General features: G+C 45.1%; 25 protein-coding genes across 25 annotated transcripts; 14 read left to right on the forward strand and 11 right to left on the reverse strand.

Moving 5' to 3' along the window:
• Window positions 1-11,011: 11,011 nt before the first annotated feature.
• MYCFIDRAFT_190439 (uncharacterized protein) lies at window positions 11,012-14,189 on the reverse strand (the record flags this gene model as incomplete). Its single annotated transcript, XM_007932084.1, has 4 exons — window positions 11,012-12,845; window positions 12,963-13,499; window positions 13,746-13,965; window positions 14,030-14,189. 4 exons carry the CDS (start codon window positions 14,187-14,189, stop codon window positions 11,012-11,014), a joined length of 2,751 nt encoding a protein of 916 aa, XP_007930275.1.
• A 2,950-nt stretch (window positions 14,190-17,139) lies between these two features.
• Window positions 17,140-18,094, reverse strand: MYCFIDRAFT_81087 (uncharacterized protein; the record flags this gene model as incomplete). Its single annotated transcript, XM_007932085.1, has 3 exons — window positions 17,140-17,852; window positions 17,939-17,992; window positions 18,055-18,094. 3 exons carry the CDS (start codon window positions 18,092-18,094, stop codon window positions 17,140-17,142), a joined length of 807 nt encoding a protein of 268 aa, XP_007930276.1.
• Window positions 18,095-21,868: 3,774 nt separating this feature from the next.
• On the forward strand, window positions 21,869-24,262 carry MYCFIDRAFT_81088 (uncharacterized protein; the record flags this gene model as incomplete). Its single annotated transcript, XM_007932086.1, has 1 exon — window positions 21,869-24,262. The coding sequence occupies one exon, from the start codon at window positions 21,869-21,871 to the stop codon at window positions 24,260-24,262; it is 2,394 nt and encodes a 797-aa protein (XP_007930277.1).
• An 813-nt stretch (window positions 24,263-25,075) lies between these two features.
• MYCFIDRAFT_190441 (uncharacterized protein) lies at window positions 25,076-26,988 on the reverse strand (the record flags this gene model as incomplete). Its single annotated transcript, XM_007932087.1, has 3 exons — window positions 25,076-26,038; window positions 26,190-26,899; window positions 26,952-26,988. The coding sequence occupies 3 exons, from the start codon at window positions 26,986-26,988 to the stop codon at window positions 25,076-25,078; spliced, it is 1,710 nt and encodes a 569-aa protein (XP_007930278.1).
• Window positions 26,989-28,190: 1,202 nt separating this feature from the next.
• MYCFIDRAFT_87905 (uncharacterized protein) lies at window positions 28,191-29,542 on the forward strand. Its single transcript, XM_007932088.1, has 2 exons — window positions 28,191-29,232; window positions 29,284-29,542. Exons 1-2 carry the CDS (start codon window positions 28,206-28,208, stop codon window positions 29,355-29,357), a joined length of 1,101 nt encoding a protein of 366 aa, XP_007930279.1. The 5' UTR covers window positions 28,191-28,205; the 3' UTR covers window positions 29,358-29,542.
• Window positions 29,543-29,619: 77 nt separating this feature from the next.
• MYCFIDRAFT_64442 (uncharacterized protein) lies at window positions 29,620-30,253 on the reverse strand (the record flags this gene model as incomplete). The annotated part of the gene is made up of 3 exons (XM_007931600.1): window positions 29,620-29,647; window positions 29,706-29,971; window positions 30,092-30,253. The coding sequence occupies 3 exons, from the start codon at window positions 30,251-30,253 to the stop codon at window positions 29,620-29,622; spliced, it is 456 nt and encodes a 151-aa protein (XP_007929791.1).
• A 3,855-nt stretch (window positions 30,254-34,108) lies between these two features.
• Window positions 34,109-39,328, forward strand: MYCFIDRAFT_204881 (uncharacterized protein; the record flags this gene model as incomplete). Its single annotated transcript, XM_007932089.1, has 4 exons — window positions 34,109-34,169; window positions 34,602-35,761; window positions 35,891-38,455; window positions 38,508-39,328. The coding sequence occupies 4 exons, from the start codon at window positions 34,109-34,111 to the stop codon at window positions 39,111-39,113; spliced, it is 4,392 nt and encodes a 1,463-aa protein (XP_007930280.1). The 3' UTR covers window positions 39,114-39,328.
• A 505-nt stretch (window positions 39,329-39,833) lies between these two features.
• On the forward strand, window positions 39,834-41,416 carry MYCFIDRAFT_58683 (uncharacterized protein). The gene has a single exon (XM_007931577.1). The coding sequence runs from the start codon at window positions 39,983-39,985 to the stop codon at window positions 41,048-41,050; it is 1,068 nt and encodes a 355-aa protein (XP_007929768.1). The 5' UTR covers window positions 39,834-39,982; the 3' UTR covers window positions 41,051-41,416.
• Window positions 41,417-57,248: 15,832 nt separating this feature from the next.
• On the reverse strand, window positions 57,249-58,436 carry MYCFIDRAFT_156873 (uncharacterized protein; the record flags this gene model as incomplete). Its single annotated transcript, XM_007932090.1, has 2 exons — window positions 57,249-58,042; window positions 58,101-58,436. 2 exons carry the CDS (start codon window positions 58,434-58,436, stop codon window positions 57,848-57,850), a joined length of 531 nt encoding a protein of 176 aa, XP_007930281.1. The 3' UTR covers window positions 57,249-57,847.
• Window positions 58,437-58,634: 198 nt separating this feature from the next.
• On the reverse strand, window positions 58,635-61,179 carry MYCFIDRAFT_51855 (uncharacterized protein). Its single transcript, XM_007931540.1, has 2 exons — window positions 61,071-61,179; window positions 58,635-61,011 (listed from the first exon to the last, which is right to left on the reverse strand). The coding sequence occupies exons 1-2, from the start codon at window positions 61,128-61,130 to the stop codon at window positions 58,750-58,752; spliced, it is 2,322 nt and encodes a 773-aa protein (XP_007929731.1). The 5' UTR covers window positions 61,131-61,179; the 3' UTR covers window positions 58,635-58,749.
• Window positions 61,180-61,568: 389 nt separating this feature from the next.
• On the forward strand, window positions 61,569-63,499 carry MYCFIDRAFT_51857 (uncharacterized protein). Its single transcript, XM_007931541.1, has 3 exons — window positions 61,569-62,067; window positions 62,218-62,565; window positions 62,715-63,499. Exons 1-3 carry the CDS (start codon window positions 61,697-61,699, stop codon window positions 63,160-63,162), a joined length of 1,167 nt encoding a protein of 388 aa, XP_007929732.1. The 5' UTR covers window positions 61,569-61,696; the 3' UTR covers window positions 63,163-63,499.
• An 831-nt stretch (window positions 63,500-64,330) lies between these two features.
• MYCFIDRAFT_183765 (uncharacterized protein) lies at window positions 64,331-65,104 on the forward strand. Its single transcript, XM_007932091.1, has one exon. The coding sequence runs from the start codon at window positions 64,400-64,402 to the stop codon at window positions 64,655-64,657; it is 258 nt and encodes an 85-aa protein (XP_007930282.1). The 5' UTR covers window positions 64,331-64,399; the 3' UTR covers window positions 64,658-65,104.
• Window positions 64,552-65,845, forward strand: MYCFIDRAFT_212264 (uncharacterized protein). Its single transcript, XM_007932092.1, has 2 exons — window positions 64,552-64,653; window positions 64,706-65,845. Exon 2 carries the CDS (start codon window positions 65,007-65,009, stop codon window positions 65,421-65,423), a length of 417 nt encoding a protein of 138 aa, XP_007930283.1. The 5' UTR covers window positions 64,552-64,653; window positions 64,706-65,006; the 3' UTR covers window positions 65,424-65,845.
• An 885-nt stretch (window positions 65,846-66,730) lies between these two features.
• Window positions 66,731-68,157, forward strand: MYCFIDRAFT_142553 (uncharacterized protein; the record flags this gene model as incomplete). Its single annotated transcript, XM_007932093.1, has 3 exons — window positions 66,731-67,190; window positions 67,240-67,754; window positions 67,813-68,157. The coding sequence occupies 3 exons, from the start codon at window positions 66,731-66,733 to the stop codon at window positions 68,155-68,157; spliced, it is 1,320 nt and encodes a 439-aa protein (XP_007930284.1).
• A 526-nt stretch (window positions 68,158-68,683) lies between these two features.
• MYCFIDRAFT_142614 (uncharacterized protein) lies at window positions 68,684-69,109 on the forward strand (the record flags this gene model as incomplete). Its single annotated transcript, XM_007932094.1, has 1 exon — window positions 68,684-69,109. The coding sequence occupies one exon, from the start codon at window positions 68,684-68,686 to the stop codon at window positions 69,107-69,109; it is 426 nt and encodes a 141-aa protein (XP_007930285.1).
• Window positions 69,110-69,388: 279 nt separating this feature from the next.
• MYCFIDRAFT_178194 (uncharacterized protein) lies at window positions 69,389-70,334 on the reverse strand (the record flags this gene model as incomplete). Its single annotated transcript, XM_007932095.1, has 4 exons — window positions 69,389-69,419; window positions 69,442-69,824; window positions 69,868-70,248; window positions 70,293-70,334. 4 exons carry the CDS (start codon window positions 70,332-70,334, stop codon window positions 69,389-69,391), a joined length of 837 nt encoding a protein of 278 aa, XP_007930286.1.
• A 580-nt stretch (window positions 70,335-70,914) lies between these two features.
• MYCFIDRAFT_37593 (uncharacterized protein) lies at window positions 70,915-71,971 on the forward strand (the record flags this gene model as incomplete). The annotated part of the gene is made up of 4 exons (XM_007931493.1): window positions 70,915-71,124; window positions 71,263-71,363; window positions 71,433-71,853; window positions 71,909-71,971. The coding sequence occupies 4 exons, from the start codon at window positions 70,915-70,917 to the stop codon at window positions 71,969-71,971; spliced, it is 795 nt and encodes a 264-aa protein (XP_007929684.1).
• A 918-nt stretch (window positions 71,972-72,889) lies between these two features.
• MYCFIDRAFT_212266 (uncharacterized protein) lies at window positions 72,890-73,599 on the forward strand. Its single transcript, XM_007932096.1, has one exon. It carries the CDS (start codon window positions 72,904-72,906, stop codon window positions 73,483-73,485), a length of 582 nt encoding a protein of 193 aa, XP_007930287.1. The 5' UTR covers window positions 72,890-72,903; the 3' UTR covers window positions 73,486-73,599.
• On the reverse strand, window positions 73,564-74,942 carry MYCFIDRAFT_216506 (uncharacterized protein; the record flags this gene model as incomplete). Its single annotated transcript, XM_007932097.1, has 1 exon — window positions 73,564-74,942. The coding sequence occupies exon 1, from the start codon at window positions 74,677-74,679 to the stop codon at window positions 73,564-73,566; it is 1,116 nt and encodes a 371-aa protein (XP_007930288.1). The 5' UTR covers window positions 74,680-74,942.
• A 603-nt stretch (window positions 74,943-75,545) lies between these two features.
• On the reverse strand, window positions 75,546-84,805 carry MYCFIDRAFT_208851 (uncharacterized protein; the record flags this gene model as incomplete). The annotated part of the gene is made up of 6 exons (XM_007932098.1): window positions 75,546-77,272; window positions 77,314-77,382; window positions 77,420-77,547; window positions 77,586-77,664; window positions 77,689-77,732; window positions 84,800-84,805. 6 exons carry the CDS (start codon window positions 84,803-84,805, stop codon window positions 77,215-77,217), a joined length of 384 nt encoding a protein of 127 aa, XP_007930289.1. The 3' UTR covers window positions 75,546-77,214.
• MYCFIDRAFT_212267 (uncharacterized protein) lies at window positions 75,566-77,523 on the forward strand. The gene is made up of 2 exons (XM_007932099.1): window positions 75,566-75,669; window positions 75,790-77,523. The coding sequence occupies exon 2, from the start codon at window positions 75,912-75,914 to the stop codon at window positions 77,181-77,183; it is 1,272 nt and encodes a 423-aa protein (XP_007930290.1). The 5' UTR covers window positions 75,566-75,669; window positions 75,790-75,911; the 3' UTR covers window positions 77,184-77,523.
• Window positions 84,806-128,054: 43,249 nt separating the features above from the next.
• MYCFIDRAFT_37556 (uncharacterized protein) lies at window positions 128,055-128,930 on the forward strand (the record flags this gene model as incomplete). The annotated part of the gene is made up of 1 exon (XM_007931490.1): window positions 128,055-128,930. One exon carries the CDS (start codon window positions 128,055-128,057, stop codon window positions 128,928-128,930), a length of 876 nt encoding a protein of 291 aa, XP_007929681.1.
• A 286-nt stretch (window positions 128,931-129,216) lies between these two features.
• Window positions 129,217-131,909, reverse strand: MYCFIDRAFT_216508 (uncharacterized protein; the record flags this gene model as incomplete). Its single annotated transcript, XM_007932100.1, has 6 exons — window positions 131,159-131,909; window positions 130,909-131,094; window positions 130,776-130,807; window positions 130,098-130,541; window positions 129,659-129,853; window positions 129,217-129,576 (listed from the first exon to the last, which is right to left on the reverse strand). The coding sequence occupies exons 1-6, from the start codon at window positions 131,250-131,252 to the stop codon at window positions 129,217-129,219; spliced, it is 1,311 nt and encodes a 436-aa protein (XP_007930291.1). The 5' UTR covers window positions 131,253-131,909.
• MYCFIDRAFT_204889 (uncharacterized protein) lies at window positions 131,120-131,909 on the forward strand. Its single transcript, XM_007932101.1, has one exon. The coding sequence runs from the start codon at window positions 131,256-131,258 to the stop codon at window positions 131,529-131,531; it is 276 nt and encodes a 91-aa protein (XP_007930292.1). The 5' UTR covers window positions 131,120-131,255; the 3' UTR covers window positions 131,532-131,909.
• A 963-nt stretch (window positions 131,910-132,872) lies between these two features.
• MYCFIDRAFT_51867 (uncharacterized protein) lies at window positions 132,873-134,488 on the reverse strand. Its single transcript, XM_007931542.1, has 3 exons — window positions 134,241-134,488; window positions 133,222-134,180; window positions 132,873-133,038 (listed from the first exon to the last, which is right to left on the reverse strand). The coding sequence occupies exons 1-2, from the start codon at window positions 134,412-134,414 to the stop codon at window positions 133,407-133,409; spliced, it is 948 nt and encodes a 315-aa protein (XP_007929733.1). The 5' UTR covers window positions 134,415-134,488; the 3' UTR covers window positions 132,873-133,038; window positions 133,222-133,406.
• Between the last annotated feature and the right edge of the window lie 4,666 nt (window positions 134,489-139,154).

A 139,154-nucleotide genomic window follows, 5' to 3' on the forward strand; every position in this document is an offset into this window, starting at 1 on the left:
ACCGAGTGAATATAAGCTATAGGGTTTCCGCTCGGTACCTTAGCCTCCGAGATAGGGCAGAGTTGAATTTAGAGCGATAGCCGGCACTCGTAGCCGGCTATCGTAGCCGGCATATAGAGACGGTAGTAGGCCTTTTCCTACTAAATGACTAGCTTGTTTAGTATAGCCTACCTGATATTTCTTATATTTACTAGCAATAGGCCTAGGTTACTTATAAGATTACTATAGCTAGTAAAGGCATTACTAAAGAATATCTATACTATAGTAGGATACTATTATTACGCCGGCTATTTATTAAAAGGAGGCTTTCGCCTATTACTATACCGGCTATATATGCCGGCTATATTTCAAAGTCTGCCGTACCTGCCTTTTTTAGCCGTGCCTGCCTTTTTTAGCCGTGCCTACCTTCTTTCCTTGCTCTAACGTTACTATAATATAGGCTTACGCGAAGCTTACTCTATTGCCTAGCGATACCGCGATACTACCGCTATATTCAACCTTCGTATCGATACCTATACCTCTACGCTCTACATCTACTACCTCCGTAATACCCTCGCTCCGCGCGCGCCTTCGTATACCTTCGTAACGCACTTTTTTCCTTAATTCGACGACTTTTACAATAGCGAGTCTACTTAACTAAGTTACGACGCCTCGTAAGAAGGGACCTACTACTTCTGCGGGTCGTAACAAGATCGGAAATAGTAGAACGAGTATAGTACATTAACGTAAGATAGCTACTGCTACTACCGCTAGCTCCGGTGCTAGAAAGGGCGTCGCGAGCAAGGCTCCGCGTAAGACAACGGCGGGCAAGGCTCCGCGCAAGACAACGGCGGGCAAGGCTCTACGTAAGACGATAACTAGCGCTTCTACTACTAGTAGCAATCGTACGAAGCGTCGATAGCGCCTAGGAAGTAAGTCCTATTTATAGCCGGCAGCATAGCCGGTAGCGTAGCCGGTAGCGTAGCCGGCATTCTTACTGTCTTTTTACTAATCCTTCTTTAGCCGTAGCCCTCCGTAAGATTCGGCAGTATTAGAAGAGTTCTTAGCTTCTAATCCGCAAAACTCCTTTCTAACGACTTATTCGCGAAATTGCCTAGGATTATAGAACGGACCTTCGCTTCTAAGCCTCCGCGATAGGCGCCCTTTAAGAGGCTATAGAAGCCTACCTAGTTCGTATCTTCGAATATATGTTTCTCTTCTACCTCTTTTCGGACTATACTAATACTATTTTAGCGGTCAACCTTATAGCTATCTACGCGAAGCGTATAACGATTATAGATAAGGATTTTAAAGCACTCGATTAGATTCTAAAAGGCTAGAATGTCTATATTCGAGACGGTGCTAGGTAGGATGGATATTCTAGTAGAAAGGATGTTCGTAGTGTTATCTATAAGCTTTTCTATATACGAAATGAGCCGCTATTATACGGCGCTATATACCGCGCTCTAAATACTCTCTAAGTATATATATATAGTACAGTATACTTTATTGGCCGTACGGAATAGAAGTCTCCCAAAATCCCGTTAGTACTAAGGAGTAAAAAGGCCGGCTACGCTGCCGGCTACGCTGCCGGCTACGCTACTAGCTACGCTGCTAGGTTTTTTAAAGAACTAAAAGAAGATAGACATTCCGGTTGATTTGTATTAGTTTAGATTTTTATAAAAAGAAAACAGGGAAAAATAAGGAAGGTTGAAGAGCCTAATAGTTATAGTTATAGGCACTATCCCTGTTTTCTAGAGTATATTATATACCTGCCTTCGCAACTCTACCTAATACTCCCTCTAAATATCCTTATACTCTACCTACTGAAAATTCAACTAGGTACCTAGACCTGCAGCTGCCTCTATATCTTTTACTATCTTCTATAGGTTAAAGGCCTCTTCTATAGCAGCCTCTACCTCCTTATATAATACGAAGTTACTACCTACCCTACCCTTTATATCTCCTAAATAACTAAGAGTTCTAAGGAACGAACTAGCATTCGGCCTTAGTATAGCGAGTAACTAGTAGAACGTTCTATAGAGCTGCCTTATAGCTCTTTTATATACTGTACCGATACCGAGGGAGGAGCTATCCTAGTACTTAATGTTGTCGAATAGTTCGGTAGGAAAGTGTATAAACTTCTTAAGGAGGAGGACTTCTAGGGAAATCGATGAGTTCTACCTAGATCTAGATAAAGACATTCTACTAAGCAGTTAGGGAATTGAACCGTAAACGAAAGGATGAAATTCATACCTAAGGAGTGCAGTTTCCGAACTGAACTATAATGCCTTATATATATATGTATATACTTTTGATTAGTTAGTGCCCTTAGCTGATTGTCTATAGATTTAAGGTTATATAAGTACCTTTATATAACTACGTAGCCTAAGTAGGATTCGAAAATTCTATAAGTACTAAGGACTAAAAATGCCGGCTACGCTGCCGGCTATACTACTGAGTCTTACAAAGGGCTTGCTTGAAGCTACGTATACATTCGTATACTTCTTAAAAACCGATAAATTATATGGTTCGAACTAGCTACTTATATGGTTGCTTAGCAAACCAACCTAAACTAAACCAGAGTTTCGGCTTAGCAAACTAAACTAAACTAACCCGAACTACTGCGGGGTCTAAGCGAGTTAAAGCACTAAAGCACTTACTATTTAGCGAGTTGTCTTTACTCCCTATTCTAAAGAAGCCTTTTATAGAGCTTATAATAGACTTTATTATAGGTCTTCCCCTTACTAAGCGAAGAGGAAGCAAAGACGTCTTTAACGCTATACTAGTTATTATAGACTAATTTACTAAGGGTGCTCGCTATATTCCTGCTCGGAAGGATTAGACGGCTATTAATATAGCTAAAGCACTATAGAACAATATCTTCTGCAGCTATTAGGGGACCCCTAAAGGGATAGTCTCCGATAGGGGCTCGACATTTATATCGCACTATTAGAGCGAATTATACCTATAGCTAAGACTGAAGCATCGACTGTTAATAGCCTTCTATCTACAGACTAACGGTCAAATAGAGAGGCAAAATGCTACGCTATAGTAGTACCTACGTAGCTACATTAATAAGGACTCTAATAGATAGGTTGACCTCTTATAACTAGCTAAATTCGTATACAATAATAGTGTCTACTTATTAATTAAGGTTTCACTATATATAGCCATAATAGGTTAGAACGCTGCTATACTACAAGACCCCCTATCGCTCGAGGCCGAGCGTAAGGAAAGGGAAGCGCGTTAAGTACCCGAAACACTAGCGGCTATTAAGAAGGTTTAGAAGATGCGAGAAATCTATACTAAGATAGCCGAGAAGTTAACAAAGGCTTAAGAGTACTAAAAGACCTACTGCGACAAGCACTATACGCTAATAACCTTCAAACAAGGCGATATAGTTATACTAAGTACTAAGAACCTCCGTATCCGTAAGCACCTATTACCTAACGGCAAAATAAGGCCTAAGCTCGTACTAAGATACATTAGTCTATTCCGCATTCGAGAAGTTAAGGGCTCCTCCGTATAGGCCTATTAGTTATAGCTTCCTCCCTATTATACTATCTATAATACCTTCTATGTATCCCTCCTTAAGCTATATTACCTACGCGAGGGGGATGAAGCCCCTACTAAATACGAAGACATACTAGCGGATAGTAAAGAGCTATAGTCTATAGAACGTATTCTAAAGCACCGGACTAGGCAAGGCAAGAAGGAGTACCTATTAAGATAGCAAGGCTATTTACCTAAATAGGACTTATAGGAAGCTAAAGGTTCCTTTAAGGACATAACTAAGTTAATAGATAAGTATTAGACTAGTATAAAGAACAAGAAGAAGGCTAAGGGCCTATAATGTCGCCTAGGAATAATACTACCCCCGGGGTGCTATTAAGCTAACTAATTAGAGGTAAGCAATTGTTAGTAAAGGATAACAAGACTATACTACGATAACGGATGCGTACCGAGCGCTAACAAACGCGCTATAACTATTAACTAATCGACTGCTCTTTCGAAGATTCTACCTCTTTACTAATGCGCCCTATAGGTCCCCCTCTTGTTCTTTATTCTATCGAGGCCTCGAGACCTAAGCGTTCGATAAGGGCGATATACGCGCGCGTGCGAATAGCGGTAATAAAGGTAATAGTGTCGCGCTACAAGCTAGCAGTGCGCCGGCGGCTAACGCGGCTATATTAGTAACGGTATTACGGAGTATATTATTAGTTAAAGAAGGAAATCGAAAAGCAAGGTAAAGTTAGCGCTAAGACAACTAGCGCCGCTATTATTAACATTACTTGCTATTATTACTACGCCTACGGATATAACCTTACCTATACTACGAGCCTAAGGCACTTTTAATTAAAACTTTAATTAAAACTTTGAGGCTAAGTTAAAACTTTAAGCCGCCTAAAAGATTAAGCGACTAATAGACTAACTAAGGGCAAAACTATAGAGCTAAGCTAGCTAGGGTCGATCTTGCGGACAATAGGTTACTCCTCGATCTTTCTAACCCTTTAAGCGAGGCGAACCTTAACTACTGTACTTATAATAGCCTTTACCTATAGAAACTAGACAAGCTGTATTTTTTCTAAAAAGTAAATAATAGCCCTCGTAACAATAAGAACAAACCCTCGGAAGCGGACAACCCTCGGAAGCGGACATTACTAGGTCTTTTAAGAGTAGACGCAAAGAACTCGATACGATATTACTTAGAACGGAGGTAGTGCTGCAATACCTCGTACGTCTACCTATTATAGTAGGGAAGACGCGCTCGTATTGTAATTAGTCGAAGGCCTTTAATTCTTATAGATATATATTACTTTATAGTTTATTGTCTATAGAGATAGCGCAGTTAGAGTTGTATATTATATTGTTTAGAGGTAAGGTTTAACATAGTTACATAATCAGGTAGTTAAGTATTTAATTTAGCGCGGGCTAAGCAGCTTATTAGACTTGCTAAGTTAGCGGTAATAGAGGTCGTAGACTATAGATAGGCTACGAGGGCGCGGCCTTTAGAAGGGAAGCGTATATTAGGGCTAAAGAGGCTATATGTAATTAGTATGTAACTAGGCTAAGTAAAGCTAGGGTCTTAGTGCCTTAGGCAGGGCTTAGCGCTTAGCAATAGGCTAACTTGCCTACCTTCCTCCCTCTCCTCCTAGCTCCTTATCGAATACTACCTATACCTACTACTACCCTATCTACCTGCTAATATACCCTTCTTACACTAGCATCTATAGCAAGATATACTCGCTCGAGTACGTAAAGAATGCGGCGAATTTGGATAGGTTAAGGACGACGACAATAGCGGCTAGACTAATAGCCCTTTAACTAACTAGTTTATAAAGCTGTTTGTCTATACTATTTACAGTTAAACCGAGGCCGAGTTTAATAACAACGTTATTAAATTAGACAACGTCTATCCTATATTTAAGGCCTATCTCTATAAGAATTAGTAGCGCTATAAGTAACGAATAGTCGACTACTAGACTAACGAAGTACTATACTTTAGCTATAAGACAACCTCTCGAGTCGAGTCCTACTATAGACGTATTAAACTCTAGCTTAACTACAGTAGTCGCTACGATATCTTTACGCTCTTCGAGGCACTAATTAAGTAGTAGAATAAGGGTTACGACCGCCGTTGCTACGTACTTGCTAAGAACCTAAAGCGCTATAATAAGGCAATCGTTAGGCTATTTTAGGCAAATGTCTCTTGCGTTATAAGCGACTATTGTCTTCTCGAAGTATAGTAGCTCTATATACGTGCTATAGCCCTTCTTAGGACTACGATTAACGACAATAGTAACGAGATTAAGTATTTAGGCTTCTCGTATAGCTGCGTTTAATATACCTATAACGACTATCTTACTAAGACGCATAGCTATCCTTATAAGTACGAGATTATACGCCTTCTCGAGACAAGTAGAAGCCGTACGGTACTATTGCCTTCTTACTTCTATACTTACTAGTTTATCGACTTCTCGAAGCTCGTACGTTTACGAGAGCCTATAATAGTATATAGCAACTATAAACCTATAACCGGCGGAGCGACACTATACTCGACAAAGCGTATAGTAATAGCTCGAGAATTAGACGACCTAAATAAGACTGTAGTTGCTAAGAAGCAGAAGATAGCGATAGTAAGGACTACGGACTTTATATTAGAACCTAGAGTCTTACTTACTTAGCTTCGTACGAGGGTTGCTAAGTACTATAAGTATATAAAGAGCTAGTGCCGTACGTAGTAGTGCCCTTGCTAGAAGGCTAACCGTCTATATAGACCTACCTACTACCCTTAAGGCTTCGAGTGCTATAATCTACGTTAAGAAGCACTTCCGGTTAAACTATAACCTTCTTAACCTCCCTCCGAGGTAGACCTTCTATAGTAAGAACTAAATAAGCTTCGAGCGCGTAAAGAATAGCGCAATTAGCAATAGTAGGCGGCGTTATTAGAATAGTAATAACGATAGGCTACTTAGCAATACTACTAGTACTAGTAATAACAATAATAGCCGCTTATATAGCTAATAGGACGGCTACTTTACTACTAGGTACTATAGTAATAGCACTATTAGTTTACTTAGTAGCAGTATTATATATAGCAGTAGGCTAGTTAGCAATAGAGGGATTAGTATAAGCTAGTATATATAGTATTACGTAGTTATAAGGCCGCAGGTCGTAACCCGCTTAGATCTAAGTAGATAGCAACTAATAACACCTTGAATTTTGCTATACTACTAATTTGCTAACAATCTTTGGCTTTATAGCTAGCGGCAGTATAGTTGCCCGGTCGGAGATGGTTGCGGGGATTAGATTATCGCTTCTACACGCGATTTTGTTAGGAACAGCGGATTCCATAATCCACTATATTGCTAGGGCTCGGGCGGGCAGCTGGGGCTCGGTATAAGTGCCAGGAAAGCCTCTTGTGTCAGCTGCATCTTCGCGTAAGAGATGAAACGTCCCCACAGTCTTCGGATCCAGACCATTCCTCCGCTCCAGAATGTGTCACGTTGGGTCCCGTGTAAGAACTAAGCATGACCGGAGTTGTCCTCCGACCTCGCGGAGCTGTACAAGACATCAGACCTGCCCTGCATACAGTATAAGAGAGCTTGGACCCTGCATACAGATTAGGAAATCTTGTTGTAGAGGACTTGTCCCAAGACCCAAGTCCCAAGGGTCCAAAGTCCTGGTTGCTCACAGCTTGCCAGACCCAAATACCCTATCGTGATTGTAGGATTCGCGGCGTTCCTATTCCGGCGCCTGTTTCCCGCTTGTCTGGGTCTGTGTCCTGATCCGCCACGTTCCATGAACCAAGATCAGTGATGCATGACGATCCCACGAGCTCTTCTGTGCTCTGCAGTCGACATGAAGGATCTTGGCACATGCATGGAGGAGTTGAAGTATTGAATCCGTGAATGTCACAGAATATGTAGAGTACAGTAGCTGTCATGTCTTATTGAGTCAAGATCTGCTGTGGGAAAGTACAGTACAGTACAGCTTTGACTTTTAGGGTTTTGACACGCGAGACGCGAGACGCGTGAGGCTTTTCCGGCTTTCGAGGGATGAAACTGAAACCTGCATGCGAGAGCTGAACTCGAATAGTGTGTCATTGAGGATGGTGGGCAGCTCACGTACAATCAGCATTCGAAAGCATCCACGCAAACTCAGCTCTCCAGTTTTATGTTGGAGGAACGCGATGAATATTCGAATGTTGTCTGTCCTGTGACAGATAATTAAATTGCTGCAGTGTTTCAGGAAGCATCGTTGCTTGATCAATATCGTCCTTCTATGGCGAGTGGTCTCCTCATCTCGAGCCTCGTCATCAATCGTACATTTCGAGCCAGGATGCTCAATCGAGCCAGTCCAATGGCTTGAATCATCCAAGTCACGGCGACGTGACATATACTTTCATATCTTCCAAAAAGATCGCTCTCCCAACGCCCTGCCAGAAAATCAAATCATAAATTTCGTTAATTTATTTCGCACCAAAGAACCCAGCTTGCTACATCACTCTTTAGTATTTGTATTGGTAGCCGAATGGTTACTTCACTCACCAAACACATCTCGCATGCATCACCAGCTTCACCACCAAGCACATAGCCATTGCAATTTCGTGCGGCGAAGTAGTAGCATCGTTGGCAGCTCAGCTCACCGATCGACGGTTGACGTTCAATTTTGCGTGTTGGCTGTGGTTTTGGTGGCGATGCTGCGGTGGTCACGGGTGGTGCTTGTCCAGGAATTGCCGGCAAAGGTCGCTTCGCATATGTGCTCACTGCTCGTGGAGGAGGGAAGCTCGTTTGGATCTTAGGTAGTGAGGGACGTCGCACTTCTTGTGTTTGGACTTGTTGTTCTGGCGACGCCAGCGGTTGAGGCGACTGGGTGGGAGGTGATGGATGTGAACGAGAAGGGGGTAGTCTCTGGAGTGATACAGCTGTCGAGGGTCGCTCTAGCTCGTCGCCGCGTTGGTCCACTTGAGGATATGTCCGCCTGTGCAAGATGGTGCCTAGTCTAAATCTTTTCGGACTCAAAAGGAAGGATTTCTTGCTGCGAATGCTTTGTGTGTCGCTGGCACACTCCTCTAATGCTGGTGATAGTGGTCTCGCGCCGTGGAATGCGGTTCGCAGGTCGTAGGTTGATGCAGTGCTGTTGGTCGAGATGCTGCTAGTCGACGAGTGTGTACTTGGGGTGAGAGGCGGTATATCTCTGAACAGGTTGTCCAGATAGGCAGGCCTTTGGCCCAGCGCCGATGATCGTGGCAAGGTCATGGTCATGTTCGGAGTCTGACAAGGCCAGATGTCGAGCGATACTTCCACAATCCTCAAGGCTCTGCCACGGGCTGGCCAAGGCAGACGGATGAACGAGCGGGCGTTTCAGGTGTGGAGGAGACAGTCAAGTCGTGGTGTGATGCAGAGTGTTGCAAGAAGAGAGCGGATATTGTTCAAGCGGTGGGTGGACCTTTCCTGGCAAGTTGCGAGCGAAAGGCAGCAGCAGTGTTGACGAAGAGAGAGACGGGCGGGCCACAAGAGGACGTGCTGGAGGTACAGGATCCTACAAGAGGCAGAGGCAGGGAAAGGACTGCTCCTTTCCTGTTCGTTGCTCGTGCTAAGCTCCATGGACGTGTCTTAGCTCTCCGCGCCGCAACTCAAAAGGTCTTACGGGTTGTCACAACGCTCGATGTAGGCTCGCTGAGACTGGCTGGGATCGCCAGTCGCTTTGACTCATAAAGCATGCCGAGGATTTTGCAGCAGATGGCGCTATTCTACTTGGGCCGTCGGCACGGCGGCCATGATGGTCACCGAAGCTCCTGCCAGCATATTCGGGGGTGCTGAAGCAAGTGGGCAGCGATGGCCTGTGTCACTCTGGTGAATCTGGTGCCCGTGTTGTTGGCAGTTGGCAGTTGGCAATTGGCAGTAGTTTGGGTGGTGCTGGCTGGCAGATCAGCATGTCCCACGGGCTCCGAGCATGGGTATACCGTGTACTGTACTCTCGAACTAGCACACGGCTTCTACCCGCGTCCTGCAGGGGCAGTTCCGCGTCAGAAAATAGTTCACGCTGGTATAACCTACGAGGCACAACACGCTGAGCGGCACCGCAGCGCAGCGCAGCAGTTGGGGATCTTTTATTCTCCGATTCCATACCGCAAGGCCGCCGATGACTTCGGCTTTGGTGAAAGGAGCTTGGCTGTCGAAGAGTGTGATGACAATAATAATGGGCGTGGGTGTGGGCGTGGGCGTAGGCAGGCGCAGATTCAAGGTTGGACTCTGGAGGTTGAAACCGTGGACAGCCGTCGAGGAGAGACTCTGTCACTCTGGCTTTCGCGCCCTGGTCAAGCACCGCTACTACATTAGTAATGATTCCCTCGGGAGTCACATCTGTCATCGGCCTTGGGAGCGGCGGATCACGCGTCAAGAGACTCGGGGTGCCTGTCGCGGGCCGATCATGGGCAGAGCCGAATGCGCAGGCCGGCATGACAGCTGAGTGCCGGCACCGCCGCCAGCTCGCACTGCAGCTTCATCACTTGCATCCACCGAGTCGCTCCTTCTCCTCCGCCACACTATTCTTAGCGAGCCACCTCTGCCCATGATCCTTCCATCCACCGGGAAACAACCCCGGCGTTGGAGGGCAAGATAGATGCACGACACAGCATGAACAGCCAAAAGCATTGCTGCCCAAAAGCCCCAGCGCAGCCCGCAGAGTTTCGCATTGCATACCACTTCGACCTTCGCGCTGGCTCTTCCTGGCTAATGATTATTGTACAATAACACCTTGATGGGCCCCTCACGACTTGCTTATATAGCATCTCACTGATCATCAAGACCACCAACCGGTGCCAACTACCTTTGCACCTGCAGTTGCTGACACGCTTGAGAGTTTGGACGTTTTCGTGTGGTTGGATTGGCAATGACTCGACATCCCGTATGATGATGCATCGATCACTGACGACAACCAGGTTGGACCGATCATACAAGAGGTCAGCGCCGCCCACTGCCACCACGCTCCGCTCTCCTAATAACAGCCTCCTCCACAGCTGCACTTCCAAATTCCTTCCGCTCACTCTTGTCAGCTGATAACGATGCAGAATCCGAACACCTTGGCAACAACGATCGTACACTCCGCTCAATTTCGCTGTCCAAGAGAAAGAAGTCATAATACTACCATCCGAGCCTTGTCTCTCATCACACCACGCACATCAGAGTGTATACATCGAAGATTCTCAATCACCTCTACTACATTCACACTTTCTCACTTCATCGAACATCAACAGCAATGCAGCGCAGCGCAGCGCAGTGCAGCATCGACAATCGCAATCAAAATAGCACCAGGGTATCACTCATGCCTCCCACCCCAGAATCACAACCAGTCAACGCCATGCCCAACCTTCCCCGCCCCCGTCATCCCATTTTTTGCTGTTCCCTGTTTTTGCAAGTACCGTTCGTTCGTTGTATCATCAGATTCCCGCTTCCCACCGTTCCCACATCCGCTTACCCACAGAAAATGCCCATCAACATCTTACGCAACAAGATTGTGCCTTTCATGCTGCGCGCGTGCTCATCTCTGGACTCCCAGGTAAGAGCAGCTGCACACAACGGTTCATCATGTCACTCGCCTCATGCAAAAGCTCCCATCGAGGTTGTCGAAAACACTCGCGCATCAAAATAAGCAGACCCAAACAGGAACTGCGGTCTGGCAGACCTTCAAGATCATCCGGACTCGCGATGCCACCAACACGGATCAAATAACGTTGCAGATCGCGGATCTGTTCATCGCGTGCTGTCAGCGTGAAATTGGCAGTACCGACTGGCCCGTCGAGTGCATAGCCATATGACCAGACAATCATGCACGCGAAATAGAGAACGTATGGTCGATTCAGCAAGTAGTCGTCTCTGGCACTGTACTTGAACGTCGGCGGTGGCGAAGATGGTGCGTTGTCATTCTTCTCCAGAGCCTCCTGGGGTACCAGAACTTCGCACAAGAATCGCAGCGCGTAGAATGTCGCATCTCGTGCCCTTGCACTTGGCGCCCATTGCTCACGCATGCGACGCTGCACTGCTGCCCGATCCGACTCGGTCACCACTCGTCCAAGCGCACGGTCGGAGCCTGCGAACACTTCGCAGTCCACGATGTCGACATGCATGGCCATGTGCGCTAGGCTGTGCAAGCAGGTCCGCGACTCGAACACATTATCGCGGTGATCCGCATGGCACGTGGACTTGTTGGTCTGTGCGTTGTACACTTGCAGCCAGACATCATTTCTAGACAAGCTATCGTCGAAATCCCGCCGCCAGAAGTCAAATGCACGAGTGAGAGGAGAGCGCCAGCGTGTGGCACTGCCGAGCGTGCTCGACGCACCCAGCGATGATACCTGCAGGTCTCGTTGGTTCATGTGCCAGCTGACGTTCAACAGCCCTGCCATAAGGATGACACGCCCAAAGACATTGGTTCGAACCTTCTGGCCGTTGAGTGTTTTCTTGAGCCCTTCGAGGAAGCTCGTTGGCTTGAACCCGTTCGCAGCAAGGCTCGCCTCCACCCGCTGCACTTCGGCACTGCTCGTAGCCGCCCACAAGGCCTCGTCGCACGGGAGAGGCAGGCGAAGATCGTGCGGCGACATGACAGCCGAGTGTCCGAAGAGCGTCGCATGCGTCGAGTCAATGATGAATGCGGCAAACGCAACGCGCCTTGTAGCTTCAGCCGTGATCCAACGGTTCCAAAACGCGTCGGGTGTGTTTTGACCGCTTGTGTTGATGCTGCCCTCTGGTCCAGGTGGCGTTCGAGTTGGGTCGGAGGTGCCCGCTGGAGTGTCGTTGGCGCTGCGACCGATCAGTGATGATCCTCGTCGCATCACCGTCAGGGTCGTGGCGTGATGGATATGTGCTCTTTCGTGCAGTGCGCGAGTGCTGTACATCTTTTCGAACAATTCTAGCAGAAGCATGGTCTGGAAAGTCCACAATTTCGCGGTAGGTCGAAACTCTGGATCTCTAAAGACTTCCCATCGGATGTGGTAAGCGGCAAAGAATGCCAGCTCAGCACAATTCTTAATCTGGTCAGGAGAGTGCGTTCTCTCCAGACAGCATGCGCCCAGACACATCATTGAAAGGAGAAGAGCGTCGGGACAGGTTTCTGGATTGAAGGTCGGACGGTGAAGGATGGGCATCTGTTGGTGGATGTGTATCCAGTAGCTGGTGATGTATGTTCGCAACATATTAACGCTTAGAGGATGATTTGGTTCGTTTGTATCACCAGACATGATGTCTTCCTTGACTTTCCGGCCTGGCATCTTCTCAATGTCCTCAAAAGAGCGAACCATATTGATCATGCGATTCTGCTTGTGCTCGGTGATGATGCTTTCCCTCAAGCTTAAGTCCATGCTGGGTACGGTGGGCGAATGGGTGTCCCAGGCTTGTGGAGTATCTGTTTGTGGTTCTTCCGGCTTGCCTTCAGCCTCAAGCTGAGCAACCGGTATGTTGGGCATTTGCAGGCCAAACGTAGTTTCCCGGGGCGGTGACGGGACATCCAAGACCATTCCATTGCTCTCCAGTAATTGATTGAATAGCGCATCGTCCAGGGTTAGAGCGGACTGTGGCGATCGATTGAAACCCTCGTTACCGAACACAGGCATGGCATATCCAGCCGCGTACTGGTCCAGGATGTTGAATTCACCCATGACACTGCCAGCAGCGCGCGAGGTCGTCATTCCAAATTGATCTTGCGAGTTCAGTGACGGCGGCGACATGGCACTGGATCTATTCGTGTAGGGTGGCGGCATTCCGAACGGTGGCAGTGCTGGAATCGATCCGTAGTTATTTTGGTTCGGTTGTCGATAGTCCTGGCCTGGAGGTGGATAGCTTTGCTGGCCGTACATGTTATTGGCCGGTTGCTGCGATGCTTGTGACGGATGTATCGCAATCTGAGTCATGGATTGTGGGTTGTAACTGCTTCCCATTGACGTCGGTCGATTATTGAGCTGTCCTTCGATACTATACCGTCGATTCGCGATTGGTGTCGGGGTTGGAGGAGCCATGCTGCCGTGCGCAGTGCCGTACGAATTCTGGTAAGCGTTATACGCGTTACCAAGAGATAACGAGGGGTCTACGGAAGCATCATTCGGTTGAAGCGAGGGCAGCTCAGATATATGCTGACTCTGCTGCTGGGCATGATTTGGGTACTGCTGGTCTCCGGCAGTCGCATATGGTTGTACGGCATGGCCCGGTGGTGGCATATATGAGTCGGGCTGCGTTGGCTGGGATACATGCGACGAATCGTTGGGCGATGAAGAAATGTTGGTCGTTGCTCCCGACGTTGCAGACTCGGAGCGTCGAGTTGCGTGTTGGCCGGCTTGCTGCCGTTGACTCTGCAAGAAGGCATCCTTGCGCTGGAGATGAGATCCCTTGGCCGTATGGCGCTCCTTGTGTCTTGCGCACAGATCGGCGCGCACGAAGCGCCGGTCACAGCCGGGGAAGTCGCAATGGTATATCTGCTTGGGCGTGTCTGTGCGGTGGTTAGCTGGGCTGCATTCCCGGTGTGACGACATGCGAGCGCAGGTGGCACGAACGATTCAGTTGATGTCTATACAGATGCTCCGCGCGAGAGTACGACTTGCCGCAGTCTGGCTGCGGACACTCGTACTTCTTGTCGCTTGTCTTGATTATTCTGCGCTTCTTCTTGGGCTTGGTCTCGGGCACATGGACGAGCTCGTGGTCGGCGTCTTCCATCTGGACCACCTCATCGTTCTTGCTGCTACTGCTGCTGGTGTTGGCGGCCCGGTGGGTCAACGGCGCGGCTCCCACTGTCTCCGGCTTCGCCGCACGCATCGTTCTGATATCTCGGGCTGAGATTACGCCGGGCATGCACGAGGGTTCGCTGAGCGCAGAGTGCCGCTGGTGGCGACTGCTGCGCTGGGCTCGCGGTGATGGCTGTGTCGTAGGGTGCTGGTGGCGCGCTGGTCGCTCGGCAGCGGCATGCTCTCGTTGCTAGATGCACTCTCCGCTACCACGCTCGTCATCTCCCGGCGACGAGGCAGGTGGCGTGGGCTGTCGGAGTCGATGTCGCGGTGGCGCACGCGGTCGACGTTCCAGGTTCTGTGCGGGCGTAGCACACGTGCACACTCGTCGGGCAGTAGCAGTGGACGATGGTAGAGGGCAGAGCAGAGCAGAGCAGAGCAGCGACTCACGCGGACACAGATGGCCGAGATGACACGCAGAGATGCCACAGACCGGGAAGAGGCAGGAGGCAGGATCGGAGGCGGGGACTCCACCAGGAGTGTGTACGGGTGTGCGCGTGCGCGTGCGCGATGCCAGCTGAGGCAGGCTCAGGAGCCAATTGATGCACGACAGCAGTGGGTTGGAGAGGCAGAGGCAGAGGCAGAGGCAGCGGCGGAGGCAGGGCGGAGGCAGCCTGGTGGAGTCTGGACGCAGCTTCTCGCGCTGAAGGCTTTGGTGGGGCTCAGGGCTGCAATGGAAACCCCCACGCTCTTCGTTCCTTGCCTGCCTTGCCCGAAAGCAGTCACTGCTTGCTTCCGAGATCTTGCAAGTGCGTGCGGAGAGCACATCGGTACATGGATACTGCACACAATGGGACTCCCGGAGCCGGACGGAGCTCCTTACAAGACACCCGAGCGTCTGACTGCGCGACTGCCCGCCAACTCGAAATGCAGCTTACCTGCCGTCGCAGAGTTTAAGCGTCATCCCGTCTACGCCGCCCCCCCCCCCCCCCGGCTGCAAGATTCGAGCTCCAGGCTACATGTACATAGGCTGTGGCCTCCATGCAGGGCAGGGCAGGGCAGGGCAGCGGGGAACGGAACGAAATCATCATCCTGCGCGCCTCTGCTGAACACGCTGAGTACTACTGTAAGTGAGGCTGATGCCATCGCGAATTCTGAACACAGACAGCTGCCACACTGCAGTCCTGCATTCGAAACCACGCTTTGCCGCCGTCTTGCGCGTGAGGCGCGAATTCATCCGGGCGATCTGGCGAACTGGGTAGTCACTTAGTCCTACGGAGCACAAGGCTGCATCTGCCTCGTGGTTTTGACGCAAATCGCCACACCTGGCTAACTAAAGTCTGTGCTCCGTCGTCCAGGGCCACATACAGGCCGTGCAGGCCTGATCGCATGCACACTGCACAGCTCCTCAGTCCTCACGACTCCATGCAGCTCCTCCGTGCCCGCGCGGAAGTCTCTTCCGGAGAAGTGCTCGTAAAGCATCACTTGCAGCAATGCTCAACTGATTATTCCTCCAACTAAGAGAAATCGCAGGAAGCAGGTACGGCAACAACATGAAATCCGACATCGACCAATGCGTATGGAAGCGAACGCCAACACTTTGTCCAGGAGATCATCGGGAACGCCTGCTGACCTGGCAGGACTACTGCAGCAGCACAGTTAAATGTGGTCGCATAATCGCATTCATTCACCCACCCTCGCAGGACCCACTCGCATACTGACGCCAAAACTCCTCTATCCATACATACACCCTCACGCCTTCGAAGTTCCCTGGTATTTCTAGACCAGAGTCTCCTCTATTTGGCAACGTGGCCACTGGCCATCTCCGACCTTGCACAAGTTGCCAGCACTAATAGCCTTGGCGAGGTTGGATCGGAAATTCGCTTGTTCTTCTCTCTCATCACGAAGGAGCGCATAACGCGGGATGTCCTCTGAATACCTCTTGCCTCCTCAGCCTCCCGGCTTCGCTCACGAACCGTCAATTGACCTGTTTGTAATAATGACTGTTTCGTACCACAGAGATGATTACCTCAGACTAAATGTTTGATGCTCACCATCGAACGACGCTATCCTCGTTGTGATGACGGGACACATACAACGCACAGTCCTGTACAGCCTAGCTGTGGCGCTTGCTTCTTACCTCTCTCCTCATGGACCTGCACAGGGCTGAGCGGAGCTAATAGTGCTACCACTACCTACTGTATACCAATATAGGTACTCCAACCTTGTCCCAGTTACCTAACGCGTGGGGAGACACAATTGTGGCTTGACTACCGACAAGGAATTGAAACCACTCTGGCCTCTCGCAGTGATGCCCTAATAACATCGAGACGCGCTGATGACCTCGTTCACACTAACGCAGAGCCTCAGGAACGAATTGAAGATGGCGGAAATAAAATCCTGTCGCCATCTCATTCGACAAACAAGGCGGTCGTGGGTGTCAACTCGGGCAGGAATAATGATGATGTGATTAGGATCGTGGGCGATTCGCGATTACTCTGCCGTTCACGCCATCGATCTGCTGTGGTTGGTGTTCTACACATAGTACCCTGGTGCACTGTCGGCCGATTTGCCTCTCAGCAGCGTGTTTCCTGGTTGAAGCATGATCATCAAGGTGCCATTTCATCATGTTCCTGCAGGTGATGTGAATTGCACGCACACGCCTCTTGAGACTCTTGGCGGTGTCGTTCTTCGTGTGGATCTATGACCCTATCATCCTAATCCGACTTCATCCCAACCTTCTTCTGGCTGCAAAGATCTTTCAAAGGCCTGCTCGCCATTATTGCCTCTCTGCAGTGCAACTACAACCGAAATGCAATAATGGCGCAGTCGCCAAGTCTCGGTGCGAGCGCACGCTTATGTTGCAGGCGTCAGACAACAGCTCGGTCTCGTCTGGAAACTTGGCAGAATGTTGCGTTCAATAATAATGGCCGGCGCGGGTCTCAGTGAGCCGCGGCTCCGTTGACGACGCCATTGCCATAGTATTCGTCCTGTTGCTTCTTTCTCTCTTCGCTGATATCGCTCACGCCTGAGGGTGTCTTGCCCAGCTTTTTGAAGTACGCGTTCCGATCTTCGAGCAGTTCTGCCGCCCACTGCTGCACTTCGGGTAGTACAATGCGCTTCGCAACTCTGCTGAACTCGCCCAAATCCATCTTGCCTTCAGAAGACTTCTCGTATTCCAGCATTTGCAGCAGTAGCTCCATCTTGTCAACATCGTGTACGAATTGACTTTCCTCTGTTTGCGAGTCTTCATACTCTTGCCAGATTTCCCTGATCTGCTGACCGTTCTTGCCCCCATACACGTGGCCGAGCAGGTTGTTAGTCAGATAGTCCATGGTATCGGCTTCTCTCCGCGACTTCTCGCTCTTGCTCACTCCGTCTACGGGTGTGATGTCTCCAACGAGTAGTTCAGCCATGTCGTGGATCAGCGCCATTTGAGTGCATCGGGCAATGTTTATTCGAGACGACAGACTTGGCGGGCACAGCATCGTGATGATGGACATTCGGTACATATGATCTGAAATGGATTCTCCATGATTGATGTCGAATCGCCGCCAGCCTTCGCGCTTCGTCGTTTTCAGGCGCTCGAGGATGTGGAAGAATGGAAGAGGCGAGGATGGGTTGACTGGTGGTTGTTCGGGAAGGGTTGAGAGGACTGCGCGATGGATGTTAGCATGCAGATCAATTGACGCATGTCCTCGTACAAGGTTGGCTCACTGAGCTCTCCCTATAAGTGCTTACCAGTGTTGGGTGTCCATTGATCGTTCGTATTCGATCGGCTCAAGATGCCAGACTCTGGTCCTGACAAGGCATATCGTGAGCATTCATGACAAACACAAGTGTAGATGATGCCTTACGAGGCGGCTCATTGGTGACGACAGCATCTGGAGGCATCATTATTGTGGTACAGCAGATGGACGGCGGGGTCGTTTGGGGTGAGCAGCTTGTGCCCGGGGCTGGAATTCGATGACAACACAAGAATGCGGCAGCGGCAGCGGCAGCAGCACTGACGAGGATCAACGGTTGCTATGTCGATACAGTCCAGCTGGATATATGCTGGCAAAGGCAATTACCTTATAGCAATGACAATGGACGTCCAATTGCTGGCAGCTTTGAGCGTTTGCAATCAATTCCAGTTGGAACAAACAACAAAGAACCTGGCAAACATCGACCCCTGCAGCTGAGGACGTCTTGACTCTTCAGTGCCAAGGCTAATCCTGGTGTCAACAACGCTAACGTTGAACGCTACTGGCCTAACGTGTGCAAGGAGGACTTCGTGATGCCACCCCTTCGTTAGCGCGGATTTGTAAGCACCTCGTCGTTTTGTATCGATACTTCATCGAATTAATGTGCGCCCTATAGCGATGCGATTATACTAATTTTTATACTAAAATAATCGCAGTATCCGGTTCTATAATTCTACAATCGTTGCTAATATATTATAATAGAATGTAGTAATATAGAAATAGGTAGTATAAAGCCTAGTCGAATAGCTAAGTGCCGCTAAGCTAAGCTCGGCAACCTCCGAGCTTCTATAAAAGGGTAGAATTAGGCTAGCTACTAGCCCTTAATACTAGGAATATACTATCTATACTATATATAGATATACTAAATAGCGCAAATAAAGGGTCTTAATGCATATAACAAGTATATATAATATAAAGATAAAGTATTATAGAACGGTAATAGTACGATAGTAGATATATATACTACAAAGCTAGCTTCCCTAAATTCGGACTTTAGCCGAAGCCGCTATTCTAAGTATACTTAATCGACCGAGATACGTTAATTAAGCACACTTTTAATAATTAATAGGTGTTTCTCGGCTTCTAATTAGTCGACGGCTTTTCTATTAGATTTAGAGGGCTTTAGGCGGCTTTATTATCCCTAAAGAAGCCCCTATCGTATATATCCTATATAGATAACTACTCCCTATTTAGGCGTAGATTAGCTTGCCGCGGATCGAGGAGTTCGACGTCGCTATTATCTTCTACTAAGAATAGAACCTTACTGTCTAGTTTATTATTAGCATTATTCGCCTTCTATTTAACCTCGTCCGTTAGGTCTACTATATAGTTAAGCGTAAAGAGGGCGTCGATAGCGGCCTTATTAGCAACGTCCGCCTTACTTACTATCTACTTAAGTATAGCAATCTTCTCTTCGGCTGTCTTAAGCTTAGTCTACTTAGTCTGCTATAGGTCTTTAGCGTACTTAGTAACCTTCTTAGCTTGTTTAAAGGCCTTAACTCGAGCCTCGAGTTGCTATATATATTAAAGGGCTTTACTAACGTATATTAAAGCCGCGTTTGCAGGTAAGCGCTTACCTATTATAAGATACCGGATATCTCGTATATACTAGCTCTCGGTCTTGTAAGCTACTTTATACTCCTTCTGCAACTAAGTAAGCTTAGCAATAAGGTAAATACGCTCCTTACGAGCTATCCTATTCTATTAAGCGGCAAGGGTTGACCTTCGCTTGCGTATAAGCTAAAGGGCTCTAAGGTCTTCCTTTACTAATTGTCGGAGCTTCTCGTATTCGGACTTCTAAGTAGCCTCTGCTAATATAGAGTCTATAACGTCTATTATATAGACCTTAGCTTTACTAATAACGTGTTTAAGCTCTTTGTTGCGTATCTTCTGTCTAACGGTATACCGGAGCCCTTTATTCTCTCGGACAATTATATAATATTAGTTAAGGAGCACCTAAGCCGCCTTAACTATCTTCTTAAACTTGTTAACTACTCGTTTGTTATAGATAGCTAGTTACAGGCCGTAGGTATAAGGCAGGTAAGTATTCCCGAGGTTGTTAAAGGTAGATTGTAAGCTCTAGAAGTCTACCTTCTTAGCCGTTGTCTTTAGTCGTTTATAGCTTATTAGTATAGAAGGATTGCTACTAAATAGGAGGCGCTTTGCTAGTATAACCGGTTGCTAGCGGAGTTCTTATAGTAGTAGCCTTCGTAGCGTTAGTAGTAGACCTGTAACTAGTATTCTTACTACCGGTAGTATATTAATTAGTAACGATTCTACCTCTTCTTGCCGCCGTAGTAGTAGAGGTATTATAGGCCGAAAGGACCGTAGAAGCTTACTAATTACTCGCTCTACGTCGACTAGTACTATACCTATCCCTTTAAAGGCCTTCGTTATAATCTTAGGTATAAAGACTTCTTCGTATAGGTTAGAGTAAATTTCTAAGAAGTTAGTCTTAGTAACGGTTGCTAGACTATAATCGGTATAGCGCTGCATTAACTAGCTCGAATAGGCTAGTTTACAAGGTCTAAATACGCTATAATCTAAAGGTTAGTAGTAAGCGGTTAAATAGCTTAGAAGGCATAAGCATAGTATATAATTAGCTAAGGCATACTATAGGAAACTAAATAACTTGTAACTATCGTAACCGTCTATTATTAGTAATCGCTATTTGCCTTCTTTACTTAGAGGGCAACGGATATTATAATGCTATATCTATTAAGCGGCAATCTTAGTATTAGACTAGCTATTATTAGTTATAGCGAAGCTAGCACCTATATACTAGAATTAGCGCTAGAATTGCTATAACAACGCTTTAGTAACCTATCTCGCCTTAAATACGAAGAATAGAGGTATATAATAACTATCGGCTCGAATAGCTTTAATAGTGGTTATCTACTTACGACCGCTAGGTTGTCGTATAAAGGTAGACCTAGCTTTACGCGTATAAATAACGACCTAGAAGTTGCGCTCGTAATAACTAGTAAGGTATCCGGCTTCGTTAAAATTAGCTATATCTTCTACTGCAATATTATACTCTTTTATCGTATCCGCTAGCTTCTTAAAGTATTTAATTAGTACCTTCGGATTATTAGTAACGCTGCGGCGGTAGTAGTCTATTATAGTAGTCTACCGAAGGCGTAGGTCGTCGTCTTGTTTAACAAAGCGAGCCGGCTAGTAGACGCCTATAGAAGGTATTATTAGAGGGTTGTAATCCGGATCTATAGTAAGTATCTACTCTACCTACTCTCGAATAGTCTTATACCTTAGTAGAAACCCTATTCCGATTATTCTTAGTATTAGCTCTTTTAGAGTAGCTCTTTATATACTATTTAGTCGCTTCTAGCCCTCTCTATATTATATAGAGCTATTATAGAGGCTACGGACTCGGTCGTTAAAGGTTATATAGGGGATTTCGAAGTCCTAATAGTAGGCGACTTTAGACTCGTATTCGCCGGCTCGGAAGCGCTCGATTGCCCTTCGGAGCTTCGCTTCTTTATTAGATAAGGAAAGGGCATTCTAGAATAGATATTTAGACTTTATTTTATCGCTATTATAGTAGTATATAGCCGGTTAATGAAATTGAATAGTATAGTCGCATTTGCGACCGTAGGAGGTATTGCTTATCGAGGTTCGCGGAGGTTGCCGCTTTCTAATCAATGCTAAACTAACTACTAATCGTTTAGCGTCTACCGGAAACAGCTAGCAGCGGCCCTTCCTACTACGCTAACGAAGAGGGTAGCATCACGAAGTCCTCCTTGCACACGTTAGCATCAGGCACGCAGGAGATCCAAGCGGCCAGAAACGGCTGTCTCGTCTTGAAATGAAGTGCAGCCAGTGCGCAGCGCGGGAAAGGGCAAGGGATTGATGTCCACTGCGACACGCGCTTGATCCTCTCCCCTCTGCTGTGTGCAATAATGCGACCATGGAGCGACCTGCGAGTGCCGCATCTTCAGCAGCGACAGCGACAGCGACAGCGACAGCGATAGCGCATACTTCACATACCGCGACTTTCCATACCAGCGCCACCTCCACCTCCACCTCCTCCTCCACGCACAATGTCCCCGAATCGAGGAGCTCGTGTAGCACGACCATTACATCGCTGTTCCTCAAGAACTGCCGTCTGCTCGACCTCGATCTGCTTCCAGATTGGCCTTCGGTGACACCAGCGAGCTTGGGCAATGACGATGCGAGCACCAGAATACGATGTGCCGAGTGGTGTCTCTACCAGCTTTTCCGTACATACGACTCTGCCACCACTGTGGACAAGCTGCAGCCTTTCTTTCCGCCTCTGGAGCCACTGCAGAGCATCAATCTGAGGGCTGCACTGTACCGATGTCTCAATGAATTGAAGAAGAATGGCCTTCTGGGCAGGCACGTGCTTCTGCGCAAGTCAATGCTGGACGATTGTCAGGCCGACAAGTTCTGGGAACTATGCCTTGCCTTCTCGGCTATCGTGCTGCGCAAGATCAGAGTCGAGCGCAAGAACAAACATGCCAAGCCAATCGCAGAGCGCACCGCGACTGCGGAAGCGCTGAACAAGAGCCAGAGAGATAGCATGCTTCCTCTTGCCATAGCGCACAGGGCAGCACTGACGAAGGTGCTCGCGCAAAAGGACAAGAAGAGGCAGACTTATGCGAGGCTTTACGATGTGCTTATTGACAAGGAGGCTGATTTGCATGTGAGAGGTATACATGCGCAGCATCAGGCAGACAAGAAGAGACCGCGGCCTTCGACCATGGCGCAAGACGTGCTGGATAAGAGGTGGGTGGGGAGCAATGCAGTGCGTGATGCATTGTTGGACGGTCGTGGTGCGCCTGGCGCAGACAACCTCCTCATCATATCTTTCGACCAGGTCTGGGAGGCTAATGATGCAGATCGCCTCTTCAAACGCGAGGCATCCGACACCGGAATCTTAGAGGACGTCGAGGCCCGCACACGACATCAGAAGCGAAGGCTCGTCAAATGGCAGACCTTTCATGAGAAGCTGCTGTCGTCCAAGCCCAAGCCCACGAAAGAGGAAGTCGCTACAAAACAGCATCAACTTCGCTTTGACCGGCATCAGAACTTGACCCTTCGCGACATCTCTGACAATCCTCGTTCGCCCTCATCACCATCAAGGCATGCACGATCTGAGAGTGTTGCGAAGTATGATGAGATTCTGACTGCCATGCGAGAAGAACTGCGAAAGAGGTCTGTCACGGATCCGGTTTCGCCCACGAAGCCAGCCGAGCGCGTGCGAAGGCCGCCAAACCGACGCCCGAATAACTCAGTGGATGCCATGATCCGGTCTGCTTCGCCCGAGCCTCACCAAAAGTCCATGTCACAAACAGCCGTTCCGCTGAGGCCTATGTTTGGCAAGAGAGTTTCGTCTAGGTCGCGATCCTACCACCAGCCGAAGGTGATCAATCAGCGTGAGCCCATACCGTTGAAGTCGGAAATCTTTTCTCCACTGAAGACGGAAAGGAGAAGTTCGGCCACTCCTAGTCCGCGTGGCTCCATCCTAGCCTCGCCGATTGAGGATCCACTTCTCGAGAGCGGTATTGATCACGTCATCGGTGGTGCTGTGCAACGAATGCGACAGAACAGCGACAGCACAGATACAGGTTTGGGCACGATTTCGCCGAGTCGAAGCACATCCAGCACGAACAGTCCACGGGTGTCATGGAAGTCTCAGATCAGCGAGAATGCTGACAGTGCCGTCGAGATTCCTTCTAGGTTGTCAGCAGCCACGAGGAATCTGGACAGCGTCGGTCGAACAGTGCGGCCATCGCTCGCGGATCGCACGCGCATGTCGATGGCGTTCAAGAGTACTGAGGACACGCTGAGCTTGAGAACAGAAGCAGAGACAATCGACAAGGATACAGTTCGCGATAATTTCGAGCCTGTTGAATCTGCAGATTTGCCGCAGCGACGACCAACACTTCAGGAACGGACGCGTCAGTCCATCTCTCTGGCCCCAGGACCATCGCCAGCACCGAGGAAAGCGCCTTCCCATGCTCGCTCTCGAACTTCGCAGTATCCCGTCAACCAGTTTGAGACACCAGAGAAATCACTTCCACGCCGCTCGACAATGTCTCTCGCAGTCAATGTAGAAGCTGGTGCTGTAGAGAACGACTCCATGGTCAAGCGCAACATCACGCCGCGTGAGAAGCTGTTCGATCAGGATGCCGAGTACGCATCAATCTTCAAAGCACGACCGAAAGTCGCCCGCAGCCCAGATCTCACGCCACAGATCGACTCAGGACACGGAAGCATGGAGACAGAGGAAGGGGAAGAAGATGCTGTTGGAGTGGGAAGCCCACTAGTTGGACGATGATGAATGAGAACGAGATCGTGTCTTTTTGAGGTGATGACTGCAAGACCGTCCTTTCACTATTGTCGTTGTTTGACAAGGGCTCTCTTATCTATCTTCTTGGCGTAGGACACGGCAGAATCGATGAATCGCTGGATAGTTGTCCACGAAGAGTGCATGTCCATGTCAGACGATGACTCTCCCAAAAGAGTATGTGCCGCCGTTTTGCTGCAGCAGGGGAACAGAACAATAATGCATCCCACGTAAGCCGGGAGGACACCGCTTATTATGACGGTTCGCTTGTGATGTGTGCAGGCATACCATTGACGAGAGCAGATAAATCCACCTGGTTGTCGGCGACCAGTATTCTTGTCCTTGCAGTAGTATTCATGTCGCTTGCGAGACGAGGGGGAGGGAGAAGGGGGACGAGATGCAGATGTAAGCTTAAGGTACTCGTGATGAGTCTTTGTGTGCTTAGGGTTGACTTCCGCCCTCTCTCTGATGAGCTGTTAGGGTAATTCTTGGCGGACGACGATGTTACGGATTTGATTTGATCCGTCTGGAGATGCTATTGTGGACCTTTTTGGCCTCTTGGATCACGACTGCTTTGTTTTTCTGGTGCCTGAATCGAGGAGGTGACCCATGATTCTGGTAGAGGTATGTTCATTCGAAATCGAAGCCCGCTTGACTGCAAACACGCTCGTCAACTTTCGTCGTCTCATGTTTCGCGTCGGGAAGATGCACTGTATGAACTGCTAGCACGTAATGTTGGACGTGGCTCAAATGACTTCTGTATAACTCTTGCTTCGCGCCATCATCTAGTCTATTCATATTTATCTACAACTTGGCCTTCGTCCTATCATCTCTGATCACCAACCCTCTCTTTCTTTTGACATCACGATCAGCCGCCTTCAGTACCCGTCTAAGCAACTTTCCGGTCGGACTCTTTGGCACACTCTCGCAGAACTCAATCTCTTTGATCCATTTATACCTGCTCTTTCTCTCACCCACGAACCTCAACAACTCCATGCCCAAAGCGATGCCGGCCACTGCCCCACTCCCCAGAACAACGTATGCTTTCGGCTTCTCTCCAGAATAATCGTCTGGTATCCCCAGAACGGCACAGTCTTCCACCTTCGGATGAGAAAGTAAACAGTCCTCGAGTTCTGCTGGAGCGACCTGTTGACCTCTGACTTTTATCATCTCCTTGATCCGGTCTGATATATGAATCAACCCTTCGGAATCTATGTATCCGACATCGCCCGTGTGAAAGAAGCCGTCTGCATCGAAGGTCTCCCTGGTGGCGGCTGGATTGTCGAGATATCCCATTGCGATCTGCGGCCCTCGAGCACATATCTCACCAGCCTGTCCTATTCCCAGTTCTTTCCGGTTGTCGTCCAACGATATAACTTTTGCGACTGTGTTCGCACATAGCTTCCCGGCTGTGGTGGCATACTTATAGTCGTAGTGAGACGGTGGGTGGCATGATATGCAGGCCGTGGACTCTGTTGCTCCGTAGCCTTGACGAAAGCCAGTGTCAGGAAACTTTTGATGCAGCAGTGAGATGACTTCTGGTGGAGTCGGCGCCGAGCCTGACGACCACCGGTGAACGACTCGTTGCAGATCGGGGAGGTACTTTGATACGATAGGGTCTCGAACTATGCGGATTATGATAGGAGGGACTAATATCAGCTCCGGTATCCGGTAAGTGATGATGGTCTTCAGCATCGTTTCCATCTGAAAGGAGGGCAGCATTATAGAATTGCCATTCATGAAGATCGGGTAGTGTATGTAGCGGACCTAAAAGTGAAGGGTAGAAGCATTAGCAGATGTCCTGAGCGAGAGGAAGCCGCTTGCCACCAGGGGACTCGATTGGCGATTGAGAGTGAGACAAGAGGGCTACAAGGAGGGAATGTGCAGGATGAGGGCCTCTGCCCTTTGGTCTACTCACCAAGCCGGTAATGTGGAATAATGGTGTGACGGCTAGGATCCGATATTGATCTCCTGGTTCGACGACCTGGAGTTGACGAAGTTGATGGCATTGAGCTATAATGTTGTGATGGGAGAGCATGACTGCTTTGGGAAGACCTGTTGTGCCGCTAGAGAAGTTGAGGTAGCCGCATACCTCTATGTTGGTCTTGCCGGATGGAATGCTATAGGGAGCATGAGGCTTCGACTTTGAACCAAGATCGATGAGCTGTTTGATTGTCTTATGGCCAGCGTTGTTGCCTTCCAGGAGAAAGATGTAAGATGCAGGCATTCCAACATTCCTCGCCGCTGCTAGAGCTGTTTCCAACGATCCTGGGAGTGTGAATAGAAACTTTGTTCTGGCGGTCTTCAGCGCATGGGTCATTTCCTCGACATTGTACGCAGGTGAGGCACCATTGATGCAACCACCTCCGCGGATGGTCGCCCATAAGGCGATCGGATACCAGACAGTGTTCGAGGCCAGAATCGACACGGTATCTCCGACCTTGAAGCCATAGTCATGAATCAGAGCCGTGCTGAGTTTCGTTGCTAGATCCTTCACCTGAGCATAATCGAGGCGTTCTTTTGAGACCGCGTTCTCATAGTATCCAAGCTCAGCTTTTGATGAGCACAAGACTGGCGAGAACTCCTTGCTTTCGAAGACCCATTGCCATGTTGTTAGCGAGGTGGGTACTGCTAAAGTATCAGTCCATGGCTAAGACTCATATAGAGATTCGCTCGTTACTATGAAGATCTGGGTGGTCCGACTTCCATAGCACCATTTTAAAGAGTTCCCCTGGCCTCTAGATACAGCCGGCGGTGATTGCTGCGCAGGAGAGTACCAAATTGACGATAATGAAAGAGATATCGCTATACTTGCCTATCAATGCTGGTCAACAGTGTGGCCGGAGATGTCACAAGAGCAACCGAGGTCGGACTAGAAGTGGTGCGCGGAAGATCTTTTTACCGGGTTGCCGAGGCGTGTTACGCGCGTGGACGAGGAACGCTGGAAGAAGAACTGTGATTGATGCTGTAGTTGTGTTGCAGACGATATCGCCTCAAGGAGGACTGATGAGACTAAGTTGGCTGAGTATTTGAGACAGGTGGCTGCTACAATCCAGCGTGAACAACAACGAGGCCTTGTCCAGGACCGGCTCGTCTTTGGCATTGACCGGTCTCATTGACCCAGAATGGTTTCGAAAGGCGATCTAGATCCTATGGCCAGATCTCCTCCAGGATAGATGGCCGTGTGAGCATATTGGTCGTTGCAACGACTCCGGGCAAAGTCCCCGCATCGGAATGGCAATGGCATTTTTGGAGAGTTGGTATGCCATTTTGCAGTTATGTTCTGTCTAATCTCGTTCGTGTTTGTGCCGCAAGTCATCGGGAGTTGAACAAATTTCGATTCAGCTATCCAAGATGTTCGCGGACGAGGGAATGAATGGTTGCGGCGGTGAGAAGTGCAAGAACCATTGTGTTCTTGTTGGAACATTGTTCTTCAACTTCGGTGAGCAGCCACATCGTCTTTCTTTTGAGACTCAGGTTACAGACGAAGAATTCTGATGGATTTCCTGTGACGCGTATGAACAAGTCTTTCCATGATTCATAAGTTAGTTTCTCATGTTCATGGTTCGGCGGGTTGTTCCACTCCTTGCTCAGAACGTCGGCGAACCCCAAGCCATATTCTCTGCGCCATACGTGTCGTCCCGTTCAGAGATTTCGTTGTTACAAAGATGATGCAGACGTGAAGGAAGAGATGGTGTTTGGAAATGTGACTACGGAGCGGAGAAACCTCGGGATCTGCCTGAGAGCCTTCTGGCACCTGCATCACACACCCTTGCACACTTTATCTGCTCTCACATGCTTGCCCCGCTGCACCATCAACGTCCGCGTTTTCGATCAGGAAACTGTGTTCAGAACTCATTTTCACGGCTCTCTTCCTTTGATACTATACAGTACAGCACATTCCACGATTGTACATTGACAGAAATTGCCCACTATGGCGACACACGACTTCGCACCCCTCAAGAACGATCTGTTGCTTCGAACAGCTCGCGGCGAAAAAGTCTCCCGCCCTCCAATATGGGTTATGCGTCAGGCAGGTCGGTACTTGCCCGAGTATCACAAGGAGAAAGGCAGTCACGACTTCTTCGAATGCTGTCGCTCACCCGAGATCGCCTCAAATCTGACACTACAACCAATCGACCGCTATGAAGGACTCATCGATGGCGCAATCATATTCTCAGACATCCTCGTCATCCCACAGGCTATGGGAATGGAAGTTGTCATGCTTGATGGGAAGGGACCACATTTCCCAGAACCATTGGAGTCACCAGAGGATAGGCAGTACCAGGAGATCATGGAGAGAGATGTAGATGTGGAGAAGAGCTTGGGCTATGTTTATGAAGCCATCACAATGACAAGGAAAAAGTTGGATGGTAGGGTGCCACTCTACGGATTTTGTGGAGCACCGTTCACCTTACTTTGTTATATGGTCGAAGGTGGTGGTACCAAGGTTTTCAGACAGACGAAGACGTGGATTTACAAGTATGCCGATGCCAGCAAGAAACTATTGCAGAAGATTGCGGAGCTTTGTGTGGAATACCTTGCTTTGCAAGTCAAGGCTGGAGCGCAAATCGTGCAGATCTTTGACAGCTGGGCTGGAGAGCTGAGTCCGGCTACATTTAGGGAGTTTGCGCTGCCATATCTGACATACATCTGTGATCATCTACCGAAGAGAATACAAGAGTTGGGAGAGGAGAGAGTGCCGATGGTCGTATTTGCCAAGGGCGCATGGCATGCTGTGGAAACGCTGTGCAAGACGAACTACGACGTAATTGGACTCGATTGGCTGCATGACCCGGCGGAGGCGTATGCGATTGCTCAGAAGCATGGAAAGGTACTGCAAGGAAATGCTGATCCGGGCGTGTTGTACGGCGGCCACGCTGCGATCACTAAGGTGGTGGAAGAGATGGTGAAAGGATTTGGCGGTGGCAAGCAGGGCTGGATCGCAAACCTCGGTCATGGTAAGTGGAGCTGATATGCGCATACATGCGAACAAGACTAACAAATCTCAGGCATCACACCTTGGGTAAATCCAGATGATCTCAGATTCTACTTCGAGGAGATACACAGAATATCAGGTAGCTGACTCCGTGCGAGAGCGTAATTGAAGAGTTACATAAGCTCACGTATGCCGACTACACATTAGATGAACAGCAAGAGGACAAAATGCCCCGACTCGCGGATATTCAAGCGGCAGAGCAAAGGATGCACGATCGTAACATGTTGCACGGCGATTGGTAGATGGAGCAATGAAAATTCATGACGGACGCCAGTCAAATTTGTACAGCTGAATGTGTACAGCCCAAAGTTTCACTCAAGCTATCGATGCATACGTGGTGTGTGATGACTTAGACATCCTCACCAATGTCTTCGTACCTACCACAAAGTCAAGCATTAGCCAACGTGAATCGATCATCCTCGCATAATCACGCACCAGTCTTCGGGATGCTTTGCGATGAAGTCTTTCATCAATTGCTCGCATTCCGCATTCTGAAGATTCACAACCTCAATGCCATGCTGTCGAAGAAGTTCTTCGCCTCCGACAAAAGTGTTATTCTCCCCCATGACGACGCGCGACACCTTGTAAAGAATACATGCTCCCGTACACATATTGCACGGGGACAGAGTCGTGTACATTGTCGACCCTTTGTATGCTGAGGCTGGGAGACGACCTGCGTTCTCCAATGCTGACGTTTCGCCCTAGGATGCGTCAGAGACGGACTCGAAGAATAATGTGGCTGAGTGAAGAGTATTCAAGTGTGTAGAAGGCCAAGAGTTCTTTGACTTTGAGGATGAGACTAAGCAGGTTGTAAGACATACATGTAGAATAGCACTGTTCTCTTGCACTCTCATGTTGTGCCCTCTTCCCAAGATTGTTCCATCGGCCGCCACGAGACATGCTCCAATGGGCACGCCGCCCTCTTCAAAGCCTTGCTGTGCCTCTTCAAGGGCAGCTGTAAAGCCTGCGTCGTCTGTGGACATGGTATATTCACCTCAAACCCGATATAGACGACCTTGAAAAACTTGGTATTGGACGCTACACTGTGTACCTAGAATAGACAGCATCGGCTTGGGAAAGACCGATAGAATATGTGCAGGGATCGTTCGGAATCTATCCGGGGTTGCGTCAGTCACTCCACCCCTCGCCCTAGCTCGGGGATTTAGGCTATACGTAAAATCGCGATTTATTAGTGGGCCACACGTAAATCTCGATACTACGGTATATTATAGAGCATATAAGCCGGGAAATTGATAGTAAGTGCGATTATAGTTAAGAAGAAGGCATATTACGACCGTATATATTAAATTAGACTATATAGACCTGCTATTAACGGCCTTCGCGTATACGCCGCGCTAACTATATTATCGACCGCTTTATAGGTCGGTCTATATATCTATTATATTATATCTACCTCTTATTATTATCGTTAACTGCTGCTATAGCTACTATCTTAAGAGTCTTCTAGCTTAATAGGGTTGTCCTTACTATTACTATTACTAGCCTTATTGTTGCTAGCGACCTCGCCTTAATAACGGCTCGTTTTCTTCGAAGGCTCGTAGAAATAGCGCTTCTACTATAGCGACTTCTAACGATAGCGAGGATATACTAAATAAGGCTAAATTATAGTATATACGGTATCTTCGTTAAGTAGCGCCTTATCTCGTTCTAGCTAGTCGAGTCGCGTATTAGGCTCTTACGCGAATAGGCCGTTTAATCGCCGCTTAGGCTTAACGTTAGTCTACGTTAGAAGGTCGCCTTCGTAGTTATAAGTGCGGCTCGGTAGAGACAGTATTATTATTAGACTCTAGGTATAAGTAACGTCGCCGTTATTACTCGTATAAGTATAGCGCTTATAATTGTTAATAATATCGGCGTACGGGTTACTAGTCTTCTTTAAAGTAGAGGTATTATCGGAGGTAAGAAGGCGCTTATCGAAGATACGTTATAGTAGCTTATCGATTAATTACAACTTAACGTCCGACTACTTAGTCTTGCTATTATTATTAAATACAATATAGAAGGCCTTACTATACTTTAATCGATAGATACGCGCCTTATTATAAGCGCTCTACGCCTTATAGAGTATCTTCTAGTATCTATTATTAGCTGCGTCCTTATCTTACTAAGTAAGTTATAAGCGTAATTCGTTAGCCTCGATAGCACCTGCTCGAATAAGCCGATTAGGCTACTCCTTCTGCCGCTTCTTTACTCGCTTAACAAGGCTCGTAGACTAGTATTTGCGCTTGTATTCTTTACCCTTATAGATAGCCGCGTTAACTAACGTATTATATACCTCTTCTACGTACTTTATAGGCGACGAGGAAAATAGATTAAATAGTAATATACCCGGCGGAGCTGCCTTTAGATAAGAACGTCGGAAGTCCTTACGAGCTTATATAGTACTACGAGACGCCTTAATCGTACGAGGGCTAGTCGTAGTATAAAGTAGCTATTCCGGCAATTTAGGGGTTAGTATACGGATTAGCCGAGATAGCAATAAAGGTATGCCTTAAGCAATTATATTCTCGAGGTCCTATAAATAGTAGCGACTATTAGCGTACTACTACCCGTCTAGATCGACAATAGTAGGATTAACTAAACGTTCTCGCTTAACTAATACTAAGTGCTCCTACTAAGCGGCATCCGCTATTACTAGAGATTCTTCGTTGCGGGCTTCTTCCTATAATAACTCGCTCTTAACTACTTGCTAGTTCTAATTATAGTTAGTAGCGCTATACTAATCTCGAATATACTTATAAGGAACCTCCCTATTAATCGGGAATAGGCCTGTCTTACGGAATGCGGCCCTTATATTATAGTTAGTAAATATCCTCGTCCGAATAGCTAAAAGGGCCTCTATAAACTCGGGTATACTAAATTCGCTAACACTACGGTATATAGCCTCTAAGACCGCCTGTCTATGCCTTAATTTATATACCTAGAATAGTATAACGTCGAGTAGCTACATAAAGTGCGAGGTATATAGTTATAGGCCCTATAACTAAATTTTGTATCGCTTTGCGAAGGTAGCGAATTCCTTAAAGCAGTAAGAGCCGTAGTTGTCGTATAATAGTACTCTCTACTAGTTTAGGTCGTTAGGTCTCGTCTTCCGCTTAAACTAGTAAATATAGTATATAGTAGTATCGTCTGTTATATAACCGGACTCGTTAATAGTAATTAAGAAGTTGTCCTTACCTAAGAATAAGGGTATAGTAAGCAACTAATATCGTTCTTGCCTTAGGTAGTAGACTCGGAAGTAGCAATAGCGACTTACCTTCCTTCGGCACCTATCGTTCTTAGACTATTATACTTTTAATAATTAACTAATAGTCGATTACGTTACCGTACGCGTTAACGGTCTCGATAACAGTTACGTACGTACGATTAGTATTATACGCAGTCTAGGCGCGCCGCTTTGTGTCTATTATAACGATATACTCGTTACTACTAACCCCGATTCGAAATCTAGTCTTATCGAAGTTCTATATATTCTAAGGCTTTACCCCTAGCCGCGCGACTATCGCTTCGAACCGATTAAACTACGCTCTTATCGTTAAAGGGTTATAGGCCTCTTTATACTATTTCTCGATAGGTTTAGACTTTACCTTACTAAGGCTATATCGAGCTAGGAACCGGTCCGCCTAATCTGCACTAAATAGCGGAATAACAACCTCTTCTAGCGCTACCCTCTTTAGTATATCTATTATAATAACGCCGATAAGCGCTACTAGTACGAATATCCCTATTGCGTCCCTCTCTCGATAATAGTCCGCTAGTACTAATTCCTAAAACTCGTCGAGTTTAGTATTAGTTAGAGCGCGCGATAATAGCGATCTACGGCCTCTTAGTCGCTAATAGACCTGCGAATATAGGTTAGTTACTCTCTTAATCTTATATACCTACTTTATACTAAGCTTAACTAATTTAGCCTATAGTTTACGGTACCTCGAAACGACGCGTTCTACTACCCTTTCTATCCTCTCCGTCTTAGTTAACCGCTTAGTATATATCCGCTTCTTTCCCTTTCTTCTATCCTTTATATATACTATAGCGACAGTCGTATATAATCTATATAGCGCTAGAAAATAAGAGAAAGAGAAGGAATACGAGGATACGCGCTATAACAAGCATTAAGGAATAAGGTAGACGCGCCTGCTAAGAATTATATAAGAAAATAGCGGTAGTAAGGTCTATAGCTACTATATACTCGGACAAGGCTATCTATATAATATTTGGACTCGCGGTTTATAATAGCATCTACCTAGATATCCGAATGGGACTGGAAAGTACGATTATATCGAGATTTACGTGTGGCCTACTAACAAATCGCGATTTTACGTATAGCCCATTTCCCCGCGATCAGCGGGCGTGAAGTAACTGACGAAACCCCGGATACGTCAAGACGGAAAGCGCCCTCGGCCGCACTTTGCACTCGCACTCGGGGAAAGGAACGGTGCGTCTGGTTCTGCAGCGTTGCAGACAACACGCAGTTGGCGCATCGAGCCGAGCGTCGCAGCCCTCGATTGCTCGACGCGACTTGGTGCGCTCGCAAATCTTTTGTCGACGTTCGCGTTCGCCTAGTTGTCCTTTAGTGTTCACGGAGCGCACATTGCTAGCCAGCACGCGTTGTCAGTGACCAGTAACCGACCAACCACCACCACCACCACCACCACCACCACCACCACGAGAGCAGTAGCAACACGACCGCCGCAAGCTGATACTGCCCGAGAGACACACTCCTTCATTGCAAACAAGACCTCGCTGCGGAGACTGTGCGTCGTGCTCAGACGGAACAAAGTACAGGCTCTGGCCTGCAGCACCGAGCACGATGGATCATGCGCGCTGGCCTCATCCGCCCGGCGGGAGCTCGCAGCATGCAAACGAGGGCCAATATGGGTATGTATCTGCTATATCCATCGCAAAGCGTGTCAGCGTATCATCAGTGTGTGAATGCATTCGGCGCGGAGTAGTGCAGAGGGGAAGACAGGCGAACGAACGAGCGAGCTGAGCTTCTTTTTCAAGCTTCGTCCTCAGTTTCTGCTTCCGCCTTGCTTCGCTCTCATCCACAGCTTTCCGCACCTCCTTCTCCGTCCATCACTGACATTGCAAGCCGCAGACCCGCCCATCAATCTCCGCCATCAGGCCTGCCGCACCCCGCAGGTCCCTACTCCTCCTACCAGCCGCACAGCTTGGCCAGTCTCGCGGGACTCAGCCAGAACTCGCCGCGACAACCCACATTGAATCGACCCGAAGACCCGCGATCACAGCCGCCGCCGCCGCCGCCGCCGCCGCAGGGCTCAGCTTTCCCACTGCCTGCTCTCAGCCAAGCTACCGGCCAGCCCTCGGCTGCCGAGCGAGAGCGGGAGCGGGAGCGTGAAAGAGCTCGCGAACTTGACCAGCAGATTCACATCAAGGAGGAAGAAGATCGCCGGCATCGCGAGGAGGAACGGCGACGCATGGAACAAGCGCCGCAACACCAAGCACCGCCAGGTCCGCCTGCGCACTTGCATCAGCCAGTTGCAGTCGGTCCGCGAAACCCCATTCACGGCCCTAACGGACTGCTAGGAAACCCAGCACTGGCAGTCCCTCAGCCACAACCTCTTCACACACTCGGCGCACCCAGCGGACCTGGAAACGTCTTCGCTGGCGGTCCCGTACAGCCCTCGCAACCGCCGAGCGCGTCCCAGCAGCACGCAGGTCTACTTGCGCCGCCATACGGACCAGGTGCGCCTGGCCAGCAACAACAGCAGATGGCACAAGGTCAGCAGGGCCAGGGTCAGCAGCCCATACTGAACGACGCCCTCAGTTACCTCGACCAGGTGAAAGTCCAGTTCGCTGAGCACCCGGATGTGTATAACAGATTCCTGGACATCATGAAGGACTTCAAATCTGGCGCCATCGATACTCCAGGTGTAATCGGCAGAGTCAGTCAACTTTTCGCTGGTAACCCGGAGCTGATCCAAGGTTTCAACACATTCTTGCCTCCTGGGTATAGAATTGAATGCGGCCAGGGTGATGATCCAAATGTCATCCGCGTGACCACTCCAATGGGCACGACAGTCAGCAACATGCCGACCGCGAGACCACTGAGCAGGCAGGACGGGCCACATGATGGCACTAGGCCGACCAATGGCACATTTACACCGCAACCTGGCTCGCACAGCGCACAAATGGCCTATAGCCCAAGTGGCAGACCTGTTGGTCCAGTAGCATCCGCACAACAACACCACCTGTCGCCGCTTGACGCTGCGGCGCGTCAGCGAGAGCAAGAAGCGATGCACGCGATCCAAGAGCGCGGTGTCAACTCACTTCAGAACGCGGTTTCCGCTGCCACTGGAATGGCTGGCATTCGGGCCGGTATCTCGCCTCGTGCGACTCCCCTCCCTGGACAAGGAGACGCAGCAGGAGCCATCGATGGCGCGGGACTTGACAAGCAGCGTGGACCTGTGGAGTTCAACCATGCAATCAGTTATGTTAACAAAATTAAGGTAAGTGAACTTCGTCCTCCGATGGACCCTGGCGTTTGCTCGTCTCCATTGTCGGCTGTGAACAATTCCGCCGAAGCTGGCAAAGTGATGCACGATAAGGCTTTTCGCACTAACAACCACTTCTTCCAGAACCGATTCGCATCCCAACCGGACATCTATAAGCAGTTTCTGGAGATCTTACAGACCTACCAGCGCGAATCGAAGCCTATTCAGGACGTGTACGGCCAAGTCACGCACTTGTTCAAGACTGCACCAGATTTGCTCGAGGATTTCAAACAATTCTTGCCGGAGTCAGCAGCGCAAGCTAAGGCCGCAGAGCGCGCTCGAGCCGAAGCGGAGGTGATGACTTCAAACATGCGCAATGATGGTGCTGGCATCTATGGTGGAAGCCCGATAATCTCGCGTGAGCCACACATGGGTACACCAGGTCAATCCCGCGGACTGCCACCTGTTGGAAACTTTGCGCCTACGCCCGCCTCGACCAAAGACAAGAAGCGACAGCGTGAAGTAGGAAGACAGGGTACTGCGGGTGCAGTTGACGGTGCTCCTGGGCCCAGTCGAGGCCATATCTTCCCGGGTCCACCCACTAAGCGCGCGAAGCACAACAACATGCAGACTGTTCGCCAGAACGAGCAGCCACCAGTATCACCAACACTGGTTCCATCTCTTCCAATGCCTCTCGAGCCGACAACGACTTCCGCCGCGACCGACTCGGAGCTGGCATTTTTCGACAAGGCCAAGAAGGCGATCAGCAACAAGAATGTCTTCAATGAATTCCTCAAGCTTTGCAACTTGTTCAGTCAGGATCTCATTGATCGCGGTACCTTGATGTACAGAGCGCAGGCCTTCATCGGTAGCAACCCGGACCTACTCAAGTGGTTCCGCGACTGGCTGGGATACGATGAGCGCGACATTCTGATTGAGAATAAGCCTCGAGTGCCATCGGGCAGAGTTATGCTCAGCAACTGTCGAGGTCTCGGCCCAAGCTATCGCCTCTTACCCAAGCGAGAGCGGCAGAAGCCATGCAGTGGACGTGACGAGCTGTGCAATTCAGTGCTAAATGACGACTGGGCCTCGCATCCAACTTGGGCTTCGGAGGATTCTGGATTCATCGCGCATAGAAAAAATGTGCATGAAGAAGGTCTGCACAGGATCGAAGAGGAGCGACACGACTACGACTTCAACATCGAAGCGGCTGCTAGGACTGTGCAGCTGCTCGAGCCTATTGCGACACAGCTTCGCCGAATGGACGACCTGGCACAGCGCAACTATCAGCTTCCGCCAGGCTTGGGTGGCCAGAGTGAGACCATCTACAAGCGGATAATCATGAAAATCTACGGTCGCGAGAAGGGTCAAGAGGTCATCAACTCGCTACACCACCAACCTTTCCAAGTCATCCCAGTCCTGCTGAACAGAATTAAGGAGCGCCTTGAGTCCTGGAAGATGGCACAGCGCGAGTGGGAGAAAGTTTGGCGCGAACAGACTCAAAAGATGTTCTGGAAGTCGCTTGATCATCAAGCTGCGCAGGCCAAGCAAATGGACCGCCGCGCCTTTCAGGCAAAGACACTCCAAGGCGAGATCCAGGTTCGCTACGAGGAAATGAAGCGTCAGAGCAACAACTTGCCTGGCGTCATGCGCGAGCCACAGCTGGAATTCAGCATCGTCGACAATGAGGTGCTCGTCGATGCGACGCATCTCATCCTGGTCCACATCGAACAGGTTCAGCTTCAGACCGATCATCCGAAACTTGTGGACTTCATTAAGGACTTCGTGCCTCTCTTCTTCGGTCTGGACAACGCAGCTTTTCGTAAGGAGATCGAGCTTCGGTCAGAGAACAGTGCTCTCGGAGACGAGCTGTTGTCGGGTGGTGAGGAGACTGCATCCATCGGCTCGCGTAAGGGTAACGGTAAGATTGGAGACCTGCGCCGTGCTGCTCTCGATCCCAGCCGTGGTCGCAAGCCGAAGAGAGATGGCGACAGCAACGCCTCAGCGAGTCGTGCTTCTACACCGGATGTCGCCTCGAATATCGATCCAGATGAGATGGCCGTGGAAACCACTGAAGACGTTGAGAACAAGGCGGACGTGTCCACTAACAGATGGTTCGAACACCCTGTCGAGAACAATATTCTAAGTGGCGAGAATGTTAATCCATTGGAGCCACAAGCACGAAATACCTACCGGCTCTGGGCGAACAGCACCATTTACTGTTTCCTGCGCTTGTTCATCATGCTGTACGAGCGTCTACACAAGATCAAGCTCTCTGAGGCGTCGGTACGAAAAGCTATCGATGACGCGAAACAAGTCAAGCCCGCGGTCGAGCTCGGCATTATCGACAAGATTCCGAGTGACTACTTCCAAGACGTCAGTGGTAATACATCATACTACAATCAGATGCTGCTTAAGCTTCAAGATTTCTTGGAAGGCGCCATCGAAATGTCTGAAGTGGAAGAAGTGCTTCGGCGATTTTATCTGCAATCTGGGTACCCACTCTACCCATTCGAGAAGCTAATCAGCACGCTGGCCAAGGATGCCATCCAGGTCATCAACAGCGACAGCAAGGAAAGGTCTGCGGAGATCTTCAATCTCTTTAAGAAGGATCGCGTCAAAGACACCAGCACTGCCCAGCAGCAGACTGACTATCGCAAGTCGGTCGAGAAGATGGTCAAGGATGGAGAGCTCTACCGTGTTGACTTTGTGAGTGATGTCTCAACCAAGATTTCGGAAGCAATGCTAACCATGCGCGCAGGATCAATTGGAGAGCAGAGTGCGAATCTTCGTGACGAAGCGGGACGAGGCCATTGCAGACGATGGACTTACAGCGCTTGACCGCGAGACTCGCTGGCGATACTATATCGCCTCTTACTCTTCGCTGGACGACACCGACGGGGTGGATCAGAGCACTGTGCTCTTGCCCTACGTCAACGACTCTAGCTACAAATCGTTCTTCGGCTCCGATTCTTCGGCGGCGGCGGGCGCGGCTGCTGAGGCACGCCGAGCCAATATTGACGCGCGACGCCGCTTCTTCGAGTCGAGGAATGAGGAAAAGCTCAAGATGCGCATTGCGGTCAACAACTACCGCGCCTTCTTCCAGGCGGAAAGCTATGAGACGTGGACCGTTAACAACGAAGATCGCAATGGCGGCGAGCAGGGCGAGAAGGAGGCGCAAGAGGTCCATGAGCATCGCGAGGAGACGTTGATGGATCGGTTCCTCAACATGAATGCGGCGATGAAGGAGAAGAGTCGCGAGGATGTGGAGAAAGCGAACTCGTCATTCGCAGAAGTGGTGGAGAAGGGCGTTGCTGGCGAGGAGGATGAAGAAGGGAGGTCCAATGAGGATGTTGAGATGGAGTGAAGGGGGGCGTGTCTGCCAATTGCATTCATTTTGGGTTCAAGGGAGCGTGTAGGGGCTGGGCTCTAGAGGATGCAGACGTCGACTCGGGGAGATCGTATATGTTGGCTCAGACGTTGGCGATGGGCTTGAAGTGCCATTTCCATTTGAATTAGGCACATGTCTGAATGAAAGGAATGTTCGACAGTGATGGAGTATTCAGGAGCGCAAGTCCTGTGCAGTGGACGGACGAGTGGTCTCCTAATGGGTTTGTATAACTCTGGATGCACATCTGAGCTCTGCTACGGAGTGATGTCCGTCTCAGAATGGAGTGCCTATGCGCTGCTCGATGTCGAGGTGCTCAGGGAGTGATGTCAAAGGGCCTCGGGAGTCGGGACTTGTGCGGGTCGGAGATGACATGGATGCTTGAGGAAGGAGCGGCCGAGGGGCATTAGAATATTTTTCAGAGGGGCATTATTACTTTTCAAGAGTTGCACCGAGAAGCACGCCTTTCGGCTCGCCATTCTCGATTCTGCCCCCAGCCGCCGCGCCAGCTTACGTGATCGATCTCGTGTTCTGGAAGACTCCCATGTGCAAGTGACATTGACATTACTCCCATCGCCATCGCCATCGCCATCGCCATCGCCATCCCTATCGCTATCGACACATGCACCCACTTCCGTCCGAAGAATAAAATTGCACTTATCTGACACATTTCCCTTCGAGTCGCCAAGCTGTTCTCCTCTGCCTTTCGCCGCGCAGCCTTGCGCCCTCTCCGAAGCAGCATCACTCTCCCTGTCGCCGCACTCGCCGCCCTCTACAAGCCCAATAGCACCAGCATACCGTCGTCTGCTTCTGCACTCAACTCCCCGCTCCTCCAACACACGCGCAACATGCACTCCAAGCTGGTCATAATAGGCTCCGGCCCCGCAGGCCACACTGCCGCCATCTATGCTGCCCGAGCAGATCTGAAGCCCGTCATGTACGAGGGCTTTCTTGCCCTTGGAATTGCTGCTGGCGGACAATTGACCACCACCGATGAGGTCGAAAACTTTCCCGGCTTCAAGATGATCAAGGGCACTACGCTCATGGACCAAATGCGCGCGCAAAGCGAAGAGTGCGGAACAGAAATCATCAGCCAGACTGTTGGCAAGGTCGACCTCAGCCAAAGGCCTTTCAAGTACTGGTTGCACCCCATGGGAGACGATGAGAACTTGGAAGAGGAAACACACACCACCGACAGTATCATCATTGCGACGGGTGCCAAGGCGCGAAGATTGGATCTGCCCGGTGAAGAGAAGTACTGGGGGAATGGCGTGTCGGCATGCGCAGTCTGTGACGGCTCATTGCCAATCTTCCGCGAAAAGCCCTTGGTGGTCATTGGAGGTGGAGATAGTGCGGTAGAAGAGGCCTTGTACCTGACCAAGAAGGCTAGCAAGGTTTACGTCCTCGTGCGAAGAGACCAGCTCCGTGCCAGCAAGACCAATGCACGCAGACTTACCACTCACCCTAAGGTTGAGGTCAAGTGGAATACGCAAGGTGTGGAGATCAAAGGAGACGAAGGTCCGCGAGGACTAATGAAGAGCATGGTCGTCAAGAATAACAAGACTGGCGAGACCGAGGAGATCCAAGCCAATGGACTTTTCTACGCTGTCGGCCACGATCCAGCAACTCAGCTATTCAAGGGACAAGTCAAGATGGATGAGGACAACTACATTATCAACACTCCTGGCACTACAAAGACGAGCGTGGAGGGTGTTTTCGCCGCCGGTGATGTGCAGGACAAGCACTACCGGCAGGCTGTGACATCAGCAGGCACCGGCTGCATGGCCGCGCTCGAGGCTGAGAAGTGGCTTGCCGAGAATGTCGACGACGTTCCGAACGGTGTTGAAGCCGACAACGTGGCGAAGAGACCAATCAATGGTGAAGCGCCCGAATATCGATCGAACCCACTATTGTAAGGCAAGCGGCCCCTAGATTTTGGACCCCAAGAGAGGCTCACATCAAGCTCCCAGGACGGATCGTCCGAACAAGTCAGCATAAAGAGATGCGATACGGAGACTGCATGAGCGTATATACCCTGATAGACTTACAACACCCGCTTCGGATGTTTTTTTGCATGAATTGGTCAGAACGCTGCTCGCGCATTTCAAGCGAAACGGGGACGTCCCCAAATCCTATACCGTTATCTATTGACCTCATTGGATCCAGCTTGAGTCATGACTTCGTGCTAATTTGAACTTTCAGCGGCGAATGTCATGCTCTGCCAGAGTGGGCTGGCGAATACAACATCACATCCTCCAAAGCAAGGAATTCTGTACAGAATACATTTTGCAGTTGCATGGTCAGAGGTAAGAAAAGTACAGCAGTGGAGCTCGAGAGCATTGGGTTGAAACTGAGCTCATCCACTAGCCTTACAACTCCCCTCCACCCTCTCACAACCCCTCGGACAAAGATAACTAGGATCATACTGCCACAAAAAGTAAGGATCCTGTTGGACAAAGGACTCTACATACCTTACCGCAAGCACACATTCTTAGCTATGTGAAAGGGCTTTATTATACGCAGGTATATGAAGCCACTAAAGCCTATAGCTAGAGTTAGTCCTGTATCTCAAAAATAATCAACTTTCCATAGATCCGTCTCATTCGTCAACACCTCCCCAATCAATCTCGTCGAAGTGCCAAGATCGAAAGATTCTCGCATCACCTCCATGCTTCCGATTCGGATCTGTCCCCAACCCTTCTCTATTAGCTTGTCGATGCTTGTCCCGTAGATATATTCTTTGAAGCCCGACCACCGGATTGCTGAAGCACACATGGGACAACTTTCTGCGTTTGTATAGAGACCTAGGGCTTGGAATGCAGATTGGGCTTGGGATGGGGTGTAGTTGTAGGGAGGGTCCTGTGGGTGATGTCAGGACGTTGGTGCAGTTTAGGATTCGGGTAAATGCTCAAATGGGACTCATTGGCATAGTAATTACTGAGATAGGACAACATTGGCAACATTGCCTGGGATTTCTAAAATGGTATAGTTTCATAACATTGGTACATACATTAGTATATTAATTACATATATAGGAATCCATTAATATAGAAATTACTAAAATAGGAAATATTAGCACCTCCTACTCTATCTACGATTTTTCGCATCTATAGGGTACGTAGGCAAATACAGAAATTATTGTATCTATAGTACAGTTGTAAAGGCTTAAGGTTCGTACGGTATACCCTCTATTTCTGTACCCTATCGTTGTCGCCTTAAACAATAAGATAGGTCGCGCATCCTCGCTATATAGGATATCGCGACTACTATACCTAAAAAGCAAAGTAGGATTTCTGTATTATATAAGATAGCGTATATAATGCTAAAATGCTACTTTAGCAAAACGCCTAGGAAAGTAAAGTCCTATACCCCTATCTAGTAAAATTCTAAGTAAAGTAAAGCTAAGTAAAGTCCTTCTATTTAGCTAAGGCATATACTATTATATAATACTAAACATTACGTACGGTAAGGTTTAACAATATAATAGCAACTTCGATAGAATCGAATATTATATCGGGTAGTAGTATATATCTTCTTACGCCCTCTCGACTATATACCCTCTTACCCTTATCTATAACACTACCTTAAATACAAGAACTACGTTAACGGTATAGGAAGTAACAATGCGCTCTAGTACGAAGTCTGTTGCTCGCTAGCAGTCGTAGCGGCTAATTAAGATCGGTATAGCAACCTCTATACTACGCGCCGCGCGCGCCGCTAACTTCCTGCCCGCCTAGGGCACTATAGAGGTCGCCGCTGCGGCGACGCTGCTAGGTCGTCTTCGATCTAGTAAGAAGTTATATATGTCTATCGCTAACCGTACTAAGTATACCGAGAGCAAGACTAACCGATTATAAATAGCCGTCTCGATACGAAGAAGAAGAAGAACGAGGGCTACTAGGCTATTGTTTCGTTTCTGCTAGGGTTCTTAGTCTTAGTGCTAGCGGTATAGCTAGTTTCTCGCTCTAGTAGTCTATATATTTCTACTAGCTCTGCTTTTCCGCATTTTTAAACTAAAAACTATATTTAATATAGTTTACGTAGATCTAGAAGAGATCTCTACGCCTTGCCTGCTCCGGCCCTTGTCTCGTCGTTATAGTATAGTACGTTTATTCTATTCCTATATTATTTAGCGATGTCGCTATTTTCCGTATTTAATAGATAGACGAGCGAAGGTAGAAATTGCCGCTACCTGCTAGATATTCGGTCGGGCCCGTCGCGAGGTCGAGGTTCTATATTAGCCTCGAGATTCCGCATTTCTGTATCTAGTATAGGGACTAGCGGATACAGAAATTCGAGTTAGAATTAGTCTTTAGGTTCCGAATTACCCTCGAGGTTGCGAATTTCTATATTCGGTAGAATAACTAGTCGATATAGAAATTAAAGCTAGCCTCGAGGTTTAGCCTCGAGGTTTAGCCTCGAGGTTGCGAATTTCTGTATTTAATAGGTCGGCTAGCGGATACGGAAATTAAAACTAGCCTCGAGGTTTAGCCTCGAGGCTCCGAATTAGCCTCGAGGTTGCGAATTTCTATATTTAATATATCGGCTAGCGGATACGGAAATTGAAACTAGCCTCTAGGTTTAGCCTCGAGGTTGCGAGTTTCTATATTTAATAGGTCGGCTAGCGGATACGGAAATTAGTTATCTTCTTAAGGCTTAGGCTCGGATAGTTTGCGAGATCCGGAACTCTAGAAACTCCTTAGACGTCGACTTATTAAGCAGTTAGTATATACCGTTCTATATTTACTCCTCTAGCGGGATACTTGCCGAGTTACTATGTCTACTATACCGGGAATAGTAAATAATTAGGGACGATATCGTAGATTAAACCTACGACTATTATATCGTAGAAAGTTTACCTCGTCTATAATCTATACTATTAAGCTACTACGCGAGCGACAACTGTAAAGGCATATATATATATAAGAATTAATAGTTAGTATCTAATAGCGACGCGAGCCTGCTACTATACTAGTAGGTAAGGTTAGGAGTGCAGTCCCTCCTCTGCTTAGTTATTAGTAAATATCCTTTACCTAGAGGATTCAAATACTACGTAAAACCTCGGGCTTCGGCCTAGAACCCTAGGGGGTATCGCGCTTCCTTAAACATTAGTTCTAAAGCCCTCGGGCACAGCGTCGTAAGAGCTCTATTCCGAGATACCTATATTAGATTAGGAGGTCTAATATTGTTAGACTAAGGTAACCCTACTTCGGCTAAAGTACCGCGTTAAAGTGAATTTACCCCTTACTAGAAAATCGAGAATAGTATAAGCCTAGCCTCTAGCTGCGATCGAGTTTCTATAGCCTCCTATAAAACTTAGACTTCTAGGCGGCAGAGGATGAGTCTTTTACCTTTTACTCCTAAGGTAAGGTAAGTATTTTGCCCTTGCTATAAAGGCTATATAAGTCTCTTATTCTAAGGCAAGCAAGGTTAGTAAGTCTTCTGCTTTTGTCTTGTTACTGTAAGGCAAGGTAAGTTAGTCTCCTACTTCTGCCCTATTACCGGATTAACCTACAAATCTACCTAACCCTCTATATCCTTTTGCTTCTATTTAGAATTTATGCCGTATCTTATACCGATGCCGTGTCTTACACCGATGCCGTGTCTTATACTAATACCGTGTCTTATATCGATGCCGCGTCTTATACCGATACCGCGTCCTTCTACTTCTACTTGTAATTTATAATATCCTTATACCGATGCCGTACCTTATACCGATGCCGTATCCTCCTGCTTTTGCTTCTGCTTGTAATTTATAACATCCTTATACCGATGCCGTACCTTGTGCCGATGCCGTATCCTCCTGCTTTTGCTTCTACTTGTAATTTATAACATCCTTATACCGATGCCGTATCCTTCTGCTTTTGCTTCTGCCTATAATTTATAACATCCTTATACCGATACCGTATCCTTCTGCTTTTACTTCTGCTTGTAATTTATAACATCCTTATACCGATGCCGTGTCCTTCTGCTTTTGCTTCTACTTGTAATTTATAACATCCTCGTACCTAGGCCGTATCCTTCTACTTTTGCTTCTACTTGTAATTTATAACATCCTCGCATCGAGGCTATATCCTTTTGCCTATACCGATACCGTGTCCTTCTGCTTTTGCTTCTGTTTGTAATCTATAACATCCTCGCACCTAGGCTATATCCTTTTGCCTATACCGATGCCGTGTCCTTCTGCTTTTGCTTCTGTTTGTAATTTATAACATCCTCGTACCTAGGCTATATCCTTTTGCCTATACCGAGGCTATATCCTTTTGCTTCTGCTTAGTTGTAATTTATAACATCCTTATACCGAGGCTATATCCTTTTGCCTATACCGAGGCTATATCCTTTTGCTTCTACTTAGTTGTAATTTATAATATCCTTATACCGAGGCTATATCCTTTTGCTTCTGTTTGTAATTTATAGCATCCTCGTACCGAGGCTATATCCCTTTGCTTCTATTTAGTTATAATTTATAACATCCTTATACCGATGCTATAATAAGAGTAAGTTAAAGTTATCTGCTATGTCGGCAGCCGCTACTATAGGCTTCCGGCGGAGTTTAGAAGGAAGCCGATGCCTCTTTATTATACGACTAATTTCGAGAAGCGCGGCTATCCGCTAGCTATACGATATATATATGCTATAGCGACCTATACTCAAATTCCCTAGTTAGTTTCGTAGACAATGTATATAATAGTTTAACCGCTTACCCGGCGGACGGCTCCTCTCGGGGCGTAAGCCCTTTATAAGCATCTTAAACTAGCTCGAGCTAGATGCCTTTATCGGTAGTAACGTTATAGAACCTCTTATCTATATATAGGACGTATCGCTCTATATAGGCGCGTCTGTGTTGCTATCTATATTAACGTACTCGACAAACCTTCGGGTTATATTATTTATACTAAATACGCGGTATGCGATAGCTAGTCCGGTATCTGTATAGTTCTTCGAGGGCTGTAGCAATCGCGTCGAGTAATTCGTGTTGTTTCTATCGACTCCGAGTCTCCGATATAACCGTCGCTAGCGGGTAAGGTATGTCTATCGCTATAGTTCGGTAGGAACGTAGTTGCTAGGCGGTATATACTACGGAGCTACGGGTAGTTATAGTATTAATAGTAATGTTATTCGACGATCTACTAAGTAAGGTCTTGTAAGAGGAAGACTAGCGGCCTTAATGTCCTGCTAAGACCCCGAATCTAGCGATCTATATCTGTCCGACTACCCTACGCGAATTTCTATATTCTATAAATACTACTACGGATACAGAAATTCGTACGGGTTAGTCCGACAAGCACAATACGTTATATAACATACTTACGTAGCAATTAACGATAGCTGTACTAAGTTAGAACTAGATTTTCCGTATTTATAGTAGCCTACTACGGATATAGAAATTCGCGCGAGAACGACTACAGCCTTATAGCCGCCCTTATAGCTTTGCTATAAGCAATAGTTTAACCGCTTACCCGGCGGACGGCTCCTCTCGGGGCGTAAGCCCTATACATCTATTACTAGATACCGTTGTTTCGTAATATCGTTATAAAACCCTTTATCCGAGGTAGGCGGCTATTGCGCGGGGTGTTTCTATATCTATAGTAGCCTACTATAGATATAGAAATTCGCGGGAGAACGGTTAACTATAACTAATAACTCGACTATACCCTTTTAGATACGAGGCTTAATCTGTTACTAAGCCTAGAACCGCCCCTCTCGTAGAGCCTAGTCCGCTAAAATCGCTACTCTAGCGGTGCCTTATTAGAGTCGAATAGACGAGGTCTACGATATTCTTTATTAGTAATAAAGATGTTTATCTCGGTAGTAAGCGCTAGTCGCGTATCTTCGTCTTCCTACTCTCTATATAGAAAGTCGTCGCTATTCGTTGCAATACGCTATCGGCGTATAGCCCGTACCGTCGGGCTTTCTATTACCGGTATCTATATTAGATATTGTTTATATACGCTAGTTATTCTTACGCCGAGACGTCCTACAAACTTATATATATTAGTATATACGTCTTCAACACTGCCCGTTATTACGTCTATATCCTAATCGTCTAGCTCCTCCGACTCGGCTATACTATCTAAGTTAACGCGTAGTAGGCCTGCTATTATGTCGGCGAATGCCCTTTAGAATAAGGACGCTTCCTTATCGTCCGTCGGCTCGGTAGATTATTAACTAGACATCGCCTTATATTAAACGTTTCGTGCCTATATAACCGCCTAGCCTACATTTAGAAAACAACTAAGTAACGCTAGCTAGCTTGATACTATACCGCTATATATATTAACTTAGACCGGGAGTAGCCCTCTTCGCAACTTCTCGACGTATAGCGGCAAAGTAATATCCTCTCGGATTATATTACTATATAGATGCTTGAACTCCTCGATAGTAGTCTTCTTTATAGTCCGCGTACTATAGACTTCCCCTTGCGCCGACTTCGCCTTGCTAGATATATATACTGTAATAAAGTGCTTAAGCTATATCCCTAGGCTTATACTTAGCGAGTCTAGTCGGCGCCGTTCTGTATTCGCTACCTCGTTTGTTACCCTCTTATTGTATATTCGCTTATCCTCCTCTTATTCGGCCTACTCTTATATACGGCGTTCTTTTATAGATATTAGCCGTTCTACTCGTCTAGCTTCTTACGCGCGCGATATACCTTCGCCTTTAGCTATACGTACGTCGAGTTCGCGATCGATTCTCTCTTTCTTAGCCCGTTCCTTCTCGACTAGTAGTTAGTTAGCCTTCGCTTTCTCCTACTATATAACCCCTACTCTTTTTTCTGCTTATATTATTCTAGTAAACTTGTCTTAAGCAGTGAAACCGAGCTTGCGTTCGTTTTTAGTAATTGCTGCTTCGGCGGCGTTAAGGGTAGCGTAATATCGGCGACTTAGTAGGGCTAGTTATATATTAGCGCGTACGGTCGCGGTATGCTATTATGCTATTATAGCGCGAGTCGTAGCGGTTGTCTTTATTCGTACCTAGCGGGTAGGACTTTAATCGGATATAGGTGCTTTCCGCTTCCTCGTACTATTTTGCTAGCGGACTATCGAGTATCTAGTCGGCTTCTTCGTACTGTTAGTATAAAACTTATCTATTATAGCTACTAATCTCTATTAGGCAGTAGCTATCCGACTTACTCCCGCCTACGCTGTCTCCTTTCGTATCCCCTCTTTCTCCTTCTACTTCTATATAGTAGCTATCCCTATCTCCTTCTTAGTAGTTACTTTCTCTTTCTCTTTCTCTTACTATACTAATCCTAGGGCTCGCTTGTTTTGTCGCCGTATATTATCAAATTGTCTACTAGCGGATTTCCTAGCCTTTATAGTAGCGGCTTAGTCCTTTTTTCTCTAGCGTACTTCCGCTTTAGTCGTCGCTAGACCTAGATCGATTCGTACAGGAAAAATAGCTTTACCGATCGAGATACCGGATTCGGACTGCTAGAGGGCTTCGGCTATAAAGCGATTACGATATGCTTTTATATCCTCGGTAGTTATAGCCTTAAGTTGCTTAAGTACGCGTTTACTAAAGCTCGTATCGTTGTCTAAGAAGTAGTCTTTATCCGCGTCGGTTTCTTACCTAAGTTCCCTATACGCTTAACGGTTAGTATTATATATATCGACTTCCTTCTTATAGCGCTAGAGGTAGAAGTTTGCCCTATCGTAGACGATAGCTTGCTCGAAGCTAGATAACCGTAATATCTGCTACCGGATCGCAATCTTCTCGCTCTTACTACTACTATTAGCCGGGTTCGCTATAGTCTCGATATTATCCTTATCTTCTTCCCCTTTACTACTACTACTACTATCGCCCTCGTTAGTGTCGATTATATATAGCTACCCTTCGTAGTTGATTTGTCGGCGATTAGGCTGTTTGCCTTTTTAGCCTCGTTTACCGACGATAGGATACTCGCCGTTCCTACGCTATACGTACGTCTTCTTCGTATACCCTCGACTATCGAGCCTATTTTGCTTGCAAACGGAATATAATTTCGGAGTCCCCGGCTTTCCGCTTCGTAACCTTAGCTTACGTTTCTTACGTTCTCGAGCCTTCTTTAGCCGACCCTTCGTCTTCTCGAGTAGCGGAGGCTTAGTAACGCCGTCGAGTTCAATCTAGTTATACGTTATTAGCTATAGAATGCTCGAGTAAGTGTCTAGATACGACGTCTAACTATACGCTTCGTCGATATAGTCTTCTAGGTCGTTCGATATTAGAGCCTCGTTCCTAAAGAAGCGGATCGCTACGTACGTATATTTATAAGGCATTCGTATGTCCTAGAATACTCTATAGCTATATATCCGTAGATTAAGGTCTATAATGTATAATTCTTTTAAAGCACTACTCTTAATTACCGCTCTGCCTAGTGTTATCGGTAGGTAGATCTACCCGGCCCTAGAACTATATAGATATCGCTATTGTTCTTCCCTACAATAGTCCGACTATCGTAGTGTTTTAAAAGTACGACGGCGCCGCTCGTAGTTCTCAACTATTAACTTCTCCTATATCGCTTAGTAATACTAGAATACAGTTATTTCGCGTTCTGCTAAGTATTTGTTGTTTATCGACTCCGAGTTGTTTAAGGTTAAGTATCTAAACCGCGGATATTCCTCGAGCGGTACGTAGTATATTGTCTATCGAGACGTATCGATGCCTTCGAAGTACGGTATTAATTCTACCTTCTCGCCGGTCTTGCTCCTCCGCTAGTCTTAGGGTATCTCGTATAGTATCGCGGACTTTTTAGCTTTAAAAGGAACCTCCGTTGCAATCGTAGCGAGATAGCGGATCGTATTAGCAATAGTAGGGCTAAAATTATTATCGAAGTTCTCGGTAAGGTGCTATATATAGTAGTAGTAGTATATCTTACGCCTACTATATACCTTCGTTACCGTAGGAACTAGGCCCTTCTACCGATCGCTAACTAGAGATCTATACTCCGTTACGGACAATTCGTCTATAAGTACTAACTAATCCTCGAGATGCTATAAAAACTACGACTATGTTTCCTCTAACTCCGACCGTATATAGCACTATCCTAGAATATATACCTAATTCTCGGCATCGATGCCGGCGACTATTAAAAGGACACTACCGTATATGCTAGATATATAACTACTATCGAGAGTAAACAACTTACGTAGATATCGAAAGCCGCTTAGCCGCGCGTATAGAAAGATCGTAGAAGCCTAATACCGATCTTGCTAGTCGGTATATAGGGCATAGAATGCACTAGTATATATATCGTCGAGGCTCTATATTATAGCTAGTGCGTCGAAAAGCGGTCTAATCCTCTACTACGAGTCCTTTTCCGAGCTAATAAGTTCGTCTAGACACTGTTTCTTAATCCGGAAAGCTTGTATATATATAATCTTATTTAAGTATTAGTTCTGTTCTGTACGTCGAAGCTAGTTTAGCTTAAGTCGCTAGTCGGTAGTAACAGCGTTAATATAGTGCCTAAAGAGGACGTTAACTCTATAATTCCTTAGATTGTTATAGTATATTACCGGGGAGCATTCGTGTTCTTCTAAGGTAAAGACTTCTACTTGTTCCCCGTCGTCGCCCTTCTTATTATAGCGTAGCAAGACCTTAAATATACATTGCTTCCTCCCGTCCGTATCGAATATACGATATTCGCGATTGCTTAGATATATATACTCTTTACGTTTTAGCTTCGATAACCTAGCAAATAAAGACTACCCCTTCTATACTATATACTAATCGAATGCCCTTACTACTACCTATATATTTAGATAGCATTAGCCTTAGGCGAGCAGTACGGGCGACGCGTTTCTACGCGTCGCTATAATCGTCTTTAGGTATAGCGATTCGTAGTATCGTATTTGTCTAGTATACTATAGTTAATCGTCGTCGTCGTTATTATTATTATTATTATAGAAACGAAGGTCGGCGAAGGGAATAGAGAACACGATATACTAATTTAACGTATTTAACGTATAATTAGGGGGAAATTAGCTAGGGTCTTAGTATACTATCTACCTTATCTCCTCGGTCGCGGTCGGGGACCTTGTCCTACGTGCTCGTAGACTCGATAACGCGTATATTATAGCGGCATTGTCGAGATATACGATTACAATACCCGAACTAGTACTACGAGCCGAGCTTACGGACTTTAAGCTAGAACTCCCTTCGACCCCCTTTTATTTCGATATAGTATTCCCTAATTAGAAGCATACTATAGACGCTCTTAACCGAGATATTATTAGTATATAGGAGTCTAGGGATACGTTTATCGTATAGTACTAGACAGGTCGAATACGGAGATTTGTATGCAAAGTAGACTCGGAATGCGCAATAAATATTATTCTAGTAAAGTAGGACGATAGGATCCGGGTCGTGCATTTTACCGATTATTTATCTTATATAGTAGCGGCGGCGAGCCCTCGTTACCTAAGATTCGTACCCGGGGCAATCTATATCGATATAGTTAAGGCATACGAGGCCTTTATTTACTAGCTTATGCTACTAAGGGGATAGACAAATACGACCGAAGCGTATAATATAGCGCCGCGTAGCATTTTGTTATATCTAAAGCTTAGATGTAGTCGTTCGAAGGACTGTATGTTTCGTATTATTATTAGATATTAATACGAGTATAAAGGAGGTAGGGCGAAGGTTCGATAGTTTATAGAGTATATATATAGAGTCTAAGATCCGAGTAAGTATACGAGGTATGCCTAAATTTCTATATTCTATACGACTAACTATAAATACAGAAACATAACTATCGAATATTAACTAGAAGTAATCTAATATCGCATTATCGAATATACGAAACTCGCCTTCGCAATCGCACTCGTAATAGCACTTCGTTATCGTCGTCGCTAGTATTGTTTTAATATCGCACGCTTAATCGTATAATCTACGCCGATACGGCGCAATATTGCTCCTCCTATAGGTAGGAACGGTATATATAAGCAGGTTTCGAGAAGAGTAGCGTAGTTCTTTTTAGTAGAGTAGTACAGATTTCGAGCGATAGGGCTAGAGTTTTAATAGTTTCGGGGAGAGCAGTACGGATTTAAAGCAGAGCAGTACGGATTTCGAGCGATATAGCTAGAGTTTCGGCAGGTTTCAAGTATAGTAGTACAGATTTCGAGCGATATAGCTAGAGTTTCGGCAGGTTTTAAGTATAGTAGTACAGATTTCGAGCGATATAGCTAGAGTTTCGATAGTTTTTAAGAAGAGTAGTATAGATTTCGAGTAGGAGAGCTAGAGTTTCGATAGTTTTTAAGAAGAGTAGTATAGATTTCGAGTAGGAGAGCTAGAGTTTTAATAGTTTTTAGGAAGAGTAGTACAGATTTCGAGTAGGAGAGCTAGAGTTTTAATGGTTTTTAGGAAGAGTAGCGCAGATTTCGAGCGAGAGAACTAGATACTAAGTAGGTTTTAAGCTAGAGAATAGGAGTCTAGCTATACCTATATACGGCCGCCGCTTCTCGCTATATCTATATAGCGCTATAATTCTCGCTATTTCTATACTATACTATTATAATAGAAACTAGCTATGCCTAGGTTTAAACGCTACCTCCGGTTCGTACCTAGTCGATATTCTATAGTATTGTGCTATATTATAGTATAATGCATTTTCCCCCTTGCTTCTAATTCTTGTTGCTATGCTAACTACTAGTAGATATAGATAGAGACGGTAGCGGCGTCTCTTCTAGATAATTGCCCTATATCCGCCTATACTATTCTCGAGCCTTTTACTGCTACCTTTCCTCCTCCGCTCCCTACTCTCGATCGATTACTGCTCGAGCCTTAGCCTCGGTACCTAGACTAACTAGTTTGCCGCTAGAGCCTTGTCAAACTACTCTCTAGATCTCCGCGTCGATCCGAGCTACCCGAGCCTAGAGATCTCTTATATTCGGTAAAGGCATTAACGATTTCGAGTACTAGTTTTAGAGTTGCTCTACTAAAGAGGGGGACAAAGAGTATATAGACTCGTATATAATGTATAGTAACTACTAGTTACGTACTATACTGTTTGCCGCCTATTGTATTTATATAAACGCAAACAGCAAACGGTAAACGGCAAACAATAAGCAACAAGTCGAATAGCATGCGAGTTAACGAATACGGTAGATAGCAAACAATAGAATAGAAGGGCTTAGAAGCAGGGGCGCTAGCTAGGTCTAAATCGAGGCTAACGATAGAGGCATATACGCAGACAATAGCGGAGGCAACGTAGGAGCAGAGACTTGGCCTAGCTTTAGGGAATATAAAAGACTAATAGTCCGCCTATAAATACAGAAATTTACGATTAGTCGGCAGATACGGGCACTAGCGGGTATCTGGTTTAGTAAATATAGAAATTGCAACGAGCGAGGCAAATAGCTAAACAGGCAATCGACGTAACTTCTCGAAGTATACGCTCTACGACCGACGTAACTAGAGTTCTCGAGTCTACGATATTAATACTTTATAAACAGGATATACTAGGCCTTCTAGAGATTACGAATATAGAAGTACGTAGGTATACCTATAAATACAGAAATTCACGATTAGCTAGCTAACGCGGGCGCTAGCGGGTGTCTATAGTAATAAATATAGAAATTCGATCGACTGTAGGTACCTACGATAAGAAGGCCTATCGATATAGATAAGAACTGCGATAGTATAAGAGAATAAGAGAATGCAAGCGGTTAGCAATAGCAGCGTCTAGCGCTATATAGTAAGTTTCATTTTTAATAGCGTAATAGTGCGCTAGCTACTACGAGATGCTATAAGGTCTTACGACCTCGTCTTACGACGAGGCGGCCTCGAGAACCGAATACTAGCCAAACCTAGACTAACCTAGACTAAGACTAAACAGTAGAAAAAAAAAACAGAAAAACAAAGACCTAGCGCCTACTCCTCGTCCTTATTACCCTTAGCCTCCGAACTATCCGAACTATCCGACGATAAATAAGGCGGCGAGTCGCGATCTATATATAGATAGTTTGCCTAAATACAGCGGGCGCACTTGCGCTACATACTAAAGGCATTAGTAGCGTACTCGCGGCACTCGTAGGTCGGCTCGCGGTAGTACTTAATATATAGGCGGCAGCGGCGGCGAGACAGCGATAGGATCTCTATAATACGGCCGATATACGACTAGATCTTCTAACGGCCGGGGTAAACTAAATAATTATTAGTATATATATATAGACCTCTGTACTCTAAAGTTAAATATACGACGCTACTTCTCCTTCGAAATAGACTACTACTTATCTACCGCCTCTAGGCAGCGAAGCGGTACTATATTCTTACTAGCTTTCGCTAAACGACCGCGTCTATTGCTAGCCCGATCGGCTAGGGTCTTGCCCGGAAAAGTTAGTACCTCGCGAGGCGCGACGATTAGTATAGAGGGGGCGGAGGGAGGGGCGGCGGCGGCGATAGGTATAAGGGAGCTAGAAGAGGGGGCGGCGGTAGCAGGCTCGAAAAAAGAGGAGGCCGAAGAGAGGGAGGGGGAGGGTAGAGCGGCGGCGGCGGCGGCGGCAGGCTTATCGTCGTCGATACTATAATAATATTAGCTCTCTATTAATAGTAAAGGAGCTCGAAATAATTGAATATACGGTAGAGTTTCCTTGCTAAAAGGCGGCACTTAGTAGTCGTTCTGCCTATAGATAAGATATAAAAATACTAAATATACTAAGTTCTCGAGGACTAAACTAGAACTTATAGAGCTAGTTCGTCGTCGCTACCGGCGTCGACTATAATATTATTACTATATAGACTGTTAGTAAAATAAGCTCTGCGAATAACCTGCTAGCTCTATACTTATCCTACTACTGCTGCTACTGCCGGCGCTAGCGTAGTACGAGAAAGGCCGCGCGGAAACGAGCGGCGTTAAGGGAGCGGCGGGCGAGGTCGGCGGCAGCTAAGCGCTCGCGAATACGACGACTAGAGGTAATTAGTATATATTCCTAATAAATGCTATTAATGTTAACAACTTACAGAATAGCACGGCGGCCGTAGCGGTAGGCGGTAGAGCTCTAAATAAAGCAAATTAGTTACTTAATGCCTTCCTTATCTAAGTTTAGTTAAGTTGTACCTAGCTAAAGAAGGGGTAACCGCGAGCGGTCGGAGCAAACTAGGGACCGGCTATCTTTATTGCTTCCTATACCGTTAACGTAGGTCTTGTATTTAAGGTAATATTATAGACGAGGGTAAGAGGGTATATACGATGTCTAAAGGAAGAAGGGAAGAAGAAGCAGAAGGAAGAACTAAGGAAGAGATATACTATCGTAAAACCCTATAGCTATTGTTCTATTATTTAAGTAATAACGAGGGTCTAGGTAGGGCTTTACTTAGATTAGGTAACGGTAATTAGCTTCGCGGTACGGCAAGGTAATATTGCTAAAGTAAAGCGTTTGTGAATTTCTATATCCGTAGTAGTTGCTGCTAGATACAGAAACTATAATTCTAGTCGGGTAAGATTCGCGACCTTGCGACAATAGTTAGTACGGATTAGCTTCGCGCTATAATAAGGTAATATTACTCGAGTAAAGCGTTTGTAGATTTCTATATCCGTAGTAGTTACTACTAGATATAGAAATTGTAAATCGGCTAAGGTAAGCTTTACGACCTAGGCGACAATAGTTAGGGTTTCTTTAAGCCCGAGGCTCCCCGATACTATCCCTACGAACTAATAATAGTAGAACTGTAGATTATAGTAAAAGGGACTAATTAGGTTTTAAGTTTAGAGTAGAGGAGAGTAACTAGTTAGGATTAATTAGGATATATATAACTAATCGATTTTCTATATCTATAGTAAATATATACGAATATAGAAAGTCGATTACTACGAAGGTAGATTACTACGAAGGTAGATTACTATAAAGGTAGATTGCTATAAAGGTAGATTGCTACGAATATAGAAAGTCGATTATAGCGAAGGTAGACTACTACGAAGGTCGATTGCTACGAATATAGAAAGTCGATTATAGCGAAGGTCGATTACTACGAAGGTCGAGCGGTTAAAAGCTAGTCGTCTCGTACTTAAGTCGTAAAGTCGTAAAGTAGTACAGTCGTAAAGTCGATTCGCCGAGTCTGTACTATCTTTTCTGTATTTATAGCGCGTAGTATAGGATATAGAAAATGTAAGCTAAATAATAGAATCGAGCGTACGAAGGACTCTTTAATCGTTCTATACTAAATCACTTTAGTAGTATATATTTGTGTATCTACTAGCTAAGGCTACGAATATAGAAAATCCTATACGTGTAATTTTTGCGCTAATGTTTCCTATACGTATAATTTTTGTACTAATGTTTCCTGTACCTGTAATTCCTATAGCTACAAAAAGCTAGTTAGATAGGACTAGTCCTATCTGAGTAATTCCTATACTAATGTTTACTATCTGAGTAAGAGGAGTCCCATCTCAGTAATTACTATGCCAATGATTCCCATTTGAGTATTTACCCGGTTTAGGATTGCTGCCATTTCGCCTGGAAGCCTTTAATCAGAACAAACAATGATTATTATATTCGAGGCCTTTCAAAGTGATATTACCGTGCATGCTTGGGTTTCCTGTACTCGCGATCGAATTCGCTCCAATGCATACCAATTCCCCCAACCCATCGTCATTATCTGTGTGATTCACGATTGCTGTTCCGAAAGCTCCGAATGGACAAGGAGATACTAGGTCTGAGAGTGCTGATTCGCGACTCGCATCCAATATGCTCGTGTGGAAAATGGAATTCCATTGATAGACAGACTTGCTTCTGATATTGGTTGCTGTTGGCTTTGATGGCATGAAGTCAAGTCTGCGAGAAAGGCGATGGCAAGGATAGGGCGCAGCATCCTGCAAGCTCCGATATTGATGAGGTCCCGGTACTTGGGTTTCCTCCCATGACCTACATGTTTTCTGAGATGAATAGGCAATAATGACTTATAGGTGTGGATTCATGCATGCATGATGCAGTCAAGCTTATCGTGGGATGTCGCTGGCCGCCGCTTCTTTGGTTGGGCCGAGATAAGACATGGCTCCATGTTGAAGCGACGTGGAAGGGAACTACGTTGACAAGTGATGACACACGGCAGGAAGCATGAGATAGACATGTGAAGTTGACCAATGGAAAGAGAGTGGGAAGATGTGAAGCGAAGGATGCCTGAAGAAAGCAGGACCTTGATGGTAAGATACTTCGGGATTGTTCGCGGAGACCTTTGTGGCCTGAGGCAGAGGTTCTTTTGCATTAGCATGGCAATAGGACCACGAAGAATGGCTCCAAGCTCAGGATCTTCGCTATCGTATGATCGATCCATTGGCTCCACCTCAAGTCGTGTGAGTCTTCCGCAGACAATGGTCCACGCCTATACTCCAGGCAGAAGATGTCGTTTCATTCTGCTTTCCATCATCCAGCCCACTGCAGTTGTTGTATGATCAGTCTCAGAAATGATGAGGATCAAGTCTGTGGCATGAGAAGAGGCATTAGTGTCGAGGAGAAAGCGATAGACCTCTAGGATGGAATGTCGGATGCACGCTAACATGCCGGCAGACTTGTTCCGATGCGATTCATCCGGTGGTGCTGCCTGGTATGGATGAATTTGACGATTGATCCCAAACAGACAAGGACCATGCTGACCAGCTTGGACGACTTCAAGGACTGCCAGCGGCACAATTCCGCCGAGCTAAATCTTTACGCAGTCCTGGCCTTGACAGGATTGTTGTGCACATTTTAGCGAATTGAGCTCAGTACGGACACGGCAAAGACATCCCGGAAGTCTCACATCTCGCCGCACTGCGCAATTACCACGTTTTGTTGTGGGTGGTCGCCAGGTTTGGTGCGTACGTTCTCAATCTTTTTGACCACGTCTAAGCCGTCCACCACTTTGCCGAAAACAACGTGCTTCCCATTCAAGTGCGGCGTTGGCACAGTCGTGATGAAGAATTGACAGCCATTGGTGTTAGGACCAGAGTTCTGCGAATACCAGTCAGCATCGCGCACCAATTCACTTCCAGCTCTGCTGATCACTCACCGCCATGCTCAACAGTCCCTCTCGATCATGCCTCAACTGAAAATTCTCGTCTGCAAAGCTGCTGGTCCCGTAGATAGTGGCACTTCCAGTACCATCGCCGTTCAAGAAGTCTCCACCCTGAAGCATGAAGTCTTTAATGACGCGATGAAACGTGCTGCCCTTGTAGCCCAAAGGTTTTCCCAGATGGTTCTTGGTCTCGCCTGTACAGAATTGACGAAAGTTCTCTGCTGTTCTTGGCGTCACGTCGGCGAAGAGCTCCATCTTGATACGACCAAGAGGTTCGCCGCCGAGGGTGATGTCGAAGAATACGACTGGGTTGCCTGATGGAGCGGCCATTGTCGTTGCCTGTTGGATGTAGTGGTGAGATGCTGTCTTGGAAAGTTGCAAATGATTGCGTACTGAAAAATGCTGTGGCGTGATCAGATGTGCTGATCGCCTGAAAGAGCTCCGGTCTGGGTATTATGCGACTGCAGTAGACAGGACAGGCAAGCGTATCCGCTAGGAAGAAGGCCAAAGAGACATGGGGAGCAGTAATTTGGAAATGAGAACGTCCATTCACAGATGGAGTGCTGCCTTGGCTTCGCTACAAACGATATCAAGTCATCTTCGTGACACGGCATTCTCACCGCAATCATTACCGCGAGCGTCGCTACCATTCAAGCGGCTCGGTCTTGGTCTCGCCGCGATTTGTCTTGGGGACAGGCGCGGCCTCAACCTTTACCGCACCCGGCCTGTGCCTGGACAGATACCCAGACCCATCCAACCATGGAGTCTCCTCCGATCTCCTCTTTTCGAAATTTGTGATCTTCTCGTCGTCTTGCATGGTCAGCCCAATGTCGTCCAAACCATTGAGCAAGCAGTGTCGTCGGAACTCATCGCAATCAAACTTGGTAATCTCCTTGCCAGATGCATCCTTCACTATCAGATTCTCGAGATCAACTTCAAGTTCGTGGCCGGCATCCGCCTCTTCCATAAGCTTCTGCAAAGCCTTCTCATCTGTCACGCGAAGTGGCAACATGCCGTTCTTGAAGGTGTTGTTAAAGAAGATGTCGCCAAATGAGCTTGCAATGATACATTTGATGCCAAAGTCCAACAGGGCCCACGGCGCGTGTTCTCTCGAAGAGCCGCATCCGAAGTTGGGACCGCCGACAACCAGGATCTTCGCGTTGGTGTATGGCTCCTTGTTCAAGACAAAGTCGGGGTTCCTCGAGCCGTCTTCATTGAAACGCCATGCGTGGAAAAGACCTTTTGACAGGCCAGATCGTTTGATGGTCTTCAAAAACTGCTTGGGAATAATGGCGTCAGTGTCGACATTGCTTCTATCCATTGGCGCAGCGATGCCCTTCAACTGTGTGAATTTTGGCATGCCACCCGCACCACCTGCAGGAGCTTTAGATTGTGTACCGGGGGTTTCCGAGACTGGCGCATCCAAAATCTTATCGAGGTCAACATCCGACTCTGGATCTTCAACATGACTCTCAACGGAAGTCGGCGCAGACTTGGCGCTTGGGAGTGCTTGCTCGTAGCCTTCCAGCTCCCGCACGTCAGCCAGCTTACCAGCTAGAGCCGCTGCTGCAGCCATTGCTGGGGACATCAGATGTGTCCGTCCTCCCGCTCCCTGTCGACCCTCGAAATTGCGGTTGCTTGTTGATGCACATCGCTCGCCAGGAGACAGAATGTCTGGATTCATGCCCAAGCACATGGAGCAACCTGCTTCTCTCCATTCAAACCCGGCGTCGGTGAAGATCTTATCCAAGCCTTCCGATTCAGCTCTTTGTTTCACCAGGCCGGAACCTGGTACAATCATGGCACGCTTGAGGTTTGGCGCGATCTTCTTGCCCTTGACGATACGTGCGGCGATGCGAAGATCCTCGATTCGTGAATTAGTGCAAGAGCCGATGAAGACTTTGTCGAGGACTATGTCTGTCATGGGAGTACCAGCTTCCAGCCCCATATATTTCAAGGCGCGCTCGCATGCTTGCTTCTTGTCCTTGTCCTGGAAGTCATCTGGGCCAGGCACCTTGCCAGTGATGGGCACGACGTCTTGGGGTGAAGTACCCCAGGAGACCGTAGGGGCGATGTCCTTGGCATCGATGATGATTTCAGCGTCCCACTTTGCGCCAGGGTCGCTCTTCAGTGCCTGCCAGTGCTTGACGGCCTTCTTCCATTCTTCTGAGTCTGGCTTTGGGGCCAATGGCTTGCCCTTGATGTACTCAAATGTGATCTCATCTGGAGCGACCATGCCAGCACGCGCACCTCCCTCGATGGACATATTGCACATACTCATTCTGGCCTCCATGCTCAAGGCTCGAATGGCAGAGCCGCAGAACTCGATGACATGACCAGTACCTCCAGCTGTGCCAATTTGTCCGATGACATGTAAGACAATGTCCTTGCTGCTGACTGCTGGTGCAAGCTCGCCATCAACCCGAACCTTCATGTTCTTACTCCGGCTGGTCATGAGAGTCTGTGTGGCCAAGACATGCTCGACTTCACTCGTGCCAATGCCGAATGCAAGAGCGCCGAAAGCGCCATGAGTACTGGTGTGCGAGTCACCACATACCACTGTTGTGCCAGGAAGAGTGAAGCCTTGCTCAGGTCCGATGACATGAACAATACCTTGCCTCTTATCGCCAAGGCCAAAATAGGTGAGCTTGAAGTCCTTCACATTCTGCTCCAGCGTCTCGCACTGTATTCTGCTGTCCTCCTCTTCCACGAATTGGCTAATGTTCTTGAAGTTTTTCCGGGGCGTCGTTGGGACATTGTGATCTGTTGTCGCTAGGGTGTTGTCTGGTCTCCGCACCTTGCGGCCGGCATTCTTCAGTCCTTCGAAGGCCTGTGGGCTTGTGACTTCGTGGACGAGATGTCGGTCAATGTAAAGCAAGACTGTGCCATCCGGCTTTTCGTCGACCTTGGAATCATGTTAGAAGGACGATAGTTCACTGCAAATGCACGGCCATTGGGGCTTACGATGTGCTGCTCAAACACCTTGTCGTAGAGCGTCGACGGGCCTTTCACCACGCCCGGCATGATGGAAGCAATTCTTTCGTGTGGCGTGGTGATTTTGGGGCGAGGCGAGGCGAGGCGGGAAATGTGTCAGGTCAACGTCAAGGTGTGGTGTGGTACATATGGCATTTCTTGATCGAGGTCCAATGCCGATGTCGGGCCACGTAAAATCAACAACTGATTAAGACAGCAATATGATTGGCCACCATGTGATCACAACCTTGCTGCACTGTGCCGCACAGATTCGATCTTGCGCGGGGCCTGACTCTTGGCCAACTTGGCTCGCCGGTCGTTACAGTTTACAGTTTACAGTGTATATGTAGATACCATCATCAATCATCAATCGTCAATCGTCAATCGTCAATCGTCAATCGTCAATCGTCAATCGTCAATCGTCAATCGTCAATCGTCAATCGTCAATCGTCAATCGTCAATCGTCAATCGTCAATCACTAATCACTTCGCCTCATCGACATCGACATCGACAATTCGACATTGACATCCATCCCAGCCATCACCCACCCACCCACCTTCGGCTTATCAGCTTCTGTAGTCCATGTCCGTTGCAGAGCGAAGACACCACTCCCCAACATGAAGCTCTCTACAGTGCTCTTGGCCTCCACAGCATCGGCTCTCTCAGTGCCCACCTGGGCCGATCTTGCAAATGCAGTCCAAGGCCAGAATCCTTTCGCCAGCAGCGAGAAGTACCTCGTTGAGCTGTCGCCAGAAGAGCAGATATGGGTTACTGAAGATGAGAAGTGGGCACTTCGCCGCGATGGCATCAAGTTCTTCGATATCACTGAGCAGTCTGCCGATCCCGATTTTGCCGTGCGACAGAAGAGCAACAGGAAAACACAGAAAGTGACATATCCCAAGAAAACTACCCAGAACGAGGCGCTATCGACGTTGCTCAAGGAGCTCGATAAGAAGAATATGAGGGAAAACCTAGAGGTCTTTACAAGGTACGTACATCCAGGGAGTACATGTCGACGTTGGCGAGCCTGTCTCTCAACATAACCTCTTACTCTTGGATGCAGCAGACCATGTACTGCGACATGTCCGAGTCACAAGGACATATGTTAGACAAGTAAGAGATTGACACTGCTTAACAGTTATCACACCCGCTATTATAAGAGCGATTATGGTCGTCAGTCTTCGGAATGGCTACTGGGTCAAGTGAATAAGACCCTCACAGATGCCGGCGTTGGAATCGTTCGTCCCTTTACTCATCCTTGGGGCCAAAACAGCATTATTGCCACTCTACCAGGCAAGAGCGAGAAGACTGTGGTTATTGGTGCACATCAGGACAGCATAAATCTCTTCTTGCCCTCCATTCTTGCTGCCCCGGGGGCTGACGACGATGGCTCGGGCACCGTCACTATCCTTGAGGCTCTGCGTGTGATCTTGGAGGACAAGGATATCGCACAAGGCAAGGCTGAGAATACCCTCGAGTTCCATTGGTAAGTGGAGCATTGCAGTCGTCGTTCAATTCATCGACCACTGCGTCGCAGCTTGCCAGTCGGACCGCCCGCGTTGAAGATAGACATGCTGGCGTTAGACCACATTTCAGAGATTCCTGTTGCTTCGCGCGTCTACTGATCTTTCACAGGTACTCTGCTGAAGAGGGCGGCTTGCTGGGATCCCAAGCTATATTCAATGCGTACGAGAGAGATGGAAGGGACGTCAAGGCTATGCTTCAGCAGGACATGACCGGCTATACCCACGGTACACTTGAAGCCGGAGAGCCCGAAAGCGTGGGTGTCATCACGGACTACGTCGACCCGGGCCTCACGGAATTTATCAAGGAGGTGGTAAGCACATACTGCACAATTCCGTACGTCGAGACCAAGTGCGGATATGCTTGCAGTGACCACGCCTCTGCTTCCAAAGCTGGCTATCCCAGTGCATTCGTCATTGAGTCCGACTTCAAATACAGCGATAAGAAGATTCACACGACGGAGGACAAGATCGAATACCTGGATTTCAACCATATGCTGCAGCACGCCCGTCTCACACTCGGTCTGGCATACGAGCTCGCCTTTGCCAAGTTCGATTAGACTGCTGTACGATCTTACTGCCTCACCAAGGCTTCACTATTTTTGTACTTCTCCTGATCGACAATGCATAGTCCCTGATGAACCAGACCGAGAGGTGGTGTGCGGAGAATGTAGGAACCTCGATATTGACGTACGGCGACCCAAGATGGCGGGTATTGGGGCATGGGGCATGGGTCTGGGGGCAGAGGGTGGGCACTGGGCAGCTGTCAGATTTGAGACCTTGCACGTGTCTGGCGTTTGCGCAAGGCACTCCACATTCCAGCGCTCGCCATGCCCAGTGCCCGCTCGTCGAAAGTAGCTCGATCATCATCATATCCATGACCGATCTTAAGAGTTCACCATTCTGTTCCACTTGCTTCATCGTGGAGGGGTGAGATTACGGCAATGCTGATGCGAAAGCGAGTTGAGCGCGAACGTGCAGGTGTATGTACGACGCAAGACCTAGTGCTGCAGCTAGAAAAGCTGCTGTGCGAGGGGCTTCCGTGCTTTGGCGGAAGGCTCGATGTCGATGCCTTCCAAGTTCCTTTCCCAACCTCACACCTGCGTCTGCGGCTACAGTCCGAGTGTGCCGTCGTGGCGAGCGCTTCTGCTGGGCGACACAGGGCGATTTGATTCCTCGGTGCTGCAAGGAACAGGTTATCGGGTACTTGCAGAGAGCCGGTGATGAGGCAAAATGGCGCGTCTCACGTAAAGTCGTGGTCAACCAGCCCAGCCAAGATTTGGGCTGCGTTGTGGCTACCTTTAGCATACATCACAAAATCGTGAGTGCACTACTGCTGCAAGACTCGCAGCCACATCTTTCCCGACGCTAGGCATGCGCGCCTTCCTGGCTAGAGGCCCTCTGTGCTGGGCACGGCAGGGGTGTCCGATCATCAAAAGCTGTACAGTAGAGACTAGAGACGTTTCACTGAAGCGTGCAGTGACAGTCGAACGACGGGAGCATTTAATTTGGGCCTCGTGCAAGGCTCTGACCTCGCTTCAATCCCGTTGCTCGACTCCCTCGGCGACGTTCCTGGTTCTTCGCGTTCAATTGACAAGCCTGCTCGACGGAAGGACCGCACGTGGCGAACGACGCTCGTTTGGAATACATAAAGAGGCCTGAGCGGGACCATTTGCATTCTGCAACCTGCCACTTTCAACAACCACTGCCGACAGGCATAGATAATCTTCTCCATCTGCCTGCCTGCCTGCCTGGCTTCGATCACACTCGCTCGTTCCACAACACCTCTCCACAGCCATGCTCCTCTTCGCTTTCTTGCCGCTGCTCGCCAGCTTGGGAGATGCCTTGCCACAGGAGGACTGCTCGACCACAACCAAGCAAGTAATCGTTCCCACGAGAACCGCAACATACACATCAACAGTCGTCGTTACAGAACGGCCTTCGACTGCCAGGAACTTAGGCACCTTCACTTTGTGGACTACCATCTCTTCAACCAAGACTCTCCAGACGCTGACAAGCACCGAGACGACCTGCGGCGAGACTGGTGTCGTGTAAGTGTGGGTAACGTCAGGTCTGGAGAATGAGTCTCTAACACTCAGATAGGACGATACCGGCATCGGTAATCACAGTCTATGGCAGCGAGGATGTTGCCAAGCGCTCTGCGCCATCATCAAATCCAGCTCTTGCCAAGGAGAAGCGAGCTCTTGGATTGAAGCCAAGGGCTTGCGTGGTGACCGAGACTTCGTACACCACATACGGGCAGACATACACCTACATCCCAGCTAGCCAAACGAGCACCTTCTTCGACTATACCGCTTTCAGCCAGGCCACGGTGACGAGCACTAGATCTGGAGTCACGGGCACTGCCTACGCGATAGCAACGACCCACGAGACGAGCACGGTAATGTGCGGCCCGACGACAAGCACATCAACCGCGTCGACTTCTACTGTCTCGATGGATGCGAAGTGTTCGCCAGCTGCCATGACGAGTGCTTACAATGGTTACGGCATCGAATGGCTCTCAGACACGCCAGCCACGGGTGCAACGTACAAGACGAACACCAGCGACGCCTCAAAGTGCTGCCAGCTTTGTGCAACTTCGTGGCAATGCGCGGCCAGCGCTTGGGACATCAGAAGTGGCGAGTGCAGGCTGGAATTCCCGACGGATCCACTGACGACCGAGATGAATTGCGGCGAAGGCGTGCTGGCGTATTACGACGCTGGTCCTGCAGATCCAATGTCTCCAGGAGCTGGATGGTACGTCGCTCAAGTTTGTGGAAGTGCGAATTTTGGCGCATCGCAGCCCGATGATGGATCATGAGCACTGCAAGCTGCTTTCGATGTCGCTCAGCGGGTTTCGGACTGATGTGATGTGTAGCAGCAATGGGAGAGAGTCTGCATTGCCACGAAAGACAGGCTTCGCGTCCGGGCCAGCAGGAGGAGGAGATGTAAAGTAGTAATAATCATGGATGGCATTTGTACAGCATGGCAGAACGAAGACAATGATGATGAGATGAGTGACGTTCAGTAGTGAGAAGGGGTGGATTTGACTTTGCTGGTCCCCGTCCCCGGATGAATCTTGTTTTGCCCGTGCTGCCGCGGTCCCACGGACCACGGAGAGCGGACGCGGAGCATAGGGAGCAGAGTGGGCGCCATGTAGCATCAGGCTGTGTCGCTTGATGATGAAGCGGTCAACACTGACTGTCACCGCAAGCTTGGCAAATGGAAGTGCTCATGATAATGATATCGATTCATTGCGAGCGGGACGTGGATGTCTCGGTCACGCCCGGCCCGGCCGCCGGGAAGCGAAGCGTGGTGCCGCAGCCCGCGTGGTGCGTGCGCTGGCTAGCGCGCCAAGGCCCAAAATGACTCGAGTTCCAGAAATAAGGTAATAACGTTTGGAGCTTCGATGACCGTGCGAGGCGAGGCGAGGCGAGGCGAGGCGTGGCTGCCGGCTGCTGGCTGCTCTCGCTCGAACACGTTGTGGCATCAGAGCAGCGCAAACAAGGAAGACAAGCATCACGCCCAGAGGTCTTGTCGACCATGACATCGTAGGCATCATATCCTTTGCTTTCACTTTCACTTTCACTTTCACTTTCCACCTCGCCCTCGCCCGCGCCCTGAGGCTCAGCCCTGCGACGACGACATTGGAACGCCTAAATAAATGCTTGCACCTACCAACACCTCTCCTTTTTGCTCTGCGCCGTGCGCGCCCAAGGAAACAAGGAACTGATAATACCCTACCCACACTCATGCGCGCACTTCCTCGACACCAGCTTCACCATTATTATTCCACCACCTTGTCTGCTCCACGCTAGCAGACGAGCGATAGATCGCGAATACGAATATCCTGCCACCGTCTTCGATATCATACCCTCCATCGACGAGCATCGCCGGCATTGAGGAGCTTAGGGCTGGACCTCGTCGCCCGGCATGAGTGGCCGTCATCCCAGAGTCGACCCACACCCAGCACCTAACCAGAGCGCAACGGGGAGTCGCGTCAAAGTCTTTCGACGCAAAGATGCCCATCCTGACACCTTGAACCACCCGGGTGCTGGCACGGGCGACGGCGCTGGTGATCAAGAGAAAGGGCATCCACAAGCTAGCTCCCGTCAAAACAACTTGCCCATGTACAATGCCAATGGTCACCGCGTCAACCACAATGGACACAAAGTCACGCCAGGCATTCAACCTGATGGCGAGAGCGGCCGAAGCTGGTTCCACCCCATCTACTTCTTCAAAATCGTCTGGAAATCCTCATGCACTGCATCCAAGTGGACCAACATCCTCTGGCCTTTCACTCTTGCCGCTCTGGTGCTACACTTCCACTATCCAGAACATAAACTTTGGATCTTCATCACCTCCTATGTTGGCATGGTGCCTGCAGCAAACTTGGTCGGTTTTGCGGGCCAAGAGTTGGCGCGAAAGATTCCGAAGGTAGCCGGCGTCCTGCTTGAGACCACTTTCGGCAGTGTCGTCGAGATCATTCTGTTCATGGTCCTTCTCAACCAAGCAGGAGACCGAAATGTCCCCGTCATTCGAGCTGCTATTCTCGGTTCGATTCTCGCCAACTTGCTCATGTGTCTTGGTAAGACTCCTCCCACAAGTGCTCATTGCAACGCTGACCACATCACCAGGACTATGCTTCTTCGTTGGCGGCATATTCCATCCACAGCAGACTTTCCACGAGGCCATCTCCGAAGTGGGTTCTAATCTGATGCTCGTCGCGGGAATGGGTCTCGTCATCCCAACCATTTACTCCAACTCACTCTCTCAGAGGCCGGACTACCAAGATGTGATTGTCCCAGAAACGCTGAAGATCTCCCGCGCAGCCGCTATAATCCTCCTGACAGCTTTTGTCGTCTATGTCTGGTTTCAAGCGCGCAGTCACCATGGCTTGTATGAGGACATCCTCGAAGCCGACGAGCAGCGTGATCACGATAGGCACAAAGACCTCGTAAAACCGAAGCTTACTCTCACGGAAAGCGTCGTCGCATTGCTCATCGCTTTGATGTTTGTCAGCTTCATGGCTGTATTTCTCGTCGAGGAGATCGATTACATGGTCGAGGAGCGAAACATTTCCGATGCCTTTGTCGGTCTCATCCTCATTCCGATCGTCGAGAAAATCTCCGAACACATCACGGCTGTGGATGTAAGTCTGGCAGCGTCAGGTCTGGAGTATAAGTCACTAACTTTTCTCTAAAAATTAGGAAGCTTATGACAACCAAATGAATTATGCGCTCAGCCACGTTCTCGGCGCGAGTATTCAGACAGCACTGATGAACACGCCTCTCGTCGTCCTCGTCGGCTGGGGTCAAGGCATTCACATGAGTCTGGACTTTGAGCTGTTCGACGCAGTCATCTTGATTCTCGCTATCATGGTGGTCGGTAATTTCCTTAGGGACGAAAAGAGCGACTACCTTGAGGGCGCACTGTGTGTGTTCGTATACATGCTCATCGCCATCACAGCTTGGTACTACCCCGATCCGCCGCATCCGACCGGTACTGCGTCGGCAGATACCGGGGAGGCTGCACATCGGATGATGAAGTTTTAGCGCTGAAGCCCGCATAGAGACGGGTAGTAAGACACGCTCGGTGAAAGAGTAGAATGCAGTGGTTTAGGAAGTTGCGTGGACACTGCAAACTCGACAAATGTACTGTGGGCAAGCGAGCGAGGGTGCTATGGGCGTTATGGCCATTCTGCTACAAAGAAACCTGTGAATAGTGTGGCTTTTCAAACCTTGATGCATGAGCATCGACTCTGCTCTTTCCTCTCAAATTTTTCACACTCTCTCCAAACAAAGTCGGTACTTATAGCGACCGGAGGGCCCCGCTCGCGGCATAGAAGGGTGGGGTAGGACGACACGCCGCCAGCTCCGCAGAGGGGTGTCGGTTCGACTCTCTAGGATTCTATCTTTTAAAGCACGTAGAGACCGTAACCCGAGGGACGATCGTTGCATATGTCTTAGCGTCTTCGCATGTGAGCGAATTGCGGGTCATGCCGAAGCTAAACTTGATTCCCAATTCTATTCGCTTTCTACTTTGCATCCTCTGTCGTACACCAACGTAACGAAGTTGGACATGGCAACGCCCACTGTGTCAACATACCACTGTATCTGCTCAGAACTGCTTCTAGCGACACCGATCCCATTGGACACATTACCACTGAGACAGAGCGACAAATCGCATATTTGCAAAATCAACCAAGGCGAAAGTATCGCCGCCGATTCAGCCGTCCTGACGAAAGCGGCGCGATTTGATTCAAATTCTTTGATCCTGAAACTTGAGGATGGCTTCGAGAAGCGCTATCTGATCAAGTGTGGAAGGTGCGGCGTGGCTTTTGCTTACAGGTTGGACGAAATTCTGTGGAATGAGACTGATGACGGTGGAGTCAAGGAGGATGTGGCCTTTCTTTTGCCGAATGGTTTGGTCACGACTAAGGATATGGAGAGTGGAGAGAAATTGACAGAAAAGGAAGCCGAGTTGCAGGTACAGGTGATGGGTTGATGAGACGTACTAGAGACGGGTTGTGGGTCGTAAGGTGTAGAGAATGCTAAAGGCATGGCTTGCTCGTCGATGAGCATCGAGACCGGGTGTCTGGACCGTCAAGGCATACATTGATCACACAAAAGAAATCCCAGAGCTGCAAAAAGACCTGATATGTGACAAAAATGGCTACGTTACTCGCCAAAATTGTATCTCGGACCTATTTACGACGAACTCTGCCTCGCCAAAGTAGCTAGATCTGAATTAATTCTTTGGGAATTCGCACATTGTGCATCATGTTCACTTCCTCAAATCCTGATCCACGTAGCCTCTAATAACCAATCCCGCTGCACTTGACCGGTGGGCCCTGATAGCCAGCTTTCTTGATCGAGTCCTGGATACAATAATGCTTGCCAAGAAGAGCTGACGCTTGCATCCAGTAACGTGCATTCGGAGCAGCCTCGCTCCATTCGATGTCATCGTTGGAATCCATCTTGTCCCACAGGATGAAGTCGGTAATACCTCCACATTCGACGAGCTTTCCCTCCAAGGTCTCGGGCTTAACACCAACATTGCCAGACCACGAAATATCGATCACATCCACTACCGCTCCCCACGAGATTTTGCATTGCGCCTCGGGAGGTTCTAGTACTGGCGGTGTGATGTCGTCTGGAATCAGCGCATCAGAGTAGGTACAGTTCTCTGGGTGGTAGACAACGCCGCGGCCGTATGGTATCTCATCAATACCTGATAGGAGGCTTCGTACAAGTTGGCTCCACGGAAGTGGCGGAAGGATAAGTTGGCTCAGCGGAGGTGACGCTAGGATTAGTTGATCTCTTTGTAGTCATCGTTGTTGGCGCTGCTGTGACTGTTGCTGTGACTGTCTCCTTGACGGTCTGCGTGAGTGTTGTGTTGCTTTGAGCCAAGGAGCATGTGGCGAAGGCGGCAAGGCAGACAAGGCTCATGATGATGTTCGTGTGTCGCATCTTTGGATGTTGTTCCTTGGGTGGATGGGTCTCGATTGAATATTTCCTGGCTGAGTGTAGGCCAAGGAAAGAAAATTTACAGACATGGCAATTCGGGAACATGAGGACATTGTGAAACTCCCAACCCATCGTCTCTCTCTCCAGATTGTACACTCTGAGGACAGAGATGGTCAGCTCGAGAGTTCGAAAGAAGCATAACTATCGAGTGGCGCAAGCACAATTGTCTTGAGGCTTCGAAGAAATGCTAGCAGCTCTGGCATCGCGCCGATTTACTACGCTGCCGAAAGCGCTTTGTGTACGATGCGAGTTGCGCGGACGTGATTTGTTACAGAGCGAAGGCATGTCAGTCGCACACCGTCACGGCGGGCTGCTGACAGTTGGCTCTGACAACTGCTGTGCGTCTGCAGGCAAGCAGGTGCATTATTTTTCGCTGAAAAGCCGGAGCGGGCAAGAGAAGAGAGTGCATCGCTTTCGCACCGTTGCTCTCGACTCAATGGACCTGCAGAAGTCGTAGCGCGTTGATCAGAGGGACGGAGAGATACATATGGAGGGAGGCACAGGACATGAGGTGGTCGAGGACTTGGAGGCCAGGCCATCGAGGTCAAGGCCAGGGTCCTTTGAGTTGCGGAAGAACGCCGCACCCGCACCCGCACCCGCACCCTTGCCCAGATGCAGGAACAGGGACGCCGTTTCGCGATTGAATAATAATGTCACAGCACTTCACGATTTCATACTCGATCCTGCGCCGGACAACGGCGACGGCGACGCCGACCTGTTTCCGCCTCCTCGTCTTTCCGCTCACCACACTCGCATAGTCGCACAGACGCATAGACGCCTACAATGCGATTTTACACCCTTCCAATACTGGCGGCATGCGTCAACACGGTGCTTGCCGGAGTCAAGTTCACGGCCCCTGCTGCCGGCTCGAATGCCCCCTCCGGCACAATGACAGTCAAGTGGGAGGAAGATGATACATCTCCGAGTATTGATCAGTTGACCACATATACCATCCAGCTGATGGTGGGAGGAAACAAAGAAGGCACAGATGCAGTATGTGAAGGAGAAGCAGGCATGGCAGCCTGAAGCAATCACGGAGCACGAGCAAGGGCTGCAATGCAATGCGATAGAGCCGCACCGCCGTACACATAGGCTGTTGGCAAGGAGATTGTGCTGACAGACCGGTCACAGTTACCAATTGCCGTCCTTACTACTAAGGGCACATTCGCGACTGGCAATTCGTTTCAGGGCACCGTGCAATCAACCTTGGCTGGCCCAACGAAGAACGGATAGTGAGTTATCGACAATCAATCTATGCCTACCGCCTGGGCGATGAGAATTTGAGCTGAACCCATGTTTAGCTACATCAAGATGATGGCAGTAGCAAAAGAAGGTGGCCAGATGACCTACTTTTCGAACCGTTTCAACATTCCCACCATGACTGGAACCACCCCGGCCGTCTACGCACAAGGAGCAGCAGATGTCTCTGGAACGAGTGATGTGCCGGACACCATCGATGCCGTGAGCAATGCTGCAGCAGGAGGTGCAGCATCCGCTGCCGCAGATGCAGGTGCCTACACTGTCGCACCTGCGCTCCAGACCGGATTGACAAAGTACGCTCCAATGCAGTCGATACCACCGACAAAGATCACTGTGAAGAACTACTCTCCCATTTACCCGACCAGCCCATACACGATTGCCACAACGTTCCTACCACCGGCGAAGCAGGTGACCACGATGACGCAGCAGCAGACTTTCTCCGTGAGCAGCATGGAGAACACGGTATGTTACTGAACACGACGTCCAATGCTGGCACGTTCTGACTTGCGATCTCTAGGCTGCTGCACAAGCAAATCCGACAGACGATTTGGCAAAGTTCCTTGCACGGTGGAAGGACTAGACCGACAGACTGGATTCAGCGGTGTTCACAAGGCGTATACATGTGCATTGGTCTCAATAGGCATTTTCAGGCGCGAAATAGGAGCGGCGTTTGGGTTCGCCAGGTGATGAGACCACTGGCCTATGCATGGGAGCATTTTGCGGCGTGCAAATCGGGAGGGCGCCACCCGCAGAATATCGAGTATAGAAAGATGTAAGAAATAATGTCCAGACTGTCATTGCATGAGTGAGACCGCCTGCTTCCTGTTATTGGTGCGTCTCGCAGGTCTTCTCGCAGCCTGCGTTCCACCTCTTCATGACAAAAAGGCTTGCTTCCTTAGCAATGTGTTATTCGCTGCTCTGTTTGTCTTTCGATTGTGCGATTCCATCCGAGTCTCTTCATTCCCCAACTCCAATCATTGTCTATGCTTCGTGCTCGCGGACCAGCGATTCGCACTACCTGCCGTGGATATGGGCGGGCCCAGCCAGTGTGAGGGCCATGAGATAATGCATAGCAAGTCAATAATGCTGCAGATACTGCTTACCAGCTAGAGCTTTGGGGCTTTACCAAACTTCGGAGAAAAGCTACCTCCGTTTTCCATTGGAAGACACGACATTGACATTTGAACGGGATCGCAACGCGCTTGGAAGTTCCACCAAGGATGTCGAAAAGCCCTTGTGCACGTTTGCAGATCTCACCGACTTGCTAGATAGACGCCTATGGCGCGGACCGTGGTTATCTCGACGCTGTCAGAGTTGGGCTGCAGTAGAGGGCGCGCAGGTCAACACCGCGCAGATTGGAGGTTGATAGATATATACAGAGCTGAGCTGCACGTTGGCTGCTGATTTGGTTGTCTCAAGTGCCTGACTTCATTGTCCGACGATAGATTGCAGATTCGTTTCGCTTTATCTATTCTCAAGCTTCATGCAATTCGTCGATCTGTATTGCTATGCATGCATTGGCGGACTGCCTTGGGACAGCTTCAACGAGCTATTCAGGTGAGTGAGATGACTCTCGATTATCTAGGTAGTAACAGCTCTGTTGACGTAGAACCAGATGTCGCGCTCCTGGAGCTTATACAGAAGGCTGAAAGTATCTCCACGCCAACTTCACCAATAGAGCCCTTAATGGCGCGCGAAGAAGAATACCCATGTACGGAGTGCGGTGAAGAGCGAACACGGCGAGGCTCAATCGTCGCAGACCCAACTCAAGCCAATGCTGGTAGGTCCCGGTATGCATGCACGAACCAGAAATGCCGCAGAGGAAGGAACACGCGACATGAGTACGTGTGGCATATCTGGGAAGTCCATGGTGAAAGTCCAGTTTGTGATTGTGGTCTGCTGAGTCGACAGGGGATGTTCTTGAGCAGATCGGGTACTGGCCGGACTGGATACGGGTTTTGGGAATGTGCTTATGGTACTTGCAAGTACTTCTCGACAGATCGAAAAGGTCGATCGGTGATTAACGGTGAAGTGAAGAAGGCCAACGTAGAGCAATTCATTCCGTGGTCGGCAAGCGTGACAAATGTGACATGATCAGTCAGTCAGCTTTTGCCAGCAGGAAGTTTAGGAACCAGCGGCAGAGATGTTGTGCAGATCATAAGTCTCACTTCTTCAGTCTTCTTCCACAGCAACCTCATCCGTATCGCCTGGGCCTTGAGGGCCACGTTTGCGAAGACTTACGACGCCGTAGAACAGGTCGTCCAGCTCCTTGTCAGTGACTTCGTCTCGGGTTTGATACTCGTTCAGCGCAGTCAAGATTGAGCCAGTTTCTTTGGTGCCCACATCTACCCATTCGGTGGCTTCGATGCCGTGCTCGGGGCCGATAGTGACTCCTACGATGCCAAGTCGCTTGTCGTCGTCACCCCTGTTGTCTAGAGATACCAACAGCTCGCCTCTGAATGCTGTGACGTCGAGTGGCACTCCTGGGAGTTGCTTCGCGACCATCGCCGATGCGTCCTGAGCCCCATGGTCCGGATTCGCTGCTAGGGCAGACGACAATATCAGGAACAGCGCCTTGACTTTTTCGACGGCGATGACTAGGACATGTTCATTCGCAGTAGATTGAATTGGCGCGCTCCATATGCCAGAAATGGCTAGCTTATAATCATCGCTGATTGGATGTTGATGGGCAACGCTTTTGACTAGGTCCTTGAGATAAATCTTCTTGAGGAGCTTGAAGTGCGACCACTTCCAGACTCCAATCCAATCGTCCCCACCACCGCTCACAAGCAAGTCGCTGCTGCCGACCTGGCAGATCTTGCTTACGAATTGGGCGTGACCCAGACAAAAGCCTTCGATGATATGGGCGTGTGGCGGTGCCCTCGAAACACGAATGTGTTCGTCTCGATCTGCTGTGAGGATGTAGCCTCGGTGCTGACCTTCCACCTCCTTCAGGACATATCTCATGTCAGTCAGCATGGAGACGTGGCCGAGCAAGAGTTTGTGGTCAAATTGAAGTGGGTCTTTCCGAGCCGTGAAATTCTTCTGCTTCATCTGCGCCTCCAAGGCCATTCTGTTGCGCTTGCTGTGGACGGTCAGCTCACTCGCTGCCACTCTGAAGGCATGCGTTGGTTGAGGCGTGGAATCCGCCGGAGTCGCGTCGGCTTCTTCATGGTCCCCCATCGTAGCTGGGATCAGTGGCAAAGAGTAGACATCGCCGAACTTGTCGCCGACCAGGATGGTGGCATTATCAGGCATGACTTGGACCGCACAAGGTCGCTTCGGCATGCATCTTTGGCTGAGCTCTTCGAGCCTGGCTTGCCGACAGTCGAAAACGCGGATGCATTTGTCGTCGGTCACCGCGACAATGTGCTGGGAGTCGGGAGAAGCGGCAAGCCTGATCACGTTCGGAGCTTTGGGGGCGTTGCGGATCTTCTGCTTCTTCACTGGTGGACGCTGTCCATGCGATTCTTGCACGACAGCGCCATGGTCGGGTTGTGTCGTCGGCTGCGAGGGCTAGCGAATGTCAGTCGAGAGCTTCGAGCGTCGCATCAATGCCAGACTCATTCATGCGAGCATGTCAACATACAGCATCACTTGCAGCCCACTCGGATATGATGCGGCTGGATGGAAGGCTCAGTGTGACCAGCCGTGGGCCACATGCGGCGACGAGGAAGCCTCGGCCAATGGCGTCGGTTGCATGGGGGGCATAGAGGAGGCTTTGAAAAGGGTGCCGCATCATGCAAGCAGGCTCGATTTGCAGTGCGAGATTGCCTTCACGTGCAAAATTTCAAGCTGCGCAACATTCACTTCGGCGTCGGCAGTCGGAACTTTTGCGGATGGGGAATGGCTCAGCGGTGACAGAATAGTTCTACTGTAGCAGGTGGGGTGGGCTGGCCAAGACTTTCCATGACAGTGCAGTGTCGCTTTGAGCGCGCGCGCGAGACAGCACTGCAGTGTGGCGGCAGCAAGGCGCCTTTCGATCGCCATGGAATATGTGTCAACAACAACTGGCGGCGCCGAGGAATTTTCTGCCGGAAAGAAAGCGAGCGAAGCTGGGCGAAGGCAGGTGCAGCGAGTTGATCAGGGTACATATTCTATCGTAGTTTGTCATCATCTCGCCTCTTCACATCGACATACCCACGTTGTTGCTGCTACATCGACCCACCCAAGACTCTCCCGCCGCCCGCCTCGTCACTGCGCAAGGCACACAGCGCAGGCAACGCACCGCACCGCACCGCACCGCACCGCACCGCACCGCAACGCAGCGCCATTCCCGTAAGCATCCACGCCCGCCGCTTCTCGCCGCCGCCGCCGCCGCCTCCTGCCTCACTCGGAGTCGCCCCGGCGTGGTCTTTGCTTTGCCATTCCACCTGCTCAGTGACTGACACACCGCAGCGCTTTCGTTGATTCCATCCCCTCAGCCTTTGATCTCGGAGCAAACAACCGCGAGTCAGTAAATTCGACCACGACACACTACACTTCCCCGCCCTCCTCCTCCTCCTCCTTCGACTGCCACCATGGTGCGAGAAACCAAGTTCTACGACGTGCTCGGCGTCTCGCCCGACGCCGACGAGGCTAAGCTCAAGACCGCATACCGAAAGGCCGCTCTGAAGCACCACCCAGATAAGAATGCACACGACCCGAGCGCCGCGGAAAAGTTCAAGGAAATCTCCCACGCATACGAAGTCCTCTCAGACCCACAGAAGCGCCAGCTTTACGACCAGTATGGCGAAGAGGGCCTCGAGCAAGGCGGTATGGCTGGCGGAGGCATGGCCGCCGAGGATCTGTTCGCACAGTTCTTCGGAGGTGGCGGTGGAGGATTCGGCGGCATGTTCGGCGGCGGCATGAGAGATCAAGGTCCCAAGAAGGCACGCACAATCCACCACGTCCACAAGGTCTCCCTCGAGGACATCTACCGAGGCAAGGTCTCCAAGCTTGCCCTCCAAAAGTCCATCATCTGCTCAAAATGTGAGGGTCGAGGCGGCAAGGAGGGCGCTGTCAAGACATGTGGAGGTTGCAATGGACAAGGAATGAAGACCATGATGCGCCAGATGGGCCCTATGATCCAGCGCTTTCAGACCGTCTGCCCTGACTGTAATGGTGAGGGCGAGACCATCCGCGAGAAGGACAAGTGCAAGCAGTGCAACGGCAAGAAGACTGTCATCGAGCGCAAGGTTCTGCACGTGCACGTCGACCGTGGCGTGCAGAGCGGCACCAAGATCGACTTCCGAGGCGAGGGTGATCAGACCCCGGGTGCCCAGCCAGGCGACGTTCAATTCGAGATCGAGCAGAAGCCACATCCACGTTTCCAACGAAAGGGCGACGACTTGTTCTACCACGCCGAAATTGATCTTCTTACAGCACTTGCTGGAGGTGCCATCTACATCGAGCACCTCGACGAGCGCTGGCTGACCGTTGAAATCCTGCCAGGCGAGGTCATTTCACCTGGCGAGATCAAGGTCATCCGTGGCCAGGGTATGCCATCCTACCGACATCACGACTTTGGCAACCTTTATGTGCAGTTTGAAGTCAAGTTCCCGGAGCGCCTCTCTGGACCACCGGATGCCGACGGCTACCCGACACCTCTGAGCAAGGCGCAGATTCAAGCCCTCGAATCTGTATTGCCCCCACGCATGCCGCAGCACATCCCACCGCCAGACGCCATGACCGAAGACTACCAGCTCGAGAAGGTTGACCTGACGCGGGAAGGCGATCGCGCAGCAAGAGCCACCGACGAAGATGACGAGGACATGCAAGGCGGCGAGAGAGTACAGTGCGCATCACAATAAGCGCCAAGGACAGACAGAGATACCCATGAATCTAGAGTGTGGAGATGACGCTATGAGGGATGGGCGTGATACACTGGGCAAGCCAGTAGCTTGCTGAATTCCACTGCCAAATCGATAGTCTTCGGGCTACTCGAGTTGGAATGGAAAAGCGTGCGTTCGGAAACGCAATGAGCGTGATAGATCTGAATATGCGATGGTGCTTCACATGGTTCTGGCACAGTTTACGTCGTTTTCACGAGCATGGCCTGCTTGCCTGCGGCCGTTTGGGGCGTTCGGCGTGGAACAAAGCTCCGTTGGGAATCGATAGCGTTAGCTGTACTGAATGAAGTTTTTGAAGTATACTCAGTCTACGCGGACATGCATTCTCATCAGTGCACCATGTGTTATGCTCTATCCGTGGACTCCATGCGAGTCTTCTGCCTGATTGAGATGGCCATTTGCTCGGTCAACTTGACAGGCCAACGAAATTATTGCGAGCCAGCTCGAAGTGCCATTCAGCTGCTACGTAGAAGTCTTCCAGCTATGACGCACGCTTAGCCTTGGCGCACGCTTTCTACCGTTCAGCTTATATACCCTCTTTACGCTCGCATTCTATTAATACAACGTCTATACTATTAACGCTTTCGTCTATTTATATTTCGACTACGCGCTTTCGATTAGGAAACCTCTTAGACTATTATAGGCAATATTATAATTAGTATATATCGCTTTATCTATAAAGTCCGATTTCCGGCTTTCTTACTTAGAGTATATATAATATCTTCTTCCTACGGCTATTTAAATATAATACGCCTAAGAGGGTTCTTAGCCTTCTTTATACTCTCCTAAAGGTTATTATTTAGTTATCTAGAAACCGTAACTATCTATTTCTTTACTTCCTTCTTAAGGGCCTATTTAGCTAATTTCTCCTTCCTTTCTTTAGTAGTAGCCTATCTCTACTATAGCTTTAATTCCTTTACTTATATAGTATATTACTTATTTAGCTACTACTAGACCTTCTTAGCCTCCTTCTAAGTAGCCTCTTCTTATTTCTCTCTCTCCTTCCTAGTAAAAATATCTCTTACCTACTAAATCTTAGTAGATAAGTAGAATATAGTAGTAGAGCCGTTTTTTACCTTTACTTCTTTAATAAAATAACTTATTGCTTTGCTTTCTACGCTTCTTATTATTATTAAGAGTAGCTATAAGTCTACTTACTTAAGTTAAGAGCTAGGTATTCTAAGCCTAGAAGCTGCTAACCTAATCCCTTAGGTTTAGTACTTTCTTCGAGTTCTAAGTATCTACTATAGTCTTAATAATAGCCTTAATCTTCTTCTAGTTAGCTCTCTTAATATTAGACCTAGTTAAAGCCTTTAAAGAAGGTCTACTAGACTGCTTACTAGAACTTAGCTCTTCTATACCCTTTAGCTTCTTTAGCTTAGATAGTACTGCCTATAGATTAAATAGATAGATATATGTCTTCTAGAAGCTACTATCTATATTCTTCTTTACTATTGCCTTAGTCTAGGCCTACTAGAACAAGCTAAAGAATACCCGCTTTGTTATACCCTAGATACTTATAGATCTATAGATAAACTAGTTTAAAGCCGTTAAGTAATAGCTTGCAAGAGGTACAAATAAGGATATATCTAGAGGCTGCAATCTATATATTAAATAAGGTAGATAAACACCTACTAAGATCTGCCTTTCTAGAGCCTAATTAAGGAACTTTATATTTAAGTAAGAGCCGTATCTATCTAGTATTAGTAGGCTCTAGGATCTACTATTGCGAGCCTTCTACTTAGTATAGCGATCGAATACTTAAGTTAACTATACGAAGCTAAGCTTATCGTTTGTCTAGCTAGAGGGTAACTTAGTAAAGAAGGCTAAATACTATCCTAGGTTAATATCTTCTACCTAAGTATCTTAAAACTAGCTAGGTTAAGCCTTATAGATTAAGGTAGGTAGTAGTGCTATACTACCAGTATAGATATAGCTAACAACTATTATCTACTCGCGGTTACTATCCTATATATACCCCTTTAACTACTAGTAGCTACTTATTATTGCCTACTTTGTAAAGATTCTTCTAGCTTTGTTAAGTACCCCTATTATAAAGCCCTTCTTACCTATATTATATAGATTCTTAGGCTCTATACTATACTTCTTTATCTTAGCTTGCAACTTGTTAAAGTACTTAGTATATAAGGGCTATAAATTAGCCTTCTTCCGTACCTTATCCAGGTTGCTAAGATACTTAGAAAATAGGATATCTAAATGCCTCTTAGTAAACTTAGTAGGCTAGTTCTTATTAGGCTCCTTGCTATATACCTGCTTAGCAAGATTGCGTGCTATTAAAGCCGTTAGTAGTAGGCCTAGATTGGTTAACTTATTAATATATCTAACTAACTCTACCTCTTCTAGATTATTTAGTAACCGCTTATCTTCGTACTAGACCTATTTGCTACCCTAGACACCTCTCTAACGCTTAGAAAGCGTTAAACGCTTAACTCTATAGGTCCTAGCAGTTGTATTAATATTAGGCCTCTCCTAGCTATTTAGATTATTAATCGCCTTCTTAATCGGGTCTATAGTTATAGAGTTATTTACTTGTAAAGAGAGTCCGCGGAAGTGCTAAATACCGTACGCTAAGGCTAACTGTACGTTAACCCTAGGAGATTTCTAGAAGGCTTCCCTACCTGCCGTACACTCCCGCCTGCCGTATAGCAGCGTACGGTTTTACTATATATATTTAATACGGTCGTATTTACTTAATAATAGTCGGATTGTAAAGATTTTTAGTATATATAAAAGCGCTAGAAGCGCTCTTTAATCTAATATAGAGATAATATCCTATATCGTACTAGAAGCTATATAATATATATAGGCCTACTAGAAGCCGAACTACTAGCTTTCTTCCTTAGAGATACTATAATATCTTACTTAGGCGGTTACTCGAAGATAATACGCCGGAGGGGGTTTTTTACCTTCTTAATAACCTCTAATAGGTTAGTACTTAGCTATCTAGCGGCCTATTTATTTACCTTATTTATCTCCTTCTTATAGGCTTCCTTAGTAAGCCTTACCTTCTTTTCTTTAGCCTCTAGTTATCGCTATATAGCCTTTAGCTATTTAATACTAAGTATATATTGCTTCTTAAGTGCCTCCTATACCTTCTCGTCTTATTTATAAGCTACCTCTACCTATTTCTATTATTCCTTCTCTTACTATATTTCCTTAGCTTTTAGTAGCTTAGAAGAACTATAGAATATAGAAGTAGAGCCTTCTTCTGCCCTTACTTATATATATAACTTCTTGCCTCGTTTACGGCGCTTCTACTTATTATATACGGCCTATCTAAGGCTATTAACTTAAGTAAGAAGCAATGAATTCTTAGCTGCTAAGGTACTAACTTTACTATATAGGCTAAGAACCTTATTAGTATCCTTATACTTTACCTCCTTACGGATTAACGAACTTATCTTCCGCTAGTCTTATATAGTAAGTAAGCTAATCGTAGAAGGCCTATAGCCTATAGAAGGCCTTAATAGTAGGTTTAAATAGTCGCTATATAGCTTCGGCAATAGTAGCTTAGATAGGACTACTTCCGGATTAAATAGATAGATACTAGTCTTCTTAAAAGCAGACTTAATATTATAAGGTATTAGTGCTAGTATCTAGGCTTACTAGAAGAGTATAAAGAAGGTCTACTTTATAATATCTTATATTGCTTATAACTTATATAGATAGGCGTTTAAAGCGGTTAAATACTACGAGGTAAGAGATACGAATATAGCTATATCTAGTAGTTATAGCTAGTAAGTTCAATAAGGCGGATATACGCCTACTAATATCTTCCTTTTAAGCGCCTAGTTAATAAACTTTATAGTTAAATAAGAGCCGTATCTATTAACTAAAAGTAGCCTCTAATCGCGACTATTACGAGCCTTCTTCTTTACAAAACGATCGTATACTTTAGTTAACTATTTAAAGCCGAGTTTATCTAAAGTCTAGCCTATTAGAGAGATTATAAAGAAGGCTATATACTTGTCTAGGTCTATATCCTCTACCTAGGTGTCCTAAAGATTGCTAGATTAAGCCTTATAGATTAGTATAGGCAGAATGCTCGTAAGGTTAGCGGAAATAGCTATAATATAGGTTATCTACTCTCTATTACTATCCTATAGGTATCCTATAAGCTGTCTACTCTTAACTACGTTCTTTAAGAAGTATCTTAATGCCTTCCTTAAGACCCTAATTATAAAGCCCTTCTTGTCTATATTTGTAATATTCTTCGACTTTAAGTTAATATCGTACTTATTAATAGCCGCTTATAAGTTCTCGAAGTACTAAGTATAGAAGAGATAGCTATCCGCCTTCTTACGAGCCTTATCTAAGTTGCTAATATATACTAAATCTAGGTATTCTCTCTACCGGTATTTAAAGCGAGTAGGCTAGTTCTTTCTAGGTATATTGCTATAGATTTCGTAGGCGGAGTTACGTATTATTATAGTAGTCGGAGGGAGGGCTAACTTAGTAAGAAGATTAATATAATCGTAGAGGGTTTATTCTTGTTATAGTATTAGTAATTGCTGTTCTTTATACTACTACTACTTAGTTCTAGCTTTGCTATTTTATAGCTTACTTAACTTCGTACGCTTGATAGAATACTTCCTTATAGTAATAGAAATACTCGGCTTCTTCTGCTCTTTTCAATCAGCTATTATACGCCTATATTGCTAGTCTATATCTATAGTTACAGTTGTTAGAAGATAGAAGGCCGAATTTCGAAAAAGTCAAATCGAGATATGCGATAGGCGGGGCTATATAGCAGGTAGGGAAGACTTCTAACTCCCCGGATTTTAGAATACGATTGCCTAGTTAGCCAAATCCTATATAGCTACCTCTAGGTAGAAAAAACTACGTACCTTTTATACCCTTTAGCCCTTAGACAGCTTAAATCAGTACCTGTAATATAGTGCGAAGTTACAAATATAACTACAATAAAAAAATTTGTATAAAACTAATATACATTCTAAATCGATATAAACTAAATTAAACAAAAGACAAACAAAAGACAAGCAAAAGATAAGCAAAAGACAAGTAAGACATAAGTAAAAGATAAGTATAAAAATAAGTTTAGAAAATAAGTATAGAAAACAAGTACAAAAAATAGGCATAAAAATAATTCTAAAAAATAATTATAAAAAACAAGTATAAAAAAGAAGAAAAATTATATAATTATTACTTTAATTTATTAAGAGGACTATCTAGTTCTTCACTACTAGTCTACTAGCAGATAATAGCAGATTATTTTATAAGATTAAGTATAGTATAGCTTTACTAGCGACTTTTCTATTAATTAGCTTAGTCTTTCCTATAGCTATTAGATACTAAATGTTTAAGATTTACTGCTCGTATATAGATTTACTAATAAATTTTAGTAAATATTTATATTTAATTTATATTTAAATACAATCTTAGCTATAGTAAGGGTAGTAGTAACGCTTAGGGTTAAGATAAAGGGTGTTCTATAGCTATTTATATAACTCGTCGTTGTCTTCCGCTTCTATACTTAGTTATAGTATATCTACTAGTATATTCGCTACGCTAGTACGTTGCTATTGCTTAGAATACTCGCTTGTTCGGATGCTGTTACTATTAAGAGAGGCTCGGTCCTATAAAACCGTACGTCTACTACTACTAAAGGTACGCTCGGACTCTATAGATATAGCGAAGGCAGATAATAAGTCGATAGCTAGTTACGAGAGCGTTAGATAGGCCGTCCGTTATATAGGCAGGCACTACTATTTAAGTAGACTTATATAGATTAATTAGCTTATCCGCTTATTAGTACTAACTTATAGTAGCTTAATAGGCGTAGCGGTAATAAAGCACTTAAAGTAATTAATATTAGTTGTAAGTACGTTGTTCTTAGGCTCTTATTGCTACGCTATTATATCCGCTAAATAACCTATAGCTTCTATAGCGGTAGCGGCTATAGAAGTAGACTCCTTAGAAGCAGGCCTATAGAATAAGAACCTAAGCAAGTAAAGTCTCCTATCCTGCCTTAGCAAGTCCTATATAACAGTTATATAATGTTTTTACGTATATTATAGTGCTAATCCGCTAGCACTAAGCCTACTTAGCGTATACGCGGAAATGCTCGGTAGCTCTTATAGAGATACTCGGTAGCCGGCTCGGCGGGTATACTAGCCGTATAGGGCTATCGTAGTTAGTTAATGGGAAACACTCTACCCTATTCTTAGAAAGGTACGGTTGAGTTCTACTATCTACTACTACGATTAGTAGAGGGTGTTCTATACGTTGCTATAGGCCTATTTTCTAATAGTTCTAAACCGTCTACCCTTTATAGCGGCCTATAGAACCCCGAAAGATAAACGTAAGCGATCCGAATATGCCGGGCGCGGAAACCGTATAGAATAATATACTAGGAGCGCCGGTAGTATTAGAAAGCGACGCGGCGGTATAATAATACGAAGCCGAATATTAGGCGCGTTAAGAAGCGACCCGCCTATAGCTTAAACGATTTATAGCTAAGTAAGAAGTACTTAGGCTAGAAGTATAAGCTTAAGAAGCTAAGCGAGAGAATACGCGTCTTCGTACTCTAAGGGACGCCGGCGGTATATAGGCTTCGAGTAGCGGAACCGCCGCTACGGGTCCTACGATAACCCCTTCCCTAGGTAATAACGACGACGAAGAAGAGGTAGAGTTAGCTAACGAGTCGATTTAAAGACCTAAATCTTAGAGAGCTAAATCTCTCTTCTACCGACTACCTCTTTCTAGAAGTACGCTAAGCGTAGCTACTATACGTAGTATAAGCTACGTAGTTACTAGCTTTACGGCTATTAAGCCTCGCCTAAAGGAACCTAAGCCCTTTAAAGGCGATACAATGCTATTATTAAGCGCGGCTATCCGTCTTTAATTAATACCCTATCTAAGTTAACTAATAGTAGGGACAAATTAGTTACTATCTCTACCTATATCTTAGCCCTTCTCTAGGCGGACCGAATAACTATTATCGATACGACTAGACTTATACTAGTAGAGCTTATAATTAGGAGGGACGCTATTCTCCCGATCGAGTTGTCCTATCGTACGTATAGTATTTACGACTAGGGGTCTATTTATACTAGAGCGGATCTTCTTACCCTATAGGAGAAAGCTCTTAAGGAGATAACTACGACTTCTTAAGAGGGCCTTACTCGATAACGTTGCCTCCGTAAAGAGGCTAAGCAGTATTTCGACGACTTTAATACTATTAATTAGGAACCTCTAAAGGTTAGCGTAGACCCCGCAGTGGTTCGGGTTGGTTTGGTTTAGTTTGCTAAGCCGAAACTCTAGTTTGGTTTGGGTTGGTTTGCTAAGCAACTATATAAGTAGCTAGTTCGAACTATATAATTTATCGGTTTTTAAGAAGTGTACGAATGTATACGTAGCTTCAAGCAAGCCCTTTATAAGACTTAGCAGTGTAGCCGGCAGCGTAGCCGGCATTTTTAGTCCTTAGTACTTATAGAATTTTCGAATCCTACTTAGGCTACGTAGTTATATAAAGGTACTCACATAACCTTAAATCTGTGGACAATTAGCTAAGGGCACTAACTAATCAAAAGCACATACATATATATATAAGGCATTATAGTTTAGTTCGGAAACTGTACTCCTTAGGTATAAATTTCATCCTTTCGTTTACGGTTCAATTCCCTAACTGCTTAGTAGAATATCTTTATCTAGATCTAGGTAGAACTCATCGATTTCCCTAGAAGTCCTCCTCCTTAAGAAGTTTATGCACTTTCCTACCGAACTATTCGACAATATTAAGTACTAGGATAGCTCCTCCCTCGGTATCGGCATAGTATATAAAAGAGCTATAAGGCAGCTCTACAGAACGTTCTACTAGTTACTCGCTATACTAAGGCCGAATGCTAGTTCGTTCCTTAGAACTCTTAGTTATTTAGGAGATATAAAGGGTAGGGTAGGTAGTAACTTCGTATTATATAAGGAGGTAGAGTCTGCTATAGAAGAGGCCTTTAACCTATAGAAGATAGTAAAAGATATAGAGGCAGCTACAGGTCCAGGTACCTAGTTGAATTTTTAGTAGGTAGAGTATAAGGATATTTAGAGGGAGTATTAGGTAGAGTTGCGAAGGCAGGTATATAATATACTCTAGAAAACAGGGATAGTGCCTATAACTATAACTATTAGACTCTTTAACCTTCCTTATTTTTCCCTGTTTTCTTTTTATAAAAATCTAAACTAATACAAATCAACCGGAATGTCTATCTTCTTTTAGTTCTTTGAAAAACCTAGCAGCGTAGCTAGTAGCGTAGCCGGCAGCGTAGCCGGCAGCGTAGCCGGCCTTTTTACTCCTTAGTACTAACGGGATTTTAGGAGACTTCTATTCCGTACGGCTAATAAAGTATACTATACTATGTATATATACTTAGAGAGTATTTAGAGCGCAGTATATAGCGCCGTATAACAGCGGCTTATTTCGTATATAGAAAAGCTTATAGATAATACTACGAACATCCTTTCTACTAGAACATCTATCCTACCTAGCACCGTCTCGAATATAGACATTCTAGCCTTTTAGAATCTAATCGAGTACTTTAAAATCCTTGTCTATAATCGTTATACGCTTCGCGTAGATAGCTATAAGGTTAACCGCTAAAATAGTATTAGTATAGTCCGAAAAGAGGTAGAAGAGAAACATATATTTAAAGATACGAACTAGGTAGGCTTTTATAGCCTCTTAAAGGGCGCCTATCGCGGAGGCTTAGAAGCGAAGGTCCGTTCTATAATCCTAGGCAATTTCGCGAACAAGTCGTTAGAAAGGAGCTTTACGGATTAGGAGCTAAGAACTCTTCTAATACTACCGAATCTTACGGAGGGCTACGGCTAAAGAAGGATTAGTAAAAAGACAGTAAGAATGCCGGCTACGCTACCGGCTACGCTGCCGGCTACGCTGCCGGCTATAAATAGGACTTACTTCCTAGGCGCTATCGACGCTTCGTACGATTGCTACTAGTAGTAGAAGCGCTAGTTATCGTCTTACGTAGAGCCTTGCCCGCCGTTGTCTTACGCGGAGCCTTACTCGCGACGCCCTTTCTAGTACCGGAGCTAGCGGTAGTAGTAGTAGCCCTCTTGCGTTAATATACTATACTCGTTCTACTATTTCCGGTCTTGTTGCGACCCGTAGAAGCACTAGGTCCCTTCTTACGAGGCGTCGTAACTTAGTTAAGTAGACTCGCTATTGTAAAAGTCGTCGAATTAAGGAAAAAAGTGCGTTACGAAGGTATACGAAGGCGCGCGTAGAGCGAGGGTATTACGGAGGTAGTAGATATAGAGCGTAGAGGTATAGGTATCGATACGAAGGTTAAATATAGCGGTAGTATCGCGTTATCGCTAGGTAATAGAGTAAGCTTCGCGTAAGCCTATATTATAGTAACGTTAGAGCAAGGAAAGAAGGTAGGCACGGCTAAAAAAGGTAGGTACGGCTAAAAAAGGCAGGTACGGGAGACTTTGAAATATAGCCGGCATATATAGCCGGCATAGTAATAGGCGAAAGCCTCCTTTTAATAAATAGCCGGCGTAATAATAGTATCTTACTATAGTATAGATATTCTTTAGTAATGCCTTTACTAGCTATAGTAATCTTATAAGTAACCTAGGCCTATTGCTAGTAAATATAAGAAATATTAGGTAGGCTATACTAAACAAGCTAGTCATTTAGTAGGAAAAGGCCTACTACCGTCTCTATATGCCGGCTACGAGTGCCGGCTATCGCTCTAAATTCAACTCCGCCCTATCTCGGAGGCTAAGGTACCGAGCGGAAACCCTATAGCTTATATTCACTCGGTTGTCGCGGAGCGCCTATAGGTAAGGTATTAGAAAAGAGTATAAAAAGTACGAGAAGAGTATCCTAGGATATAGGTCGTAAGTGAATAAGAGTAGTACGCCTAGTTATTTATATAGTACGTTACTCTATACGACTAAGAGCCTATATTATCTTATGCTTCGCTTATAAGACCTCGACTCTACTAGTATACTATCGATCTCTTCCTCGGTCGCTAATACGCTGTCTTAATTCTTCTTCGAGTTGCCGGACTTAGTACGTATCTATAGCTATGCAATAGCGCTACGTATTATAGAGAATTTCTCGTTAAAGTTTCTCTCTTATAGGCTTGCTATCTGCCTCGTAGTATAGAGGATTAAAGTACTAATACTAAAGAATCTCCTTATAGTTAGGATACTAGGGCTCCTTAGGACCTTTATGTTTTAGGTCTAAATAGAGACGTATTATAAACGTTCTATCGCCCTTTCGCTTACTACCCGCTAGGTCGCGATATACGAAGAAACTAATCTAAATATAGCTCGTCTCTATAATAGCCGGGTAAATATAGAGCGCTAGGTTTCTACTTCGTACCTTAGATTTAGGGACGGCGCGGAGATAAAATTAGAAATGTGGCCGGTACCTATAGCCGGCAAAAGGATACGAAAATAGGCCTCCTTCTAGGTTAATCTAACGACTAAATACAATTTCTAACTAATCCGCTATAAACCGACGCCGAATTTTAGCTAGAAGCTGTATATCTTTATTTTAAAGAGTAACCCGCTTCGTATAGATAGTAAGGAGGTTTAAAAGCTTAAGCTCGGTTACGAGAAATGCCTCCGTAGCTTCCTAAAGAGTACTAATCGCCTTAGCCGTAAATCGTATACTAGACCGAAAATCTAATATAATTTCTCGGACGAGTCGCTAGAAGGGAGTCTTAGGGATTAAAAGCTCGGTCCCTCTTTTGTTTTAGAAAAGCCGGATCTAGCGAAGGGTAATAGTACCTAGTTTAAAGCGCCGCTTCTTTATCGTCGAGTCCTGCCTTATTCCCTTTCTTTTAATAGAAAGATAACTTTTCTTCGCGATAGTCTTCGTCCGCCTACTCTTTTTAGCCTTCTTCTATCTACCTATAGCCTTCTTATTTTTCGGTACTGTTTTCCGAGGAACCCCCTTCCTTCGTATATACTACGGAGAGCCTTACTCTTCTAATATCTCGTTCTCGCTACGGTCTCCCTATACTTAGCTTGCTTTACCCTTGCCCTTTAGCCTCTAAAGATATTTATCTGCGCGTTTAGGCGACGAGGATATATCGGTAGGACCTAGAAAATTAATAAGTATATAATCGTAAGGAGATATTAATGCTTCTTACCTTCTAGAACAAATAGTCTTCTATTAAACCGCCTTATTAGGTTATCGTTAGATTCGAATAAAGGATAGTAGCTTAAGGAAGGGGAGGCAGCCGGCTTAGGAAGGCCCGAAGAGCCGAATCCTTAAGGCATATTTATCTTTAAGAATATAGGGAAAGGGAAGAAGGAGAGGAAGAGCGAACAGAGAATTAGAAATAGTCCGTAGGTAAGCGGGGTCGGTTGCTATAGCAACTAGTCTATTTAGGTCCTAGGAATTCGAAACATATTTCGGATATATACCGGCTATATACGCCGGCTATATTACCTTATACGTAAACGCTTCGTCTCCTTAAAGCTACTCTAAGCCTATATACGTTTCCGCTTCTCGATCCGGTATCGCCTTCTACCTCCGCCCTCCTCCTCTTCGTTATCGCTAATTAAGGTTTCGCTTAGACTAAGTTTCGCATTCTCTTCGCGCTCCTAGGTTTCTTCGATCTTAAGGTTTTCTAATTCTTCGATCAACTCTTTTAGTATAATCTTTAGTAACCTACCTTAGCGATTCTAGTAGAGGAGATAGTATCGGAATACTATAATAGATTCGAAGGTAGTAGGCGAGTATATTTAATTAAAGCGGCCCTAGTAACGAGCGATACTAAAAGACCTCTTATAGCCTATACCTACGCTTAGGATAGCGAGGACGTCCCGAGCGACCGACGCTATCGTTAGAAACTTAGGCTCTAACCGCTACTATATAGCGAGAATATCGTCTCCGAATTCGTCTAGAAGACCGGTAAGATCTAGAGATTATTAGCCCTCTTTCCGAGCCTACGGGTTTATACTTACTCGCGCGCCGATAGAGATCGAACTCTTCTTTATTTACTTTAGTAGTTGCTTCCTCTTCTGCCTCTACTTCCTATCTACGAAATAGGTATAATATCGGAGCCTTCTAAACCTTCTTTTTCTTTATAGGAGCTGCATTTAGACTAGTTTCTTTCCGACGCTCGTAGAACATCTTTTCTAGAATAGTCTAGTAATGCTTCGGCTATACCTCGTCCGCCTTCTATTCCGGCCTCTACTAGTATATATCCTTTTCTACCGGGTTAAGTAAGTACGCAACGCTATAGATATCCCCGAACGAGTTAAAGGTAGCACTATAATATTTATGCAACTTAGTATAGGAGGTGTCTATAGCTTTCGTTATAGCTACTTTCTAGGGAACGCTCTTCTTAGCTAGCTTAGCTACGGTTTCCTCGAGCTCGTTAAAGAGCTAGTTATAGTACGTAAAGACAAGGTAGATCGTCGGTCCTCGGGTTCTTCTAATCGTAGTAGTAACCTTCGCGTAATGCTTACTAATATCGACGAGATACTCTGCTTAGCGCTATTCGGCGGCGGTAAGGCCGAGCTACTTAATACCCTCGGAACTCTAATAGATCTCGAGAGCGGTACGTAAAGTATATCCCCTCGTAACTATATAGAAAGTCGAATCGAACCGGGTCTTAACGTCTTAGGTAAAACGGAGTAGGCGCTAAGGAGGCCGCTTTTGCTATCGCTTATTCTATACGATATTCTAGGCATCGGTTTTAGGGCGCTCGATTAGGTTCTTTTAAATAGCCTCGAATCGGTTATATCTCTATAAGCTCGAGTTCGTATATATTACTAGACGACGAAGCTAGAGAAAAAGAGTTAGAACTATACTAGGTTGCCGGCTATAGGTGCCGGCTACGGATAAAAGTTATACCTTATATAAAACGAGAGCGAGGCTCTCTACCTTATCCCGTCTTATTGCTATAATAAGTTTCTCGACTTTCGACTTTGCTTTATCCTTATCTAGGATCTTCTATTAGTCGTCGTTTAATAGTGCAATTTTAAGCGTCTTAAAGAGGGCTCGGATCGCGATTTGAACTATATAAGCGAGGTAGGGAAACTTCTATAGGGATGCAACTAGCAACGACGTCGGCTCCGATTCGTTAGGGCTAGGGCTATTAATAGGCTCCTCTTTATCGTTATTATCGTACGTATTGTCGTACGTATCCGGAATCGTAGCGAGCTTAATATTCGGAAGATTAAGCTAGATTGTAGACCTTATAATCTCCTCTACGTACTCGACCCTATCGATACAATTAGTAATTTCAAAGACATATACGAGTGAATTGTATATACAACGCCTTATATAATGTTCGATTATTACTAGCGTTATCCGTAGTAATCGAGATTAGTTTCGTTATTACGCTAACCCTGTCTATTGCCGTATAGACAAGCTTCGCTATATCCTTACTAGTATAGGAACCTAGGATTTTAGGGAATCCGATTATAAGTTCCTAGAGTTTCTAATCCGAATTAATAAAGTATAGTATAATCGAGAGGAAGGAGGCTCTTATAGTCCGGCTTAACTAGCTATCGATAGCAATAGCTACTCGGCGAGTATTACGGAGGATCTCCCGAATGTCGTCTAACGTAGCCTCTTTATTCTTTTCGAATATAATACGCTAGGTTATCGCGCCGAGAAATAGGGGAGGGTAGTTTGTAAGATATAGGTATATCTTCTATATAGACCCCCTTTCGTAGAAGTCTTCCGGAAGACCGTTTATAGCTAGCATTTCGTTTGCTAGTTACTTAAAGTCTTCGGGGGAGAAATCGGTAGCCTTTAATCCTAGAGCTTCCTTAAGCGTAGCCTATAATAATTAGCTAGACCTCTACGGTTGATTTAAGTAGCCGGAATCTGTAGCCGGAATCTGTAGCCGGTAGCTGTAGCCGGTAGCTGTAGCCGGTAGCTGTAGCCGGTAGCTGTAGCCGGCATTTTAGAAGACGTACCTCTTTCTAGAACGCTATATCTATATTAACTCTCCTCTCTCTTTAAGATTCCCGACACTGTTTAGAATAGAGATAGTTCGTAGGCGATAAGTTCCTATCCCCTAGTTTCGAGTATTTTAAGATTAAACCGTAGAAGTTGTAGACAATTACTAGTTAACCTTTAAGTCGAGAAGTCGTATAACGGTATAATGCCCCCTTTATAAAGAACTTCTAGAATGTGTCCGTTCGCTCCTTACTCCCCTATCGCATCGAGTACTTCCGGAGTTTATACTCCTTCGAACGTAAGTATAAAGGGAACTATATCTTATAGACCTATTAATTGAACTGCTCTATATACTCGGGTTTCTAAAGATACGCCTAGCTAGCCTTTTCGAAGATTTCCGGGTTAATACTCGATGTTCTTATATCTCTAAACAACCTTCTGCTTAGACTCCGTAAAGGTAAGGACTAGGTAGTAGTGCCCTATAATGAATTCCTACTACTAGGATTCGGAGAGGATAAATCTAGCCCTAATCGTCGTCTAGGACTCGATAGGCTCGAAGGTAAGTATGCGACCTCCTCTCGATATTGTCGCAATCTCGCTCGTATACTAGACTGTTTCGACTATCGTCTCGTTATTACCCTTCCTAGTATAGCGCCTAGTGTATATACAATGTCGGTCGGCATATTTTAAGGTTTCGTACGGTAAGGTAAGGACTTAGGAGTAGTAGATGTATACTAGTAGCTATAGGGAAACACCCTTTCTTTTATAGCATCGTATCGTTAGGAATAGCTAGGCAGTAAATAGCTAGCTACCTTTTTTTTTGTTTCCTAGCTACCTAACTACTAGATTTTTTTTCCTAGCTACCCTAGCTAGCCTAACTACTAGAATTTCTTTCCTAGCTACCCTAACTACCTGAATTTTGCCTTCTATACGGCGGCTCTCTCCTACTAACGGAACCGAGCTACTATACCTAACGAATCTAAGCTCGTTTTTAGTCTCAATCTATCCTCTTTCGGTATAAGATACTCGATAAGCAAATGCTTAGGCCGAGTCTAACTACGAAACCTAAGACTAACTAATAGCTCTATTAACTAATCCTAATCCTCGAACTCCTTCCGCTTCTTAGTAAAGACCTTAAAGAGCGCTCGAGCTTCTTTAGGTGCTTACGGAGTAGTCGAGATAAAGCCGTATCGCTAAAATAGGTAATCCTTCGGAGGCTTATATAGAGATTTAGAGAATTCTAACGCTAATCTATCCTACTAGTAGCTTAGATTCCGGATATAAGTCCTCTCTGCCTTAGTAAAGATTTTATATAGTAGTAGCACTCTACCTTCGAGAAACGCTTTCTATTTAACTGTTAGTATCTACCGGCTACGAACGCCGGCTATATATACCGAGCATAGAATAATTACCTGTACCCCTTCCTCCTATAGTAACACTTCTGCCGTCCCTAGATACCTAGCCCCGATCGCATTAATCGCAAGCTACTTTGCCTTTATAGACGCAAAGGCTTCGCTCTAATACTAATAAAGAAACTTCTACTCTATATCGAGGATATAAAGACGACTAGTCTCGATTCCAATCCTTGCTAGCTTTTCGTAGTAGCTTTAACTATAATTTTCTAGATTGATAGGACTTATACCTTAGCCCTTTACTAGTATCTCGTTTCTTTAACTATACTCGATCTACTCCTAGCGCTTATCGTCTATAGCGTTAGGCCCTAAGACTATACCTGTTACTAGATCGACGTATAGTATCTCCTCGCTTTTTTCAGTTCCTTTATTCGTAGTATTAAGCTCTATCGCGGCATCCTAAACTCTAGTATTGTTGTTCTCGGCTATCTAAATATCTCCGTTACTATCGGTCGTATCGATAGAGGTAGCGGCTATAGGTCTAAATGCTATTAGTTAACGTATTAAAAAAAAATATACCGGCTATAGCTGCCGGCTACGGCTGCCGGCTATAGCTGCTAGCTACGGCCGCTAGCTAGATTGACTTACGCTACTAGAACTTTACGCTCGAAAACTAGCCGTAATTCTTTCCTCCTCTTAGCCTTCTCTTAGGTTATCTTCTTATTCTAACCTTTACTTTTTTCTATAGGCGCTAGCTATCGATAGAATGCCTTATTCCGCGCCTTTCTTCTCTTATCCTTAGCTCTTTTATTCTTATCTATCTTGTCCTTTCTCTCGCGGTCTCGTACGGAATTCTTCTTCGTAGAGTACTCCTCTTTAGTCTTACGCTTTTTCGTTAGACGCTTAGGCAAAACAAACTCGCGGTCTTTAGTTCTATCTTCTATTTAGCGCGCGGCGCGCTTCTCTCTTACTATTGTAAGGGAAAGGGGCGGGGGCGTAGCGTATAGTAGTTATTGTCGGTATAGGTATAGAGGAAGAAGTTGAAAGTATAAGAATATCGCGAAGCCCTAATTGTTGCCGCCTACGTAACGTTATATAGGTAAGCTTTCGCAACTACGGCAACTACGCCCCGGTAATAGCAACTACGCCCTAGCAACGGCAACTACGCCCTAGCAACGGCAACCACGCCCTAGCAACGGTAATAAAGCGTAGTAAATACAACCTAGTAACTATTATAGCCGGCAATCGTAGCCGGCAGTCGAATAAGAGTGTCCTTATAGCAAAACTACGCCCTAGCAACGGCAACTACGCCCTAGCAACGGCAACTACGCCCTAGCAACGGCAAAAGAGCGTAGTAAATGTAATAGAGTTACTATTATAGCCGGCAATCGTAGCCGGCAGTCGAATAAGAGTATCCTTATAGTAAAACTAATACAGTCTCTAGTTTAAACTAGGAATCTATATAGTTCGAAAAAACCAAACCGGAACCAGGGAGCTAGTTCGCCGCTAAGAAACTAAACTATATACGTTTGGTAGTTCGGAAACCGAACCACTACGGGGTCTAGGTTAGCGATATAGTTCTCCTCTACTAGTTCGAGCTAGAATATAGTTACTCCTATAAGCTAGCCTTTAAATAGAAGGGCCCTTATAGTGTTAAGGAGGTCCTTTACAATAGTTCTATATACCTTCTTTAGGAACTTAATAGTACGACCTTAAAGTATACGTACCCTCGGGCAAACCTAAAGAAGATCGGTAAATTATAAGAACCTACCCGCTCTCCCCTAATAGAGGAGGAAGTTAGGGCCTCTATAGACCCTCTACCGACCTTAGATACCTATCGAGAGGAGGATCCTACCGCTATTATAGATCCTATTCTACCTAAGAACTATACGTATGCCTAGATTCGTCTTAGTAAGCTATTAGGAATAACTAAAGAACAAAGGGAGGGTTATATACGGATTAACTATATACGGAGCATTTCTAATATTAATTCTAATAGCGAACTAGACTTCTAGCTATCTAACTCTAACTCCGAGAAGCCTAAATAGTCTAGCGACGAAGACTGCCTAGAATTATAGGTATTAGGCGACCCTAAGACTAATTAGTTGCTTATTCTTCCTTATTCTTCCCTACCTCTACTACGTTACTTTCCTTGCTCCTATTAACTATTCTCTACGCTATTAATATAGTGCGTTGCCTTATACCTTTAGTCTTTACTAGTCTATTCCTACTAATATTAATACTCTCGGTTATTACTTATTACTTTTTTGCCTTTGCTTTTGCTTTACCTTGCTATTGCCTTTGCTTATTACCTGCGATTAATATTACTATAACTCTATTCCTTTTTGCTTTTCCTTAGAAAGAACTATACGAGGTATAACTTCCTAACAATACCCTAGAGATAGTATTAGGAAGCTAGCCGAACCTAACCCCCCTATCCTACTAGAACTACTTCCCTCTAGTTTCCTAGTCTCTAGCAACTATCCTTAGGTAGTAACGATAATAAGATTCTCCGCTAGAGAAGACTATTCCTACCCTAATTAGTATTAGTTACGTAGGATACTAAGAAAGGGAGGTTCCCTCTCCCTTTCTAGCTCTTAGATAGATATAGTAAACTAGGCCTATAGCCTCTAAGAATAGGGACCTTAGGCTATTAAGCTTAGTATCTAGAAGGAAGAAGAAGAAGGTAAACGTACGGACTATATTTACGTGCTCGCTGCTATAAAAGGTAATACTATATCTGTAACGGCGGTGCTATAGGCTAATATAGTAATAAATTAGCTACGCTAGGCCTAGGCGACTTGCCCCTTATTACCGAGTATCTCTAGAGAAAGGCTAATACTACCCCGGGGGTATTATTAGCCCCGCTAGCCTTACTACTATAGATTGCTACTAGGGACTCGAACTAACTAGTTATATTTCGAGTACGTAAGAATCTACGGAGGCTAAAGGTTAGTAGAGGCGCGTAGTCGCTACTAGCAATTAGCTAGTTCGATTGTTAAAATTTAGCCTACCCTAATAATAAGAAAGTCTCGTATATAGCTTTACTTTTAAGACTTATATACAGCTGTTATCCGTTTGCTTTACTAGCGTAGAATATGTGGACTACGTTACCTTTATACTCTATTAAAAGCGAGTATCCTAAGCTCTTCCTTATACTTAAATACTAACTAACTTACTACCGCCTACCCCCCTTTCCTATCTAAGTCTATTAATTATTATTAGCAAGTAACGAATATGTTTTATAAACTTATTACTAATCTATTTCTACCTCGGTCGACTAGATATCTTTTAGCGCCCTAAGCCCGCTAGGCGCTAGTAGTAGCGGTAACACACTAGCTCCTCTTAACCTACTAGCTATACTAGTCCTAATTAAAGCCCCCTCCGATAGCGCCTTAGTTGCTATAACTAGCCTCGAGTACTATTTCTAGATTGTTACTATAATTGACGACTTCTAAAAGATAATAGAGAACGCTCGATTCCTACTACGTATTATTAATAGAAATATTAAGAAGCCCGCTATTTTAGTATCGTACGGTATAAATAACTTGCGCTAGTCTATTAGTAAGCGCAACTTTAAGCACGACATTCTTTAGGATATAGAGCTTTATTAAGCCTTTCCTATCGTCTATAGCCTCGAAATAGCCGGTACTACGATTCGTATACGCTTTACGAATCTTAATTAAGCCTTCGAGTATTAGGGAGGTCTAAGCAGTCTCCTAAAGAGCCTTATTAACTTCGCCTAGAAGGGATAAGAGCGTACTAAGTAGGTCGCTTCGTTCGTTAATAAGTACCTAGTCCGTCGCGATAGGGCCGAGTACCTTTCCTATACTATAATCTATCGAGTCTCTACCGCTAGCAAGAAGTAGGGTAAGTAGTTAGTTAACCTATCCTTCGTACTTAACGACTTTACGATAGCCTACTAGAAGCGATATAAAGATATTATTACCGAGGTAGATCTTAACGCCTAGTCTACTAAAGATCTACTAAAAGAGAAGAGCTATCGTATTAATAGTATAGGTTCTATTATTAAAGATTAAGAGGCTCCTATTATAGATATTCTCGAACGTAAGGTTCTTTGTCTTAAGATAGAGGCCGATACGGCTACTAGTCTAGCGCTTGCTATAGAAATATAGGTATATGTAAGAAGGGTTATGTTAGCAGGTAGATAGGGTAGTAGTAAATTAGTATAGTATTCGATAGAGATCTAAGAGGAGAGGGAGGAAGGCAGGCAAGTTAGCCTAACGCTAAGCGCTAAGCCCTGCCTAAGGTACTAAGACCCTAGCTTTACTCGAGCCTAGTTACATACCAATTACGTATAACCTCTTTAGTCCTAATATACGCTTCCCTTCTAAAGGCCGCGCCCTCGTAGCCGGTCTTTGTTCTAACCTCTATCGCTACTAACTTAGTAGGTCTAATAAGCTACTCGATCCGCGCTAAATTGAACACGTAACTACCGATTATGTAACTATATTAAACCTTACTTCTAATACAATACAATGTCTAACTCTAACTGCGCTATTACTACGGCTATAGTAATAATAAGGTACTATATAGCTATGTGAATTGAAGGCTAGCAACTAATTACAATACGAGCGCACCTTCTCTACTATAATAGGTAGGTATACGGGGTATTATAGCACTGCCCCCGTTCTAAGTAAGGTCGTCCGAGTTCTTTACGTCTACTCTTAAAAGACCTAGAAATGTCCGCTCCGAGGGTTTGTCCGTTCCGAGGGTTGTTCTTATTATTACGAGGACTATTATTTACTATCGTAGTTTTACTAGCCCTAATTAGTTAGGTTTAGTAGCCTTTAATTGTCAATCTTATCTTATCTTTTAAAAAACACAGCTCGTCTAGTTTCTATAGGTAAAGGCTATTGTAAGTGTAGTAGTAGAGGTTCGCCTCGCTTAAAGGGTTAGATAGATCGAGGAGTAACCTATTATCCGCAAGATCGACCCCGGCTAGCTTAGCTCTATAGTTTTGCCCTTAGTTAGTCTATTAGTCGCTTAATCTTTTAGGCGACTTAAAGTTTTAATTAAAGTTTTGATTAACCCCTTAGTGCCTTAGGCTCGTAGTGCAGGTAAGGTTATGTCTATAGGCGTAGTAATAATAGCAAGTAATATTAACAATAGCGGCGCTAGCCGTCTTAGCGCTAACTTTACCTTGCTTCTAATTTCCTTCTTTAACTAATAATAACTCGGCAATACCGTTACTAACATAGCTATATCCTTTCTTTCTCAAATAGCAATACACTCTTTAATACCGTTACTAACATAGCCGCGCCGGCCGTATCGCCCTTTAGTATAAGCGTAACGCTGTCGTTATTATTATTATTACTATCTATGCGTACGCGCGCCGCCTTCGCCGATCGCCTAGGCCTCGAGGCCTCGTTAGAAGGAAGAAACAAGAGGGGGATCTATAGGGCGCGTTAGTAGAGAGGTAGTTTCCTAAAAAAGCAGCGAATAGTTAACGCGTTATAGCGCGCTTATTAACACTCGGTGCGCGTCCACTATAGTAGTATAGTCTTATTATCCTAGTTTGCCGGCCTCTAATTAGTTAGCTAATAACACCCCGGGGGTGCTATTAATCCTAGGCCTTAATAGTAACATTATAGGCCCTTAGCCTTCTTCTTGTTCTTTATACTAGTCTAATACTTATCTAACAACTTAGTTATATCTTTAAAAGAGGCTTTAGCTTCCTACGAGTCCTATTTAGGTAAATAGCCTTACTATCTTAATAGGTACTCCTTCTTGCCTTTCCTAGTCCGGTGCTATAGGATACGTTCTATAGACTATAGCTCTTTACTATCCGCTAGTATGTCTTCGTATTCGGTAGGGGCTTTATCCCCCTCGCGTAGGTAATATAGCTTAAGGAGGGATATATAGAAGGTATTATAGATAGTATAATAAGGAGGAAGCTACAACTAATAGGCCTATGCGGAGGAGCCCTTAACTTCTCGAATGCGGAATAGACTAATATATCTTAGTGCGAGCTTAGGCCTTGTTTTGCTGTTAGGTAATAGGTGCTTGCGGATACGGAGGTTCTTAGTGCTTAGCATAACTATATCGCCTTGCTTGAAGGTTATCGGTATATAGTGTTTGTTGTAATAGGCCTTCTAATAGGCCTAGGCCTTTGCTAGTTTGTTAGCTATCTTAGCGTAAATCTCTCGCATCTTTTAAACCCTCTTAATAGCTGCTAGTGTCTTAGGTATTAGTACTTAACGTACTTCCCTTTCCTTGCGCTCGGCCTCGAGCGATAGGGGGTCTTGTAGCATAGCAGCGTTCTAGCCTATTATAGCTATATATAGCGAGACCTTAATTAATAAGTGGACACTATTGTTATATACGAATTCAGCTAGTTGCAGGAGGTTAACCTAGTTATTAGGGTTCTTATTAATGTAGCTGCGTAGGTACTACTATAGGGTAGCATTTTGCCTCTCGGTCTAGCTATCTATTTGTAGATAGAACGCTATAGACAGGCGATGCTTGAGTCTTAGCTATAGGCATATTTTACTCTAATAGTGAGATATAAATATCGAGCCTCGGTCGGAAACTATCACCTTAGGGGTTCCCTAATAGCTATAGAAGATATTGTTCTATAGTACTTTAGCTATATTAATAGCAGTCTAATCCTTCCGAGTAGGAATATAGCGAGCACCCTTAGTAAATCGGTCTATAACGACTAGTATAGCGTTAAAGACGTCTCTGCTTCCTCTTCGTTTAGTAGGGGGAAGACCTATAATAAAATCCATTATAAGCTCTACGAATAGCTTGTTAGGGATTGGTAATAAGGACAACTCGCTAAAAGGCTAATGCTTCGGTGCCTTAATACGTTAGTATACGGCACACGTATCGATATATTCCTTTATATCCCGCTTACTATTTAGGTAGTAGTATATGCGCGATAGTAGCTCGTACGACCTCTCTATACTATAGTAACCGGCAAGCTTACTATTATAGTGTCGCTTAAGAAGCTCTTATCGGATCGAATGCTCGGTAGGGATATAGAGCCTGCCTTTATAGCGCAAATAGCTATTAGCATCGATCGACCAATTCTTACTAGATCTAGTCTTACGGCTACTTCTAAGCTAATCTATACGAGTAGCAGCAAAAGCGTCCCTTTGCTAAGTACGTAACAGCTTATCTATAAACGCTCGTCTATCCCCTTCTATAAGTTCGCTTAATAGTACCCTCGCTGTCTTACGTAGTACGTACTATATATATCTAGTAGCACTAGTAGCCGGATTAACTACAGTAGTGCTATCGCTGTTACTATATATAGCGATGTCGACTAGGGAGTTATTATAACTTCTCCTATCTGTGTCCTTAATACGTACTATTAATATAGCAAGAGCATTAATATGCTTTAAGCCGTCGCAGAGTCCGGTAAGCCGCTTATCCTACGCTTGCCTTACTACGAGGTCTATAGCAATCTTATACTATAGGGTTAGAAACAACGAATTAATAGATTGGGTTTCGCCGTCGTAATTAGGTCGCCTCGATAGGCTATTAGTAGGGTTGCTTACGCCTAGCCGATATAATATATTAAAATCAAACCTAGCGAGGTAGACGGCCTATCTAGCCTGTCGACCTATAACCCTAGTAACCTTAGTAATACTACGGAGGTTGTTATAGTCTGTATAGACCTATATCGTATATTAAGCCCTATCGAGGTAGTGCCTCTAGTGCTTAAAGGCCTCGACAATAGCTAGGAGCTCTTACTCGTAGGTCTCGTAGCGACGCTTAGCGTTAATTATCTTCCTCGAGAAGAAGGCAATCGGGTACTAATAATAGTCCTTGTCCGATTGTTGTAACATAATAGCTAATATAGCAAACTGTAAAGCGTTAGTCTTAATGCGGATTAGTTTGCTTAGTACGAAGTAGTGTAATAAGGGGACTTTAGTAAAGCGCTTCTTTAAACCGTTAAAAGCGGCTTGTACTCTATTAGTCTATTTAAACTCTCTAGATAGATTAGCCTTAGTTTTAGTAAGCTTAGTTAGAGGCATTATATGTCTCGAATAGCCCTTAATAAACCGACGGTAGAAGTTAGCGAAACCGAGGAATAACTAAAGTTCCTTAATACTAGTAGGTATTAGCTACTTAGTAATAGTCTTAATCCGGTTAGGATTAGCCTTAACACCCTTAGTCGATACGAGGAAGCTAAGGAAGGACACCTCTTTAGCAGCAAAGGTGCATTTAGAAGGCTTGTAATACAGTCTATAGGTCCTTAGACGATCGAGTACCTTACGTACTATAGTCTAGTGCTCTGTAATATTAGGTAAATAGGTGTAAACTAGGATGTTATCTAGGTAAACTATATAGAGGTAGTCTAGTAGGCCTAATAGGGCCCGATTAATATAGGACTAGAATATAGTAGGGGCATTAGCTAGCCTAAATAGTATAACTAAGTACTCGAAATAGCTATATCGGGTACGGAAGGCTGTTTTCTATTCATCGCCCTTGCGAATACAAATGCGGTAATAGGCGTCCTTAATGTCTAATATAGTATAGAAGTAGGCGCTAGAAAGGCGATCGAGGGTCTCGTTAATAAGCGGAAGTGGACAGCGGTCCTTAATAGTAATAGCGTTAAGCCTATGGTAATTAATATATAGACGCAGGCTACTATCCTTCTTTAGTACGAATAGGATAGGTATACTAGTAGGGCTGTTACTATACCGTATCCGGCTATTAGCTAGGTTTTCCTCTAGATACTTACGCAATATAGCAAGCTCTCGTTTACTAAGATTGTAGAGGGGACTAAAAGGGACCTCTTTACCCTCTATAATGTTAATCTTATAATCCGTCTCTTTAAACATAGGCAATGTCGATGCTAAGTAGTGTTTGAATACATTAATATAGGTCTCTCGAATAGGTTCTAGTATGCGAGTAAGCTAATTAGGGTCTATGCTATTAGGGGGCATAGGTTTATCGTTATCTCTACCGAGAAGATTAGCTATCGGATTAGCTAAAGCAGGTGTTAGGTTGCTAATAAACAGGACCCTAATATCGTTAGGGCACTCGCTAGCATTAATGTGTTTAATATCCTCTTTCCTAGCGATCCTAAATCGCTACTATTAGCTGCCTAGGTCTATAGCTACGGCGTAGTACTTAAGAACAGGGTTGCTAATAACAATAGTAGCTCCCCTATATAGGTTGTCTATATCTACTGCGTAGGCAGTAAAGTCTAGTAGGCGTTTATTTCCGAGGTCGTCCTTTAGAACTATAGGAATATAGTAGGCCCTATAGGTTAAGTACCGAGCGTCATTAAACTAAGCAAGGGTTAGTAGGTTAGTCCTAGGCAATTGTCGAAGGTCTAATTGCTTAGCTAGGCGATAGCTAATAAGGGTACTAACTGAATTTCCTAGGTCTAGTATAACCTTAGTTTTATAGTTAGCTCTATACGTGTCCTATATAAGACAGGTGCGTATAATAGCTAGTACAATGTCGATGGTTTTACGCCGTATAAGGCTAACGGTTAGTGCGGCGCTTATTCTTTTTTCGAATAGTTAGAAGGGCTAATAGGGGTAGCATTAGCGGCTAAAAGGTGCTTTCGGTGCTTAGCGGTAGCACGGTCGATTCGGGCCTAGTCCTTAGGTTTATTATATTAGCCTAGTAGGTAGCTAGTGCTATTATAGTTAAAGCACTTCAATCCGGTTAGAGGGTTGCTATAGCTATTGCTGCTATTGTTAGTCGAGCGGTTAGCATTATAGGGATACGAGCCCCTTCTACGGCCCCTATTACAGCCTCCTCTATATAGCCGTCGGCTACGGCCTCTTCTACGGTCGTTATTACTGTTCCTATTGTTAGCATTATTGTTCTAGTAGGAGCCTTAGTTTCTACTACGGCTACGGTTGCTAGCGGCTAGTCGTATCTTAGATTCTAACCGTTACTAAAGCTAGACTATACGCTCTACGGTTTCGACTTCTACTATAAATTGAATACGTATAAGATTAGCCTGTTTAAACACACGGCGGCGGTCTAATTTAAGGACTAGTTCCTATCTTAGTTTAGGTCGTATCTTAGATATCTAGATAGAGTCGGTTTTAGGTAGCAAATCGTCCTTAAGGGTCTTTAGATAGGCCTCGAAGGATCGAGAGGTTTAGTCGGCCTTTTGTTTAGTACGTAGGTATTAGTCTTAGGCGTATTGTTGCCTTAGTATAGGGTTTCTAAGGGTATCTAGTATAATAGTCTTATAGGTTTTCTACTAAATAGCGGTCTAATCGTTAAGGGAGTCGAAATAGTTATCCTACGTGCGCTTTAGGTCGCTATTAATGTACTGTATAGCATAGACAACTAAGGAATAGTTATCTAGCAGCGCTCTCGGTGCATTGCGCTAGTTGAGCTTATAGTTACGAATATAGTTATTATATTGCTTCCGACTAGAGCTATTAAACACGGTGCAGTCCTTAAGTTTAGTATCCTTCTTCTAGACTAGGACTAATAGTAAGGAAGGCCCTACTATCGGCTTAGTGTTAGTTGTTAGGGCCTCCTAAAGGCGGCGGATTTCAAGGAGGTTGTCCTTTAGCTATTGTTCTTAACGTAGAGTAGCGAGCCTGTTTTAGGTAGCCTCTTAAAGCCTCGCTACTAGCTAGGGGCTAAAGGCTAGCTAGTTATATCGACGGTTAACAATATTGCTAAGAATGTCGTTAACGGGCAACGATAGGTTATCCCCTTCGATTATAGGTTCTTTAGTAGGCACTCTAGTAGGCTCTTTAGTAGGAGGCACTTTAGTAGGTACTTTAGCAGGCACCTTAGTAGGCACTATGCTACTAGCGTTGTCGTTGCTAGCGCTGCTAGCGGCGCCGCGATTGTTGTTGCTTCGTAATAAGCCGGCTATTATAATAAGGGGTAATACTAATAATATATTATAGGCCCCTATAGTACGGATATAGCGGAATTAGTAGATATCGGCTTAGTGCGATTAACTTAGTATAATAGGCCGTATAGAAGGCCTTGCTTAATAATTGGTATAGTTGTTTTAATAGAATAGTACGTGTAGGTCCCGTTCTTCGGGCGTAATATAGTTAAATCGATAGTTTTCGTAGCTATACCGCTAAAAGCTTAAAATAAGGACTATCTAGCTACTGCCCTTAAAGGGTAGATCGAATACTATATAAGAAGGGTTATATTAGCAGGTAGATAGGGTAGTAGTAAATTAGTATAGTATTCGATAGAGATCTAAGAGGAGAGGGAGGAAGGTAGGCAAGTTAGCCTAACGCTAAGCGCTAAGCCCTGCCTAAGGCACTAAGACCCTAGCTTACTCGTGCGTAGTTACATCGCAATCACGGGGAACCTCTTTAGTCCCAACAGTATCAGACTATTACTCGACCCATAACTATAGGATCTCTTAAGAAGGTTAAGACGAGCGCGCTAAGGCCGAAGCAGCGCGTTAAAAAGCACTATAGGCTCGCTAGGTATTCTAGAAGGCTACTAAGAAGTCTACTATACCTACTAACTATAGCGACTCGGATATAGACATGCTAGATACGCTACTAGAAGATACTATCTCCTCCGAGGGCTCTTTTAGTAAGCGTAGATATAGAGGCCCTTTACCGATACTATTAACTAAGAAAATTTATAGTTCTTATAAGGGCGACTCTATCGCTTATCTTATTACTAAGATCGATAGAGTTCCTAACGCCGATATAGGCAAAGCCTCTACTACTCTATCTGTTAGGACTAAAGAGGTTATACGTAATTAGTATGTAACCGGGCTCGAGTGAAGCTAGGGTCTTAATGCCTTAGGTAGGGCTTAGCGCTTAGCAATAGGCTAACTTGCCTACCTTCCTCCCTCTTCTCTTAGCTCCTTATCGAATACTACCTATACCTACTACTACCCTATCTACCTACTAATATAACCCTTCTTATATAGTATTCGATCTACCCTTTAAGGGTAGCAGCTAGATAGTCCTTATTTTAAGCTTTTAGCGGTATAGCTACGAAAACCGCTAATCTAACTATATTGCGCCCGAAGAACGGGACCTATATACGTACTATTCTATTAAAAAACAACCGTACCAATTATTAAGCAAGGCCTTCTATACGGCCTATTATACTAAGTTAATCGCACTAAGCCGATACCTACTAATTCCGCTATATCCGTACTTTAGGGGCCTATAATATATTATTAGTGTTACCCCTTATTACAATAGCCGGCTTATTACGAAACAATAACAATAACAACAACCGCGGCGCCGCTAGCAGCGCTAGCAATAACAATACTAGTAGTATAGTACCTATCGAAGTACCTACTAAAGTGCCTTCTGCTAAAGAGCCTACTAGAGGGCCTACTAAAGAACCTATAATCGAAGGGGATAACCTATCGTTGCCTATTAACGACATTCTTAGCAATATTGTTAACCGTCGATATAACTAGCTAGCCTTTTGCCCCTAGCTAGTAGCGAGACTTTAAGAAGCTACCTAAAACAGGCTCGCTGCTCTACGTTAAGAACAATAGCTAAAGGACAACCTCCTCGAAATTTGCCGCCTATAGGAAGCCCTAGCAACTAATACTAAGCTAATAGTAGGGCCTTCCTTACTAACTATTTAAAAGAAGGATGCTAAACTTAAGGATTATACCGTATTTAACGGCTCTAGCCGTAAGCAGTACAATAATTATATACGCGATTGTAAGCTTAACTAGCGAAATGCACCGAAGGCCCTTCTAGACGACTATTCGTTAGTCGTCTATACTATACAATATATTAATAGAGACCTAAAGCGTACCTAGGATAACTATTTTAACTCCCTTAATAACTAGACTGCTATTTAGTAGCAGACCTATAAAACTATTATACTAGACACCTTTAGAAACCCTATACTAAGGCAACAATACGCTTAGGACTAGTACCTTCGGGCTAAGCAAAAGACTAATCAATTAGCTCGCTTATTTAAGGCCTATTTAAAGACCCTCGAGGACGATTTGCTAGCTAAGACCGACTCTATTTAGATTTCCGAAATACGCCCTAAATTGCGATAGGAATTAGTCCTTAAATTAGACCGCCGCCGTATATTCGAATAGGCTAATCTAACGCGCATTTAATTTATAGTCGAAGTGGAAACAGCTAAACGAGCTATCTAACTTTAGTAACGACTAGAATCGAGGATCCGACTAGCTAGTACTAACCGCGGCAATCGTAGTGCCCGTAGAGGCAATAGCTAAGGGTCCTACTAAAGCAACAATGCTAACAATAATAGGAACAGTAATAATAACCGTAGAAGAGGCCGTAGCCGACGGCTATATAGAGGAGGCCGTAATAGGGGCCGTAGAAGGGGCTCGTATTCCTACAATACTAATCGCTTAACTAACAATAGCAGCAATAGCGGCTATAGCAATCCCCTAACCGGATTAAAATGCTTCAACTATAATAGTACTAGCTATCTACTAGGCTAATGCGATAAACCTAAGGACTAGGCCCGAATCGACCGTACTATAGCTAAATACTAAAAGCACCTTTTAGCTACTAATGCTACCCCTATCGGTCCTTCCTATTAGTCGAAAAAAGAATAAGCGCCGCACTAACTATTAGCCTTATACGGCGTAAGACTATCGATATTGTGCTAGCTATTATACGTACCTATCTTATATAGGATACGTATAGTAACAATTATAAAACTAAGGTTATACTAGACCTAGGGAATTTAGTTAGTACCCTTATTAGCTATCGCCTAGCTAAGTAATTAGACCTTCGACAACTGCCTAGGGCTAACCTGCTAACCCTTGCTTAGTTTAATAACGCTCGGCACTTAACCTATAGGGCCTACTATATTCCTATAGTCCTAAAGAACGACCTCAGAAATAAGCGCCTACTAGACTTTACTACCTACGTAGTAGATATAGACAACCTATATAGGGGAGCTACTATTGTTATTAGCAACCCTATTCTTAAGTACTACGCTATAGCGATAGACCTAGGCAGCTAATAATAGCGATTTAGAATCGCTAAGAAGGAGGATATTAAGTATATCGACGTTAGCGAGTGCCCTAACAATATTAGGGTCCTATTTATTAGCAACCTAACACCTGCCTTTAGCTAATCCGATAGCTAACCTTCTCGGCGGTAATAACGATAAACCTATGCCCCCTAATAGTATAGACCCTAATTAGCTTGCTCGTATACTATAGCCTATTCGAGAGACCTATATTAATATATTCAAACACTACCTAGCATCGACATTGCCTATATTTAAAGAGACGGACTATAAGATCGATATTATATAGGGTAAGGAGGTTCCTTTTAGGCCCCTCTATAACCTTAGTAAACGCGAGCTTGCTATACTACGTAAGTACCTAGATAAGAACCTAGCTAATAGTCGAATTCAGTATAGCAACAGCCCTGCTAGTGCACTAATCCTATTTGTTCCTAAGAAGGATAGTAGCCTACGTTTATACGTTAATTACCGTAGACTTAATACTGTTACTATCAAAGACCGCTATCTACTTCCGCTTATTAATAAGACCCTCGATCGCCTTTCTAAGGCCTACTTCTATACTATATTAGACATTAAGGACGCCTATTACCGCATTTGTATTCGCAAGGGCGATAAATAGAAGACAGCCCTCCGCACTCGTTATAGCTATTTTAAGTATTTAGTTATACTATTCGGCCTAGCTAATGCCCCTACTATATTCTAGTCCTATATTAATCGGGCCCTATTAGGCCTATTAGACTACCTCTATATAGTCTACCTAGACGATATCCTAGTCTATATATACTTACCTAATATTGCGGAATATTAGGCCGCCGTACGTAAGGTGCTCGACCGCCTATAGGCCTATAGCTTATATTGCAAGCCTTCTAAATACACCTTTGCTACTAAAGAAGTGCCCTTCCTTAGCTTCCTCGTATTAACTAAGGGTATTAAGGCTAATCCTAATCGGATTAAGACTATTACTAAGTAGCTAAAACCTACTAGTATTAAAGAGCTTTAATTATTCCTCGGCTTCGCTAATTTCTATCGTCGCTTTATTAAGGGCTATTTACGGTATATAATGCCCCTAACTAAGCTTACTAAAACTAAGGCCAATCTATCTAGAGAGTTCAAATAGACTAATAAGGCACAAGCCGCTTTTAACGGTTTAAAGTAACGCTTTACTAAAGTCCCCCTATTACACTATTTCGTACTAAGTAGGCAGATCCGTATTAAGACTAACGCTTTACAGTTCGCTATATTAGCTACTATATTACAATAGGCTAATAACAATTACTAGTACCCGATTGCCTTCTTCTTAAGGAAGATAATTAATACTAAGCGTCGCTACGAAACCTACGAGTAAGAGTTGCTAGCTATTGTCGAGGCCTTTAAGTATTAAAGGCACTACCTCGATAGGGCTTAATATACGATATAGGTCTATATAGACTATAACAACCTCCGTAGTATTACTAAGGTTACTAGGGTTATAGGTCGATAGGCTAGATAGGCCGTCTACCTCGCTAGGTTCGATTTTGATATATTATATCGGCTAGGCGTAAGTAACCCTACTAATAGCCTATCGAGGCGACCTAATTACGATAGCGAAACCTAATACATTAATTCTTTGTTTCCAACCCTATAGTATAAGATTGCTATAGCCTGTATTGTTAATAAGCAAGCGTAGGATAAGCGGCTTACCGGACTCCGCGACGGCTTAAAGCATATTAATGCTCTTGCTGTATTAATAGTGCGTATTAAGGCAAGGGCTAATAATATAGATAGGAGAAGTTATAATAACTCCCTAGTCGATATCGCTATATATAGTAATAGCGATAGTACTACTATAGTTAATCCGGCTACTAGTGCTATTAGATATATACAATACGTACCTCGTTTAATAGCGAGGGTACTATTAAATAACCTTATAAATAGGGATAGTTAATCGTTTATAGATAAGCTATTACGTACTTAGTAGAGGGACGCCTTTGCTACTAAACGTATCGATAAGCTTATAAGTAGGCGAGCGACTCGATCTAGTAAGAGTAACTAGTCGATCGATAATAAGGATTACTTGAAGTTTAAGGGCAGGTGCTGTGTCCCCGCTAAACAATCGATTAGATAAGAACTTATTAAGCGATACTATAATAGTAAGCTTGCTAGTTACTATAGTATAGAGAGGTCGTACGAGCTACTATTGTATATATACTACTAGCTAAATAGTAAGCGGGATATAAAGGACTACGTAAACACGTATGCCGTATATTAACGTATTAAGGCACTAAAACATTAGCCTTTTAGCGAGTTGTCCTTATTACTAATCCCTTATAAGCTTTTTGCAGAGCTTATAATAGACTTTATTATAGGTCTTCCCTCTACTAAGCGAAAAGGAAGCAAAGACATCTTTAACGCTATCCTAGTCGTCGTAGACCGGTTTACTAAGGGCGCTCGCTATATCCCCGCTCGGAAGGATTAGACGGCTATTAACTTAGCTAAGTTACTATAGAATAACATCTTCTATAGCTATTAGGGGACCCCTAAGGGGATAGTCTCTAACCGGGGCTCGACATTTATATCTTACTATTAGAGTAAGATATGCCTATAGCTAAGACTTAAGTATCGGCTGTCTATAGCGTTCTATCTATAAATAGATGGTAAAGGACGGAAACCAATACTACTACTACTACTAGTAGTAATAGTATAGGCTACCGAGGGTAATATAATCTATAGCAATATAGGTAGCTATATTTAGTATAATAGGATAATAAGACCGTTACTTAGGTTAATAACTAGAGCCCTACAATATAGGCATTATAGAAGTGTAACGTAAACAATATGCTATACGAGGTTGGTACTCTATCTACAATATAGAAGGAGGCCTCTTATATAGGCTTAAAACTTAGCCTAGGTATATAGGGCCGGTTACTAGCTAATATCCCTCCCTTTCTTCGTATCTAACTAGACACGCTTTACATTGCGCGCTTAAAACAAACAAACAGTTATATAGCCTTAGGCACTTTAGCTAAGGCTATTTTTCAGAAACTCCGCAATAATACCCTTAGAGTAGTATAATTCCTAGATTCTATTAATATACAAAAACAACTTCCTAAGCAAACAATCTACTACGCCGACTTACTACTGCTTTAATACACCGTAATCCTTACTAGTAATAACTTTATTAGCTAGGCGGTTCTCCTAAACTGCTCCGTAGGTATAGAAGCTATTAGTATTAAAGTACTTAGCCTCGTAGTAAGCTTAATTAACGAGGAGGTTAGTAGCCGTATCCTATATAGCCTTCTCCTACTCGCGTAGATAGTCCTTAAGCTCCTCCTTACTAAACTAGAGGATTTGTTTAACTTCGTTCTAAACAACGTAACTTAACTAAGGAATTCTACCGACTAGGGCATCGGAAATATAACTAAGGCCTTCGACTAAGATAGCGGCAGAGAAGGCGAACGGTACGAAGGTATTCGAACCTAGAAGGGCGGTTAGATTGCGGTACGCCTTAGCAACCTTAGCGACGGTTAAGTTGTCGTAGCCGTTAATCTTAGTACTATTAATAACGCGAGAGTAGCCTAGGTCGATTAATATACGGTCGCTCTTAGGCTTTAGATTACTATACGGAAGGTATAGCATCTAAATAGAGACTTTGCATTCCTTTAGAGGGTTAAGGATCTACTAAGCTACCTCGCCTTCGTTAGGCTAACTATCGAATATATAGCCGAGGTCGTTATTAGTAAGGTGCTTGTTAGTAATCTTGCTAATCTTGTTTAGTAGAATTAGGCTACGGCTATTAAGCTTCCTAACCTAGTTCTCGAAGACCTCTAGTTCGTATATACCCTCGATAATAGTTAAATAGGCGGTCTTATCTTTAGATATAAGAGAAACCTTAATACCTAGATAGCTAGCACCCTTACTAGCTACGAGCTTAACTATATCTTATCCGAGGCGAGAAGTCTCTTTAGTAGGGCAGTTCTTATAACCGCTATTACCTACTTTAAAGTACTTAGTAGGCTTAGGGACGGAGATAAGCTCGTATATATAATTAGGTTAAAGGGCAACGGCTAAGAGCTATAAGGCGGGATACTAACGGACGATTTAGTTGCTTACTCTATAGGTTTAAAGGGTATTACGGCCTTCCTACTTAGACTTAGGCAGTTTACGTATATACTAAAAGTATATACAAAACTCCTCCTATATCAGGTCGACGATAAGAGGAAGGTATACTCTACGAGGCGATTGTATCTAACCGAAGACTCGAGGGAAGATAGCATTACTAGTCTAACGAAAGCGGTCGAAGGAGGTACCTTAGCCGAGAATACTAGCGACTAACTTGCTCTAACGATTAGTTAGCGTAAGATTGCGAGTAATAGTGCTAGTAGGGTTGAATACGTAGAGTCCTAAGGAGGTCGGGGCGGGAGTAGGACGTCTAGGAAACTAGTTAGTATATCTAGTCTTAAGGGTAGTAAAGGCATCCTAATTAGCAACCTTACGACTAATCTTTAATAGGCGACCGACGAGGACACTCGCCTTAGTACTAGCATAGAGACTACAGACCTTAGCAGCCTTCTTAATATAGTTAGCATATATAGAGAACTGCTCTTTACCTAGCTTACTAAGGTCGTCGAGCTATTAATAGATAGATAGAGCGGTAGGAGCTTTGCCTATAGAGGCCTTAGGAACTATATCGATCTTAGTAATAAGGTGCGTAATAGAGTCGCTCTTATAAGAGCTATAGATGTCCTTAGTTAATAGGATTAGCGAGAGGCCTCTATCTCTACGCTCGCTAAAGGAGCCTTCGGAGGAGACATCTTCTAGTAGTATATCTAGTATATTAACATCCGAGTTACTATAGTTAGTACTATAGTTAGTACTATAGTTAGTACTATAGTTAGTACTATAGTTAGTACTAGAAGGAGCGCTATACTTCTTAGTAGCCTTACGGAGGGCCTAGCGAGTATGTAATGCCTTCTTACGCGCTACTTCGGCCTTAGCGCGCCTGTCTTTAACTTCTTAAGGGACCTTACGGTTGCGGGTCGAGCGACGATCTTTAGCCTATATTTCTATAGCGAGCGTAAGACTAGTAGCTATATCGGCCTCTATCTCTAGGCGAAGAGCCTTACGTTTAAGGACATCTACGATAGGAGCCTCTTAACCTTTAATAATAAAACCTATACTATTAATACGATAGCCCTTCTCTTTTAGTAGATCCTTAGTTGTCTATACGTTAAGATTGACCTAGATAATCGCATTGTAGTGCTTCTTCTAGTAGGCTATCGTAAAGTCGTTAAGCGTAAAGGACAAGTTAAGTAACTGCTTACCTACCTTCTTACTAGCGGTAGATATACGATAGATTATAGTATAGGAAAGGTACTCGGCGCCTTAACGACGGACCTTATACTTATTAACGAACGAAGAGACCTACTTAGTACGCTCTTGTCTACTATAGGCGAAGTTAATAAGGCTCTTAGGAAGACTGCTTAGTTCTCCCTAATATTCGAAGGCCTAGTCGAGGGTCTTAAAGCGTAAACGAATCTAGGTACTAGCCGTTTCGAGGCTATAGACGATAGGAAAGGCTTACTTAATATCTATATCGTTAAGAACCTCGCGCTTAAAGATACGCTTACCGATAGACTAACGCAAGTTATTTATACCGTACGCAACTAAGATAGTAGCCTTCTTAATATTCCTATCGATAACGTATAGTAGGGTACGAGCGTTCTAGATCTTCTCTTAAGGATCTTTAAGGGCGGTAACGATCTAGAAGTAGTGCTCGAGACTAGTTATAGTAGCTAAGGCGCTATCGGATAGGGCTTCGATCGGGACTAGGGCGGCTAGGCTTAGGTTAATAGGGGCAGGTAGGTCGTTGCTACTACTAGTGCCTAATAGATTTAAGGCGCCGGAAGACATAGTCGACCGAAGCGGAAGTAGGTTAGAAACGAGTTTACAAGTATGTTCGTTACTTAATAATAATAATTAAAGGGTTTAGATAGAAAGGGGAGTAGTTAGGCGGTAGCGAGTTAGTTAGTAACCGAGTAGAAGAAAGAGCTTAGGAAGCTCGCTTTAAATATAGTGCGAAGGTAACGTAGTCCGTATATTCCGGTAAAGTAAACGGATAACGGCTATATATAAAAGTAAAGCTATATACGAGACTTCTTTATTGTTAGGGTAGGCTAAAGTTTAATAATCGATCTAGCTAATTGCTAGTAGCGACTACGCGCCTTTTGTTAAACTTTAGCTATCGTAGACTCTCGCGTACTCGAAATGTAACTAGTTAGTTCGAGTCCCTAGCAGAAATCTATAGTAGTAAGGCTAGCGGGACTAATAATATCCCCGGGGCAGTATTAGCTTTTCCTAGAGATGCTCGGTAACGAGGAGTAAGTCGCCTAGGCCTAGCGTAGTTAATTCGTCGGTATATTAGCCTATAGCACTACCGTTATAGATATAGCATTACCTTTTATATTAGTAAGCACGTAAAGGTAGTCTATACGTTTACCTTCTTCCTTCTTCTAAACACTAAGCTTAATAGCCTAAGGTCCCTATTCTTAGAGGCTATAGGCCTAGGTTGCTATATCTATCTAAGCGGTAGAAAGGGAGAGGGATAGGGAACCTCCCTTTCTTAGTGTCCTACGTAACTAGTACTAATTAGGGCAGGAACAGTCTCCTCTAGCAAGTATCTTATTATAGTTAATACCTAAGGGTAGTTACTAGAGTCTAGGAAGCTAGAGGGAAGTAGTCCTAGAAGGGTAGAGGGGTTAGATTCGGCTATCTTCCTAATGCTACCTCTAGGGTATTATTAGGAAAATACGCCTCGTATAGTTCTATCTAAGGAAACAAGAGCAAAGGAATAAAGTTATAGCAATATTAATCGAAGGTAAAGGCAAAAGCAAAAGACAACAATTAAGATAAGCTAAAAGCAACAAACAACAAATAAGAGTATAAATATTAGTAGGAATAGATAGTAGGTAAGGACTAAAGGTATAGGGCGGCACTATATTAATAGCGCGGAGAACGATTAATAAGAGCAAGGAAGCAACGTAGTAGAGTAAAGGTAAGGAAAAGTAAGCAATTATTTAGTCTCGGGGTTAGGGTCGTTTAATACCTATAATTCTAGGCAGTCTTCGTCGCTAGACTAGTCGAGTTCCTCTTCGGAGTTAGAGTTAGATAGCTAGAAGTCTAGTTTACTATCGGAATTAATATCGGAAATGCTCTACGCGTAATTAATATATATATAACCCTCCCTTTGTTTATAAGTTATTCCTAATAGCTTACTAAGACGTATCTAGGGATGCGTATAGTTGTTAGGTAGAACAGGATCTATAATCGCGGTAGGATCCTCCTCTCGGTAGGCATTCTAAGGTCGGTAGAGGGTCTATAGAGGCACTAACTTCCTCCTCGGTTAGGGGAGGGCGGGTAGGCTCTCTTAATTCGACGATCTTCTTTAGGTTAGCCCGGGGGTACGAGTGCTTTAAGGTAGTACTATTAAGTTCCTAAAGACGGTACGTAGAACTATCGTAAAGGACCTCCTATACTCTATAAGGCTCTTTCTATTTAAAGGCTAGCTTATAGGAGTAACTGTATTCTAGCTCGGACCGGTATAAGAGAACTATATCGCTAACCTTTAGAGGCTCCTAATTAATAGTATTATAGTCGTCGAAATACTACTTAGCCTCCTTACGAAGGCGACGTTATCGAGCAAGCCCCTCTTAAGAAGTAGTAGTTATCTCCTTAGAAGCCTTAGCGCGTAGAGTAAGAAGATCCGCTCTAGTACGAACAGACCCCTAGTCGTAAACGCTATACGTACGGTAGGACAACTTAATCGGAAGAATAGCGTCTCTCCTAATTATAAGCTCCGCTAGTATAAGTCTAGTAGTATCGATAAAGGTCGTTCGGTCCGCCTAGAGAAGGGCTAGGACGTAGGTAGAGATCGCGACTAATCTATTACCTCTATTAGTTAGCTTAGATAAGGCATCGATTAAAGACCGATAGCCGCGCTTAACGATAGCATTAGATTAGGGATAGTACGGGGAGATACGAACGTTCTTTACCCTATACGAAACAAGTAGCGCTTAAACTTCTTTAGCTATATTAGTCGTCGCGTTGTCTAAGATAATTTTATAGAGCGTACCCTATCGGTAGAACAGGTCCTTAAATAGGAAGGTAGCTATATTACGGGCGTTAATAGCACCGCAGCCCTTAGATCTAGGCAACCTACCGAGCTATTATAGAGTTTAGCAGGTCGGAGGCTATACGGTTAAGCTAATAGACTAGCGTCTAAGTATCGATTTCTAGGCGAAAGAACATACTAAAGAGCTATAGTCGGAACTTCTTTAGAGCCTTATAGACTCTAAGGCATTCTCGCTTTCTAGTATCGTATCGGGCCTCGATCGGTTTCTATAGTCCTAAGTCGTACCTAATAGGATAACGTAAGAATAGCTCCTTACGATTATACTATATTAGTATCTCGCTATAGCCTTCCCCGCTCGAGTCGATAGTAACAATAATCAAACCTGTACCCTCTAAGTAGTTAATAGATATAAGTGTAGGTACGCTAACGAGTGCCTTAGTTACCGTATCCTTAGCCGCTTAGTAAACGGAAGTCTATTCGAACTCGGCATCTTTCTTAAGCAAGGCGTATATAGGCTTGTATACTAATACAAAGTTCTCGACCTAGATACGGAAGTAGGAGACTACTCTAAGCTAGGTTCGGATATCCTTCTAATAGGTAGGATCCGGCTAGGACACTATTTTTAGGACCCGTATATTATTAGGATAGCGGCCGTTTTTATCGGTTACAAACCCGACAATGTTTATTCGTTTATATAGGAGCTAAAGCTTTTCTCTATAGACCGTTAGATTAGCTCGCTCTAGGTCGTAGAGGACACTATCGAGGTTCCGGATATATTCGAGAAAGAACCTACGGATGCTAGGCTCTACTTCTTTGTTGCTATACCTAGTTTTAGGGCCCTTAATACCGATATCGTCGAGGAAAGGCATCGCTATATAGGAGATATAGGCCGTAAGGACTTAGTTTATAATACGAACGAACTAAGCTACTAAGTTAGTCGCCTCTTAGGGAAGGGTAGTTTGTCTATATAGCCTAAGAGGTGTTTCGAAACTAGTAAGGTCGCGGCTATTAGGGTAGAGAGGGATCTAGTCGTAGCCCGAGAAAATATTAACTAGTAAGGCTATAATATAGTTAGCAAAAGCTTCCGAGAACCTATTAGTCTCCGGAGGAAGGTTAGTATCTCTAATCGTAACTACGTTAAACTTTTATATAGCGTTAATTAGAAGGTACTTCTTTAGTTCCCTAGGAGCTGTCTTCTTTTAAATAAGGAAGTATAGATTGCGATACGAGGTATAGGAAGGCTTAAGTGTACCGGCCTTTACGCGCTGCCGTATTATATCCTTAACTATACCTCGTAGGCTTAGGTTTAGCTTAAAACCTAGGTAGGCCTAAGGCTTATATTCGATTGTTCGGATCTTCTGCGGAGGGGTAACCTCCGGGTTGATTCTGCCTTAGTAAGTAAAGTTATATACTAATACGGCTTCGCGATTATATAGAAGCTCGTATAGTAGGTCCAGTTTACGTTCCGAAAGCTCTATACTAGGGTTGATCTTCGTAAGCCTCTCTAGTATTAGTCTTAAACCCCTAGGAATAGTAGAGAACTTTTTAGTAATATATCTCTAGTCGTACGGACTATCCCTAGGTAGCAATATTGCTTCCTAATTAAGACACCTTTATCGCTAGTTAGGATTCCCGCTAGGATTAGACCTATCGGTAATATATACGCTGCCTTTTGTAGGCTTAATCTTATTAGCTACCCTCTTATATAGGGTATACATACTAATCGATTATCGAACCCGAGCTCTCTCTCTTTATCGCTAGGCTTAGAGATTAGCTTAATAAAACAGCGCGTAAACTTCTTTAGAAGTCTCCTTAAGTCGATAGGTATATAGCTAGTAGTCCTAATTTATAACGCCGGCGAAAACGTTAGATTCGTAATAATACCCCCGGGGTAGCATTAGACTCGCGCTCTAATTAGTTAGTTCGGGTAGACCCGCGTCTAGTAGTAATACCTCTAGCGACGATATATAAGATAGTATTATTACCTTAACTTGTGTGGTAGGCGTAGGTAGTCGTTGTATTGTGCTTGCTATCGCTTCGAGTATTCGTCTTCTTAGTATAGAACCTAGAAACTTGCCTTAACGTACAAAGCGGCGTACTTCTAGAAATAACCTATTTAAGCTATACTAACTTATAGCGTAGATTGCCGGTCTTATAACCGCGCCGTAGCGTTTCCCGAAGACCGTCTAGAAGTAGCAAGGATATCCTCGTAGGACTTGTAGCTAGTATTACCGACGTAACTAGTAAATACGACTCGGTTGCCCTTCTAGTTAGCGATAGTTCCCTCCTAGGAGCTATCGTCGCAGTTACGCTAGATACCCCGGGTTATACGCGACTATAGTCGACCTAGAATAATTAGTATATTTAGGTCGGCGGCAATCTAAAAGGTAAAGGAAAAGCATATACTAAAGGCGTCTACTATAACATTATAGTAGGCACCTACTAGCGTAACCTCTCTATTTACTCCCTATATACTAAGGGAAATGTCTCTATTTATTAGTAGCCTAAGTTGTTTAGCCTAACGCTTACTTATAATAAGTAACTCTAAACTATTATTAAGTATTACTAGCATCTGCTAACTATAGCTCCCGATAGTAACTTAAATATAGATAGTAGGGACGACAGCGAAGGAACAGGTAACTACGGAAAGGTCTATATTATTAGGGATAGAGTAAAGCTCCTTAGGTCGAGGCGGTCCTACCCGACCGATTTGTTAGCTAGTAAATCGGACAGCCTTAATAGAAACTAAAACTAGAGTAGGGTCGGGATTATTACTATCCCCTCGGCCTATCTCCTTAACTCTCTCTTCGTTAGTATTATCGATAGTCTCTTAGTTCTCGTAGGTTACTAATTCGCCTTCTACTAACTCTTAGGTACCTAAAAATTTAGAAAGGAACTATAGGGAAGAGACGTCGATATAGTCTTCTCGTCCCTATTTTCGTCGGAGGGTAGCGAGGTCTTTTATAAAGGTAGTATCGTTAGGGATTTAGCTCTAGAACAGGTTAGTAGGCAAACCGTATACTAGCAGCTCTCCTATAGAAACGTTAGACTTAAGGTCTAAGAACTATAAAGCCTAGAAGAGAGCGTTTGCCTTTATGTCTATAGAGTTAGCTAGGCTAGTACTATATTTGTTTATATATCTATAAAAGCGAAAGCTCTTTAGATCGGATAACTTCCGCTTATAGGCCGGTAGGTTAGCTAGGCCTAGGGTACTACTAATATTAGTAGTAGTATCTTCTATATCGACCTCTAGAGTCTCTAGGACGACTAGGCTCTCTATAGGTAGGGTGCTAGGTATAGTGCTAGGTGCGGTGCTAGATCGGGTAGCGCGGTCTATAGCTGTCTAGAGAGTCTTAGTTTTAGCGGTTAACTCTCGTTATTATTTAGCCTTGTCGGCCGCCTTATTCTTTAGTACCCTAGTAGGGGCTACCGTAGTAGGGCGAGTAGGGTTCTACGGGCTCTTACCCTTGTTCTAAGACTAGGTTTAGGACCTTATAGCAGCGTAGACATCTATACTATTCTTAGTAACCGCGTAAACATTAGTAACTACGTCCGGGTCCTAATAAACAAAGTTGACTTTAACGGGTTCGGTAGTACCGTTACTACTTCGCTCCTTAACCTATTTAGCCCTAACCTTCTAAGTTTCTCGTTTAGTAATAGCGGCGAGGGTACTATTCCTAGTATCCTTGAACTCGATCTTGCCGCTATACTTCTTTTCTAGAAGGGTCTTTAGCTAAGGCAGCTTTAGGGCTCTCCGATCCTATTCGAAATTAATCTTGTCGCCGGTATCTATATAGTAGAATCGACTATTTACTTGCATAATAAGCTTCCTATTAAGAAGCTCTTTCTAGATAGGGTAGGACGATTAGACATATTTGTAACCGCTATATATCTAGCACTTGCTATCTAAGTTAGAATAGATCTTATATATAGCGTAGACATCTACTAAAGGGGCTTTAGGGTAGTTAGGGTCTAAAACCTAGTAGACTAGTATTATATCGCCTAGTATAGTAGTATCGATAACTTCCCTAACTCGTTATAATACCTTCGTATTTAGGTTAAGTCGGGCTAGGGATTTAGCTAAGTCCGCAACGTCTTAAGAGTGCTTAGTAATAGTAGGAGTTACGGTCTTAGGACTACTTTGCGATTTAGGAAGGAACTTAGGTCCTTTGCTTCCTATAGCTTCTTTCCTAACCTACGCTAGGTTATTCTAGTCTTCGCCGTAGATAAACTTCCTCGTATCGGCGGTGCTATTAATATTAGCTTTAATATATACTAGGACCTCTTTATATTTCCTAAAGCTCTTAGGATCGGCCTCGCTAAGCTTATAGCGACGGAAGATACGCTAAGCTATAGGCTACGGTAATCCCTAGAGGAGTAGCCTCGTTCTCTAAGAGTTTTCGAGGTTACTCTACTCGATGCCGTCCGCTAACTCGATAAATTCGCGGACATACCCCTTTAGGTCGTTATCCTTAGTACGCCTTACTAAGTAGAGGGCCTCGAGCTACGCGCGACTACCTTTAATACGACGGCTATCGCGCTCCCGATACTCCCTTAGAAAGGCTAACTTAAAGGTCTCCTAGTTAGTATTAGACTTGTCGTCCTTTTCTAGGTAGCTAACTAGGGTTCTAAGGGTTCGGTAGAGCTTAGTGCTAGTAGTCCTCGTAAGGGACCGGATCTTATACTAGTCGGACTCTCTATCGAGCTCGTACTTAATTAAGCCTTCCTTAAAACGCTCTATATATACTATAGCGTTCTACTCTTCGAATAAGGGATTTATACTACTCCCTAGTTCTAGCGGGCGACGCTTGTTTTAACGGAGAAGCTTAGTTTGCTTCTCTATTATCTTTATAAGGACAGTATAGAGCGCCTCTAGCGTAGAGGGCGTAGGAGGCTCGCTTATATTAACTAGTCGCCGCCTAATTTCTTCGTTAATAGGATTAGGGGCGTTTTCGGATTTAGAAGATTCCGCTAATTCTTAATACTCGTTTTCGCTAGAGCTAGAGCTTATTCGATTGTTAGTAGAATTAATAAAATAAAATACTATATAAAGTTATAATAAAATGCTATATAAACGTGTTTTTAGTATATTTAGTTTGTTTAGTTTGTTATAATATTGCTACGCGAGAAAATAGTATATTAGGCTGTTTCTCCTAGTATTACCGCTAGGGTAGTATTAGGATTTAGCCTCCTAGGGGTCGCCTAACTACCTCTAGGAGCTTAGTTTAGTAGATTTAGATAGAAGCCGCTCGGAGGGAGAGACTACAATCTCTATTTATACCTAGATCCTAGAAACTAGCTTGTATCTCCTTTAGCTAGGCGGGGGGGCGGTAGCCTTCTTTTTCTAGTAGAAGGCTAAGCACTATCTAAGCGAGGCTACGAATCTAGGAACGCCCTACCCGATTAATAGGGGACTTCCCGGGTATCCGACCTATAATCCGTATTTGCTATCGATTAATAGTCTTAGCAAACTAAGCAAGGCCGATAGGTAATTAATCTATCTCCTCCTTAGGCGGGGCTTATCTCGAGTAAGCGGTACTAAATAGGTCTTCGACCCGGAGCCGAGTCCTTAGAAGCTAGCTATAGTTACAGACTAGGCCCTAAGCTATAACAGTCCTAAGGGTTTGTAGCTTTTCAAGGTTAAAGAGATGCCCTCGTTCAGAGGTTTCTTTACTTGTCGTAATAGCCCCTTAAGATACTTCTATATCGTCTATATCGTAGGCTCTTATCGTGCCCTCGCTCTAGTTATAGCTATTCGTGCCCTAGGACTACCTTCGATATACCCGTACCTATTAGATATAAAGAGATAGCCCTACTTTTAGCTCTAATAAAGGACGGAAACTAATACTACTACTACTACTAGTAGTAATAGTATAGGCTACCGAGGGTAACATAACCTATAGCAATATAGGCAGCTATATTTAGTATAATAGGATAACAAGACCGTTGCTTAGGTTAATAACTAGAGCCCTGCAATATAGGCATTATAGAAGTGTAACGTAAATAATGTACTATACGAGGTTAGTGCTCTATCTATAATATAGAAGGAGGCCTCTTATATAGGCTTAAAACTCAGCCTAGGTGTGTAGGGCCGGTTACTAGCTAATAATAGCTAGACCGAGAGGCAGAATGCTACGCTATAGCAATACTTACGAAGCTATATTAATAAGGACCCTAATAGATAGGTCGACCTCCTACAACCGGCCGAATTCGTATATAATAATAGCGTACATTTATTAACTAAGGGCTTACTATATATAGCTATAATAGGCTAAAACGCTGCCTTACTATAAGATCCATTTACCTCGCTCGAGGCCGAGCGTAAGGAAAGGGAAGCGCGTTAAGCCCCTAAACGTTAAGTATTAACCCCTAAGATACTAGCGGCTATTAAGAGGGTTTAAAAGATACGAGAGATTTACGCTAAGTTCGCTAACAAACTAGCGAAGGCCTAGGCCTATTAGAAGGCCTATTATAACAAACACTATACGCTAATAACCTTTAAGTAAGGCGACCTAGTTATGCTAAGTACTAAGAACCTCTGTATCCGTAAACACCCGTTACCTAATAGCAAAACAAGGCCTAAGCTCGCACTAAGATACATTAGCCTATTCCGCATTCGAGAGGCTAAGGGTATATAGGCCTACTAGTTATAGCTCCTACTATACTACACTATCTATAATACCTTCTATATCTCCCTCCTTAAACTATACTACTACCGCGGAGGCCCTAAAGAAGCCCCTACTAAATATAAAGAGATACTAGCCGACGGCGAAGAGCTATAGTCTATAGAACGTATCCTAAAGCATCGGACTAGGCAAGGCAAGAAGGAGTACCTCCTAAGATAGCAAGGCTATTTACCTAAATAGGACTCGTAGGAAGCTAAAGCCTCTTTTAAAGATATAACTAAGTTGTTAGATAAGTATTAGAGCAGTATAAAGAACAAGAAGAAGGCTAAGGGCCTATAGTGTCGCTAGAACCGCTAGAGAGACCTAGGAACAATACTATCCCCGGGGTACTATTAGCTAACTAATTAGAGGCAAGCAATTGTTAGCAATAAAGGACAATAAGACTATACTAGGCGCGCTACGACGCGTTAACTAATCGCCTACTCTTTTAAGGATTCTACCTCTTTACTAATACGCCTTATAAGGCCCTCCTCTTAGTATTTAGGTCCCTCTCTTATTCCTTTATTCTACTAAGGCCTCGAGGCCTAGGCGATTAGCAGAGGCGGCGCGTACGTAGGCGAATAGTGTTAGCGCTAAAAGGCGGCGCGGCTATATTAGTAACGGTATTACGGGGTATATTATTAGTCGAAGGAGGAAATCGGAAGCAAGGTAAAGTTAGCGCTAAGACGACTAGCGCCGCTATTATTAATATTACCTGCTCGCTACTATTACTAACCTTACTTGTTATCGCTACTACCTTGCAAAAACAACCTTACCTATACTATAGCCTAAGGCCGAACGCACTACGCTAACTAGGTTAAAAAGGTTAAGCCGTTCGAAGGACTTAGAGACTAAAAAGGTTAAGCGACTAATAGACTAACTAAGGGCAAAACTATAGAGCTAAGTTAGCCGGGGTCGATCTTGCGGACAATAGGTTACTCCTCGATCTTTCTAACCCTTTAAGCGAGGCGAACCTCAACTATTGCACTTATAATAGCCTTTACCTATAGAAACTAGACGAACTGTGTTTTTTCTAAAAAGATAAGATAAGATTAACAATTAAAGGCTACTAAACCTAACTAATTAGGGCTAGTAAAACTACGATAGTAAATAATAGTCCTCGTAATAATAAGAACGAACCCTCGGAAGCGGACAACCCTCGGAAGCGGACATTTCTAGGTCTTTTAGAGTAGACGTAAAGAACTCGGAACGATATTACTTAGAGCGGAGGCAGTGCTGCAATACCTCGTACGTCTACCTGTTATAGTAGGGAAGACGCGCCCGTATTGTAATTAGTCGATAGTCCTTAATTCTTATAGATATATATTACTTTATAGGTTGTTATATACAAGGGTAGCGTAGTTAGAGTTGAACATTATATTATATTAGAAGTGAGGTTTAATATAGTTATATAATTAGGTAGTTAAGTGTTTAATTTAGCGCGGACTAAGCAGCTTATTAGACCTACTAAGTTAGTAGTAATAGAGGTCGAGATTAGAATATAGACAGGCTACGAGGGCGCGGCCTTTAGAAGGGAAGCGTATATTAGGACTAAAGAGGTTACACGTAATTAGTATATAACCGGGCTCGAGTGAAGCTAGGGTCTTAATGCCTTAGGCAGGGCTTAGCGCTTAGCAATAGGCTAACTTGCCTGCCTTCCTCCCTCTCCTCCTAGCTCCTTATCGAATACTACCTATACCTACTACTACCCTATCTACCTACTAACATAACCCTTCTTATACTATCTATCTTTTAGCAGTACGACGACCTTAGTAAGCTAGGTAAAGAGCCGTTTACTATATATACTAACTATATTAAGAAGGCCGCTAAGATCTATAGTCTCTATACTAGTACTAAGACGAGTATCCTTATTAGCCGCCTAATAAAGATTAGACGTAAAGTCGCTAATTAGGATGCCTTTACTGCCCTTAAGGCTAATTAGGCCTATAATAACTAGTTTTCTAGACGTCCTATTACCGCCCTAACCTCCCTAGGACTCTACGTATTTAACGCTACTAGTACTATTACTCGCAATCTTACGCTAACTAATCGCTAGAGTAAGTTAGTCGCTAGCATTCTTAGCTAAGGTACCTCCTTCGATCGCTTTCGTTAGACTAGTAATACTACCTTCCCTCGAGTCTTCGGTTAGTTATAAGCTCCTCGTAAGGTATACCTTCCTCTCCTTATCGACCTAATATAGGAGGAGTTAGAAATATACTTTAAGTATATACGTAAGCTGCCTAAGTCTAAGCAAGAAGGCCGTAATGCCCTTTAAACTTATAGTATAAGTTACTAAATCGTCCGCTAGTACCCTGCCTTATAGCTCTTAAAGTCTAAGCAAGAAGGCCGTAATGCCCTTTAAACTTATAGTATAAGTTACTAAATCGTCCGCTAGTACCCTGCCTTATAGCTCTTAGCCGTTACCCTTCGACCCGATTACGCCTACGAGCTTATCTCTATTCCTAAGCCTACTAAGTTCTTTAAGGTAGGCGAAGGTAGTTACTAGAACTACCCTATTAAGGAGTCTACTTGTCTCGGATAAGATATAGTTAAGCTCGTAGCTAGCGAGGGTACTAATTGCCTACGTATTAAGGTTAGCCTTATATCTAAAGATAAGACTAGCTACTCTACTATTATCGAAGGTATATACAATCTAGAGGTCTTTACGAACTAGATTAAGAAGCTTAAGAGTTAAGGGCCGTAGCCTAGTTCTACTAAGCAAGATCGGTAAGCTTACTAATAAGTACCTTACCGTTAACGATCTCGAGTATATATTCGATAGTTAGCCTAATAACGGTAAATAGTAGGAAGCAGAGTAGATCCTTAACCCTCTAAAGGAGTACGAAGTCTCTATTTAGATACTATATCTCCTAGATAGTAATCTAAAGGCTAAGAGTAACTGTATATTAATCGACCTAAGCTACTCTCGCGTTATTAACGGCACTAAGGTTAAGGGCTACGAGAACTTAATAGTCTCTTAGGTTGCTAAGGCGTATCGTAATCTAACGGCTCTCCTAAGCGTAAACTCCTTCGTACTATTCGCTTTCCCTATAGCTATTTTAGTCGAAGGTCTTAGTTACATTTCCGATGCCCTAGTCGGTAGAATTCCTTAGTTAAGTTACGTTATTTAGAGCGAAGTTAAACAATTCCTCTAGTTTAGTAAGGAAGAGCTTAAAGAATACCTAGGCGATTAGGAGAAAGCTATATAGGAGAAGGCTACTAACCTTCTTATTAATTAAGCCTACTAAGAGAAGCAGTATTTCGATACTAATAGCTTTAATACCTACGGAGAAGATCTCGAGAACCGACTAGCGGATAAGGTTATCGCTAGTAAGGATTACGGTATATTAAAACAAGAGTAAGTCGGCATAAAAGATTAGTTACTTATATAATTGTTTTTGTATATTAATAGTATCTAGGAATAATACTACCCTAGGGGTATTATTACAGAGTTTTTAAAAATAGCCTTAGCTAAGAGCGCTAAGGTAACGGATAATATATAACTGTTTGTTTGTTTTAAGCGCTTAATATAAAACGTGTCTAGTTAGATACGAAGAAAGGGAGGGATATTAGCTAGTAACCGGCCCTATACCTATAGGCTAGGCATTAAGCCTATAAAAGAGGCCTCCTTCTATAGTATAGACAGATCATTAACCTCGTATAGCATACTGTTTATACTACACTTCTATAGTGCCTATATTATAGGGCTCTAGTTTCTAGCCTAAGCGATATATTTGTTATCCTATCTTACTAAATATAGCTGCCTATATTATTATAGGTTATATTACCCTTAGTAACCTATACTATTACTGCTAGTAGTAGTATTAGTATTAGTTTCCATCCTTTACCGGTCTTTACTAATCTATAGTATACTAACAAATAAGGTGTTAAGAATAGGCCTTATTTAAAGGGCCTCCTCGATTATTAGCAACTAGCTATTCTAGCAAGTCTTACCTAGCGGCTTCGGATAGGTTAAGGGCGGCTTTAGGCCTTCGGCTATACCTTAGCTAATTCTTTAAAGGCGTAATAGAAGTCGTTCTCTCGCTATAGGAGCTTAGCTAGCTAGTAGAGACGCTATAGTAGAGATTGCTTAGTTAAGCACTCTATATTAAGATCTAACTACCTAGGGATAGAGACCTTGTCGCTATTGCTCTTAGCTTAGTTATTAAATAGTACTTGCCGTACTTAGGGCGCTCTTTAATCGGCTAATTCTACTGCTTCTATAGACTTAGCAAACATAAAGGCTTGTATAATAAGGTTAATAATATAGCCGAAGTAGCGTAGATAACGGCTCTACTTAGTCTAGTATATATAGCCCTTCTTCTATATATAGAGCTTAATCAACTCGTAGAGGATATAATTACTAGCGGCATTGTTAGTAGTTATCTAGCTAAGATTATAAGCTATTAAGAAGGTCTTAAAGTACGAGATTACTAGCTATATAATAAAGTCGCTAGTATTAGAGCCTCGTTATAGCGGCGGCAGGTTAATAAGGGCTTAACTAAACTTGCCGTACTTATTAATATACTAATAGTTAATCGCTTAGAAGTGCCTATAGCCGTATTACGCCTTCTATATATTAGTGCTAATATAGAGGCAACTAATAGCCTTAAGAAGCGCTATTTTAACCCTCTCTTACTAGTTGTCGAAGTTGTGCTATACTCGTACTATTATTAAAGTATATAACTTTAGAAGAGCCTTGTCTAATTATAGATTAACCGCTAATCTTATCTCTTTAAAGGACTTAGAAGCAAGAGAAGAATAAGCAATACTATATACTATAGTATAGCGAGCTATTGCCTACCTAAATTTGTCTATATTAGCTTCCGCTATATTCCTTAGAATAGTAGCCGTACGCCTGACCTCGTTACCCTCGCTTACTACCTATATTTTATCGATATTAATACGGCCTTATAGCGGATCTTTTTCTAGATAGATAACAATACTATATACCTTAAAAAGGTAGTCTGCTACGTTACTAGACACTAATTTCTATGCCTTAGGACTGTCTACTAGATAGTGCTTATAGTAGAAGTATTTATAACCGTATCTATTGCGAGTAGGCTCGCTATCCTACGGATCTCGAGTATAAGACTATAATACTAGATCTATCTTATTCTTTATAAAGTATAGCTTCTTCTAGTAAGCGAGTGTCGGTAGTATAGGCCTTAGTACTAGTATTAGAGTTAGAAGGAAGGCTAAAGAAGGTATCGATTACTAGGTATCTTAAAGCTCGTCTAGAGTCGGATTTAGTACTATACTACTAGTTCGTCTACGCGATCCGTACGCTTACGTTTCCGTAGTTCCTAGCTTTCTTATTCGGATTCTTAGGTATTTAGGAAACTTTCGAGCTCTCGTTAGGTCGGTATACGATTTTCTCGTATCTTTATTATAAGGAAGAAGGTAGTTAGATTATAATTAGAAGAGATAGATTTAGAGATTTAACTTTAGAGGCTAAGTACGGCCCGCTTCGGTTAAGCTATCCGAAAGCTAAGAATATAGGTTAGCGAGTCTAATTAGGCTTAGCGTAACCCTTATAACGCAAACTCGAGGCAGATATATAAACTAGAATACTAAAGACCTTCGACTAATTATCTACCTAATTAATAATAACAACCTTACTACTACCGCTAGCGGCCTCGCTATCGATTAATTAGTTTAGTACCCTAATAATTCTACGCCTAAAGTGTGTCTACCGCTACGATTACTACGATTTTAGCCCCTAATTATACTCGAATAAGTAGAAGTATAGTTTCTTACTAAACTCGAAGTAACGACGAGAACCGAGTAGAAGAATAGGCTTTCCTTTACGCTCTATACCCTTATAAACCTTTTAAAGGCTATTAGCGATACGCTCTTAGTAGATAGCAGCCCTTTTAACGATCTCCGCCGTATAGATAAGGCTCTTTATTATCTTCCTCGTAATCCTTTAAAAGAGTAACTATAAGCCCTCCCTTTCCGCCTCTCTAATATACTACTCGAAGTCTGCCTATTCTACGTACTTGATAAACGAAATATCGTCCGAATTAGCCTAGTAATCGTTTACCTAATTAGTATTAGTAAGAGGTAGATAGACCGAGCGGATATTCTTTAGCTTCTATTAAAGCCTCTAGTCCTATAGAGTAAGGAAGGCTTATATCTTAGATAGAAAGCGGTAGATTAAAGAAGGTAGTAATAATATAATAACCTCGTATTAAGAGGCCGTTAGCGATTCGGTAACCTACTAGAATTAGTAACCTTTATATACCTTAGTTCTATCTACCTCGAAGCGGTCTATCCTCCGAGCCTATAGAAAGAGCTTAGTTTTTAGTAAGAAACAAGCGATAAACAACCTAATTTTGTACGATTAAAGAGATCTACGTACGCCGTAGTATAACTATCGAATTGCCGACTAAATCTACTAAATATTCGAATATTTAGTAACCTCGTATTTAGATTTAGATTTAATATAAAATATAAATTTAAATTGAATCCGATTTAATATTTAACAGCTATAGTCTTTCTAGAAGATATTTACAAAATTAATTAATAAGTTAGCGATAGCAGCATTGTACAGGTACGAAAGCCTCGATCGCACTTAGTAGGTAGGCACACGTAGCTGCCTATAATCATATATTGGAGGAGGTATACATCATGGATGCTTGTACAGCATCTTGGAGTCCGACCCGATGTACACATCTGCCGCACAAAATGGCCAGCGATAATGTCCAAATCTATCAATACGCTCTGCTCAACAACGATGAAACTGTTCAAAGTGCCCTCCAAATCCTTCGTCCACACCTCCCAATATGTCTTCCACTCTACAGAAGACTTCAATTCGGTCGTTTCTTTCAAGATACTATGCTTCTCACGAGTTTAGAAAGCATCCCGAGCCCTCCGTTAAAAGACGAGGATTGGATCATGGCATTCGTGGATCGAACATGTCGACCGGAGACTGAAGTCTGGATTTTTGGATCCTGGGAATCTGTGACAACAGCGCTATCATCACATCGAGCTGGAAATTGTGATTCCCTGGTCATGACACTGGTGAAAGCTATCAAGCATCTGGGTCCTTTGCCGAAGAGCATCCACCAATCTCTACTCGACGCTACTGACGCAGAAACGAACCAGAAGGATGTGTCAGGAGTTTCGAGGAAGGATTATTCGGCTCACATTTTAGATCCGAACATCATTCTGTGTGGAGCCGTTCACGAGTCTACGACTAAGATTTTGGAAAAACTGGGATTGATCAAAACTGTTTTCGATGCGGGTCTAGTTCCAAACCACACCTATGTGTTTGACGTAACTGAACTACCTGAGCCAAGAGATCTGCCGAATGGACTGCGGTGGGGAGAACTCAAGTATGAAAATTTTGCGACTGTGAGAGCGAGGACCCAAATCCCCAGACAGGATAAGACGTTGGCTGACTTGCCAAATTTGGCGATCTATGATGTCGAGAAAGGGGTGCCAATTGCTTGGGTCTTTGTAGGTATCGATGCGAGCTTGACCACTTTGCATGTGGAGGAAGAATGGAGGGGAAAGGGGCTGGCAAAGATGATCGCTTTGAAGTTGTGGAGGGAGAAGATGAATAAATTCTGGGAGCACGGAGTTCCAAACTTGACCCACGACTATGTGATCAGAGGAAATGCAGCGAGCGTAGCAACTTCGGAGAGTCTGGGAGGGAAGCACATCGGTGATACGTTCTGGGTGAGGCTAGACATGAGCTTGGCAGGATAAAGTGATGGACTTGGTCTTAAAAGTCGGTTGAAATGCGCTGAGCTGGTGTCTGTATCAACTGTCAGCAAATGGCATCCCCAGATGATTCTGAAGGGACAGGAAGGTGTTCTAGGGTCATATCGAATTTTCAGCATCTACATCTATGCTCTGGCTGAGTGCCTCAGCGTCTAGCGTCTATGATCACCTTCTCGCATGTGCATGTTCTGCTCGTACAAATTGGCCGCGGATGCTCCAGGCATCTATCCTAAGATGATGTGACAGTGATTGGGAAGTCACCCTTCAGCAGCTACAATATGCCGAATGCCTCCTCTGGTGTGAACTGCTGATCTTCTTCCATACGCGCATTGATCGCATCAAGAGTGTTCTCAAGCTTTTGAGGAAAGAAGTTGATACTCTGAAGCTCTGTCAGGTGGCTCTGGAAGATCTCAGCACGAGAGCTCCGATTGTCAGACGTGCTGGTCAAACTGTTGGCAGGACCCTTTGGCGTAGAATTCTCCTCGTCACCTGCAAGTTTCTGCATGTATTCCTCCAATTCAGCGACAACGGCCTTGATACGAGCCATGATCTGCTGTTTGGTATCCTCCTCGGCGTTTTGATCGTCATCTGCGAACTGTAGCTGTAGGTCTGACAACTCCTTCAGCCGCTCCTGGACGTACGAATGTCCATCACAAGTAAGAGACTGTGCAGCCTGACGCAGTCGAGAATATTCGTCTGTCCTTGAGGCTGACGACATCTGGCTCTGCTTGCGACCGAGTTTTCATTGCATCCACCTCGCGAAGATGCTCTGCGTAAAGGGCATCTTCTTCATCGAGCTCACCCTCATCACCATCGAACTCTTCATCAGAGTCATCTTGGACGTCAGCATCGGAAGTCTGAGCGCGCATAGCAGCACGATAACTGTTCTGGTCCTTCATCGTTGGGAACTGAACCTCGCTGTAAGCGCTCAATGTCATCCGACAAGCCATCGTACCATTCGCAAGGGTCCTTGATGTCCAACACATAGCTTGTCAGCTTCTCTAAGAGGTCTGGATGATCGGATCGGAGCTTATTGGCAGCCCAGGACTCTACAGCAATGGTACGACGTCCGATATCGTAATCCGTAGCCATGTTACGAGGGAGCAGCTTTGTACAACCAGTCTGCATGCGATCTCCAGCGGTAATACTAACCGGCCCTCCGTCTTCTGCTCGTCTACGTTGCACAAGGTCACGGAGAAATGAGAATCTGGTTGCATGTCCAAGGAATGGTGTCATTACGCAGCCGAAAAGGTGGCACTTTCCACCTGTCTCGAACCACTGAGCGACGGCTTCCAGGAACAGCGTAGCGGGTGATTCTTCGGTCGTATGGTTCTTGTCGCATACTTTGTCCATGGTGCGAAGGCGAGCTGAGAATATCGAAAAGATAGTCTCTTCGGCGTAGTCGCTTTGATTAGGACACATATCAGTGCGCCACAGCCATGGTATACGATTCTTGCCGCAACATGGCAGCTTCAGGCCTCCTGGGTTGAAGCCTCCGGGTCGCACGTCGCGCTCCATCTGCTCGATATCGATCAGAATAACCCGCCAGTCCCAGTGCTCGTCGGTCATCGAGAAATCCGGATGGAGTACATAACGCTGTTTCAAAGTCGGCAACTTCCACAGCTGAGATATGATATCTGCGCTCGACGAAGTGTCTGGCCATCCCATATGCCCGACTTTTCCATCGACATGAATTCCTGAAGCTGTGCGACATCTTGTCCCTGTTCAAGACGTTTACGCGAAGCAAATCCTGAAACTACGCGCTAGGTATCGAATGCCTGTAATGCTGTGTCAGAAGCTGCTCCAATGTGTAATCTCGTCAATACTTACTCGCTCAAGCAGTTTCCACGCCGGCGCCAAGTCTGGGTGGTATCCTGCACAGACTGTCCGCTCTGCTGCGCTCAGGCGCAGCTGAAGAGCCTTCTTCCAAAGCGGTAGAACAGATGCGGCTTAGTCACCTCACCTTTCAAGACATTGATACAGAATTTGGTCAAAGTCGTATTGTAGTCCGGAATATGCAGCCCGAAGGTACCATCTTGGCACAGCCATCTCCGATAAGGCTTCTCAATGCTGAGCGAAGCTGGGGGCACGAAACCTCGATTGCGATATGCAGGAGGCCACATCGCATCTCTGATAGACACAGTCTCATCTGAATAGCCATCGCGCCAGATAGTGTCATCGTCGGTATGGTGCTTAGCATGAAGAGAGCTCACAAGTTGCGACTCTGATGCAGTCGGCCATGTCGAATTTTTGCGTCGTTCGACATCGCATAGGCCATCTGAAGAGGTACATTGCGTCGACACTCATCCAATGTTCGACTTCTCAGACAAGTGCATAATCTCGAGGCAACTGCACTATACGACCTCGCAGGCTTACCACATTGGAGTGTGCTATGTCGAAGCGATTGCACAATCGACTTCATTTGCAGACTTTGGGGAGTGCGCCACGTCGATCGAGCTCCGGAGATGGGATCTCGCTCCAGTTCCGGTAAGTATTTCAACGCCTTCTACAAGATGTCTCGGGAAGCCGCTTCAGGCGAGATTCCCGGCATGTGATACCATGGAGAAGGGCGTAGAGGGTTTGTAGACGTTCAGAGAATCGACGATAGTATTCTTCCCACAACAGGACGGGTCTTGTGGGAAGTGTTTCTGGTCAGGTAGCATAGGTCGAGCACGAGGTGGCCTTCGACTTGAAGCTCATGTCGGAAGCGCGCGACCACGCGCATCATGTCCCATTCGGATGAAGTTCCTGCTCAGCTATATCCCGACATGTTCCTTGTTTACAAGCTGAACGACCTCGTCAGCAAAGACGCTGTGACCGAAGAACCTAAAGTTTAAGAGAGCAATGATGGGTATGCAGTGCTTCTTCATGACCAGCGGTATCATGCACGAGTCCGAAACATATACACGTCTCCGTGATAGCTGTGTCGAACCTCCCAAGTAGCTCGACAAATCTCAGGATCTAGCGCACAATCGTTAGGCTCGCGGAGTATCGTAGTATCTTGAGCATACTCAGCGACACAACGGCTAGAAGGGATCTGAAGTCGAAGGGACAAGGTGTCCGACCTATAATATGTGCTTATAGGCGGCTCCGCGTGCCTACAAAGTGCGAGCGAAGCTTCCGCCTCACATACCCTTGCAGGTCGCTAGTCGTTGTAGGTCGCTGGTCGTTGCAGGTCGCTGATCGTGGTCGTTGCAGGTCGCCGGTCGTAGTCTTTGCAGGTCGCCGGTCGTGGTCGTTGCAGGTATGGTTAGCAACAGGCACGTGATTTTCTCGGAGGTTGAGTTCTGCCGTGCCGTCCCAGCAGTTCTTGTAGAAGTCAGCCAATCAGAGCTTCAGCTTTCTGAAATCCGGGGAACCACGTGCGTAGTCAAACAGGGAATTGTGCCACTGCGAGACTGCTATAGTAGTGCGAGCTTGGCTCGCAATCAACCTTGGCAGGTCCGAAAAGGCCATCGCAGACGGGAAAGATTGCAATGCACCACAATATGCAGTTTCCGGTCCGTTGGTCAGGACGAACGAAGCCAGGAAAGCTTGTGACGTCAACAAATTTGCAGTCGCTACTCAATTAGCGGAGCGATCACAGATGGGAAAGCTTACGAAGTGCACAAAATCGCAGCCGCCGGGCAATCAGCAACGAGGTCGAAGATAGGGTAGCCTGCATAGGCTCGAAATTTGGAGATCAGGGATGGTCCATCTTTGCGAGCGTGACCGGGCAAGCTTGCAATTCCAGAAATCTGTGCATTCGAGGTCGTCCTTGATCAAAGCCATGATTGAGACAGCATGAAAAATCTAGGAATCTGTATACTGAGTTCCACCCGCTTTCGATGTTGTGGTAAGGAGTGTCGGTTACTTGTTTGCTCTGACATGTTATTGCATCGTCCTGCGCGACAGCGAAACCAATACTTAGGGAATTGTGAATGCAGTATTCTCAAAGACGAAGGCAATTGGATGATACCTGTTGTTGGATGTCATGTAGTACTGTATGGCTTCGAAAAATGACAAGGCCAGCAACGGATACAAGGTTCAAGCAGCGGAGATGGATATCGAGGCATGGGCGGTTCAAGTCCGCCTGAGTCAGCTGCAACATTATCTGTATCAGCTGTTAGCAGTTGCTACGTCTGTACAAGTGCAAATACAATGCAGGTGTATATGGTTGTTGGGTCTGAAAAAAATTAGAGAAATATGTTGCATGTTGGTCCTCATGGAGAAACTCAGGGTTAAAAATGTGTCATCATGCCCAAGGGGTGGGGAGAGGGAAAGAGATTTAACGTACCATAACTTCGCCCGCGCCAAGCCGCCATGACAGGCCTGCTCGTCAGCAACTGTAATTGATGCGCTCAGAGATCGTTTGAAGATGCAGGGTTGTGTCTCATCGCGCAGCACTTCATTCCTCGTCAACAGTCTATGAACCATCGCCGTCACACTTCGAAGCGGTGTCCTTTTATCTCGCGGCAGCGCTTAGTCGAAAAGACCGAAGCCCATGTCACCCTCAGACTCCTCCTCTTCCTCAGCAGGCTTAGCTTCCTCAGCAGGAGCAGCGTCACCGCCGGCAGCTGGAGCGGCAGCAGCAGCGGGAGCAGCACCGGCATACTTCTCTGGGTTGGCGATGCGGTCCTTGAGCTCAGTAATGGCCTCGAACTCGTACTCAGTCATGAGAGCGACAGAGATGACGTTCTTGTAGCCATTGACCAAGCTATGCATGACGGATGGCAGGGTTGGGTAGTTGGCAGCGAGGGAGATCGAGGTGATGGTAGCGATGGCAGTGCTGAAAGCTTTGAGGAGCTGGCTCTCCTCAATGTCGAGAACGCTCGAGTCGAAGGTCTGACCCTGGTCGTAGATCTGGGCAATACCCATACCGTACGTGAAGGGAGAGATGTTCAACATGTTGAGCAAAGTGGCCTCAGATGGACCGACCTTGTTACCAGCCTCAACAAGCTTGAGATCAGTGGTAATTTCGATGGTACCACGGGCAATCTTGGTTGGGACACCGAGAGCCTGGAAGAAAGAGGTCTTGCCGGGTTCCATACCAGTGTTTCCAGCTGGGACGTACACGTCGGCGGGAGCGACGGCACCAGCACGAGCTGGGGCAGCGACACGGTTGGAGAGAATCTTCTCACGTGTAGCCTTCAGGTCGGCATTGGTGAAGACGAAGCCGACGTTGCCCCTGACGTGTGGGAGCAGGCGTTCGTACTCTGGGAAGTCGGCCTGGAAGGTCTTGAGCGCGCGGCGGACCTGCAACGTCGCGTGTCAGTTTCGAATATACCCGCCGCGAACATGTTCCTCCTCTCTCACCATAGTGTTCTTGCCCATCAAGACGACACCCTCGCCGCGCATGCTCTGACGGATCTCGTGCATCTGCTGCGACGAGACATTGTCGACGGTGACGATGAAGATGGACTTGTACTCCTCGAGCAAGCCCTTGAGCTTGTCGAAGTAGCCTGCCTTATTTGCGCTCTTGCCACCCATACTGACGGTTCTGCAGTATAGGACTTTAAGGACTTGAAGTGGTGGAAATGTTGTTGTGGTGGAAACGAAGTGATCGTCGGCCTGCAATTCGTGGTCGGAGGTGGCTCGCGGCGTGATAAATCCTCGCAAAGGAGTGCGAGCGGGTACTCCCGCCTTGGCTGCCAAGGAAAGCAGAGCCTCAGGTTGTTCTTCAATACCAATGCCAAACGCGACCCTACCTCCTTTTTAGGCTTTTTAGGCGCTTCGTGACTTCCTTCTATAACTACGCTATCGGATAACGGCAAGCTGAGCCCTAGCAGACTATTGTCTAGCGAAACGCCTAAACTAAAAAGGTTACTTTCGGATAGCTATATATAAACAAATCGTTACTACTACTACTACTACTACTACTACTACTACTACTACTACTACTACTACTACTACTACTACTACTACTACTACTACTACTATAGCAAGTTCCTATCCTATCTTCCGCTATTTCCTTCGTAAAATTAACTTATTCTAAATAGCTCGTCGAATCTACTATATTAGTTACTATAACTCTAGCGAGAACTGCGCTAGCTAATCTATAAGGTATCTGCCTTATTTATCGTAGGGCTCGCTAACTTTCTTTAAGCCCGCCGGCTCGAGAGCTTATACTAATTACGCTTATAAGAGAATTACTTACGTCCTACTATAAGTTTCTCCGATTTCTATACTAGAACCCTCGCTAACTATTTAGCCCTTAAATAGCCTACGTAGCCTACGCTAGCTATACCCGCGCGACTCGTAGCAATGTTGCCGCTAAGTACGCCGACATTCTTAAGGTTCTTAAGGTATAGAAGGCCTTAAAGTCTCTCTAGAACGTACTTGTCTAATTCGTACCTCTATCGCTAGTAATAGCTCGGGGTAGTCCGTAATGCCTAACCTAGTATTTTAGGAATAAAACCGCGTATTCCTCCGCTTTTATAAAGAGAGTACCGATAAGGGCAATCTATTTACTAAGGCGGTCCTTAATTAACTAAAGGTAGTAGTTTCTATCGGACTCTAGGAGGTTAGTTATAAAGTCTAATAAGATTTCCTAGAAGAAATAGTTAGGTACCGGTAGTAGTTTTACGAGGCTATATTTGTATTGTCTCTATATTTTATTACGTCTATAATAGTTCTAGTTTCGTAGGAATTGTCGTACCTATTTTAACTATAGCGGCTAGTAGAAGTCGCGACCTAGTATAGAAGCGGTAGAAATTAGAATCCCGGCGTAGGTAGCCGTAAAGCGGTAAGTCGTAAATCGACTAGATAATCTTCGTACTTAGCCTCCGTCGTAGCTAGGGCTCCTAGAACCTAGAGCTTACCGCGGTAGCGTAGGAATTCCTTAGAGTCTATTATATAGTTACTAATCTAAATCTTTGCCTTAATTTCCGGCTATAATATCCTAGATCCCTTATCGACTTTCCGTAATACCGTCTAGTATATCGTATCCTTCTCGATAATACTACCTCTCTATATATCGTTTATTTCTAGGTCCTAGAATAGTTTAGCGCCTTCCGCCGGGGGTTACGCGGGCTCTATCTCGTTCGCGAGTAGGGATAACGGGCTCGCCTTAGGTACGCGTAGGAAGTTTCGAATTATAGCGCTAGAAATTTATACGTTTTCTAGCTAGTTTAGAGAGAGATCTAGTTCTAGGAATCTTTAGAACCTCGAAAGCTTATCGTCTTAGTCTAACGTATCCTATTCCCTCCTTAATAAGGTATTCGGTAGAATAGCCTCGACTCCCGGCTAGTAGACTAGGATAAACTAGTACTTAGCTAGTTCTTCTTACTACTAGATCTGTCTCTTAGATAGTTAACGCTTTACTATAAAGTATTCTAGGTTCTTATAGTCTGTCTAAATCGTAAAGGGACTATACGACTTTAGCTCGGAATCCTAAAACTTAATACTAGATACGACTATAAGTATCTCCTTATCGTAGATATCGTAGTTAATCTCTACCTTATTTAGTTTCTTTAAAAAGAAGCCTACTAGTCGTCGGATTCTAGCCTTTTCTTAGATAAGGGCGCCTCTAATCGCGAACCTGCTATAATTTGTTTCGAGGAAGGTAGGAAGGTACGGGCCCTACTAGGCAAGTACTAGAGTACGGTAGAATTTGTCCTTTAGCGTCTTAAACGCCTTATCCTACTCTTCTCCCTAGGAGAACGGGGTTCCTTTACTAGTAAGCGCGGTTAATAGTACGGAGATCTTAGAGTAGTTCGGTACAAATATACGGTAATAGGTCGTAAATCCTAAGAATTAACGAACTTCCTTTTAGGTCTTAGGTACTACCTACTTTTATACGGCTTCTACCTTTTCGAGATTAGCTAATACTCCTCCTCTATCGGCGTAGACGATAAACCCTAGATTAGACCCCGTAGTAGTTTAGGTTAGTTTAGTTTAGTTTGCTAAGCCGAAGATCTAGTTTAGTTTAGGTTGGTTTACTAAGCAACTATAGGAGTAGCTAGTCTAAACTATAGAATTTATTAGTTTCTAAGAAGTATAAGAATATATATATAACTCGAAGCAAGCCCTTTATAAGATACGAGAGTATAGCCGGAAGCGTAGCCGGCATTTTTTAGTTATAGGAAGGTACTTATATAACCCTAAATCTATAGACAATTAGCTAAGGGCACTAACTAATTAAAAGTATATACATATACAAGCTATTATAGTTTAGTTTAGAAACTGTACTTATTAGATATAAATTTTATCCTTTCGCTCGCTATTTAATTCCCTAACTACTCGGTAGAATATTATTATCTAGATCTAGGTAGAACTTATCGATTTCCCTAGAAGCCCTCCTTAAGAAGTTCTAATACTTTCCTACTAAACTATTCTCTAATATTAAGTACTAGGATAGCTCCTTCCTCGGTATCGGTATAGTATATAAAAGAGCTAGAAAGCAGCTCTAGATAACGTTCTACTAGTTACTCGCTATACTAAGGCCGAATACTAGTTCGTTCCTTAGAACTCTTAGTTATTTAGGAGATATAAAGGGTAGGGTAGATAGTAACTTCGTATTATATAAAGAGGTAGAGGCTACTATAGAGGGGTCCTTTAACCTATAGAAGATAGTAAAAGATATAGAGGCAGCTATAGGTCTAGGTACCTAGTTGAATTTCTAGTAGGTAGAGTATAAGGATATTTAGAGGGAGTATTAGGTAGAGTTGCGAAGGTAGGTATATAATATAGTCTAGAAAATAGGGATAATGCCTATAACTATAAGTATTAGGCTCTTTAACCTTCCTCCTTTTTCCCTATTTTCTTTTTATAAAAATCTAAACTAATATAAATTAACTAGAATGTCTATCTTCTTTTAGTTCTTTAAAAGACCTAGTAGTATAGGTAGCAGCGTAGCCGGTAGCGTAGCCGGTAGCGTAGCCGGCCTTTTTACTCCTTAGTACTAACGGGATTTTTAAAGACTTCTATTCCGTACGGCTAATAAAGCATACTATACTATATATATATATATATATACTTAGAGAGTATTTAGAGCGCGGTATATAGCGCCGTATAATAGCGGCTTATTTTGTATATAGAAAAGCTTATAGATAATACTACGAATATCCTTCCTACTAGAATATCTATCCTGTTTAGCACTATCTCGAATATAGACATTCTAGCCTTTTAGAATCTAATCGAGGGCTTTAAAATCCTTATCTATAATCGTAATACGCTTCGCGTAGATAGCTATGAGGTTAACCGCTAAAATAGTATTAATATAGTTCGAAAAGAGGTAGAAGAGAAACATTTACTCGAAGATACGAACTAGGTAGGCTTCTAAAGCCTCTTAAAGGGCATTTAGTACGGATGCTTAGAAGCGAAGGTCTAGTATATAATACTAGGCAATTTCGCGAACAAGTCGTTAGAAAGGAGCTTTACGGAGTAGGAGATTATAGTCCTTCTAATACTTCCGAATCTTACTAAGGGCTACGGCTAAAGAAGGATTAGTAAAAAGATAGTAAGAATACCGGCTACGCTACCGGCTACGCTACCGGCTATAAATAGGACTTACTTCCTAGGCGCTATCGACGCTTTATACGATTATTACTACTAGTAGTAGAAGCGCTAGTCGTCGTCTTATATAGAGCCTTACCTACCGTCGTCTTGCGTAGAGCCTTACTCGCGACGCCCTTTCTAGTACTAGAGCTAGCGGTAGTAGTAGCAGCCTTTTTACGATAATATACTATACTCGTTCTACTACTTCCGGTCTTATTACGACCCGTAGAAGTAGTAGGTCCCTTCTTACGAGGCGTCGTAACTTAGTTAAGTAGACTTAGTATTACAAAAGTCGTCGAATTAATAAAAAAAGTGCGTTACGAAGGTATACGAAGGCGCGCGCGGAGTAAGGGTATTACGGAGATAGTAGATATAGAGCGTAGAGGTATAGGTATAGGTATAGATACGAAGGTTAAATATAGCGAGAGAGGTAGTATCGCGGTATCGCTAGGTAATAGAGTAAGCATCGCGCAACCTATATTATAGTAACGTTAGAGTAAGGAAAGAAGGCAGGCACGGCTAAAAAAGGCAGGTACGGCAAACTTTAAAATATAGCCGGTATATATAGCCGGCATAGTAATAGGCGAAAGCCTCCTTTTAATAAATAGTCGGCGTAATAATAGTATCCTACTATAGTATAGATATTCTTTAGTAATTCCCTTACTAGCTATAGTAATATTATAATTAACCTAGGCCTATTACTAGGAAATATAAGAAATATTAGGTAGGCTA

The sequence above is a fragment of the Pseudocercospora fijiensis genome, assembly GCF_000340215.1.
Source record: "Pseudocercospora fijiensis CIRAD86 unplaced genomic scaffold MYCFIscaffold_8, whole genome shotgun sequence".
NCBI lineage: Eukaryota > Fungi > Ascomycota > Dothideomycetes > Mycosphaerellales > Mycosphaerellaceae > Pseudocercospora > Pseudocercospora fijiensis.

What these genes read in the sequence shown, in the direction of transcription:
- MYCFIDRAFT_87905 (XM_007932088.1), top strand. Translation starts at nt 28,206, where the DNA reads ATGGCGACACACGACTTCGCACCCCTCAAGAACGATCTGTTGCTTCGA. An exon ending in GATCGCAAACCTCGGTCATG is followed by an intron (nt 29,233 to 29,283) that starts GTAAGTGGAGCT and finishes AACAAATCTCAG; the next exon opens with GCATCACACCTTGGGTAAAT.
- MYCFIDRAFT_58683 (XM_007931577.1), top strand. Translation starts at nt 39,983, where the DNA reads ATGCACTCCAAGCTGGTCATAATAGGCTCCGGCCCCGCAGGCCACACT.
- MYCFIDRAFT_51855 (XM_007931540.1), bottom strand. Translation starts at nt 61,130, where the DNA reads ATGCCGGGCGTGGTGAAAGGCCCGTCGACGCTCTACGACAAGGTGTTT. An exon ending in AGGTGTTTGAGCAGCACATC is followed by an intron (nt 61,012 to 61,070) that starts GTAAGCCCCAAT and finishes CATGATTCCAAG; the next exon opens with GTCGACGAAAAGCCGGATGG.
- MYCFIDRAFT_51857 (XM_007931541.1), top strand. Translation starts at nt 61,697, where the DNA reads ATGAAGCTCTCTACAGTGCTCTTGGCCTCCACAGCATCGGCTCTCTCA. An exon ending in AACCTAGAGGTCTTTACAAG is followed by an intron (nt 62,068 to 62,217) that starts GTACGTACATCC and finishes ACTGCTTAACAG; the next exon opens with TTATCACACCCGCTATTATA. An exon ending in AATACCCTCGAGTTCCATTG is followed by an intron (nt 62,566 to 62,714) that starts GTAAGTGGAGCA and finishes GATCTTTCACAG; the next exon opens with GTACTCTGCTGAAGAGGGCG.
- MYCFIDRAFT_183765 (XM_007932091.1), top strand. Translation starts at nt 64,400, where the DNA reads ATGCTCCTCTTCGCTTTCTTGCCGCTGCTCGCCAGCTTGGGAGATGCC.
- MYCFIDRAFT_212264 (XM_007932092.1), top strand. Translation starts at nt 65,007, where the DNA reads ATGTGCGGCCCGACGACAAGCACATCAACCGCGTCGACTTCTACTGTC.
- MYCFIDRAFT_212266 (XM_007932096.1), top strand. Translation starts at nt 72,904, where the DNA reads ATGCATTGGCGGACTGCCTTGGGACAGCTTCAACGAGCTATTCAGGTG.
- MYCFIDRAFT_212267 (XM_007932099.1), top strand. Translation starts at nt 75,912, where the DNA reads ATGGTGCGAGAAACCAAGTTCTACGACGTGCTCGGCGTCTCGCCCGAC.
- MYCFIDRAFT_204889 (XM_007932101.1), top strand. Translation starts at nt 131,256, where the DNA reads ATGTTCGACTTCTCAGACAAGTGCATAATCTCGAGGCAACTGCACTAT.
- MYCFIDRAFT_51867 (XM_007931542.1), bottom strand. Translation starts at nt 134,414, where the DNA reads ATGGGTGGCAAGAGCGCAAATAAGGCAGGCTACTTCGACAAGCTCAAG. An exon ending in TGATGGGCAAGAACACTATG is followed by an intron (nt 134,181 to 134,240) that starts GTGAGAGAGGAG and finishes GCGACGTTGCAG; the next exon opens with GTCCGCCGCGCGCTCAAGAC.